The sequence below is a fragment of the Agelaius tricolor genome, unplaced genomic scaffold, assembly GCF_023055355.1.
Source record: "Agelaius tricolor isolate 1412-34295 unplaced genomic scaffold, bAgeTri1.0.p SCAF_9, whole genome shotgun sequence".
Classification (NCBI taxonomy): Eukaryota; Metazoa; Chordata; class Aves; order Passeriformes; family Icteridae; genus Agelaius; species Agelaius tricolor.
In genome coordinates, this window is record NW_027269269.1 from 29,599,183 (window position 1) to 29,743,361 (window position 144,179).

A 144,179-nucleotide genomic window follows, 5' to 3' on the forward strand; every position below is an offset into this window, starting at 1 on the left:
TTGGGTTCCATCCTCATCTAAGCAGCTGAGGGAAGGGCCATTTATTTCTTGCCCCTCTACAGGAGGACTTGCTTTAAAACGTTTCCATTGTTTGGCTCAGCCATGCCCCTGGCATTTAATACTTTGCAGTAATAATAAGAAATAGCACCTAGGCTTTAGACTGTTTTCTATGTTCAAAGATCCTAAAACAATCTGTACATTTGGTGAAACACACTCAAGACATCTAATAACTTTTCCAGCACTTAATTCCTCTGAGTTGCATAACAATAGAGGCTCAGCAGACATCAAAAGCTGCCACAAAGCATTAAACTCACATAGCAAAACCAGAATTACTATGACTCTCTCTGGGTTGTAAAGTTATTGATGTTGAAAAAGTCAAAAGTTGCAAATACTTCCTCATTACTTCAATAAATTGGGGACCTACTTCTATTTTATAAGAAGACACAAAACCTCAAGAGAATTAATAAGTAATATGAGAATACGTACTATGGAGTCAAAAAAGCCAATCCCAAATTTTTATTTTCCATACCACTCCATTGTTTGTGGTTGCTAAACTTCAGAATTAATAATCCCTACTCTGTTCTAGTCTGGCTCTGAACATCCCTTACTGAAGATTTTCTGTTTTGAAAATTAACTGTGGCAGGAACAAAAGCTTTGTTTGTGCCCACCAAGTAGCTTAATGGAGGTGGTTAAATTCTCTTTTCTGTATAGCAAACACACCATTAATTGTACAAAATCACAGATCCCCACCAGAAGAACCTTCACATTTCAAAGGTGCTCCTTGTGGCTTGTCTCCTGCCCCTGCCAAAGGCAGCCACAGGAACCTCACAGTGCCTGGAAGCACTGCCTAACCCCTGGATCTTCACTGGATGTACCTCTACTGTGAAAAATGCTGGGGGTGGGAGGGTTATTTGGACCCCCTGTGCGCTGTTAACAGCAGGGCTTTCTAAGCAAGTTAAACAACACTGTTTCAGATCCTGCTGCATGCTCCTGGAGTCTCCTCCAAAGACGCCATTGCTGTTAGAACCACCAGCTTCCCATTCCTGTTGTTGGTGAACAAAGTATCTATATAGAACTGTGATCTATTCCAAATATAAAACCATCCAGGCTTTAAAAACAGCACAAATCACTGAGTAAGGCCCTGGCAGCAGTTGCCCTGTAGGCCACAGAAGAATGTTGGGTGGGGGCAAATAGGCAATTACAGTTCCAGCTATGCCTGATTTAAGGTGCTCTACTGAACCAACAGATTAGCAGGCAGCAACACAAGCAAGGCGCAGAGAGTTAAGGACACTAATTGGTAGGATTTCAAGTGCACTACAGTTCTGCTCTGCAGGATTTCCTGGCCACTCTGATGGAATGAATTTCATCCTAATGCCTCATTGTTCATATTATGTATCCTCCTCCTCCAAATATAGCGTTTCAAATAATTAAAGCCAGGTTAATTACTCTGTCAGCCACTGGGAACACTTGCAATGCCACCATATGTGGCAAAAGAACCCCATGCAGCTTAAGAACCTCAAACTGTTTCCCATGTGTCTGGATGGGGAAAAAAACTCCCACCCTTTTCTGCATTTTAATAAATAACACTAACTAAAGCATGGATGCTATGTGTAAGATTTGATATCTGGTATGAGATTTAAAAACCAAAGTTACAAGTGCTCACAACAAAGCAGGCTCACAACAAAGCCAGCCAAAGGCTCAGGAACTATTTGTCTTTTAGGGGGTTACATGCAATAGTCTGGCGTTGCCAAGAGAGAGCTGAACTTCCTTAACCCAGCCCCATGAAGGGCAAGGGTGAAATAACAGCTGCTGGCTACAGAGGCCATAACACCAGGAAGGAGGAATTCAAACTGAAGAAAATTCATCGTAAGAGGAAATAGTATGGATTTACCAAATGCACCTATAAGCTGGAAATCAGGATGTCCCAGAACCATCACATGTTTAAACAGCCTTCCACGAAACAACAGATTTACACACAAAGCAATGTCAGTCAGTGAAAGTGAATATATGAGCAACATATATAGTTGTGTGTAGAAGTGACAGTAGATAAGCTTACTTTCACAGCCTGAGATATCTCCCTAGACTTAAATTCTTAAGTACTCCATATGTCCCAGCAGATTTACTGGGACATTTCTCACATAACTACCCCAGACACCAATGTCTCAGAGCTCAAGCATTTAACAACAGGGAAGCAGTTCACTCTGTAGGCTTTTGACGTACCCACCATCTAAACCAGAGAGATGAAAGCATTTCTGCTCTCTGGGAAGCACAACTACTACTTAGGATTTCCACAGATAAAATATCTGGAACTACACAAAAAAATTTCAAAGTCACAGTAAGCACTTTGTAAGGCTGGAGAGGTACATAGTGCAACATCTGTTACACCCAAAGCAACAAGTACTCTATGTTCTCTCTGATTTCTTTTATAGCTTGGGCAATTCAGCAGCCATGCTTTCATTTGCTGCTGTCAGTTCAGACAGCTTTTGTCCCCAGGTTCATAAATGTTACCTAAGTGAATTTCCAATATAGGTCTGCTTGGACATTTAACTAGCAATTTAAAACTAATCCTTGTCCCTCTTTCCCTGTTCATCACATTATTCAGAAGCTTGTTTGCACTGTCACTTTCAGGCAGTCTTAGTAAAGTCTGGGAACAGCCATCTTCCACAGCTAGCATTACAATTGAGATGAAAACATCTCCTTAGACTGAGCCACTCACCCAAAGTAACAAACTGCACCTTTTACTCTTTCCTTGCTGGCCAAAACTCATGTTTTCAGAAACTGCAGAATGGATCAACAGTTAAGAAAAGAATAAAGAGCATAGTTTAAAATTCTACTCTTTTGTAGTGGACCATTCCTCCCCCATGACATAATTATTAATGAAGCCCAATAATAGACATTTTGCTCCCCAACTGCATCATGCTGCTTTCAGGAGTTGTTTCCTGGGACTTGGGGTGTATATATACCACATTGCTATTTGGTTTTTGTTATTTTTTTAATCAGATTTTCCAAGAGGTACATCATTCTTTATTCTTTATTCTGAGAAAGAGTGAGCCACATCCTTTTCCACTCATAACCATTGGACTTCCTTTTCCATTAATCCTGAATCTGAGTGTTGAAGTGACTCTGAGAGCAAAATCCACCAATGACTTAACCTAAATCAGATAATATGCGGGTTCTGCCAATAGAGAAGGAAACACACAGGACAGCAGAATTCAATTGATTAGGCTGCTGTGCCTTTCAGGTACCTCCACCTTCTAGATCTGACCACAATAATCAGGCAGATTCAGGGATAGTAAAGATGTGAAAGATGATTTTATTGTGCAAGGAGTTTTATAAGCCTGCAAGTCAGAGACAGCTTCCTGAACACTGGGAAAAGTTGGGTACAATGTCTAAGTTAAAAATTAATTACTCAAGATGTGTGAGAAAGGTAAAAGACCATATACTCTTCAATACATATATTTACTAGAAGCTATCCCAGTTATGAAGCTGCATGTTGCAATAAGCCAGGCTACGTGATCTTTTGCTAAAGTGATTCTGTCCTTACAACAGAATGATGAAGAAATAGGGGCAGCAAATGGCACCATTGCTCCTTTTTCTATCTACAAATAATGATTTATTTTTATTGTTTTGAAATACAATATTTTTATTGCATTGAAATACAATCTCCAGAGCAAGTCTCTGGAGATATTTAAGTGATATTAAAGGCACTCTAAGAGACTGAGCTTGTAGTGGACCTACACAACTGCTGTGTTGCTGATAACTTTGATTCATTACCATGGCAGCAAAGAATGAACCATTCCCTTTGCAGTGTGACAAGTAAACCACAAACACACAGTGTGACCAAACACACAAAGAAAATTTTCCCTTTTTAAGAGAGTCAACATTTTTATCAATGTTGAAGTTCAGTGACCACTACCCGTCAAAACTATTATGCGCAGCACACGTGTATCAAACCAGGTGTATGCCAGGATTCAGTTCCTCAGTTATAGAAGCTCAGGTTGATCCATACAATAAGAAATGCAGGAACTGGGAAAGAACAGAGCAAGTGTTGGCCTCTGCAGGAAGACATCTGGGTGCACTGGTGAACTCCACCTTGCAGCAGTGTGCCCTGGTCAGCAGGCGAAGGGAAAAGGCCAGTTCCCCTCTCTGTTTGTGAAGTCCCCTGTGGAGCACTCTATCTCGGTCCTTCCAATACAAGACAGAAATTGGCAAGTCTCTTATAGTGACTATGGCTGACAAAAAAATCCCAGACTTCCAAAATGAAGGAAATGTGCAGTTAAAGCTAAAGTAGGACACTTCCTTTTCAGAAAACCTCCTCATTTGTAAATTTAGACCATCAGTTCAGTATCAGGAGGCTATTCTGGCATCATACATGATTCTATCTGAAAGAAGCATCCCACCAGTTTCTCCTGTGTTCATTAAGATGATCATCATTATGTTTTAAGCAATTCCTTAGGTACTCAGGGCATCTTTAGTCATTTGGAACTGCAAGCAAGTGCAAAAGCGGTAGTGCCTTAATTGCACTCACACTCCATATGGTTTCACTTCAAATGCACAGGAGCAGCCTGCCAGGGCTGACAGCTCATCCTGGCATTCAGCAGGGATGTGTGGGGTGCACAGGGCACATTCAGTGTGGCTCACACTGGTGACACACTAACCGAAATCACCTGCTAAGCCATCAGCTTCAGACAGACCCCCTGTACTGTCTCACAGCTTCTACCTGCTGTCTCACTCTCTTCTACCTGTGACAGACCACACCAAACCAAGGAACACATTTCTGGGCACAGAGAGTCCCTTGCAGTACCTTTTAGAGATGCTGAATTGGTCTCATCCTGATGGAATAGGATTTTCTTTGCTCAGTTCACTCTTGCATCCTAAGGTGCATTCATGCAAATGGGGAGAAGTGGCATTATCAACAAATATGTAAGTAAAGGGAGATCTATTCTTTGGCTACACTGTAACTTTCATTTACCAGAAAAAAACCAAGGAACATTTCAGAAAAAAATCCTTAATTATTAGGAAGCATTATAGCTGAATAAATTTCTGAGAGACAGCTATTAAGGGCAAAGACATGTGTGATGGAGGATACTGATGAAGAACACAAACTTGATACAGCACAGAAATAAACCTAAAACTTATTTGTGTTGCAGGACATTTTTTTCCTTTTAATCTGATACACAGAATTTGCAGAAGACTGCAGAATACAACTAGGTTTCACTTCACAATAAAACCACATATCTTCAGGTTTCATAAAGGCTGAATGGAAGTGTAGGCTCTCTTGAAAAATTTCAGTATCAGCTCAAATTAGAACTTCACCTATGTTTTTTCCAAGGTTTGCAATTCGGGAAATAAAGAAGTGTTTCAGTTTCCACTAAGCAACATCACTGTACATACAGTGCTTTCTCAAATAAGAAAAAACAGGAAAAATCTATGTTTCAAAAGAGAAAATTCACTTGAAGGGGCACAGCAGCATTGTATCATGAGGGTCACACCATTTAATATTTCTCTGTGTTTTCCAGCTGATTGCACAAATGTTAAGCTGCAGAATAATTACACCAGGCAATCACAGACCTAATGTAGGCAGCAGCACTGACCACCTACCTGGCAGTAACCACCAGCTTTCTTTGGTAACCAACTGTACAGGCCTAAGGGGAAGCAAAATCACTTTGTCCTGACATTTATTGCTTTAATTGAAGATACATAAAACCGATTACAGGCAGTCCCATGTGTTCACTGAATATATTTTTTGAACAGCAAGCATTTCAATAACAGCGGAGCAATTCAGAGGGAAACATACCAAAAAGTACCTTTGATACTTTTTTATCTAAGAAAGGACTTCAGTTTGGGCACTTGCCTAAGCCAGGGGGAGATCCAAACAGCAGGACAAGCAGCTTACCAGTATTAATGTACCAATGGCTCAGGGTTAAATACATTTTACACCTAGGCTGAACTCCATCTTTATCCCTTCACCAGCTGACTTGAAATGGTGACTTTCTGAAATCTCAGCCTTATGGAAGAGCTGTCCCTACTAGCCTGAGTCTGTGTAACTATCCAAAATGCTTTAGTCTTCTGTATTTACAAAACCAATGTATGCTTATCCTGGTATTAGAGCCAAACATGCATGAAAAAAAAATCAGAGTCACAACATTTTTCTTTTACTTTATTTATAGGAACATTCAGTTTTGAAAACAGTTATTTGACAGTTTTCAAAGTATTCAAGAACATTTCTAATGAAGAGAGCCTGATTATATTTTAATTATTTCCTGTTGCTAATCAGGGTGAGATACAAGCTCTTAATATAACGGAAGCCATCTTGAGATAGGGTGAGTGCTATCCAGATGCACAGTAGTCCTCAACAATCACTATTCCCTTCAGCTTTATTTGTTTAGTGCTCCAGTAAACAAGTGGGACTTCAGTGGCAGCTCTTAAAATGGTCTTTTGGCACTTAGGTGGTAGAATATACCAGCAGCCAGTTTGGTAATTTTTTTACGTGTTTTTTTTTCCCCTTCTTTTCAGTTTCATCTTCAAAAATGTCAGGCATGTAAGTCTAAATTAACTGTAATTCAAAGCAAATACATGTGCTAAATGCACAGACTTACAGAAAATACAAAGCTCAGTAAAAAGATTTCAGATTCCAAGTCACAAAGGGAAGGGGGCAGGTTAATCAAAAGCCCCACATACAGGGGTCTCTTCTAGAACTTGTTAGTTATGTCTGTCAAGCATGGGCAACAGTGACCTTATATTTCAAATTAAATTTCTGTCTCCAAGTAAATAAAGCAATACTTAGTTAAATGCAGAGGAGCAGCAAACCTATCTTTGTAAGAGAAAGTAGTAAATAGGCTTCAGAAGAAATATGAAAAATACTTAGATTTCCTAAAGAATTCCAAAATTCCATTTATAAAAGCCAGCAAACATTTGCTGTTGCAGTGTGCTATTATTGATACAATTAAACTTGTAAGAAATGGCAAGATGGAGTTTGTGACAGGGAACAGACAGTTTCCTGAACTGCATCAATCAACATGTATCTCATCATATACATATTGTGTGTAGGAACCCTACAAGAATTTTCTTCTGCTTATTTTCCTGAATCTTAAAAAAGAAAAAAAGTATTACTGTGTGACATCAATGAAATATTTTTATTTACAGAAGCAGCAACTTGGCCAGCTGGAGTTAGGGGAAATTCAATGTAATTTAAAAAACTTTCTTCCCATTTTTTTTGCAAGGTTTGGCTTCTCTAGGGCTTGGCATTTAATGGTAAGTGCCTAGCTTGTCTGACTTTTCTCTAAACTATCAGTGAGCTCCCATAGAAACTGCTTAAGCATAGCCCTTAACATGCTCATTTCAGATTAAAGTTTACTTGCATATCACCTCAGTGGGTTTTTTTCCCCTTTACCAAATGTCTACTCAGGACAGAAGACATGAATTGTATGTGATCAAATTAAATGCCATCTGCCTATGAACATTATGCTGTGAGCTGTAATCAAACAAGAAGAAAATTAACAGCAGAAAGCACTACCACCTCTATGACTCTGTGGGATTTCCTAAGGAAGCTCTTCCTTTTAACGCATGTTAGAACTGTTTCACAGTACTTGTCAAATGGTGCCGGAGTAGGTCCAAAGCAGCTCCAAACATCTTAGGGCATCGTTTAGCCTACTACTAGATAATCATATACCATGGTCAGGAATAGTTTGTCTAAGTCACCAGCTCAGAAGCTTACCAACATCAGCTCCTTTAACTCTAGAACATTAGGAAATAAAAAAAAAAAATCCCAAAATATTGCTAAAAGTGTCAGCAGAGGGGACAGGACAAGGCGAGGCAGAAAGCAGAAAGAGTTAAATCCAACTGCTGATGTCAAGAGAAGCTGAATTGCAGCAGAAGCCCTTCTGCCAAGGTTCCCAGCCACCCTCACAGACAGGGCAAGTGGAAGAGGAAGTCAAAGGTGCAGTGTGCACATGCAGCATCCAGGCGTATCCATTGTGCATCCCTAGCTTTGTCTTTAGACACCAAAGGCTGATGTCTTTTCCAAGCAAAGGCTTGCAAAGCTCTGATTCATCTTCTATTTTCCAAGAGGAACACTTACCTGAAAGCTGAAGCTTCCATTACAAGAGAAGCCAATGCCACTACTTGCATGGCTATTCAGTTGCAGTTGAAGTTATTTTTGACTTTCAGCTGAGACTTTGTATTCTGGGGGGTTGACAGCAGCTTCTTCCACCCCCCTCCCTCAGCAGTCTTTAAAAGAATAGATTTTCTTAGTTAATTAGATTTTCTTCAGTTGAAAAGACTGAATTATTTCCCAATACAGTAACTCAAACTACTTACTGTATAATCAATGCTTTTAGATACAAGTATCCACTGGGCATTTTATTTCACATAGATACACATGGGGTCAATTACACTTGCTGTGCAAATCATGCACTTGAGTGTGATCAGTGACACTAGAAATCCAATTATCTTTGGCTTTCTAGATGAATCTTTGGACAGACTAGGACACAGCTATGTGGCTAATTAAGCTGTATACAAATCCCACATTAAGCAGATGGTGAAACTTGAATGTGATTTCATAGTAACACATTTGTAAGTGACAGTTCTAAATTTCTCACTTTGTCTACAAACTGGCTTTGGGATAACCTGTTATAACCTGCAACAATCAGCGAAGTAGCATCAACATCCAGATTAACCAGATTCTTCCTGCTATTAGGACACATCCGAAACTGAGGAGCTTTGTAGACAATGGTTACCTTTGGTTCATTTAAAATTGTTTCAGAAAACAGAGTCACTGCTTTGATAGAGAACAATATTTTTCTGTTTGTTTGCTGATTCCTAGCCATACTATTATGTTATCATTATACTATACTTTATTAGGCTTTATTATCACCAGCTATTCTGTCTCAAGAAGGGAATAGGCAAGTAGTCTAAATGCCACCTTCCTGTATAAGCAGGAACTGTTTCCTCCAAGCTCCATTCCATGTTTGCCATTTTTCTTGCTTACTATTCATCACATATCACCTGAAAGACCCCATCTGGACAAAGGTCTGCCTCTCCGCTGACAAGCGAGGAGGCAACTGGCAGGGCTGAAGCATCTTCTGTGGGTACACTGCTGCACTGCACACAACCTCCTACTGCATATAGCCCACATCAGCAGGGAAAGAATAATTTTCTGGAATTTGTTATAAGCTGAACTGGGTAAAAAATACTGGCCCAAAATACTTTGCTGTTCAAGCACAGAATATTAGAAGTCATACAAAGGACTGTAAAACTTCTTAATAGGACAGGCAAGATGAAGTGTCAGGGAAACTGAAGCTGCAGGCACACCTTCTTAAGAACAGGAACTAATGTGGCAACACTATTAGAGATCTCACTACTCAGAGATCCAAAACAGTATTAAACAAATAAAATCTAACATTGGGAAAAGGACAAAAAAAACCCCAAAAAACCAACAATAACAAAAAACCAACAACAACCAGAAAAGTCAGTGGAATCTTTTATAGCGTATCTTAAACTTATTCCTCTGACAATCAGTATTAGAGAAGTTATTTCCCATAAATCTCTGTTAGATAATAAGTCTAATTTAACCTAGTACACTTCAGATTGGAATATAATAAATCTGTGGCTAAACTCAGTCAAATTGCAATGATGTTTTAATATATTTAGCATATTCTATGCATTCTGTGTTTAGCCTTGCACAGATATGGAAATTTATCTCAGTTGATGAGGAAGCTCAAGTCTGCTTTATTTTGAGACCAAGCTGGAAATCAATTCTGATTTAAAGTCTTGAATACTAGTCCCACAAAGGGATAGAAGAGTCACAGTTTGACTTGTAGGCTTTTAAATACATTTATTTTCTAGTGACAATTGAAGGATCTAGATTTAGATAGAGCATAAAATTAAGTAGAAACAAATATAGAAAAAAATTCACTGTGGAGTTGTCAGTGAAGATTAAAATATCTAACACATCCTATTTGGGTTTTTCACATTGTTTGAACAATTACTACTAAGATTCACAGTGTATTTTTTGTGCATTTGCAACACAATTCAGCTAAAGGTATCAAGTTATTCACCAAGAACCATGTCATACCTTTTAATAAATGCAGAAATATCACATATTTACCTTCTGTCAGAAAGTCAAACCCAGTCTCCCAATACTCTGGACATGTACTACAGGTGGACAAAAAACCCCAGGCCACCTCCCACAGGGCAGTCAAGCAGGAAACTACACAGACATTTCTTTTTTCACCTGGAGCTTTACCTGTCCTCATCAGCAACCTCTGAAGTGGCCCAAGTTGTCAAAGCAATTTCATCTGCTCTGCAACTACTTGTTGGTAGAGCACTCACTCAGCCTTCACACAAAACAATGTTTCAGATAGAATGCTTTCAGGTTTGTGGCATTAAAAAGTTACTGTAATAAATTTTAATCACCTATGTAACAACACAGCACCTGAACTTGCATCCCTCAGAGGACAAAAGAGCAGTAACGTTGCCAGAAAGAAGGCAAAGTAAACAAGTCAGAAGGTGAAAAGTCTCCCTTCACTCTTCATGAATTATCACACATCTTTATTGTGCTTTACTTGAGCTCAACACAAAATACATTAGATCATTTGTGACTGAACAGTGGGAGTCCTTAAATAATATTTTGTTAAGTATTTCCTTACTTTTAGTAGTACAATTTCTTAGACTGTGGATACAATACAATGAAAATTTGTATTGTATCCACAGTCATTCTGGACATACTCCAAACATTAAATCTTAAGACTTTTTATAATTAGACTACCTTGTAGAATTTAGAGATACTTGGGCAGAGGACAATTTACATTTACCAATGCTAGAGATGCAAATTACTAATCTTCCCCTCCTTCCCTACCTCCCTCACCAGAGATTCTGGGTGCTCAGTTCACCTCAGTACTGCATTTTCACACAGTACTATATGCTTCCAGTTATGTAAGATGAAAGTTAGAAGGATTTCAGCATGCAACACCACAATATCCCAAAGTGGTAGAGTTAGTAAAAAGAACACGTTCTGCATATACAACCACAGAAGAAACATAACACCAAAAAAGTGGATGCATTTTACCAGACTTTGCATTTTAAGTAATCTTAAATCTAAACAACAGAAGAAAATGTTATATTTTGAATGTTTTTATTCCAGTCAAATTACAAATACAAGCATTTAAAAATGTACAAAAATATAAAATGACATTTCCTACATCTTACAAAAGCAGATCAAACCTACTTCTATATGTACAATCCTTTTAGTGAGAAAGCCTAATTAGCAGACATTTTTTCTGTTCTCTTCTGAGCATTCTTTGCCAAATCTCTCCCCCCAAATTCAGCCACACTTAAAACTAAAAGTAACATTTCAAAAACTTAATATACTAAATGTCCCTGAATAGATTACAAAGAAACCATTTCTCACAGACAAGAAACCTGTCGGTGGTAATGTATTTCCTTAATAACTTTAGAGCAAACTACATCCTGATGGGTAGTTTGCAAATCAAGCTTTCTGTAGTTTGTTGATATATAACTTGGAAAACACAGTTGGATTACAGTTTTATTTTTTAAGCTATTTTTACACATTAAAAGAAACAATGATAGCTTTGTTGATAGCATTCTTCCTTCCCCTAAAGTTTTATCTCTTTCAAAAAAACCCAAAACAACAAAAACAAACAAACAAAAAAAAAAAAAAGGAAAGTATCTGCAAATAATTATAAAAAGCAGTAGAAGAATTTTTCCTGAATCCAAAATAATTGTTTTTTTGCAAAAGGGATTGAAGTGATCACCTGCTCAATACCACATTGTACTAATGAATGCAGAGGAAGCACTGCCACAGCAACAGTTTTGAGCCATTCTATAATGTCTATTCAAATATTTTTGGTATCAAGTTTTGCTCAGTAATATTGATCAAATTATCTTAAGCAGTATAGTTCCTCTCCATGTTCTGTCATTCATTTGGCCACAACACTGTTTTCTTTCAATGTTTTGACAGCTGATGCTTTTTGGAGCTGCAGTAATGTAAGGATAGGTGAGTCAATGCTCATGTAAAGAGGTAGCTACTTAAACTACCATTATGGAAAAACAGTTTTGAGGGACATAAGCCCTTTTTAGGTCTCAAATACAGCAGGAAACTTTAAAATTGAAAACAGTTGCTCAATTTACATGAATGTGCCCAGTTCCTAAGTGAAAAGCAAGGTGCCGATGCTTCAAAGATAGCTCCCAAAAAGCAGGTTCTGTCCAACCTTTTTTTTTGCCATTCCTTCAGTTGTCAACTTCAACCACATCATTACATCATTTAACAGAAAGCTGCTTAGCAAGAGAACAGGTAATACCTACTTCTACGGGGTCCAGAATACAGGTACCCAAGCCATAAGCTGCTACCTGTAACAAAGTAGAAGAATTTAATTTACCTGGCCCAATTGTGGACAGAGATCTCATTAACTTGTGCTGTGATGGAGATGAATGCAGGTTGAATACAGGTTTAACAACAGCCCCCTGCCTGCAGCACACTCACCTATGCTAGCTTTCAATTCTGCTGCTTCTACAGCTTGACTCTGGCCTCTAAAAAAATTCAAACACCCGCAGAAAAACACACTAATATCCCAGAAGTAATGTTCAGTTCTGTACAACAGGTAGTTCAGCATGACACCAAGCCTTCTTAACATCTTGCCCTTCATGTCATCTGACCAAAAATCATCATTCTGTACTTATGTCCATAATGTACTTAGAGAATACTCAAGTCTCTTAAGTTTCTCTGGCAAATTTTAGACACAACCCATTTTTCTACTGTCTTAAAATATTTTAAGATTGTCCTATGAGCTCATTTCAGCACTAACACATTATATACATATTTTTACTTGCTAAATATTTACTTTTTAGTTCACAGGAAAACTTATTTTTCTAGAAAGATCATGAGCACATTTTTTAAGCATTACCACAGACACAAAAGATTCATGTGGGATACTTTTAGCACTGGTAATGTCAGGACATTCTCCAGTTACTTCACACTACTGGTTAAGATTAAAGGACAGTGCTAACAAGCATTTGAAGTTGACTGAAGCTTTTCTTTTCTTGCTAAGACATAAGAACACATCATAGGCAGTTTTGTTGTAAACTAAGAAAAAACAAGGAATGTATCTATTACCAAGGAAAATAAACTGCAGCATCTAAAATAGGAGTCATATTTGGGAAAACAGATGAAGCTTCACAAAAGACACTTACAGAAAGTTCTGTCTGCCTAGTCATCTATCTCCTTCAACTAAGTTTCATGTAGACCTACCTGTAAAACCAAAGCCAGCAACAAGCAGAATCAATAGACAACAAAAATCTTTTGATGTAAGGCAATTGCTTCACTTTTAACAAGGTGGGAAGACAAACAGTGTAGTTTATGGACCAGCCAGTCAGTATTTGAGAGGTAGTCTAGTTGTTCATTTGACTGAGAGAGGTAGAGCTGGTTGAGAAATCAATAGCTAAGGCCAGTCAAATTCATATCTCAAGCTAAGATGGCTCAGCCTGAGATTGCTAATGTCACAAGGGATTCAGCTGTCTTGCTCATATTTATTCACTTTTATATGGGTAAGGTTCTTGTAAAATATCCGAGAGAATGCTCCCAGAGATAGCCAGCAAAAAAAGCTTAACTACATTTTGGCATGTGCCAACCAATTAATACAGGTTATACAGATTATGACTGTGAAGGTTAAAAAAGCTAAGTGGCTCTCCTCATTTGCCAGATCGATATTACTACAAAAACATAGACATACCAGGTACTAGAGGCAAGTTTTAAATTCCATATGGTTTACCTGTATAAAATTCTCCATCCATTTTTTTCACACATTAAAAAACCCCCAATTATTTTAGAGATGAAAGCCAAAAAGACATGAGGGTCATAGAGCCAACAGGTAATAAACCCCTTGTTAAAGACATCTAGGTACAGAATCATACATAATGTTCCCTTGTATTGATGTAGGCTCTTCCAGGTCCTGAGCTTTGTGGGTATCTGTTGCTCCAATTTTTGTAGTGAGTTTGCTGATACACAGGATACATAGGCTGAAGACCCTCTTGCTCCTGTAGCTCTTCAGCCCCACAAGTAAGTTGCCTTCCATTCACAGCTTTCTAAACACATATAAGAAGTAATAAGTTTCATAGTTCATGTATAGAACCTGCAATTCCTATTCTTGGTAAAGCTTTAAGCAAAATCAAAGATACATTATCTCCAAGACAGCCCTATGAACAAAGAAACAGGAACTTAAAAATTTCCCTAACAGACAGATTTCACTTCAAATGCTTGTTTCAAATAAAGTTGGACTCTAAAGATCAATAAATCTAAAGAGCAAACCAGCAACAACAAAAATGTCTGTCAACACTCCTCTGCTTTATGTTACTCACCAAGAAATGAAAGCTGGAGTGTTTAAGTATTTAAATTAGTCATCAAACTACTATAGGATATTAAAATGGTACTGCTACTTTTCACTTAACTCACACAATCCAACAGTTATTGACCAGGATGGACAAATATTTTTTTGTTCATGAAAACCAACATTATAAGTTTATTTTATGGAATAAGAAGAAATCAAAGCTTCAATCAGGAATTCAAGCCATCTTATAATTTACCATGTGCTGCAAGTTTCCAGCATCTCTCTCTCTGTACTGGCTCTGCAAAGTAAAATGTTCTTTCTGAAAGAAGAGAAGTTACAGGGGAAACAAGTCAAGATTCAAAACTGCAGAACAGCTTTGGTTAATACAAAAAACCACCAGTCATCCCAAAATACACTCTGCCTTAGGTAGTGTCTTAACTGGTTGTCATTTAGAATCCTTCTTACAATCCAATGGCTGGCGGAAAAAAGATGAGGATCAGTCAGGGTCACCTGTCCCAGCTGTGTTCCCTCTCCCAATATCTTGTCTCCCTCCCAATCTTCTGTGTACACCTCAAGTCCATCTGCTGACAGGGCAGTACAAGAAGCTGAATAGGTCCCAATGCTGTCCAGCAATAAAAAACTTTCCTGAGTTATCAACAGTATTTTCAGCACAAATCCCAAACACAGCCCCCTACCAGCTACTCAGCTACTGCAAAGAAAATTAGTTCCATCCCAGCCAAACTGCCAACCATAAGAGATGAGCTTTAAGATCATCTAAGGGATGTGGAGGTGAACAAGTTCAGGGGACAGATACATTTGCAAGTTCTGAAGACACTTTCACAGGAAGTGACTAACCCACTATCCATCTTGTATTAGAAGTAGTGGCAGGACTGTGGTTCCCACTGTCTGAGAAAGGGGAAATAAGACCCCCATGTCTAAAAACAGATGACCTGAGAAAATACAGGTCAGCCACACTTTAGTGCCCAGCAAGATGAAGGAGCAGAAACTATGCTAAGGCATACAGAAAATAAGGAGATGGTTGGTAACCATCATCATGGTTTCACTAAGGGCAAATTGAGCCTGACAAATTTAGTGGCTGTCTATGACAGGATAATAGTGTTGGTGGAAAAAGGAAGAGCAACTGATGTCACCTACCTGGACTTATACAAAGCATTTGATGCTGTCTCACATGACATCTCTAAACTGAGGAGACATGGATTTGATGGGTGGACCACTCAGTGGATAAAAAACTGACTGGATGGTCACACTCAAAGAGATGGCTCATCGCTGGCTCAAAATCCAAGCAAGGACCAGTGACAAGTGACATTCCTCAGGGGTCCGTATCAGGACCAGCACTGTTTAACATCTCTTTGGCAATGTGACAGTGGGATCAAGGTACCCTCAGCAAGTTTGCCAATAAAACCAAGCTGTGTGGTGTGGTGACATGCTGGAGGCAAAGGGATGCCCTTCAGAGGGACCTTGGCAGGCTTGAGAGGTGGCTCTGTGTGAACCTTGTGAAGTTCAACAAGGCCAAGAGAAAAGTCCTGCACCTTTCAGTTGCAATCATAAACACAGGTAAGAGCAATTATAAACATAAACACAAACACAAGCTGGGCAGAGAAGTGATTGAGAGCAGTCCTGAGGAGCAGGACTTGGGAATGTTGGTGGATGAGAAGTTCCTTCATGCAGAAGCATTGAAATCTCCCTTCTTTCACGTTTATTTTTTTCTTCACCATTATGATAGAAAAACTTCATTTGTGAAATGGGCTGTTTTCAAACATCCAGTTAATCACCAACTGCCTGAGTTAATGGCTGATTAAATCACACTGAGTAGTGCCATTTAAGAATTATGATTTAGGGTACAGTTTGTACTCTGGTATCATCACTCCTAGTAAAGTTCTTCCTTTATGCCACACTTAGTACAGGATCACAATAGGCTAAAGCAACACCTTCACACAATTGTATTTAATTTTTGTTTTGCAATTCCATCTTTTCCTAACAGTATCACAGTGGCAGCAACAACACAAAGTAGGCTAGGTTGCTGATCTTTGTGCAGAAGTCCCTCCACAAGTATTCATACAGGTAGGTAACATTTCCAGTGGTCATACATCTGTATTCTTTCAAGAATTATTTTGAAGAGAACCCAATCTCAGTGATATTTTGTTATTACTTTCTCCTCCTTCCCCTTAACTTTTTACCTTTCTACATTTGTTTAGTAAAGTTTTGAAGCAATTTTGAGTTAAGTTTTAATATGCAAAATTTCTTCAAAAATCATCTAATATTTCCTAACCTTTTACACTCCTCCAACAGTTATTTTTCACTGGTCTATTTTTCAACTTTAGTTTGTCAAGCTTTTTGTCTTGTAATTCTATTTCAAAGTGTCCCCTCCTGTCCTTAAAGTCACTGTGCTTTTGCTTCTCAAGTCCTAAAATGCAGTCTGCATTTCTGAGAATATGTGATTTACTACTTAGCAGGCAGCGTTGCTCCTTCAAACCTGAGCTGAGAGCATGAGTTCACCACACAAGGAGACAAAACACACATGGGGAACAAAAAAAATCCCATCTCCACCAAAAGCTAATGTTCTTTAAACAAAAAACAAAACAAAACAACAACAAAAAATCTGCTTGCTTGAGGAATTCTACCAACAGTGGATGTGGACGTGAGTTAGAGACTCACTGGAAACCAGAATAGCAAATTCCAGTTGGTTACTCAATTAAAACTGTAAGCCAAAGAAAATAATTTCACATGGCATGAAAAGACAACACCTTTGCAAGATAATGCAATTATACATTTTACAGGCATGGACCAAGTGACAACCAAAATCATTGGATTCTGTCAAACAAAACTGGTGCTGAGAAACATAGTCTGTGTCTTCTTGCATAGAAACAATCTGGGATTCTGTGCTTGGATGCCTAACAGAAGTTTGCATTGTCTTACCATTACATTTTGCAGAGTTTCATAAAACCTCTTTTAGTGGTTTTACTCTAAGAATTTCTTGAACAGTTCTTCAAAAGCCTAAAACCAATTATCTCGCTAAAAACTTCATCTTACCTTTTCTGATCCTTTCCAATTTAGAAATTCCATTACAAAGGCATCCACTAACAAAAAAAAGCTTGTGCCTCATTCTAACCCCAATCTGGTAATTTTTTTTTTTCCTACTGCAAGATCCTTTATCAATGCAGATTATTTTATTGATGCACATTTTGTGCTCCCTTCCATTCAATCTTGTTTGTCTAAACAGTTCTTTGGTTTAAGGCAAATAATAACAATACTGCTTCCTTTTTCATCAAGGAAGAGATATTCCCACCTGTATAAAAAGCATTACGAAAAGAAATAGAAGAGTGCAAGAGAGCCATAATCTATAAATGAATCAGCATTATACTAGGTTTAAGGGTTCAGTGGCTGATGTCTTCAAATTTGATTCAGAAACATCATCATTTGATAAATGTATTTGATACTTTTAATGGTGCTAAGACAACTTCATCTTTTTCTTTCCTGTTTTGATCAGTAATACAAATATTACAGTTAAAGAACTTTGCTTGGCAAAATAGTGAGGCATTCATCCAATGCCTCTTCTCATTCCCTTATCCACTCTTATTTCTGTTGTTACAGAAGAGCCTTGTTAAATTCTGAATCCTTCAACAACTTTGAATGCTGCACTGCATTGTGCAAATCATGTTTTTGCCTTCCTTCAGAAGTACCTGTCAAATTAATAATAACTTCAGTTCTTTAACATTGTCAAAGACTGCCCATCTCAAGCATGTTTAGAGGAAAGTAAATAAGTTTTTGCTTCTTAGTAATATATTGTTTGAAACAGTGAAGCTTACTCTAATGATGCCAAGGACTGCCAGAATTAGTGCACCCTCTTACACTCCTTTTTAAAATATTATGCAATAGAAAAACTCCTCTTTAAGCCACTGGAATTCTTCCATTGCTCAACTTCTTCCTTAATAACCTCAAAAACCACATTGTTAAGCAGAGATTCCTCTCTCAACAAGGACATAACCTTCAGGCTGCTCACCACTCTTTCACATTACAAGTAATAGATAGTTCTGAGCAATAGAATAGCATTTCCATGGCAATGATTATTAAAAGAATACCTGGCCAAAAGTAACAGTGCTGTTGACAAAAGAGTTGACAAGTCTTCATAGTAAATAAAGCTATAATATCATTTTTCCATTGTATTTTTATGCTTTGGACTTTTGCCTTCCTCTTTTAGGGCCATAAGTGAACCAGTTTTTCTCAGTTCTGAAGTGACTCACAAGAACACATGAATTGGTACCTTCAAGTACCAGTACAAAGAAATTATGAGTACTCAGTTACATAGTACTTGTACATACTGGTAGCTCATTATTAACACTATCAGGTAAATGAGAATGTATATTTAAAGTAAACTAAAAGTTTCCAAGTCTCAAGAAGTATCCATGAAAGATACTGGCTGTCCAGTACTATTCACAGGTCCAGTTAATTTATCTTCATTTTAATGCCATCACCTGCTAACTCAGATATGCATAAAATCAGTTAAATACTGATTGCTGGGATACAAAAAGGAGAATTTCAGCATCATGTACTGAATCTTAAATACTTTACAAGATAAAAAAAAAGCTACTGTCCATGATTTGAACAATAACAGCAGAGATGATTGAAAAACTAGCACATTATTTATAACAACTTACCAGAATCAGCCTAAATTGAATAAATCCACTTTCAATTCTAAGTTATTGTGAGTATGCAGAAGGCACCATTTAAATTCACTCCTTTACTTTGCACCTTTGTGCAGCCTATCATTTCTACTCAGGCTGAACTGATCATCTGTTGTGGTTGACAAAGCAGTGACACTTCCCCTACAGTTCTTTTTAGCAGATCCAGAAGTTTACATCTTAACTACCCAGTGAGAGGCTCACCTGGCATCTCATTCTGGGTAGGCACGACAACAATTGGAACACCAGGTAGTACAGCAGTGAGTACAGACATTTAGTCACACAGGATGAGACATCCTGACAGGCTGCTAACTTTTTTCTCTTGCCTCTTTACAGCTATCCAAATGTTGGCTTGGTACACCAAAACAATACAACCAATCACTTCTTGGCTAAAGCTAGTATTTTGACATTTATTTCTGTTAGAAAAAATGAAGCTCTTGCCTCAAGCATAACAGAGTACATACTGAATAGAGGCAGTATCAGCTAAGAAGACAGCCTCCAGCTCCAGGTCTTTTCAGTTCTGGAGTTCCACAGACAGAAAAAGACAGGTACACTAACAGTGTTGTGGCAACATCCATTTCTTAAATAAAGTCAGGTTAACACCTAACCTGAAGGGGAATCTTTCTTCTCCCAAAACAACTTAAAACTCTGTTTATCTAATTTGTGGAAAACAAATATTCAATTCAGTCTCTTTACAATTTTTTCTCTATTTACAAAATACATTTTCATAAAACATTTAATTAAACATTCCAAGACTACAGCCAGGTTCAGCATAAGTTCTTTAGTACCCATTAACAGAAATCACAGTAAGCACAATGAGAAAAAATTCAAAGACAGCAAAGTTCTGAAGAGGAAAGCAATAAGGTACACATTCTCTTATGTCTACCTCCTTATAAGTTGCTCTGTAAAGGACAAATAATTGCATTTCCTAGTGTTGTAATTTTGCCATGTAGCAGCACTAAAGATGCACAAATACCACAATAGACCATATATTTTGATTCTATAAGCAAGAGAATATTTTTCAAATACTTTAAGCAGAAATATTAGCAGAAGAGTGATTCATCAAAAATTGCAATTGTTAAGTACTGTAGTAATAGAAGAAATAGCTTTGATGCCCATCCTGAGCACAGAAAAGCACTGGTTCTTTTGTATCATCTTTGGTACTTTGGTACTTACTTTGGTACCACCTTTAAGGTAAGAAGATGAAGACCTATTATTCTTTATGCCAACAAAATGTTTTCTACCTTCACAATGTTGTAATCATCAGGCTGCTACTACTAGATCCACTACTACTGCAGCAGTGCATCTCAGAATATTTTCCTGCTTCACTCAGCAACAATATACACAAGTATTACCCATTGTAATGTTTATGACATAAGGAAAGCTTTTATCAGCAACTGCTATTTGGTGAGCTTTAGTAACCATCAATCACAAAGAAAATCTACAAGAATATTTTCAATGTTATTAAGAATTCCATGAAAATCCTTCTTAAAGGTAGGTGAAGATTTTTTTCCCCCTCTATGAGAAAGGACTTTTATAGGTCCTTAAAATTGCAAAGATACATCGTAGTATTGGAAAAATGATATTTCTTAAAAAAAAATTATTATTTTAATTAGCTCAGTGTTATGATTCAGCACATCAGTGGTTAGAATCACATTATTTATGGTATGTACTGAGGATGGAACAAAAATTTTATTAAAAACAATTACAATCTAATTCTTACAAATACTGATAGATGACAGAAATTTTCTTCAATGTAAGCAGAAATCTAAAAAAATCTGACTGATTAATGTAATATAAACACACATACACAAGAGACTTTAAGGGCCATGGCCAGGACCTATAACTGACATTAGCTTAAGTGACCTCTCAAGAACAGGTCTCCTCTATAATGCCTAGTGCAAGAGAAGCCTGAATTCACCTGGGGTTTCCCAAGCACTCCAAGTCAACCTCAAAACCATGCTGTAATGAAGAACCCACCCTTCCTTGCTCCCCACTTACTCAAAGTGTTTCATTTGCTAGAATCAGCTTTCCAGTGTGACCTCTACAAATTGGTTTGATCAGACTACACCCACACAAACATTAAATGCTGGTAAAGAAGTTTCTTGCCTATTTTTGTCTTGCTTGGACAGCATTACTTTAGATGACAAGAAGCTACCCCTGAAAGCACACGAAAAATTAAACTGTTTGTCATGAAATTGGTATGGGGTCATTTGCTGCTGGTAAATGCAAGCAGAAAAGATAAAATTAGAAGTTACATAATTGCAAATATTTAAAAGTGATTTAGTAATCTTCAACAAGACTCAAACTCATACTTTGGTAGATTAGCCATGTCAAAGCCCAAATTCCAATCTATCCCCACCCCTCAACCGTTAATAACTCAAAAGATTGGCAGTTGTTACCAGCAAGGGAGCTTTTGATCAGGTCAGGTTTTTAAGTTTACAAGCATAATTTTTCTCTCTTATGAAGACTGCTTGTATATGCTTGAGAATATACGTATATTCTCTTACCACAGAATTTCAACTTTAGATTTTTCTAATTCAAAAGGAGCTGTGTCTGTCAAAGGCTGTTACAAGTTTCCACCTCTAAGGATGACTTTAACATTATAGATAACAGATCTGGATATCACATACATAGAGAAACAGCTTGGTTGTGAAACCATTGAAAGGTTTCCATTTATTACTGGGAAGGCAAAATCAGAACCAAGTTAACATAATAAAGCAAAGTTAACACTTTCCTGAAGTCAATTTAAGATACATATTAACACTTACTCACCTGAAGCATAGCTTCTTTCTGTGGCACTGACAACGTTCTCTCCTCAAATGAGGCTGGTTTATGAGTGGGCGGAAGATCAATCCTGTAGTAAAAGGGGGAATGAACTATAACACATCATGTTTGTCAAGTCCAATTGAATGGTCAGATAATAACTGCCAAATCACCCAGCATTCAGTACTCAGGGACAAACACCTTTCAGTCAGCAATGACTCAGATGTGATATATTGTAATGGAATATGTCTACCACTGGCTATTATTCAGGCAGACACTTTTTGTAGAAAAGCACTACCCAGAATTTGTTATTTATTGCATCCTGTGTTAAGCAGACTGAACTTCCCCCCAAACACTCCAACTAAGGAGGATTAGAAACTACTGGTATCTAACATAATTTTTAAAGTTACGAGATACAGCTTGAACAACTTTTTAAATTATAGACTTCCCTTAGAAAGCCTTTGAGAAAGCCTTACTAGCAATTCTTACATGCAAGACTTTTTCAATGTTAACTTTCACAGTGAAAGCAAGTGGTTATAAAATAATTTAAATATTTAAGATCATTCATAGAAATAAGCTTCAGATACAGAATTTAAGAGAAACCATGTTAAAAGTTGCTCAAAAGAAGACTCTTGATTCATCTTGCTAGCTCAATCCAAATGAGGAAACTTATTTTATGCTAAAGGCTCTTAGTTATTTTTCTTTAGTTCTCTTTAACTATATGAGCAACATTTCGAATTCAGTTTTAGTGTTAACTGTATATGGGATGTAAGAAACTGTATATGGGATGTAAAAAGACACATATTTACAAATATTATAAGCTCCTGTCACATTTTTATGCATGTTCCAAACAGAATCTAGACATCATCCCCTTCAACTGACAACGTCTTTTCAGATGTTTTTGTTTCCTTCTTTTTTGTTTGATCATATTGAACTGCAAGTCTGTGCCAGAGGCTTAAAGAAACAACCAACATTCCAGAAAGCACAAGAAATCAGTAAGCATGTATCTGTGGAAGCTTGCTTAATTTTACAAACATTTCAGGATTAATTTTAGGGGGCCTTCACATTTGCAAAGCACGGCAAATTTACCTTGCAAGTTAGATCTGCAGTTACAACAAACTAGCAGTCACTGGCACCAGTCAAGAGGGAACCCTTTTTTGCCCTCCAGTTAAATCCATTAATAGTTTTCTTTCAAAAAACCCCAAACTTCTCATGAGATAAAGCTCTTTATTACTTCCAAAGTAATTCTTACCTTCCTTATTTCTTTTTCAGAAATGTGTGATTTCACATTTGTGTACTCTGAAAATAGAGCCCTGAAATTAAAAAAAGCTGAATAGCTGCTAAATTAAGTCAGACACTTAAATTACTGTACAGAACAAACTCTTTCTGCATATCGCTTTCAACTGAATAAGAAAAAAAGTCCAACACATACTCACACTTTGTCAAGATAGGCTGGCCTTTTCTTCCTTGGGGTCAGCAGCACTGTCACAAAGATGGTAATGATAAAAAGAGCAAGGACTGCTCCAATCACAGCCCCTGCTACAGCAACAGAAGATGTCTGCTTAAAGGGCACATCTGCAATGTGATAGCATAGGTTACAACTTTAGGAAGTTCATATACTTTTAATACTCAGATGAGCTACTTCAGCGTTGTTCTGAGAAATGCTTCTTCCTTCCACTGCCAAACAGAAAGCCTTGCCCTGCACTAGCACTTTTGTAGTATTGCTTCAACTTACCCAATTAAACAACTGGAGAAATTAAGAGAGTTTGTGAAATCAAAATTTTTGATTTAAAAAATTTTATGGACTACTTTAATTAAATATGAGCAGCATGCTTTCATTCTCAATTTCAAGGTAAGATGATATTACAAAACATATGATTTGCACTTAAATAAGCTAACAAGGTGTTAATTAAAACCCTAGGCAACTATAGTTTATTGACAATCTTTCTTTAAAGGCACTTAAGTTTGCAGAAAGCAAAAAAGAAAAACTTAAAATCAGGGTAAAAAACCCCATATAATAACTACTAGGAGCAATGAATATGCAAACAAACACTAAATACTTGGCTTACACTTATTAAAGCAAACCCTAAGACCACCTATCATCTTTAGGACTTCACACTTCAAGCTACAAGAAAGTAATATTTATAAATAAATTTTAATAAAGGGAGAGAAAAAGCTGTGGGGTTTTTTTTCCTTTTACAGCATTTTTCTTTAGACCTTAGCATTGTGAAATCCAGTGCTGAACAACTTCCATAATGAATTAGCATACTTGTCAGTCTTTAAAGACCACTCCTTTCACTATGCTTAGAAATCAAATTTTAAGTCTCAAAACTGAAAAAGCTGCTAACATACTTTAACTGAAAATCATCAGTGCTTTAAACTAGTGCCAACAGGCTCAACAAAAAGTTTCACAATTGGAATAATTCATGTCAGCTGCACTAAACACTTACCTATAAAATTTAGGCAGCATACATTAAATAATGCTCTCATTTACATTGAGTACTGAATCACAAAATTCAACAGTGAAGAAATTTAAAATTAACACAGTTACCTTCAATGTATTTCTAAAGCAGTCTATTATTATTCAAATGCAACACAACCATTCTCTATTTAATCTCTTACTGAAGGAAATTTTGAGAACCTCTTCAGCTGTATGTTCTATTCACAGATAAAAACCCTGAGACTATACAATATGATTTATCAATTCCTCAGATTTCTTATGTTGTTCTGCCTGTATGCTGGAAAGCTGAGCAAAACCCCTCAATTAAAAAAAAAAAGCAACCTAAAATACAACACTTGATTTGCACTCTAATAAACAATTCCTGTCCCCTCACTGCTTATCAAAGATCTGACATGAACATTCCCCTGGGATTGCACTCACAAAGTATATTTAAGTAACTTGAAAAAAACTGAAATAAGCTTTTTTTTTTGACTTCCTTAATGTTAAAGAATAAAGTCCTAGAGTAAAAACTTGCAGAAGTTACTTTGCTCCTCAAAGATGAATGCAACATACCACACTTGGTTTATATATCGGTTTTCCTGGCATAAGCTCCATGTGTCCATCAGATACCAGCCTGGACACTATAAACTGTCCTGGCTTTGGCTGGGATAGAGTTAACTTCTTCACAGGAGCTTGTACAGTGGTTTGGATTCAGCATGAGAATAGTGCTGATAACTCACCCATGTTTTGATTTTTGCTAAGTCGTGTTTATCCTAAGTCAAGGACTTTTATTTTGTGTGTGTGTGCCTCTCTCATGCTCTGCCAGTGAGGAGCTGCACAAAAGAAAACTAGGAGGGAGCACGGTTGGGACAGATCACCTGAAGAGGCCAAAGGGATATTCCACACCACAGAACACCATGCCAAGTATATAAACTGGGGAAATTACCCAGAAAGAAGTATTGTGCATCACTTGTTTGTTTTCCCCATTTCATTATCCATTACTATTATTATTATATTTTACTTTGTTTTCAATTATTAAACTGTTCCTATCTCAACCTACAAGTTTTGCTTTTGATTCTCCTCCCCATTCCACCAGGGTGCAAAGAAATGGGGGTGGGGAAAGCAAGTAGTTGTGTTGTGCTTAGCTGCAAGCTGGGCTTAAGCTACGACGCAAGAATAATTCATAATTTTTCCTGAAGAATGGGCACATGAATCAGTGGAAGGATCACCTAACCACTGCATTTTAACTGGCTCAAGTTTAGTTTACATTGGGTGCCCTCTTCTTGAAATGAGAAAGTCTCAACTAACTAATATACATTCTTGGGTGTAGAATTCTTGAAGATGCTTTGGCCTTGTGATTATATCAGAAGAGTTCCTTGACTGCTTCATCTGAGCTTCATGGTGCCTTTTCTTCTAGTAAATTCTGCTATCATGTTAAGACATCATAAAGTATTATAATTTCAATCAAAGCCCACCCATTGAGTCTGATTTTGGGTAAGATGACAAACACCCATTTACTTCTGAACATCAGGAAAAATAGTAACATCCCAGCACAGTGTCAGACAAAAACTTAAATGCAATTACCACAGGGCACACTTCATTTGGTTTTTTGAATTGCTTTGGCAAAACATCGGTCTAACCAGGAGAATGGTCATAAACCCAGACCACCATGCCAAGCTGAACAAGCCAGAGAGCACCTAACATGTATGGTGCTACCTACTAAGCATTTTAACCACCAGATGGTCAGAAATAGATGGGAATTGATTAATTCCAAGAAATATGGTTAAAGCAAACAAAGACAATAGAATGAAAAAACAAGACTATTTTGAAGTATGCAATGCCTAGTTTATCAGCTGTGCTTGAAAACAAATGTTTTGGATGGCAAACACCTCCATTTATCATTCTCTTAATCTTCTTAAAAGAGTTTCTGAAGACACTTGTTTTGTAAGTTTATGCTCTCTTAGGGGAATACTAAACAGCCCATCTCACACAGCTTAAACACTTTAGTTCATTCTATCCAGCCTCTGGGTTTATTGTGCTTTTCCATCTCCAATTTTTAAGAACAGACCTGTGCAACATTTTTGAACACTACCTATGTTCCAGAATGTAAGAAAAAGTTTATTCACACAACAGCCATTTGTACGTACAATCAATTCTTTTTACAGTAGACATAATGTACAAAACATTGCAACGCACATGAGCCCTATCCCTATTAATAACTTCAACTCCAGAACATTTCAACTTCTCAACCCATAGGAATTAAATATACATATTTTTTAAAAAATCAAAGCAAAAAATCCACAGAGACAAAAGCAAGATATCCCATGTGGAAAACTGGTTTATGGTTATGTTTATTTCCAAGTAAAACCATCTTTTAAAGATGATATATCAAGTTTTTTTTGAAGAGAGGTATAATCTCTTTATTCCAGAGATAATTTGGATCAGAACCCTCTGCTAGAAATTTCACTCCTTTTCTTGTGTTTGCACTCAAACTACAGATAACCACAATATCACTTGCTATTGTTTTTGAGACTGGTCAATCATGTATCAGTACTCCATTAATCCAAACCCAAACTTAAGTTGTTTAGGGATGCTTTTCCATTTGAATTTCAAATAAAGCTGTTGTCTTAATCTTGTTTAAAGACATGCAGTCATATGCAATCACAGTGTATTGTCTACAACACTCAATATAACTATTTTTGGGAAGCTCTAAATGCTGTAAGCTACCAAACATCATGAGGACAGAAAAGAACTTCCAGCATCAATGCTCATGGAGCAGCTGTAATTATGCAACCTATTTCACATCAACGGTAGCAGACTTCTCTCCTTTCAGTTTTCAAATACTAATAGAGCCATATCAGGTTCAATTTCCTCAAGCTAAACACTTAAAAATGGCACTTCAAAAGATTTAATATTCTACTTATGAATTCATTGTTGTTCTGCAATTCATCTAAAGTTGTTTCATTCCTCCTCACATAATGGGCAGATTTAGTTTGGTGAATCTGCTCAAGATAAAGTAGAACTATTTCACATGTCAGACAAGATTTCCTATGTATAATGGATACAATGTCATTTTAAAGAACATGTAAAATCAGTATGGATTATTTGCAGGGAAAACAAATCCACTGCGGTACAGAGACTGCACAGAGACTGAATTCCTGTTTCACAGACTCTAGTTGCACCACTAAAGAGTGTGTTTTCAATACCTAAAGTAGCAGTGCAAGTGTCTACTTCCCTACTAATAATCTTAAACTCTGGCTACCCTCTTCAAAGCAGGTATTGTTACTTAGTCCGAAGCAGCGTAAAACCGCTGTTTTAACTTCTGGTCATAGAAACTCTAATGCTTTTTGGCACCTGGGAAAATAAGCATATTCACATTAGCCTCCAGCTTTGGAATCTATAAGGGTGTTTTCTCCTTAGCTGTGTCCAATTAACCAGCTTTTAAATTCAATGGTAAGATTCCAACAAAGCCTCCAAAACAGGTCTCAAAAATTGCACGCTGTAAAGTTGCAAAGAGCATCTTGTATGCATTAATGAGTTTTGACACCCTGCCAATTACAGGCCTAACAAAACACCTCACTGTATGTATATATACAGACACTAGAGTAAGCTTTAGAAATCAATGACTAAAAAAATAACTTTTCATCTTATTCAAATACAAGCCTTTGACCTGTTTAGAGTTACTCCTCAAAATGTTGCTCATAAGTTAATTTCAGTGCAATGACTTAACTTTTAAGTATATAGTTACAAGAAGGCTCATTAAAATGCTAAGAGGTATTCATTTTTATGCAGAAAAAACCCTAGAAAATAAAGCTTTAATTCTGTTGTAACTCATTTTAATTGGTAAAATATTTGCTATACAGAAGCATTAAGCTTACTGTGGATGGTACCTAGACTGGAGTAATTCAAAGCCCCCAAAGATTATATTTGATCATTGCCTTGGGTAAACTTATTTTTAAATCAGAGAGCCAAGACAGCCATTTTTTATTCTTAAACAATATTGAACGGCAACTTCAATTTAGTCTTTTTTTTTTAACTCTGACATAGACCAATATAAGCACTCTGCATTAAAACTCAAACAGTAGTACAGCATTGGGAAAAAAAAGCAGCTCAAATACATTTTCCCCAGTTTCAGTATTTCCATTTTGTCAAGTCACAATATAAAAACCTTCAAAAAAAAGTTTCAAAAAGTTTATTCCTCCTCTTGTGTAAGTATAAACAACCTGAAAGTGACCAGCCAATGAAGTGAACTGCAGGTACATGTTAGTTTTCAGTGGTTACTACACATACCACTCCCTCCGAGATATTACCGCACCATCTAAGTGAGAAACAAAGTCATCATCCTCATAAAATTCACCATGCATAAAACCCATTCCAAATGTTCCACCTTCATGGTAATCCATTGGTCTTTCATAACGGTCCTGGTACCTGTTAGTATTGTCTACATTGTTCAACTCAGGTTTTCCAGGGTCTTCTAAATAATCTTTAGATATTAAGTTCATTGGGTGCTTTGTTTCTTTTTTTATACTGCCAGGGTAAGAACCCATATCATCTGACTGAAGAACATCTATTTGGGACTCTTTTTGCATATCTGATGGTGGAATGTAGTTCTTAGCAAAGTAGTCACCACGGAACGTCTTTCTTCTCTTATAGTAGACGGCTCCAACCAGAGTACCAAGAAGTAACAGCAAAAGAACCCCACCCACCACACAACCGACAACGATACCCCAAGTGTCGTCCTGCTTTGTTGGCAAGGTTGATGTTGGGAAATTTATTATTCTAGGTTCTGTTGCTAAACCTGTGGTGCCATCAGTCGAAGGATGCCAGGGAACCGTGGGCAGTCGAGTGGTAGTAGTAGGAGGATCTAATGGAAAGAGCAAAGAAGTAGACAAGACACAGAAAAGGCACAGAATGTCAATGCGAGCTAAATCAGTTAAGGGTTTATAAGAAAGCAAAGTTGATGGGTATGTTCTACAAGAATAGTTTTTCATTCTCAAGTTCATGGCACTATAGAAGTCTTAAATTACTCACAAGCTTTGAACTAGCTTCCTTACATATGGTTTGGAGTTAAGCTGCAGCAGTACAGAAAGTATGAAGAGCGAACAAAGTAAAAATAACCTTCAGGTACAAAATTTGCCCTCCTCAAAATAAGGAGATGGAGTTTTTCTACTCAGATGTTGACTGAACATCATTATTTACCTCCTCCAAGGAGGAAAAACTCAAGCAGTCCTCTAACCTTCCATCCAGCCATAGGGAATTCTGCATCAAATTAATTCATTATGCCACAGTGTCAACTATTCCACATTAAATTCCCCCTTTAGAAATAATTCAGGGCACTGAATATAAGAATGAAAAACCATGAGTTGCGTGCTCAGTCGCATGAACTACTGATTTTTAAGCTATTCTCTCCAAAAACATTTGTTTCATTAATAAAACTTACTCAGCCTCACCTTGGGATTAGTGAAAGAAGCATAGTTAAAAATGGTATGTATTAATCTCAAAGTAACATTTATGTTGAGCAAGGAGCCTTCAGGTTTTTAAAACATTAAAAAATTGAAACATTTGAACCAAAAATTCTATCTATGCATTCCTTCTATAAGCCATTTAATCCTTCATGCACAAAGAAATTTCCATATTAATTCCTCATTATAAAATATAAACTGATTTCATGTCAGGTTATGCATGTAAACAAGAGACTGCCAGATACCAAGCTTCTCCAGCATGCAGCTTTTGCCTTTGTTCTTTAGGTCTATTGGAGACGTATGCATCTCTATTGCAGGCAAGGTTCCAAGTGATGGGCTGATGACACTGAGATGATACCAATCAACCACAATATTATATACAACTCCACTTCTTATTTCTATGCCACACTGAAAAGAAGTTACTTTTTGCCTTGCCCATTACAAGCTAACTATTTTAAAATCAAAAAAGGAATTCTAAACATGTTATTATAGCTTGAACCTTTCAGAGAGACTATTGCATGGACAGCCTATTATATCACGTAATTTAATTAAATGCCCATAAGCAAGATCCATGAAAGCAGTACTACCACCACATTAGAAGTACCCTAAATTTACCACCATAAAGTAAACCAGATAGAACTATATCTTTGTCAAGCTTTCAGTTATTTGACAAATCACAATTAAATAGCCATAAATATGATTTTTAATCTCACCACTCAGAAACAGACATAGAATTTTCTCATACTAGACAGAATTCTCATATTTGTCATGATTACTACACACCTTGCTGCTGAATGCAACATTTTAAGCATAAGTAAAGTTTTACGCAGTTTTTCAAAGGGCATAATTTTATTCCTTAACAATGTGAAAAGTGATGGTTCGTTAGGGTACTATGCATAAATGGAATTAATTTGACAGAAGACAGGAAACTGAACAAGAAAGATGCACTACCAAAATGAATAAGAGGAATTCAGATTATGATTTTAGTAGAAATTGACTTAAAGTGAGTTTGGTAATTTAACAAAGAAGTAGAGATTAAAGAATCCAAGTTTACCAGGGTTCTATGTCCCACACATCCCTAGGTCATGAAGTTCAAATCTCTCTTCCTTGAAAAGGTATTTGTTTAAGACACAAGATTTATGACCTTAAAACACTATTTCAAACAGTACCAGCAAAATCCTTCCAGGCTATATATACTTGTTTGGCTATAGTTATTTGGCTTTGTAATTGTTTTGCCTCTGATACTGAGGTCTTAAGTCTTATCTCTCCACAACCACAAGGATGTAGTATTTGCATCCTGGCAAATTTTACCATTACAAATGTGAAATAAGCACAGTGGCAATTACAATCTTATTAATATATTAGAAATTCAGTGTTTTACAAAGAGTTTTTCCTTCAAACCTTCCCATTCATCCACCAGTTGTCAGGCTGTCCAGCTGCATTACCAACAAGCACTAATTAACATATTATTTCAATTGCAAACACAGGATCAGTTAAGCATTTGTTCATATGTATTCCTACAATACATAACCATGAAAACTCTAAGATTTATTTATTTTGGTACTTTTTATTGTTGAAGAATGACAAAATTAAAACTGTACCTTCTTGTTTATAAGGTCAATTGCTACTAAGAATATGAGTTCACTTCTGACATCACCCAGAACTTTCTAAATGTAAAGCTAATTTTTTTCTTCCTGTACCAAGCAAGTTCCCCAAATGGAGAACAACGTTAAGATGAGGAATGCCAAAGTTTTATGTCCACCTCATAATATTTTGCTTGCAAATAACATCTCAGATGTCATCTCCAAATCAAGAAAATGCCACTCATATCTGTAGCTATGAAAGATGACATTATTTCATTTCAGCAAGTTCTTTAACTATAATATTTCAAATAATCACTGATAAATGTTTGACTTCTTAATGCTTTCCACTAAAACATTAAGGGCATAATTTAAATTTTGTTTCATATGGCACTTTATTCAAAAGCAACAATTACCTACTGATGACTTCCTTTAACACTTTATTTCATACCCGATGTTTAACAGCTCTTGTCTCTTTCACTGATGTAGGCTTCTATTGTTGCACAAAGCACAAAATATTAAAATATCCATGTGGGTCAGGGAGCTAAAAGTAGCAGAAATTCTGGAAAACACCTGGCTTTAGTTTAAATACATCTTGGTTTCAGTTTTTGTTTCTTACTATGTTCTGGGGCCTGTTCAAATCCTTATTACATGTACCCTGCAATAATGATGAGGACAAGCAAAGACCCCAACAAAATTTCTTCTACTCTTAGCTACCACCCCCATTAATATAAGAGACATAATTGAACAAAGCAAAACCCAATTTTCTGGTATGAATATAGCAAGTAAATTGTCTCCTTCCATTTCCTAGTTGGTTTCAAAGCCTTTGACACCGTTTTCTGCCAATAAAAGCAAGACTTTTTCTTGACTTCAAATGAAGCTCTGATACCACCTCAAATTAAAGGACCATGGTCCCAGTGCACTGCTTAGTTTTCACACTCTTAATTGTTTTCCAGATGTTTCCCATCAAAGTCAGTACCAACTTTCAACAGTGTCAGCTTGATATTTTTATTTTTCCCTTAAATGACTATTCTTGATATAGTTTTCTCAGCTCTTACAATACCAACAAGTTATCTTGGGCAGGGGAGTTTCTACCATTAAGTTTAGTAGAGGCATCCAACTAACATAACATGTTTCGCATCCCAAATACTACATCTCCCTGCTTCAGTCCTCCTGCTATACCACATCCTTCAAATTTCTGGGACTCACTTCTGCTTCTGTTGCCAATTCAAAGCCAACAATAAGCCAAATTTCAGAGAGAAGAAAGTAGAAAGAGATGGATGAATCATCCCTAAAAACCAGATCACTATCTTCAAAGTCTTATCATTGTTAAAAAAAAAAAAAAGTCAACAAGAGAACACAATACTCTTAAACCATAAACCATTTTGGATTTAGCCTACTATGAAGTATTTGAGAGGTAAAGTGACCAGTTCTACAACAGGTAAGATAATTCAATACTGTCACAATTTACTTGGGTTAGAATTTGTCATATTACAGAAACAAAGTTTTGGAAATAAAGGTTCCTTGGAGAGTTGCTGTGTGTTAACATAGACAGTCAAAGTCTTTCTGGTTCCAAAAGCCACAACAGAGTGGCCAAAAATAGTTCTCTCTATTTGCAAAAAACAATCCCACACCATTCAAGATGCAAACGCCCCCTTTTTTTTGCCTCCTACAAGACAAGGATGTGCTATCAATTACATCTAATACACAAGTGAGTTGGCTTTTACAAATTACAAGATCTCTCTTTGCATACGCCATTTTACTGAGTGGCAAGGACCTGCCTGTGTATGTATTACTTGTATGTTTGCACAGATACATACATACTACTGTGTCTTGACTTGCTGTTCTTGCTAAATTATCCTTAGATGTTAAGTACTTAACAATTGAATAATAATTCTGTGCAGTTAGGTCTTAAAAATCAGCTCTTTCAACTGCTGAAAAGCTTATGTAGCAACTGCTTTATGACAGCAGGGAAAGTCAGCTTTCCATGGAAGAAGACTCAAAGTCTGAGAGCAAATGATTTGGAAATTTATGATTCTTTCTTTCTCCAACCACTGCTGCTCTAATGTCAAGTAGTCAGTAAAGGATACTGCATAACACTCTCCCCACAGTGTCTTGCCTACAAAGGTTTCACACTGGAGCTAAAAATTTTCCTTAGAATTATTTTCAGTGTGTGCTCCCCCACCTCTATTTTGGCAGCATAATACTAATATTGCTATCAACAGTTTCTCTCATCAATCATCCACTTTCAAAGTTCAGTGTGCTTTTGTGGTTTCTAGCTGGGATTTTCATGCACCAAATAAAAGACTTTGGTATTTTTTTGGGACACAAGAAAAACTTACTATTATTGTAACCTCCAGCATGGAAGAATATTCAGGAAGACCACTGAAAATTCAAAGCCTACTAGACCAGGGAGCAAAAGCCCTTTGCTAAAGAGCAGTTTGTCAACATCCCTCCAATATGTAATTTAGAAAATAAAAGAGTGCCCGTATTCACAAGGCGCTCTCAGAACAGAGGTTTATGTATGAAGCAGCAAAACCTAAAACCAACTATCAGTCTCAGCTATGTTAATCCTCACAGTGTCCACTCTACAAGAAGGTGACCCCTGTGCTTACAAAAAACCCCTTTCTAGGATTGCTGCCTAACAAAGGCTGGCTTTACTTTTAACAAAAGTAATCTCTTCCAAAGGCTGTCATGACAGAAGAAGTATGTTCCAACCTTAATGCAAGCCTCACAGGTCACCTCTCCTTTGCAAGGGGATAAAGGGAAAGCCTCAGTAAACAGTATGAAGGTGAAAGAACACAGAGTCAAGAAAACAAAATTCAATTCCTTGTGTAAGAAAACTGAGTAAATCAATACTGTACAAGGAAGTGCTTTATATATCAAACTGACAGCATGTTTTAGAAAACTTACTTCAATGCTTGAACTCCACAAGGAGCATGACTTGCTTTTGCTGGACAACTATGGAAAAAGTTTAGCTTTGCATCATTGAATTAATAAAAATTGCAAAAATGACTAGGCCTTAAATGCCAAATAAAAACAAGTATCACACTTCAAAAACTATTTGAGTATTTCTCTATTCCTATAATGATGTAGAATCTCCTGAATCTGGAAGCTGAAGATACTATTTAGTTCCTGTCAACTACTTCTCTTTCATTTCTGTATTTCAATTCAAGAATATTAACAAGATTTAGGAGCACAACAGAACTTATTAAAAATAGAGCTTTGACTTTAACAATGAATATCAGGACCAAAACCAATCTTTTGCTCAGCTACATTCCAAACCTACAACACATTTCAACTTAATGGGTATTTTTTTCTAGCAGTTAAAAAGCTTAACAACTATGAGCATGGTGACTGTTCAGAAACATTAACTTCATAAATCCTTTTTGACAGCTTCATAATTAAAATTTGAAAGATGGTGTGGTCATACAGTTTTGTCTGTTAACTTCCAAGTTTCAGTTCACATTTTATGCCAAGTTTTATACAATGGCTAAGAGCAAAGACAGAAAAATAAGCTAATTGATTATTTCAGCTTATTGCTCTACAGTACATCACTGCCATGTTTACTATTATTACCTGGTGAGTTAAGTCAAATATTACAGGTGGTAAGTGAATTGATTATTGGTCACTTGCCCGTCCTGCATCACTTTAGGGCATTTCAATTAAAGAACCAATCACTTTGTAAAGTTATTCTTAAGGGTTACAATAGAATGTACTTAGTATTTGTTTCTGAAAACAATACAGGTGTTATACTAATAATTGCTTCACCTCTCCTTTTTTTATCAAGTCTCCTATATACAAAAAGTTTATACACAGTGCTTTTAATCATTTTATCAGCATGATCAACATAACACTTTTTAAAGACTGAAATTTACTGGCAGCTAAAACCTTTATTGTTACTGGTGGACCTACCTGGCAGAACCATGACACTGTATGATTCTGCACACCAAGTGAGGCTCAGTTTTGTTGCTCCCTGAAAACAGCTAAGGTTTGCTAATTGCAGTTAAATTGCTACAGTAAAATCAAGTTGCTGAGCACAGCTGAAAAGCAGCACACACAAACAGCGTCCATCAATTCACAGCAAATGCCAACTGCTGCAGCTTAACTATCTCTGCACTGAGCTGTTTTAGACTCTGTAAGATTTGCATTAGGCTAGAACATAAACCATCACCACTGCCCAACTAGCCTGTATGCCTACCCTGCTTTTTAAAAACTTGATTCATTTTAGGAAATATTATCTAGGATTTTCTGGTTAGCCTGTTTTAGTCTGTTAGTTGAAAACATAATTTGAATGACAACCTTAAATTTTCATGTATGACAGTCATGGTAAAAAGCATGATGTCTGTTTAGATCACATAACATTTACAGAACTGACAACTTGAATAATAGTGGACTTGAAAAAACTTTTCCCCATTCCTTAGAATAGGGTTGAGAACAGAGCTATAAACTGCATTGTTATTTTTTGAGCAAGTGTATTTGAAAGTTATATTCGAGTCAAACATTTCACCCCAATTAATGATGATTTTCTAATTTTTTGAATTGATATTTCTTACAATGTGCCAATTTTTGTAATTGTTTTGAGACTGCTATGCAGCCATGAAGTCTTCTCCATAGAAGCAGCCTTAGAAACAAAACATCCAAAAGTAACTCTCACAGAAATAACTTTCATAACAATTGGCAGCACTTGAAATATTTTAAATTATATAAAATTCTAGGTATTAAGTAGTTTACAAGTAATTCAACTGTCTCAAACTATTTAGAAGTTTCCAGTTAACTAGCTCATTGACTAGACAGTTAATTAGAACTTACTAGCTTTCCACAGAGGCCTACAGTGACTGACTTCAACATTATCATTCATTCTAAAGATGCAGAGAACTGTCAAAGTGAATTCTGACTGATGTGGTTTCAAACATTTTGTACTTACAGTTTTAGTCTTATATTCTCATTCTCATTTTAACTCTTAAGTGTTCATATGGAATTTTAACAAAGAAGTCATCTATGTTTGTATCCACCATCTCTGCATTCTCTAATGGGCCAACATGTGCGTTGACACTTAATTTACTTAATGAAATAACTAATGTCAAGAACTTACTGGAAAGCAGCAACACAATACAACATAATGAAGTTTTAATTTTCATGTCTATTATCTTCCTTCAAAAGCCCTATAATATTAGCATTTATTCATCAAGCTAATTTACTTAATCCCTTATGAAAATCTGAACAGCTTTTCCACACGTGTATAGAAGTATTCATGCTTACTGTAAGTCATAGTGCTCTTTCACAAAAAAGATGTCACAGTAAAAAATTAATTACATTGTGTTAATGATGCAAGGATGTGTGTTCCAGCAGCAGTAATGCTACACAGACACACAAATTGTGTACATGGTACTAAGTAGATCAGCAAAGGTTCTGCATGAGGTATTTAACTTGATGATTACTGGGTATCTGCACCCTGAGAAAATGACACAAGTAACTGGTGTAAAATGGACACAATTCAGAACATAACTAACTTCCTTAAAAGAGCATCTAACTTTTCTAAACATAATTGTTCTCCTTCCACCAACATCTGTTTTCTCAATTTATTAAAGACAAGGTACTACTTATTGCAGTCAATATGTCTTGTCAAACACAGGTTAACACTGCACAAAAAGTTAAATTACCAAAAGAAAATAATCATCTCAGAAGCACCTTAACCGTAAGAATTTCCACTATATGTTCCTATTCAAGAGTCAGTTTAATCCCAAATTGTGCTGTAGCTTTTAAATCCACACTTTCAATGGCTTTTCACACAAAAAGCATATATTTTTCATTTATTTCATGCAACAACTGGCTCTTCAGTTTGCTAATTTGATCACTGACAAAAAAATGTTCCAAGTTAACAAACTGTCTTTGCTAAGAAGTAAAACTTACCTAATATGTAGATAGTCTTCTGATCACTTTTCTGACCAAGAGCATTAGTCACCTTACAGATGTAAGTCCCAGTGTAGTTATAAGTCAAAGGGCTGCTGAATTGCAGAGTATTGTTAACAGCCAACAATCCTTCAGGCCACTGTCCATCCAACCTAAAAGAACAGTTATATTTCAAATGTGTATATTTACAACTAGTTTAAACAGAAGGAGTTTAAAATAATATTGCCAATAATCTCTGGAATGACTTTTTCACTGTGCTCTGACACTTCCAGTGGGCTTCCCTTCAATACTCTCAGGGTACACCTGAAGGTTTACTCAGTATTTAATTTCTGGGCCAAATCCTTTAAATGTCAGATCTGCTGGAACTAGCAAGCTGTCTAAAATCAACACTACTACAGCTAAGCAAACAACATCTCAAAAGAACTTGGAGGAACAAGACAACCCAAGCTCTGAAAACTAACAGTTTAGAAGCACTTCTGCTGTCAGGATTAGCTGCCTGTTCATTTGCATCCAGTAGATATTTCTGTTCATACATACTTAATTTAGAGGACATTTTGACTAGAACTTCTGAGCAATTCAAGCAGTTTCTCCTCTCCTGAACTGTCTTTTCTTACCTCCCATCACTCTTCTGTCTAAATTACAGCACTGAAATGGAATGTGGTACTTGGTGATACACCTGGGGAAACAACTGGCTGAAAAAATTATTTTTTATCAATTGACTTTTCTAAATCTATCATTTCCCTGTACAATTCTGTCTGACATTGCAGTAACAACTGTGTAAATGCAAGAGAAAAAGGGGAAAGGCAAAGGCCCTGGAACTATTCTAACAGCGCTGCCAACTGTCCATTAAACACCTGTGTAATTCCATGCCATTGAAATCCATTTTGATTTATCTAAGTACCTATTAACAGCCAAGCAGGCCTAAATCAATATTCAAACTAGATCACTAGATGATAATATCTTGAAAGCATTTAGAAAGTGTGATTTTTTTAAAGTAGTATTGAACAAAAAGGCAACCATCTATTTAAAACAGGTACTCAAGGGAAAAGAAACAAACACTTCACAGTTAACACTAAATACAATCTTCAGAAAATGTGGTTCAAGACAAGATCCCTAGTCCTTCGCTGTGATTATTGTATTGCCCAGAATTGCTGATAAAAGTCATCAGTCACATACATCATAATTCATAGTACCAGAAGTACTTATTTCAAGAAACGTTATAAAAAAACAGTCAAGTGGTTTGAAAGCTCTATCCTACTAAAATTCTCATACATGCAACATTTAAAAATATTACTAACCATGAAAATCTCACTATCCCAGTAAATACAATGCCATCTTGGATTCCAAGGGACAAATCTGGTTGGTAAGGGAGTTCTACAACCTATTGTAATCTGACACCAGTCAAACAGTACATAGTTCAACACAGCACTTCTCCAAGCTCAAGCTACCCTTCTTTTCCATGGATTTCCCCCTTACACATGAACTTTCTTATTCACCAGTACTAGATTTTTGGATGGGTTTTGTTGTTGCTCCAAAAAGCATACCAGGTTTATTCCAGAAAACTTAGATTTCCTGTAAAAGTTTCTTCCATTTTAAGTTTAGGAAGTCTAACAGTGATCTCTGAAGCTCAAATGGCTTTGAATGTATTTAAATAGGTTCATTTCTTCTAGAATTGTGAACATTTGTAGTATTGATTAGTTCTTATGTATGTTTCAAATTCAAATGAGAGAACTAAGAACCTAGTGCATCTGAAGAAGCAAATGGTACAGCTGTTGGGGGCTTTTTTTAAACACAGGAATTTTTATGTGCTGAAATTTCTCATCACAGTGATTTTGAGCTAAGCCTGGGATGGTAGTCCACAGATTCATGAAATGTGGATGATATGTAAGCTTTTAAATTTTTTCATTAGAGGCATATGTAAATAATAGTTGGATTCTTATTAGAGTTATTGGTCTTTGCTCTACATGCTGCAACACAGAGAGCTCAGTATACCTTGAGTAAATAAAGACACTTTACCCTGAGAGTAATGACAAACTGTTTAGGCACATAAATTTACAAGATATCACCTGTATTCATACAAACACACATCTTGTACTCCCCTTTTAAAAAGCTGGATGAAACCAATATGACCAATACAAGTCACATACTCTTTGTTTTCAAAACATGCATTGACTGTAAGCAAAGTGATTATACCACTTGAATCATGTGCCAAATCCCTTTTCATAAATATTTACCTGGTCCACATAAATTCCATAGGTAATGGATTTGCATCAGCATTACATTTGAGCTGAACATTTCCTCTTCCAATGAACCAGTTCCCATCATAGCCAGTTACTGAAACTTCTGGGGTATCTGACAAAAAAAAAAATAATCTATGAACAATCACAATTTTTACATTAAAAGCGAATCATGTGTAACATTGTTAGAACAAATAGGTATTTTTCTCCTTTTTTTTTTTACTGTGTGCTTTAGTTGTTGGTTGCCTTTTTGTTTTTAATTTAAAGACCACCACCAAAATATACAGAGAGCATGATACAGTTCCAAGCTACAACATTAATATGCAGCAGTGAACAAATAGTTTCAATCAGTGCAATTTTCCCAGTGTGTTTTCAGCAGCCACACAGCACCCTTAGAAGTGAGAGGACTTCAGAAAAAAAGAATCAGTTTCATGTTTTTGGGAAGGAGGAATGGTAACTTAGAACTACTTCTCACTAAAAAGATACAGCAAAGAATCAGAAACAACCTTGGGAAAAACCAGATAATTAAGAAATCACCAAAAAGTTCACAGATGCCAACTATAAAGATTAAATTATCCATTGGCATCAAAATGTAGAATTATGTTATGGCTCTAAAAAGCCAGGAGGTGATTTCAGAGAGGCGTTGGAAAAATATTTAAAAGCCAAGGAACAGACAAACTAGTATGATTTGGGATAAGCTCTGGAGCCAAAATGGAGATGCAGTTGCAAAAGCTAATAAGTGTTAGGGAAAACTGAAGAGCACACACTGCTTCTCACTTGCTACTGTGTACCTTACTATACAACCTTGTTAGAAATTCTGAAACATGCAATTAACGCTAATCTCAGATGAAAATATTGAAGACCAACTTGCACCCTCACTTCATTTTCAACAGGAAACAATTATTTTATTCACTGTTTGAGACAATACAAATCCTCTTCAGTTTTATTTCTGTATCAATGACCCTCCAATCTAGAACTTTATTTCAAGACCAATAAAATAAAGCAGTGTTAATCACTATTTTATACCAAAATAAGTGATTCTTTACCAAACAGAACAAAACCAAGCCAAAATCAAATTCTAGTCAAATCAAAACAGCCAAGTCTACTTTTCCCAGCCGCTACATTTGTTTTACTTGAACTGACAGACTTCTGTGATTTAGGAACTTTAAAGCAGCACACAGCCAGGTTTAGGAACTTTAAAGCAGCACACAAGACAGGCCACCAAATGACCAACACGAAAATAGTTGGTTTTGTTCATATATGCACTGTTTAACAAAAAGGGACCACATGCCTAAAGCTTACTTGTTTTAACTAGTTTTAACTAAGCAACATTGTAAGCCACCTTGTTTTGTATTCATGTCTTTTAAAAGCCATAAGTTTTTTAAAGAAGCCCAGTGCAGGTTTGAATTATATTATTATGTTCTTGTTTCCTTGTGCTAGTTAGAGTGGACAAAGCTTGGTGAATAATCTGAAAGTAACTTACTGACCACCACAAGACCTATTTTCAACTTAGCATCTCACACATGAATTTTCATTAGCATTCTTTTTTAATAATGCTGAAATTGCAAGACACTATAAACAGCTTTTGGATCAACCCTCATGTTTATCCATGATTCAATATCCAAAACAGTAGAAATGTAACAGTATTCTAGCTTCATTACTTTATTTTCAATTCAGAGACCCTAGGCTTTTACTCTTGCCTGACCTGCCTCTTATCACAGCTTTTCTATACAGTTTCCATTTTCCTGAAGCAGAAAGTGCTCATCTCCTTCCCGTGGAAGGTGTACGCTGATTAAGGGGGAAGTTGCAAGGTACAAACCAGGAGTAATTACCTCACAGAATACTTACACTGTATATCCAACACGTAAGGGTATCGCATCTCCTTTTCAAAGGCGGGGTGCCTCACTACACAAGTTATGTGTCTTCCTCTTGCAAATCGTGTAGGGACAATCACATAGTGGCTTACAACTGTCACTGTTTCATTTGGAAACAAAGTAGAGGTGGATTCCATTTCACCAAGGCCTCCTTCCCAGTCAATCTGTGCAGCAGGTTTTCCAGTGGCTGCTGTACAAGTGGCTGCTACTGTCCTATTTGCACCATCTATTAGAGGGTTTGGTCCTTTCTTTAAGCTCACAACAGGTTCAACTAAGGAGAGGGGAAAAAAAGGAGATTTAAACAAGAACTCCACATCTTTGAAAGTGTCACTACTTAAGTTAAACAAGATCTAATCCACTTGCAAATGCTCATGTTAATCAGACATCCTAGAAGGCTACGCATATCTCAAGAGATGACAGTTCTACAAGGCTTTGGTCTGCTGACATTACCCCGCTTTGTCCACTCACTCAAGTTCAGTGTTGTTCATTCAATACATTTAATGCACTGAAAGGGAATTCCAGAGTGGTCAGATCCAAAATGCCAATTGCAGTGCTTCAGTTGCAGTGTCTGACAACAGCAAACTTAAGGTATTAGGTTGAAACGACACTGCAGGGTTTTTTTCAAAAAGTTTAGATTCTGCTGCATTTTCAAGCATTTAAGAATTAACCTATACTGTCAGTTTGTGTCACTTGAAATCCACTTCAGTGTTCTAACATTAGGAGTTTAAGCTTTTCTTGATCACTATTATAGAAATGACTTCCAAGCTGCATCTTTATTATATATACAAACCACACACTGAATAAAGGATCTAATAAGTAAACAGAAATATGCAATTGTAGATAAAATTTATCTAAGTTTTTAATATACAAAGTAATCTATATGTAAATAAAATTTCAGTAACAAAATACAATAAAAATAAAATTCATTGTTTTATATAAAAATAAAATTTTTGCCTATATATATATATATTTTGCCTACATGGAACTCAATACTAAGACTAAAGAAATCTGCATGTGGAAGGATGTGACCTCCTCGTAAAGCCACTGCTCAACCCAAAATTTTAAAGACTTGGGGAACACAATTCTTTCTAAAGGGAAATTGAGCTCTTCATGGACAAGTCTACTGCTGAGGACTATAGACTAAAAAGGTTCGAAAAAATTTCCTTTTGGTTTAGCAAATCTGTTTTGGCCCTGTACAAGCCACCCACCAGCTGCAGCCCAAGTCAGAAAAACTACCTGGTGCTCCAGATACAAACCATGGCTGGGCTGTTTTAGAATGGCCCGTTTGTGTCACCAGTTCTGTAAGGGACAGGTTTGCAGTGGTGTACCAGCCTGTTCCACAATCCTGGTCTCGCTCTAATCTGGCTACTGAAGTCCTCTGAAGGAAGGTCATTGCTACTCACCATAATAGTTCAGAATCCACCTCAGTGGATCAGCCCTCACTAATCACAAAGCAGAGATAAGTCTTGCAAGTTCTGTGCCTTTCAGTATCAGAAGGAAAAAAGTTAGTTCATGGAATTTCTTTCCAATAAATTGAAGCTGACCCACAGACACATCTTGTAACACAACAGAGCAAAGTACCATACCTGGCAAGTTCTCCAACTACCTACACCTTCCAAAGATAACAAATATTTTCAGTTATTTTCAGTGCCAGGATCAGTTTTTGACTGTTTTCTGCTCAGTCTAACACTCCTCATGTCTGAACAAGTTGGTTTATCATTTGCTCAATTATACTAAAAGAAAAGGCAACTATTAAATGGATAACCTTACAAAAATGTGTTTTCTGTTCTATGCATAGAAATGCTTGAAGAACACAAGTTGTTATGAAATTGAAGATTGTTTGGGTGGATACTAAGAGCAAATTATTTTCTACTTTGCTTCTCTGAATGCCCACCCTCTGAGATTTGTTAGTAACCCTACTGAAAATAAGCCAATAGCAGGTTTTTTTCTACCAAGTTGAACACTCACTCTTCTAGATCTGAAGTATTTTTAATACAGCTTCTTTCAAAATCTGATTCCCTGCTCTGCAACACCAGCAACAGCTAGAGCTTTGTGCAGTAAACTTGCATATCTGAACTGATGTACACATGAAGCATTGTCTCATCCACAAAAAAAGCCTTTAAAACCTAGTATGGAGAACTTGACGTAACATAGTTTTGTTATTTGACCCACAATTTGGTTTTCCTGATTTAACATGAACACTACTGCCTTATCCTCCCAAAATCACTGGTAGAGATTTCTTCAATAGCTTCTGTAGCATTACTAAAATGCAGACGTATACACCCAAATTTATATTTAGAATTTTACATACATGAAAGTTCTAATTTTTGCTGTATCCCTCCCTTCCCAAGATTTCCATAATAGTAAAATAAATTAAATTAGCAGCTATCATTAGCATTTCATGCCAAAACTCTAGACTCAAATAATTTCAGCTGGAAATAAAAGCTTGATATGTTCTATTCCTTTGATTTTTCTTCAAAACAAAGTATGTAACTGTGTAATTTTTTCTCCACCTCTGAAGGGATACGTAAGTAAACAAGAACTCTTAACTAAGTTGCATAGATGTCCAGACCCAAAGAGGACTACTCAGTACTGTACTTTTAGAAAAAGAAGCCTTCAAGTAGCATGATAGATCTAATTTTAAACACCTACTTTCTCAAATGATACCAGAGATTTGTCAGTTTGAGTTCATTGTGCAATACTTGGTTTTACACTTGTCAACTAGACACCAAAGGTAAACTATTCAAAACTACTCAGTGTCATAAAATATACTTATTCCCAGTCCTACCTGTTTCCATGTATAGTTTTTTTTTTATACATCAGAAATGTTTAGGCTTCTATTGTCATATCTTCTCATAAATTGTGATTCTTGTACGACACATCAACTGCAAGGTAACTAAATAACCACATACTGAAAAATGGAAAGCAATCGCTGTTAGGATACTTATTTCTATAGTTTATCATTCAGGACTACTCTGTCCCAGCAACTGAAACAAAACAAGCAGAAGCCCAGATACTTATTCTATAGCTTTTCTAGATGTTTCAGTCATGGATTAAGAAGTATCTGGTTAATAAATCCATAACTACAAGGGGGCATTGACATCTCATCTCTCACAGTGCAAAACAGTTTTACCATTTTCAGTTTGGAAAATAGATTATCCAAAGTAGGGTTTTGGAATTCTTTTTGGTTTAATTTTTTGTTTTGTGGAAGTGTAATTTCTATATGCAGTCATCTTATCCCAGGACCATTCATTGCGCCACATGAGTGTGATTTTTAATTACTTTCTCTGCCCACAGTGGTGGTGGAGGCCATAAGAGGCAGCTGGGAGAACATTAGAGAAGCTGCTAGACACACTCAGTAGAAACCTTATGCTCTATTTAGGCCAAATTAAAAAGATAGTGAGGACAATGCTTTGTGTGGAAAAGGAAGCCATCAATCCCCTAACGTGCAAAAGCAAGACCTACTTCCACAGTGTGAGAGTTCCATCTAAAGCAACATTATGGTGTGAATTATACTTGAGTATTAAAGACAGGATGGCTGAAGTGTGGAAGATAGATGGGCAGTTGTTCAAAAGGTTTCAACTAATTTGCCCATCTGTGCTTGCCCTTTTACAGACTCATGACCACCACTCATTTAACCCAGCTTATTCAACCTTCACCTTACATTCAACATAGGCATACCAGAAATCTCTTGCTGCTCTGGTCCTTATAATTTTTTTACAGAAAATGAACATAATATAGCATCCAGACATGAGCATTAAATCCTACTGCATCAAGTTTCGAGGCCAAAAAGCTGCTTCTTGGTCTTCCTGTACTTCATAAACCTTTTTCAATTGCTTCTGTTGGTTTTAAAACTAATTTTCTGCGCACACTGGGCACAGGTCTGGATGATGTTGGCATGATTGCAACACACACAGGATTATTTCCTCCCGACATTAAATTCACTGATTCCTTGGCAATAGCACGACACTGGAAACTGTCATTTCCTTCATTGCATCTGACATGTACTTGATTAACTTCTTTCCAAAACAGTATTTCAAGTTTTTATTTTCTCTCACCTTGAAACCAGGAGCTTTATCTTTCTGTGTACTTTATCCTGTATGCTAATTAATACTTAACTATTAAGTTATTAAGGTTTTCTTGTTTTAATAGTTTGGGGGGGAGGCAGTTTGCTTCTTTGTTTTAAGGCCGTTAAGTTCACTAATTTGCCATCTACTTGATACTTTTTCTTGGCCCTGAGTATTCTGTAGTACCCAATTATCTATACTGCCTGACATACATAATCTTTTAATTTCTAATTGGAAGACTTTCTGCATTAGAGTGTCTAGGATCTAATTCATGACCTATGCCTTTGACACTCCTTTCTACAATTTATTCCTCACTTGTAGCATTGGGAAGAGCTAGGCTGCAAAGGAACAAGACCTACTTTATCAATACCCATGATAAGAAATCCAATTTAGCAAGACAGAGTTAAACCAAACCAGGTATTTTAAATAGTCATGGGCAGCACTCAAGTTAGTCACATAAAAATTATATCAGCTCTGCAAGCTACCCAGCAACAAGCCCTTTCTTCTGCCCTGAGACACCAGTTTGCCTCATTTGGTCAACATCATGGGATCTTGGGGAAACCAACAGCTTGACACAAAAATTATTTGCCATTTTTTGCAAAGTTTAACAACTTAAGTTTGGCAAACCAAAGTTTCAGAAAAGTTCAATATATCTGTTTGACCCTAAAAGCATTTCCACTGTCTTAACCTCTTCTTTTACAGTGCATTTCCTTAAGACGACATGAAGCACTAAAAGCAAACTGGGAGTGGGCAAAGTCACCAAACATGGCTCATCTGTTAAACTTGGGGCACACAAGAAGTTTTAAATATGGTCTTAAGTGATCAGTGTGCTGTGGCAAAACACAGGGCATTTTATGTTGCAGTTATTTCTTTCTTCCATTTGTCTTCAGTGTGTCCACTTTATAGTGTAAAAGCATCTAGTACATGATTAAGTATATCCGCTACACAGGGGAAGGAAACAAAATTCTTTGCTGAATAAGAACAGACAGGGACTAGGAAAAAAGGCAGTCCTGCTTCAACTGGAAACAGCCTCAGCCTTAGGACAGGAACTTTTTCCCTTACTTAAGGAAGAGTTTTTTAGACCAGTGGGAGAATGCAGCCAATGTATCATTGAAGATTATTTTAAGTTACATCAAGATTTAAATTACAGCAATTTGCATGCCTTAAGATTCTGATGAGCTTGGAATTGCTGAGTTCAGGCCAGCAAAGTTCACTATTTATTAATTTACAAACATATTCTGAACATCATTACTTCCCCAGTATTTTGACAGTTTAAGCCTACAAGTCAGTGTAGCAAAGAGTTTCTAAAAGGACAGAAAATACACAGCTGAGGCCATAGAACTTAAGTCCAACAGAGGGTTGGCTACCTAGTGGTACATGCAAGTGAAGCTGCTGGTAACTAGGATGGAAAAGCATCTTTGCAAATAACAGCTGGGTTTTGCCATTTAGAGAGTCCTGACAGACTTACAGCAATTGGCAATCATCTACATCAAAGATGAAAAAAGCTATGATCAGAACCACTGTATGCCTGACTAATACTTCTTTGCCTATTTCAAATGCAATTTTTCATAACGTATATTCAATGAAACAAGTTGTGGTCCTTCTACTCTTCCAAATGTAGAATAATAAGCACATGAAACATAGATGTGCTTTCCAAGTTCTTCCAGAAACCTGATATTATGAGTGCAAAATGGACACAATAACTAATGTTACCTGAAAAAAAAAACAATCTTAGAAAGAGGAACTGACTAGAAAAGGCGAGGGGAGGTAGTAAGAAATTCCCACAGCTTACTGGTAAAGCGCAATAGCTGAAACCTGAAGTGAAGAGACTGCTACAATAGCCACACACATAGCCACTTGCAGTACTGATGGAAGTCAGGTGAAAAAGAGAACCATAAGACCACATGCTTTGTGCATCACACAGAATTTTGGTTAAGTTACTGGTTTCAAATTGGATTAAGCCAGTTACTTTAATGCATTTATTTTGCCCCACCTTGTGGTGAAAACCAGTTTACATACGGTGCTACAGCCCTCTGATTAATCCCATTGAATATTCTACTACTATGAAAAGCTGGTATCAAAGACCAAGAGATGATCCTAAAAAGCACATCTGCTTGCAGAAATAGTCATTCATAACCATCTCAGCTACAGAAAATATCATTTTACTCCTGGCAAGAGATACAGAAGTACCTTACACTAGTACAAGAAGAATACTCTTGTAAGGAGAGGGCAACTTAATAAGAGGCTTTCAAGTTTCAGGGTAATCATTTTACCTTACACTGCAGTAACACGTGAGTTACTTGCACTTCAGCACTAATTCCTTATGACAGCAATACACAGCCCTCAACAAGAGGGAGAAAGTTAGTGTAAACAAACTCTCAAGTCTATCAAAGTTTCACATTATGACTATCCACAGTCAAGAGCTTAAATTGACTCTTTCTTCCCACAACTCCCAGCAGTCATCTAGACAGTTTTGCTTTACATTTATATTGTGCAAAGAACAAGTTTGCATCACCAGACCTAAGCAGCTATATTAAAATATCATGTTAGCAGCATATTTATAAAATCATAGAATTGCATTGGAAGGGACTTTTTAAAGGTCATCCAGTCCAATCCCCTTGCAATAAGCAGGGGCACCTTGAACTACACCAGGCTGCTGCAAAGTCCCATCCAAATGTTTCCAGGCATGGGGCATTGACCCTTACTAGGAGCTCTCTAACCTCATTACAGATGATGGACTATTTCACTGAGACAAACAAGGTTTAGAAATACCTGCTTTTTCTGAAGACCGGTGATTACCCACTACAAACTGAGGGCATTTAGCCAAGGCAGTAGCTAAACCCAAGTCCAGCAGCTTCCCAGCACATATACACAAGTCCCTGGTATCAGCATTGTCTGTCAAAGCTCTAAAACACTGCTAATACAAACTGAATGTTTGTTTTCAGCATAATTCCTAAATAGGAACTCATTTATTTTTAATAACTAGACAGTCAAATAACAAGTTCTAAAGGAGCAAGAACAAAAAGAAGTCTCCTCTATGACATTAGTAAAAATTGCACACCTGTAATCAAAGTCCAGCAAACACATATTTTACATTTTCTTTAGGTTAAATGGTAAAATTCAACTTATTTGTAAGTTATTTGCAGAATTTTGCTTTCAAAAAGAAGCTGACTTACCTAATACTGTTACAGTTGTTGATGACTGTGTATTTCCAAGCGGGAATGTAACTGCCTTGCAAACATATTCTCCTGCATCAGAAAAGCTTACATTTTTTAAGATGATTGTTGCATCAGTAAGTGAGTAGTTTTTAAATGCCACTCTTCCTTGGTACTCTCCTTGAACAGATATTCCATATTCAGGGTGATGAACAGCAATAGTCTGTGAACTTTTACCATATATCTTCTCCCAAGAAACTTGTGTTATTGTTTCGTTGACATCAATTATGCATTTCAGTGCAACCTTCTTCCCCCAAACTGCTGTCACATGTGGATCAACAACTGGTCCAGCTAAGGCACCTAAAAACAAAGCAAGTGTTAGTTGCTACACAAGTAAGTTATGTTGCTTGGTTTTCACAGTAAGCCTTCTTCCATAATTAGCTTACCTTTTTAGAAGAGAATTCCTGCTTTTTTTCTGATTAACTGATTCACAATAGTGTGGAAATACTACAGAAACACATTTCAAGCAAAAACACCAAACCTAGGCACAGATCAATCATTTTTCAGAGGATACTACCACTAATACACAACTTCATATAAAAACAACCTGACAATTGTATAACTGGGCTAACAGTCTTTTGGGAATTTAACTGGATATGAACATTCTGTGAATTCAGATTTACCAAAAAAACAAGACATGGTACTTTGGTACTTTTTAGCAGTCTGATTACTGATCTAGAGCATCAAGCAAAAACTTAAGTTAAACTACTGCACTTACATGTTTCTCCTTAAACAATCTTTATCAAGTCATATCTTTTATAAGTAGAAATAAGTGAAACTTCTAGCACTTACCATACCAGTAAATACTTAAACCGCAAAGCAACAATTAAAAAAAGAAACAAAAAAGCCCCTATCAAAATCCCACAAACCACTCCATGTTTACAGTGACAGTCACTCAAAGACCTCAACTTGAGCTTTCCTACCCTACCTCCTAATGAAGACATTTACCATCATACATATGTAATTCTTCTGCTTCAGTGCAGTGGTATGTCTTCACACAAGACCTTGTCTCAGACAGTAAATATGCAAGAGTAGGCATAGGCAAGTGCTTGCTTAGGATTCAACATATTTCTGCTTAATACCTAAAATGTCTTCCACAGTAGCAACTACATTCTAAGCTCAGCATTTTACACCATCCTCCTTTCAAAAAAGGAAACCCACTAGGATAAAGCAGTTCAGTATACCACAGGTTCACAATTTCTTTTGCCAACAGATGCTCCAGCAACTTGACTCATTAGTTCTCTTGGAGCAAACTGACCTGATGAAAAAGAACCAAAGTCTTAGTCCACAGTGTATTTCTTTTTTCTGAGCTCAGATTTTAACAGAGCTATTTCAAATGCTCTGATTCTCTCTTCAGATACCAAGTCAGTACTCAAGCTGTAACTAAAGAAGTTCACTGATGAAGCAAAAAGTCAAGTATAAATTTTATTAGCCCCATTCTCATACGCATGAAGAAGTCATCCATCTTGAGACATGAGCTAGCTGCCTTTTCACTCACCAAGCTCAAACAAAAGGCAAGCCATGTGTTCAGGAAATCAGTCCTTAAAAGCCTTTGTCTACAAATCCATTGTTACAAGCTTTCTCCCTCCCACTGATTGATTTTTCATTGTTCAAACTATTTCTCAGTCAATGAAGTCACCCAAAAAAGTGATTTAGCTATGGATTTCTTCAGTATAAAACTACTGACTAACATCAACAGTATGAACACCTTAAGCTACACAAATAAGTCAAACTAAGCCAAAAATTCAGACCAATATTGTTGATACATCAGTAGGTAAGTGGGGCTGGTGAAGGGACAAAAAATAACAAGAAAAGTAAAAAAAACCCCATAACACATTTCAAATAGAGACTATCTGCCATGACAAGTAGTGCAAGAACATTCTGTCTATTCTCCTCATGCCTTTTATCTAACACATTAATGTAACAGACACTGGAAAGAGGGCAGCTATTTGCAAACTGGGATGCACAGAGTTCTGTCCAAAATTCATCTCCACTTGCCATTGCTACATTTAAACATAAGGTGGAATGTTCCTTAAAAAGTATTTGATTATTGCTTTTTACCTTATAAATAAATTCACAAGTTACATTTGTGAAATGTATTTCAGAATGTATTGGATATAAATACTCTGTAATTTAAGCAAAGAAAAACACTTTCATTCAGGAATCTGCTTTCTGCAACAGTTAAATCTACTGTATCTTAACCTATACTTTATCATAGTGATTAGCTGTATATAACCCCAAACAGCTTAGTACAGAAAAACCCCACAAGTGAACTTACAAAAACTGTTCACACTTCTGCAGAAGGTAACAAACTAAACTGAAAAAATATCCCAGTTAACAGAACACATGAGCTCTTTTGCTTCCTTTTACTTTTTTTTTTGACAACTCTGCTCCCAGTTATTGGAGGCTTTAGCTACATAAAGATGACCATTGTACATTTAGAAAGTCAATACTCAACAATTTTCCCACCAAGGAATATTTCTAACAGCTCATTTGTGCTATGAGAACATTGTGTTCTCATATGAATGACATGAATATTTTCAGAAGTCAAACTTTTTCATTGCTGCTATTTTCAAGATTTACAGACTGAACTGAGCAGGACCTATATATATTTATAGACATAAACATACTTGCAGGCATAGAATGTTGATCAGTTAGATCTTTTTTTCTTCCCCTTCTCCAGCAAGGGAGGTAGAAAGCTAACATATCACTACTCCAAATTTTACATTTTTACATTTATCTCATCTTCTGACACATAGTCAGACCCAAAAGACCAAAAAAAACCAAACCAACAAACAAACAAACTTATCTTCACAAATTATTTAACTTGAACTTACATACAGCTCATAAAACAGTATATAGACTCCAAAATGTTTAAAGTGCTAGAAATAGCTTAAATCTGATGTGCCAATGCCACATATTTGATTTGGAACAGTATCTCCATCCAGTTATTATTTAACTAGCTGCAGTTGCAGAGCAATCAAGCTAATAGTTCAAACTAGCAAGCTAATTACCATGCAGATATTCAGGGCTCTCCAAGGCTCAGGATGCTCAAGATAAGTATTTCCTTTGACATAAAGACTTCCACTCGAGAGTCAGTATTCTGCTCACAGATTGTAATTGAATAACGAGCTACATGTCTCCCCCAAAATAACACACTTAGAGGCTCATAATGCACAAGGTTCTGAAGAACAAGCCACTTCAAGACCACACTATTCAGGTCCTTAACTGATCCAAATTTAGGACACACAGGCACATAGAATATGCATTTACTGTTTTAATGAGGCCTGGCCCTCCTCCTCTTGAAATCTGACCTTGTCTGCCTCACGTTCACAATATTGAAGTCTGTCATTCTCAACAAAACTTCTGGATACACTTTGTACTTACTTAGTAATCAAGATATTTTGTAAATTTTCAAGGTAAACACAGCATCATGAGGTTTTCTTACTTTTTTCTTTATATTTGCCCAAGCTTTTAGAGATCTGCCTTCCCTTTCCTTTTTGCTTCCTTGGAATACATAAAATTGTACTGTTTCACACGGAGCCTGATGAGATTGCCAACTCAAGCACTTTATCATGATTCAATTTCAGCTAAATCCCTATGCACTAACTGATTTTTGATCACAGTGATCCAATGCCATGCTTGGCAATAAAGTCAAAAATACTACCTGAAACAGCAAGGCAATGACTCTACTCATGCAACTTGACAGAATGTTTAAAGAGTAAACAAAACAAAAAGATCCCTTAGGCTCACTTGCAGCATTAAAAGCCACAGAACTAGGTGCTATCAAATACTGACCATGATAATATTTTCAACATCAATTCTGAATTAAGTTTCTACTACTAACTGAAAAAAAGATACTGAGGAATTATGACAACCTTCATAACACAACAAAGTATTCATGATTTGGAATGACAGAATACTTATCACATTTGCAGGCTTGTTATTTGTTGCAATAAACAGCAGATTTAGATTTTCTATATGAAGCAGCCATGCACAAGTCTAATTATAAAAGCAATGTATTTTTCTACCCACTTAACAGCACCCTTCTGGCAAGACAGGGTGACCATACTGACCATTTCTGGCCACGGATTTTCCATAACCTGCCGACTACTTCCACAAGACAAAGCCAAACTACAGAAGAGCATAAAACTTAATTTTTCCCCTCTATCAGCAAGTTATTCAGCTCATGGGTATACATGGCCTTAGCACAAACTAGTGGCAGGGAACTCAGAAGAGGTCCAATCACAAATGGAGCAAAACAACAACATTATTCCATTTTGCAGACAGCAAGTTGCTATGTCAGCAGAACACTCTGACAGTCAGGCTAAGCATTATTGTTTGGCCAGTTGAATTTCAGCTGATATCAAAAAGCTTATTCTTGCAGTCCTCCTCCTCCTGTGTCAGCACTCATCAGGTACCTAAGAGACCCCTACCTTCAAAAACTCAATTGTTCTCTTCCCGATTTAACCTTCTGAATTAGCTCAGCCAATCACAAGAGGCAATGCAACCCAGGCAATGAGCAGAGCTCCACAAATCCAGTGGCATTTTCAGATTTGTTTAACTGGAAAAACAAATCACTTAAAGACACTGCAGAAAACAAGCTGAAACCTCAACTTAAGGCTTTATAAAAATATATGCCTAAATGACTGGGAAGAAGTCAGTGTGTCTTTTGAGCACCAGGGCATGACCAAATTACTGTGTCAAAAAAAAGATCAGAACCAAGGAATGGAAGAGATTCAAGATTAAGTAGTACAAAATGCCTCAACATCAGCTTCCAATTAGAAGTGCTAACCAAGTATGTAGGAAAAAACTGCACTTAAATCAAAGAGAAAGTATTATAACCTAGTGTTACTTTCACCTAAGGATCTGCTTTATTGCAATCCCTGCTTGGAGCGTCAATCAGTTTTTTGAGGACAAGTGAGCTGAGATCAGGAACAGCACGAGATTAGCTTCTATAAGCATTGCATTTACAGGACTCAGCTCAAGTTCCTTTTTTTTTTGTACAGAACTTGCCTTATTTTTTTAAAGAAGAAAACCGGGAATGTATTACTTCCATCTCAGGGAGCAAAACTTAAAACCTTGTTCCATGTTAAGCATACAGTATAATAGGCATACAGAAGCCTACCAGAATGCAAAAAGTTTCAGTGAAATGACACATAGCAATTTGATAGTCTGAAGCCAAGACTACTGAAGGCTCTCAGGCTCTCTCAGGTTGCTTTTTCATTTTACTGAAGGTCAAGGGATTCTTGAATCTTGAACTTTACCTAATACCAACAGGAAACTAAAAACATGATGCAGTACATGCAAATCCACCACTTGCAAATGGTTAACTTCTGAATGTTAACTTCCTATGCCTGCAAACGGCCCAAAACAGGTTCAAGTCTTGAGCTTGAGCAGCTCTCCTCTAGGTGACTATAGCCTGACTTCTTACAAAAACCATAGAAAGGGGAATATAACTTCTAGTTGAAAATTATAAAATAAAGTTGCACAAAGCTGTATCTTTTCCAAGCAACCGAAAATTCAAAGAGACTGGCAATGAGAAGTGTGTGAAGAGGTCAGTCTCGATTTCAGTGCAGTCTCAAAAGTTAGCTGTTGCTGAAGGGTTTTACTAACATCAAGCTCCAGATTGATGGATTCTCAGTTAAGTGCTATCACAGGATGTTCTGCAGAATTCTGAAACACTTTGAACCACCATCTGGCTGCTCCTAAAAGTACAGCTGACAAGTACAGCCAGGAGGCTTGTCTTACTCTGCTCCTTCATTCCCTGCAGCTGATGGAAGAGACTCTCAGTTATCTCCCTCTAGTTGCTGCATCAACATGTGTATCTACATAGAGGGATAAAGGAATAGAAATAATTGTTGGGAAAGCCACAGCTACCATTCATAAGATAGCATCCAGAGCCCAGAGAGAGGACTCCCACTGCCTGTTAAAAGGCCAGGTAATGCAATACTGGACAAAGAACTGTCATCCTAGCACAAAGGAGTTAAAGATGACAACATATGCAAACCTCTTCAGCTCCACAATAAACAATTATCTACAAGACTGACATTTGCAACACAGAAAGCAAAGAAAGAGATTTCAAAGAGACACTTTACTCCAATGCAACACAAAGTCAAAGAAAAAGTAGTTACAACTTAAGAGTTTAACATTAGCTTGAGCCCAACTCATAGAGTCAGGAGTTGGAGCTTCAGAAAAACTCTGCCCCTGGAGTCAGGGTTGGCTGTTACCCACCATTCTTATTTCAGAATGCCATTTTCACATGTGAACCAGCGCTTCTGTTCTAGTTTATCTCCATGTAAGACAGCACTTGTGCCCCTGCATACTCTGCTTACCACCATGCTGCACAGACCTTTAGTATCAAGCAGCAGGACAATCTAAGACACTAGAGGAAGTTAAAAAGTAATGTTAGGCTCACGATTCAAATGGAGTTGGGAAGGACACTCTTAGAAAGCCAATTTTATAAGGTCAAAACTTTGTAAACATTCTTAGTGAGTAGTTTGATTTAAAGGCCCATGAACTTTAAAACTTTGTGTGGAATTTTGACTTAGACGATATTAACATCAATGTCCATTTTACATGTTCTTACATTATAATCATTTATACATATTAACACACAGCAAATTAAGACATACATGTTTATCCTGACACTAAACTTTCAGATGTTTTAAAATATGTTGAACTAATAAGTAGGGCAGGCTATGAAGCAGCTGGAAGTTTTTCTGTAATTATTATTTCCAACTCTGTTTCACCAAGTCTTCCAATCCTATCTCCTTTAAAAGGAATAAGCAGGACAATGAGGTACTAGTTTTCCAATAAATAGGCCAGGCTCAAAAGCAGGACTGGAGGAAGACATCTCATTTCAAGTCCCACTCCCTCAAAAAACTAGTAGTAAGAGTAAACAAGTAGTTCTAAAGTTATCCATATACACACCACTACTGCTTAACCACCACAAAATGCTTCACACCCCCATTTAAATACATTCAAATCCCTAAGTATCAGAGCAATAAGTATAAATACACAGAAGAGATTGAAACAAGCAGTCCTTAATGTAACTCAAACATCTTACTGGAAAGTTTGTTAAAGAGTTCCAGACGATCTTAGAAATCTTCTGAAACACAAAAGATGAGTCAATAGTTCTGACAAACTGATTTGGTGAGAAAGGCTGAAGTCCTCCTGTGTGGCATCTAGTTTAAACACATAACCAAAATATTTAACAGAAGATTCGAGGTCAAAAGGAGAATTGTACATCTGAATCTTGGTGGAGCTGATGACTAATGCATTATACACAAAGAAACAAGTGAAGCTACACTTAACAAACCTTTCCCAGTCAGGCAGAAAAATACCTTCAAGCTGCAGCGGGTCCAAATTAGACTAGCAGCCATCAGGAACAGTAACACATCAAGAATGTTAAATAACTGGTTAGAGAGCAAAGTGTGTTCTGAAAGCTACAGCAAGTGCATGGTGATTATATACCAAGAATTGAAAGTGACACTATAGAATATGCTAATATAGAAGTATACGCTCTAGCCAACATCAGTGAGGCTCCATCTGGAGTTGTTCAGCTTGAACAGCACACATCATATATTAGCGATCTAGAGAGTCTGAAAGCAAAGTGCACTCAAAGGCCCAGAAAACATGACCTACAGGAAAGGACTGGAAGAGCCCATTATTATTCTTATAAAAGGTAACCCGATAAAGGTCCAAAAGAACTTACACTGCAAAAAAGAGAATGCCTGTGGAGATTAGGAAGAAGATGAACTAGTAAAGCAGTAAAAAAAGAACAAAAACAGAAGGAAAAAAAACCCCAAGCAACCAAGCCCATTGAAATAAAGAAATCCTTTGATGTTACAGAATATGAATTCCTCAAATAAACACCCTGGCCAAAATGACAAACCTCCACACCCTTTACTTTAGAAAGGTTTGATATTTAGTAATTAAAAAAAAAAAAAATCATCAAACTAACCTAAGATGATCCTGCACATGATCAAGGATTTTATTTGCTTTGTTATTATAAGATTAACAGTTATTTTTACTGAAGTAATAAACTAGTCCTCCTTAAAATTCTTGTTAGCCAATATGACACACATGCTGAAGGACTTAATCACAATTTCTCACTTCAGGAACTTGGAACATTCCATCCCATATACTTCTACCACTTGTTCTAGCATGATCGTTGGGGTCATCCAGATCTTGCTACTGCGAGAAGACTTCAAAATGCACTCCTTTTACAAGTCTCATTCCCAGTACTCTTCCCAGAAACCTGCTGTCTCTTCAACTGTGTTTAAGACTATCCTCCACCTGCTTTGCAAATCAAGAAACCAACCAAGATATACATGAACAAAATAGGGAAAACACAAAATAGAAATTAACACTGACAGTATCTAGAATGGCAAAATCATTTCATTTTTAATGTTCAGTAAGTAGAACTTCAAATACATTACGAAACAGAATGCCAGTACTTTCTGCTAACACATAATTACTTAGAGCGCTTTCAGATACTTTTCTCATGCTCAGGTCAGCTTGCATTTGGTTTAACTCGAACATTGCAAGTTGATAAAATAGCTACTTTCCTATCGAACGTATTTCTCATTTCCTTCTATTTGTATCCTTTAGTTACTTTTTTCAATAAAGGTTCTCCTCTTCATCAGAGGGACAGCCAGCTCACAGCAGGTGACCAGTCTCCTCCATGAGTAATGTTTTTTTATTCTGATCCACAAGCAGATATTAATCTTTTGTCATGTCTTTTGTTAAAAGCTTTTAACTCTTCAAAATTTTAGGTTTGTTGTATATTTAACTCCCCATGAAATCTGTTAGCCTCATTTTGTCCTCAGCTGAGTCACTGTGGCATCCACAAATCACTCCTTACAAAGAAGTCTTATTCCCAGCAACAAGTAAGATTTAGGAGAAATGACAGCCTTCAGCTTTGAGAAAACTTAACTCATTCTCAGCATGTTTAATAATAAGTCAAGTTATAACCTTATGCTTAAATATAACTCTAATGTTGCTTGCTTAAAATTTATTTTAAAGCTCAATCTCTTAATTTATTTTCAGGGCTGTGAGTTCAAGATTATGAAAGAAATTCCATTCTGGAGATCTACAGGAACACCTAATCACAGTTTTAGTCAGCTAGTGCTTCAACTTTTCTGATTTCTATATATAAACTGCCTCTCATGATACATACAATGACATTACACAAAAATTGTCACTTTCTGAACATCAGTTTATTTTTAAAAGGTTTCAATTCTAGTATACTCTTCAGAGCTAAGAAATTTCAAAGCTGGCATTATTACACTTCAAGTTCAAAGAGGATGCCAATACAACATCATGACAGAGGACATGCTTCCCAACAGTGCACTGCCTAGTTCAGACCTTGTACAGGCAGCCCCTTCAAACCAGACCTCTGGCAAACCTCACAGAACTGACCACCACATACTCAAGGCCTTCTTTGCAATTATACAAATATTTAATATTTATAATAATTCATACACAAAGTTTAATACTCTCCTCCACAAAGGATGCCTCATGGGCATCACTGAACAACCATCTATACTCCAGCTTGCTTAACTATTCAATCCCTCAGTTTCTTAAGGTACTTCAAAATTCTGTAACTCATCTTTATTCCAATTTGCTATGAGTAACTAGCACTTATATATAATTAGGGCACCTCATACTCCAAGAAATGCAACAGACACAATCCTACTGTCCTCCAGCATCACCTAAAACTATAGCTTCCAGCACACAAATCCTTCCAGAAAAAACTTCCCAGACCACAGTGACTGCTAAATCTGGTCTGGTCAGATAAACACCCTGCCACTTCCTTCCAGACTCCATGCCTCTCCACTCCTTAGTTAGAAAGGCAATTTAATGCTATTACAATATCCACTTTTTTCTCTTCTTTTGGTTTTTGGGGGGATTTTGGTTTTTTTTCTTTGAGGGGAAGAGAAATTGGGGGTAAGGGATTGACCGATTGACCACTAAAATATTACAGAAGTCTGAGGAGTTACTGTCTTCTGCCTAATTTCAAAATGTGGAAGTTACTAATGCCATAACAGCATATTCTCTTCCACCTAGCCACAAACTTGCAAACACACGGGTTGGTGCTCCAAATGCCAACCCAGTCCAAAAACCAGCTTTCTTCCAAGTTAAATGGCTGTTGTTTCAACACTACCATATAATAAACTTGCCATTTCACAGACTAACAGAAAAAAAAAAGGCAACTCAATCAGAACCCAAAAATACAAAGTGTTCAGTATAGGATTCTTGTCACTGCTGTTTGTTCTCTTTCATTATAAAGCAGCAAGTCACTTTCCTGCTACACAGTGGTATTTACATAAGCTGCCATCCTAACCATGAGGGTAATTATAATGTGCATCTTGCTAGATTACCCAAAAAACTCATGTCTATCCCAGAGTCTAAATTATAAGTATTATTAAGATATTCTTGACTTAATCACTCTGACTTCATTTGTCGGACTGAAGCATTCAGACTCAAGTCACCGGAATCACTACTCATCAGTACAAGCCTGTAGAGGGGAGGGAAAAACCCAGCCAACCAAACTTCTACAGAAATGCTCTGATAAGGTGTTCAGCAGGTCATGTTGTCAGATGTAAGCTATAGTGATCATTTCCAACCAGGTCACCTAGCAATTACCACAGACACAAGTGAACTCCTAGGCACAGCTTTCTTCATAATACATTTATCATTGGCAAAGTAAAACAAGCTCTAATACTGATGTAGAGAATAATGATTTCATGTAGGTAAAGAGGCAAGGGACCTCAAGAGGCCATTCAGTTCTGCTCAATGTAGGTCTAGTTATATCAGACTGCTTAAAGATTGGTCCAGTCGGGTTTGGGATATCACCACCTGACATTGATTCCTCAAATATTTTGGACACCTTCTCTCTCACAGACAAGTTTTACTTCCTTACATTGGCTCAGGATTTTCCACACTCCAGCTTGTTCCTATTCCCTTGTGTGGGGTGTCTGAAGAAAGTGTTGATCTACGTTCTTAATACGTTCTCATCAGGCAGCAAATAAGGGCTCCTTTTCTGCAGCTTTCCCTTTTCCAGGCTGATCAGGCCCAGCTCTTTTAGCCTCTGCTCACACACCTTGTGCTCCAGTCGACACAGTGACCCACTTCTGGGCTTGCTCTGGTAGCTCAGTGTCTCCCTGGTACCATGAGCCATAAACTGGATACAGTACTCTAGGGCAAAATATATCCCTTCCCTCAATCTGCTGTAATGCTTAGCAGAGCCCAAGATAAGGTCTCTCTTCCTTGCTGTGAGGACAAACTGCTGGTACTGCTCAATTTGTTGTTCACCAGGGCTCTATACCTGTGCCTGCCAAGCTGCCTTCTAGCCCCTTGGACCACAGCCTGTGCAGTTGAATGGAGTTATCTCAGTCCAGATGTGACACTTAAAAATCACAGAACTGTTTAGGCTGGAAAGGACCTTTAAGATCACTGAGTCCAACCATAAAGCTACAACTGCCAAGTCCACCACTAAACTAAGTCCTTAAGTGCCACATCTACACATGCCGAGTGATGGCACTCAGTATGATCTGCTCCATAACCAACTCTGGCACTGAGGTCAGGCTGACAGGCTTGTAGTCTCCTTGATCCTCCTTCCAGTCCTTCTTGTAGCTGGACATCACATTTGCTAACTTCCAGTGAACTAGAACTAGGACTGCTGGTAAATCATTCAAAGTAGCTGGGTGAGCATTTCTGACAGCTTTGTCAGTAGTCTTGGGTAGATGCAATCAGGCCCCAACGATTTGTGTGTGTCTAAGTGGCACAGCAGGTTACTGACCATTTATCCTCGGATTATGGGGGCTTCAACCTGCTCCCCATCCCTGTCTTCCAAGCTCAGAGGTCTGGGTACCCAGAGAACAACTAGTCTTAACTTTAAATACTGAGGCAAAAAACTCATTATGTACCTCACCCTTTGTCACTGTTTCACCCCACACTCAAAAAAGGATGGAGATTTTCCTTAGCCCTCCTTTTGTTGCTTGTGTATTTGTAAAAATATTTTTTTTACTTTCTTTTACAGCAGTAGCCAGATTAAATCACAGTTGGGCTTTGGTGCTTCTAATTTTCCATCTGCAAACATCACATCTTCCTGATTTGCCTGCTCCTTCTTCCAAAGCTCATGAACTCTCCTTTTCCTGAATTCCAGCTCTCTGTTTAGCCATGCCAGTCTAGCTCCAAGCATTCTAGACACTCTTCTTCACCTTGCCACCTGCCTTTCCTGAAGGTACAAATGGAGCTAATTGCATGACTCCAGTCATGCAAGCTATTCCACAACATTGCTGCAATCCCAATGAGATCCTAAGTCTGCAATTGTGCTCATTTGTGCTGCCTTCACAAGGGAAGGGATAAAAACCAAATTCCATCATATCCCCATCGGACACTTGTTGATTGCTCCTTGTATCTTTGCTTTTTTTTCAGATTAGTGAAAAATCAAAGGTCATCTCAACATGCATAGTTTAAAACCCTCCTCACAAGCTAGCAATGCTTTTGGATAAGAACCTTCCACCTTACTTCATCAGACAGACCCTGCCTCTGGTTCAGTAGTCCTTGTTCCTCAGGGAAAGTTCAGCAACTAGAGAAGTCCAAATAATTAATACCTGATCTTTCATGCATTTCACAGTACTTACACCAGGTAGCACAGGAGAGCTGCAATGGTCAACCAGAATTTACATATTAATTGTAAGACTGCACAGCACACATGCTGAAATGATGGTCAATCCAGCTGGCTAGGAGAAGCAATGAAGATATAAATCAAGAATTACCATATTTCTGTGCCTGTATTTACTGACTTGTGCAGTGCTATATCAGTACTTAATTATTTTGTTACTTAGTAACTTTATTTTCCATACTTTCTGTTCTTCCGATACTACACTGCACTTCTCGGACTCCACCTCTACAGTCATTATCAAGGCAAACTTAAGTCAACTCAGAGAACCAATTAACTGCCAATTTCTGAAATATACAATTATTGTTCAACTTAATGTTCAGACATAAGGTCTAACAAAAACGTGATCAAATTCAAGCTACACGTCCTAGAACTATGCCGTATTTTACCTACTCAAAGGTAAGGGTGGAAAGGAGGATTTCTGAACTGCTCAGTTCAGATGAATGAAGCCAATGAAGTCAGAGTACACAGGTTGTTTTTCATTGTCTTAGTTCATCCAGTATAAACACAATGCAGTTTAACAAAATCAACAAAAAATCCCAATTAACTCTGACAGATACCACCAGAAATGCTGGCTGGTTTTGACAAGGCAAAACTATCGACATTTAGAGGTGTGCCATACTAAAAAGCAAGGTCTATGAAACTCCTAACCTAACCAAGAAGTCTTAGGCACAAACCTCCTGACTTGGAATAATTTAAACAAATCACCACAAAACCAACTATCAAGAGCATTTCAGCCATTTTGGGGAGAACAAGGCAAATGAAAAAATACTGTTGTATTAACATCTTTGTCTTTAGTAGAATATTACTTTTATGTAGGAACAATAAAGTAAAAGTTCAAGTCACACAGAACTGAATATTTCTTCAACTTCAACTGGAGAAAGGGACATGGCATAATCAAAGACTGCCCACTGCATTTAGTGGTATGAGAGTACATGGTCCACATAACTACCAAACATTTCTGTACAAGCAATGTTTCTGAATTGCTTTAAATAAACACTCTGTTAGCAGGATTTTGGGTACTGGGGAGTTTCTGTTTTGGCTTTTCTGTGACATTAGTAAGTAGTACATGAAATTCTAAGCATTCAGTAACATTCAATAACAGTTGTAAACATGCAGCATTTCCTGTCCCCTGCACTGTACTTCCTACACTGAAACCAGAAAGCCATTAGAAACTGGTCAGGAACACTGATGCACTGTGTGTCACACATACACTGATGTGTGTGACATCCTAGCAGAAGGAACAAGAGCTTCAATCCCTAGGACAGCCCTGACTGCCTCAAGTAGACCACTCCTTGACTTTTTGTATGTTGTCTTTCCACACATCACCTACTCTGGGGAGAACTGAGGTCTGCAAGGAAGAGAAGGGAGGTTGTACTTTGCACTTTGTAATGTTGCAAAGCCTCGAACAACTTCAGAAGGACAGCTAAATATTAACTTCACATTTTCAATTACCTGTAAGCTTTAGTCTTATCTGCCAGTATTGAACAACTGTGGTTATACAATGAGATATAGAACAAACTTATTTTGTCAGGAGCAGCAAATCTCAGCTGTCCGTAAAAAATCTGATGAGTTACCAGTTACATTACAAAGTTATGGGATGACTGCGGCCCCCTGCATTGCTGACACTGCTGGCTTTTTTTTAGCTTTTAAGGCCAGCTCAATGCAGGCAGTTCCAGAAAGTTAACCCCTTTTTATCCAGGAACTGCATCACAACAGTAAGCCTAGGGAATGCTGTTTAATAGCTGCTCAATTTACTGCTAAGCTACATTTTCAGTATGTCTCACACTGTCACCCAGCTCTGTGCTGTACAGGATAGTTCTTACTGGCTACTTATTGAAGTAACAGAAAAGATGTAGCCAGATCTTTATTTAACAAATTCTCTAACATATATAACTTACATTAGGAAGTAACAATGGGATCCAATTTTGAAGTTTTTAGCAGTCAAATTGATTTATAGGAAAAACTTGCTTCAGACTTTACTTTGACGTTTTAATCTAAACAGAAGACTTCCAACTTCTTCTACTTTCCTTCCAGGGCTAGCAACTAAGTATACTAGCTCATGCCTGCCCACACACACTATGTGCTTCATTTAGACTGAAAGTGACTTCTGGAAATTATCCAATCCCATCCCCAACTGAAAGGGCCAACTTTGAAGTCAGATCAAATTGCTCAGGGGTCATACCATAGTCAGGTTCTGAATATTTTCAGGAACAGAGATTCCACAACCTATTTCAGCGCTTCATTGTCTGTGTGGGAAAACATACTGCTAACACATTATAGTGATTTCCCTTGTTGTAGCTTGTGTCTGCTGCCTCTTATCCTTTCCCTTTGCATAGCTAAGGAGAGTCTGTCATTATTTTCCCTCTCACTGCCTATTAAACAATGCCAGCAGCAATTAGGGTGCCCCACTTCAGACATTTCTCAAAGCTGAACAAACCCACTTCTCCAGCCCTCTTCATACATCATGTGGTGACTCCCTACCATAGTGGCCTTTCACCTTTGCACCTGCCGCACATTTGGGAGCACAAAGCTGTGCACTGTACTTTTGATGTAGTCTCACAAGCTCCAAATAGTAGAAGTCCAAATTGCTTCATTGAACTGGCTGAGCATGCCCAGTGTGCTCTTTACCTTTTGCACAACAAAGGCACATACTGTCCCACAAGGACCTTTATGATCTTTCTTGTAAAGGCACCTGACACCAGTCTGCACCACATCTCTGCTGCTGCATGGGGTCATCCCCCCCAAGACAGATCTGCTTTTGAATTTCACAAGGTACCCAACAGTTATTTCTGACCTGTGGACATCCCACTCAATTAACCCCGGTTTTCAGCATATAATTGACCCTCATAGTCATCCATAGTATCCATAAACTTGCTTGAAGTGCCTTACAACCTGGAATAGAGGTCAGAATGCAGCTGAACTGCCCCTGCACTGGTGCCACCAGTGACCAGCCTCCAGATAGACTCAGAACCTTCTCAGTTCAGCAGGACACTAAAATTTTCCCCCATCTAATAATCCACTTCCCAAAACATATCTCACCAGTTTAGCCACAAGGAAATATTAGGAAATCCTATTAAAAGCCCCTTAAGGTTAATAACACTCACTATTCTTTTGCCCAGTATCTTCTCCCATGTACTTACAGCAATCAATTCAGGACCTCTTTTCACAGCAGTCTCAGATTGTGGAGACACCATCAAAACTGCTCTTCCTCACTTCATTTCAGTTTTCACCTATTTGTAGCCACATCAACTTATTATACCTAAGCCATGTCTCTTGAGACTGAGAATACGCAGCTGTAGAGTAGCTCTGGAGATTCATCACAAAAAGAACTTTCACTAACAATTCTGTAGAGTCACACAGTCCTCACCTCTTTCTGTAAAGTAGAACACTGCTGAATCATTTTAAGATTTTCCATAAAGCCTACACAAATCTGTTTCTCTACAAAAGATTACATTCTGATTTATCAGGAGGTAGTTTAAGTTATTAAATATTCAGGTGGAAACACTGATATATCAATTGTGATAATCTGGTTATAGTAAAAAACCTTATTACTTACAGCTGTTGAACTTAACAGTTGTGTTATACACTATATATATACACTATATATATATATATACACACTATAGATATACTATATATAGGTATATATATTCTATATATAGAATCACAGAATGGTTTGGATTGGAAGGAACTTTAAAGATTCGATGTAGAACATATAAGACACATGCAGAAGCCTAAACCACCTGGGATACCTCAGACAGCTACACAGAACTTAGTATGCTTCTTCCTATAGATCCTATCCTGGATAAATGGCTATATTACACTTGCTAGTTACCAGAGGCAGATTATTTTATGCTACCTCAGCTACCAGTAACACACTGAAACTTTCAACAGGATGCATTTAAATTTCCCAAAAAGTGATTCACAGTATGGTCACAACCATCAATTTCTCATAGTTGATTACTTTAGCACTACAGCGTCTTTTTAAATGGTACAGTGCCTTAATGAAGTCATAATAACATTATTTCTGTTTCAAGAAAGTTTATCTGTTGAAATCAAAAGTGCATTGAAGCGTTTAAAACACAGGAACAGCAGCATTGGTGAAGGGTTGACAAGTGGATTTTTATAATGCAATCTTTACAAATATATTAAAAAATCATATTAAGCTTAACAGCTCTTGACTTCTCTTCTCCAACTGTTAGCAATCCACCTTAGCAGAGTCAGTTATTAATTGTGGCAATGGTCAATAGTAAATGTTGGAGAAATTAAAGGAATTTGGGGAAAGAAATTACCCCCAAGTTATATGTGAGTCAGAAATCTTACTCCCTAAGTTAATCTGTTGCTATGAAGAAGTTACATGGTATTTGATGTAATTTAACTTTTACATGACTAAAGTTACTATTTTTCTACCAAATTATATACACTGAAAAGAAATTTAGTTACCCATCTTGAACATGTCAACTTCATATCCTTTCTCCAGCATCTCTTCATCCAATAGGCTGGTTTTGGTTATGCTTGTCCCAGCAATAATTAGTTTTCAGCTTATACAAATACATCACATGCAGCAAGACTGGGTGGTATTTCAAGTAAAAAAGGCAACAGAAGTGGACAAAGAATATCCACACAATACAGGAGTATGAATATGTTAAATCCAACACCAATCTGTAGTCTTCCAACTGAGGGGCTAATAAAAATTACAAATCCAAAAGTAACCAATAAATTCATCAAGCTTGCTCAGCTGTTTTTTTCCACTCATTGCTACACATATCAGCAATGGAGACCTGCTTGACTAGTCTTTATTCACCTTTAGCAGGAGATTGCCATTTGAATGACTCAATTTCAATTTTGCACATGCCACTGCATTACACTGAAGTATTCAAAACAACAGTCACTTTCAAAAGAACATTCAGCTCTGTACAAACTAATCCCAGAACTAGTTTAAGAGCTATCATGTTATACAAACTTTGACTAACAGAAAAGGAGAAAACAATGAATCCCTGAAGACATATAACATTATCTTAAATGCCACATAATGAAAATCTGATGTGGGAAGGGGGTTGGGGAAGAGAAATGGGCAAGAGCTGTCTACTGCTTGCAGATAATCTCAGTATTCCTGTCAATTCGAGAGTTACACTCAACCAGCCTTCACACTGAAAATAAGATGGATGATATTTTACACTATTAAAAAATTAAAATTGCTCTTACTCCTGCACACTACTTGAAAAACAACTGAAAAGAAGCAGAAACACGAATAAAAGTATGCAGCTATGATAAAAGAGGATTGTCTGGAAGCTTGTTACTGCTTTTCAATACCTGAACTAAAAGTCACCTTGGTAACACGCTAAATTTTACCTACCTTTACCTTCCCATACACTTGGAAAAACCAAGGTAAACTGATAGAGGACATCAACAGATGCTTTAAGACATTAAAGGGCTTTTTTCATTTCTGCTGCTAATTTTCTTCTATTGCTAACTTATGGACAGAAAGACGAATTTTTGGGTTCACAGTTGAAACAGTCCAAAGTCTGAAAGTTAACTACCTGAAAAGTAACTCCTGAAGCATTCATGTATTGGATAACACCAAAAAAATGGGTTTGGTGTTTTCACCATGACTTGGAAGTTGTGCTACACCTCGAAGCTCTTCATCACGAGCTTACGTACTAAGCAACCATGGGCCACCATTTTTAGAATCAAATGAATGCAAATATTGTCCATGAGGCCCCTCAGGAGCCTCACTCATACACACCTCCACCTCCTTTTAACACAGTGTTTTACACCTTCACCATCCAGGACATCCAGCGAGTAAGACAAGCTTTGACCCAACAGCTTTATCATCTGTCCCCATGACAGAGACAGAAACACAGTAATTACTTCCCCTGACACATCCTTTACTGCACAAGTCATTCTTTATTTGCTTCTCATCTATTTCCTTGCATTTTTTCCTCATTCAGCTATTCCCACCTTTTCTTTCTTAGCTTTTCTTGTGATTTCTCCCCATACTCAGATGATACTATTTTCTAGGCAATCCTTCTGCTTTCTAACCAGAAATAAAGAATAATACTAATGATCCCTTTAACAAGAAAGCTTGATCAACCTATTTCATGCCTAATCAAAAATTCTTCATCTCCAACCTCTCAATAAAAATACATTACTGCATTTCAGACACCTATGAACTCTGAGGCATGGAATACAACTACCCTCCAAATAAGTACTGCTCAAAAATCTTGTTTTAGACAGGCTAACCCTACCAAAAACAAACCATAGAAACACAAAACTCTTTTGGTTAAAGGCACCTTTAAAGACCATATATACCTCCACGTCTAACAACCACAAAATCCAAGAACATGTGACATAACAAAGTAATAATAATTAAATAATTGCACCTATACCTATTTTTCACTTAACAAATCTGGTCACTCACTTCCCACTATCATCTGCCTTAGAAAATTCCTGACAGAAACTTCTGCATAACAAGCCACATACCATGCAAAACAGAAGTCATCAGGGTAAAAAAACCAACCAAAGTTCCAATAATTCTCATCCAATACAGAACATTCATTCCAAGCTGGAAACAAACTTGAGGTACAAACACAAACAGCAAAGTAATCCGTCATCACAGAGCCACCTTTAAGTGGCAGTGTACAGGGGCTCCAGAGCAAGCAGACAACACACACAATCTCAGCATTCTCACTTCCTGGCACTCATATCCAAGCAGTCTGCAACCGTACCTTCTGATAAAGAGCTGTTTGGACAAAGCTGAATTCAGCCACACAGCAGCGGGGCACGCCACCTCCCCAGCGACAGGTTGGTGTAACAGCAGATGCAAAGTTTATTGCTCTTTAACAGATAACCAACACTAAAAAACAACATTTACCCACAGCACTGCAGGTAGCTGGCACTTAGCAAGATTATCTTCTGTGTACCAGGTTTTATTCTTCTCTTACCTTAATTTCATTCACTCTGGATTTGGTTTCTACAAATTAAAATTCAGACTTTTGATTCTAGAGTTTCCAACTTATTTTTCCTTTGAGCTCCACAAATGCTCCACTCACTAGCCCCAGACACTGCTTTCTGAAGCAACACACTCCCAACTCCTTTTCCCTTCTCACATCAGATGCAATCTACATCAGCTTGTGCCTACCTTAAAAGCTCTACTACCAGCACCTGAAGGGTAATCAGCTGGTACAAGTAGTCTGTAAAGTTTACATATTTTTGCTTCTCCTGCTACAGAACAGTCCTTTGTTTCTCAATATCACCCTGTCAGCAATACTACATAAAAGGGATCAGAAAGAAAACAAGCTAGATTTGACCACATTTCTAAACAGGATACTTGACTCTCTATCTCACAAAAAGTAAATCCTGCTAGAGCTACTTTTTCTTCCACTATCAAACAGAATGCATATCCCATGACATCAAATTAAGTTGTTTAAGAAGGCAAGAGAGAAACACTGTTTAAATCGAGTAACTGTTCAACTGTTATGTAGCAGAAGTGGCTAAACAACCATCACAATTCCTTTATGATACTCCAGGTGTTCAGATCCTAACTCAAATAACATTGTACTTCATTTCTATATGTAAATGGGAGTTCTTGCACACCAAAAGCATCACAGTGTAACAGTAACATGGAAAAATAACAGACATACCACAATGAAACAGCTAAGAATTCTTTCAAAAGATCACACCTCATATTCTGAGTTATCCTCAAGTACAGTCTGGACAAACTTCTGCCAACGTTAAAAAATTTTTTTGTTAATTATCAAACAATCCAGATTTAAACTCTCCTATCTGTTGTTCTTACCAGTGCAGCTGCTCTGTTTCTTCACACAGCAGCCTCATACACCACTATTTCATTCCAACTTTTCAAACACCTTCTACAGTGTTCCTATTCCTTCTTTCACTGCTGTTGTACTGCTTCACCAAACACCTGTTCAAACAGGCATTCATTTCCATACCATTTTCAAAACATAAATACATATTTATACGCAGATTTCTTAACTATTAACATAAAATGAGGAAAAAGCACATTCTGTTGTCTTGCTGATAACTCTACTACACCTTCCCATTTCCAAGTTGGTAACCTGCTTTGCTTGACATTCGAATTTGCCATGACTTCACCTGAAAAATTAGTAAAAATGTTTCTAGCCAGATTGTTCTCATCAATAATTACTTGGGGATTTTCTTTTTTTAAAATTATTTTTGTATATGGTACACTGCACTCTACACCATTATCTACACCTTTATAACCCAATCCTTCCAGCTCTACTGCCAGTCTGAAGTTCTGCATTCCAGGCTCCTGTAAGAAAAAAAAATTCATTGGGATCTTAGATGACATATGTATACTTCTTTGTCTAACCTTACTGAGAAGCTTAACATAACCAGCAATTTAAATTGAAAAAAATTATTTCTTCAACAAAATACCTGAAAAATGCATCTTGAACATCCTTCTATTCACCTCACTTTACAGTTCTGCTTATTTTTAATTCAAGCTTACATTTAAAAAATTTTTTGCACAAAATTTTTCACTGTGTGCAAACAAATGAGACACAGGAATTATGAGGAATTTGTTATTTAGTAGCACACAAGTCCTCATTTACAGCATAGCTGAAAAGCATTTGCTGCAATGCAAAATAAGTTACTTTATAGATTAAAGGCTATGATGATGCTTCTATGGATGCCATACATGTCCCCTAGTTCAAGGTTACACTACTTTGATCATGTAAGTTTAGTACGCACTTCATGGCATCGTGCAGTGTTTGACAGGGAAGTGGAAGAAGTACTTGTATGTATAACCTGAAGCCAGTAGTCTTACTTTTGTAAAAGAAGCAGCATTTATTAAAGCAGGTCTATATTTACTCAAAAAGAGAAAAGCTGCTATTTCAGATTCCTGATATATTTTCTCTTTCTCCCTTCAGTTTTTTGGTGTGAGTGTTGAGATGTTTTTGGCAATATTTCTCTGAGGAATTATAGCTCAAATAAATAATTTCTAACTGCCAATCAAAATGACTGGATAAAAATTTTTTTGGTTTTGTAGTGACTTTATTCTACTAGGATTGGGATCATTTATGGCAGCATTTTCAAATCTTTCTTTTGCTACCATTATCAAAATTAGCTGAATAGCAGGACAAAAGGCAACCAAAAGTAATAAGTAGTTTGGGGTGCCATCAACATGTAAACATGCTCAAAATATATTTAAGAGCACTTTTAAGAGCACAGTATTAATATTTTTCCTTCATAGTCACATGTTACAGTTACAAACACAATGAAAACAAGTGTGGGAAATTTAAAGGTAAAAAGAAAACTAAAACCTAAGATATTGACAAAAAAACCTCTTCCCCTGCTGCTTACCTCCAAGTCCAAAAGTCTGTTACAGTTTTTCAAGTTTTCCCTTTTACCTAGAGATTATACTTCAAAACTTTGTGCTCGAAGAACAGAATTATTTTAACACAACACTGCCATTTCTGGCTGAAGTTCTGAAGAGTTATCACACAAAAAAAAAAGAATCTGAGAAGACTGACAATCCGAATTACACTTATCAAGACTAAAATGGTTGAGTCGCTGTATGACACTAGGCACGGATGCTATTAACTTCATCGTTACTATTAACTTCACATTTAGATGTAAAAATAGCTTGTCAAGGTCATGTCAAGTCTGCAACTTCACTTTTTTAATTGCAAAAAAGCAGAAATAACACTGAACAAAGGGAGGGGAGCAAAGTGCTAGTGCAAAAAGTTTGCCAACCATATGAAAACTAAGTCTTTAAGCCTTTAAGTTTGAAACGTGATGCCTTCTAGATATTTACAAACTTAGTAACAATCACCTTTTTTGAAAGCTACATCATTGCCAGAGGGGGGAGACTACTACATGCACCAGCACAATCCTACAGCGCCTCAACTCCCTCCCTGAGAAAGCACTTCTCAGATACTACACAAGTGTTTTACGGCGGCATGGCTTGCTCGCTCCTGGGTATTTTTATCTCATGAACCTCCAGAGACTACCTCCTCTAACTTCTTCCTCCTTCATTAAAGAGGGAAGGGACACAGCGTCTCCTATATTAAAATATCCTTGCCAACTATTCCCTTGCATTGGGAATACAACGGCAGGATGAGGGTTTTCGATTTGCTCTTGTCTAAGTCTACTTTTATCCCCTCTCATCTTCCACTGCTGTAAAAAAAAATAACACTTCACCGCATGCAGTATAAATAAATAAATAAATTCATGCTCAGTTTCCAACTGCTACGTTGCTTGTTTGTTCCCCACAGGAAGATGAACGGGGGGGGGGGGGGGGGGGGGGGTAGGTGATGGCATTTTCCTGCGGGCGGTCACGCCAAGCCCGGCGGGGCCCGCACCGCAGTGTCCCCGGCAGCAGCTGCTCAGGATGCGGGTGATGTAGAGCAAGCACACGATCCCACCTCAGCAGCAGCGGCGAGCGACCCCACACCGAAACCAGCACGGGTTTCACGCTCATTGAGAGGGAACAACAACACGAGCCCACTCCCCCTGAGGCAAAGGGCGTACTATTCCTCCCCCCAGGCACACCCGGATAAAACACCAAGACCCTTCTGTCCTTCCTACGGGATGGGAAATAAGGGGGGGGGGGGGGGGAAGCGCCCGTGAATTCTCGTAAATAAGCGAAATCCCGCTGCTCAGGACGGGAATTACAGCGGATAACCTGCCGTCCGCCGGGGGAAGCCCCAGCAGGAGAATAAACTTCCCCTACTGCCCCACCCGGGACGCTGCCACCTCAGCCCATCTGCCAGGGATACTTGGCCTCCCGGGACACCCGCTCTCTCGACTGCGGTCGCAGCGGATGCTCCCGGAGGAAACAGTCCATAGGTCTCGGCGGCGCGGGCTCCGGTTCGGACCCGCCTTGCATACCTCCCTCCTTCACCATCCCAGCCACGTCCTGCCCGGTTCCCCCGCGCAGGGCGGCCGGCGGCCCCCGCCGCCGGGCGCCAGACAAAGTTTCCCTCAACTCGGCCGCGTCCCCCGGCGCTGCCGGGGCTCGGGTTTCTCTCCTCCTCTTCCTCCACCCGCCCCCTCGCCCGTCCGCCAAGGGGAAAAGTTCCACTTACTGCAGCAGAAACGAGAGAAAACCAGCCCCAGGAGTCCCAGCCCCGGCCCGGGAGGCACCGCCAAACGCAGCAGCCGCCGCCGCTGCCACCACCGGGGGGAGGCACGGCCACCAGCCGTTAGGAAAAGTTCCCGGCGGGCGCGAGGAGGCGGCGAAGGAGAGAAACCAGCAGCAGCCTCCGCAGCGGCTCCAACCCCTGCCATTCTCCGGGCTCGGCTCGCAGTCGCCGCCGCTACGACGCCCGGTCAGTCCCACCCGGTCCCGCAGACCGCGCCGCCGGCACCTCCCCACACGGAGCCTGTGTCACTGAGCGGGGCGGGGCGCGGCGCTCCCGCCCTCTCAGAACGGGCCGCACCACCCACCGCAGGGAGGGGGGAGCAGGGGAAGGCGGGACGCGTGTGCCAGGCGCCTCTACAGCGACCCTCACCACCCCTCACCCGCCCCGGGGCGAGTCTCCTCGCCCCCGTCTTTCCCGCCCCACACTGTGGGACTCGCAGATGTGCCCCGCGCATCGGGGGGGGGGGGCGGTTCCCGTTGGTATCAAGAGTGCCGCGGGAGGCTGGTGGGAGGGGGCGTAACGGCGTCCTCCCCCGGGGGCCTGTTGGTACATCCCGCCACCGCCCGAGCGCGATCGGGGGCGCCCGCCCGGCCGGACTTTGCACTCGCGATCAGCTCTCGCGCCGCCCCTTAGGTTCCTGCCGTCCCCGCCGCCGGGCCGGGGTGGCCTCGGCGGCCACTGCCCCACGGGCTGGGGATCGGCTAGTAGCGCTCGCCCTGGGCGGGGAGCGGCGGGGGACCGGCCGCAGCACTGGCCCTCTGCCAGATGCCGGGCGAGGGCATTCCCGAGAGCCTGGATATCCGGCCGGGGCCGCTCCCGGATGGTCGTGGAGGGGCGGTTCCTCCTCGGCGGCAGGCGGCTGGCAGCTGGGCTGGAACCCCGCACTGGGGCCGCTGGCGTGCAGCATGTGCCCACCGGTTTTGCCAACAATAAACTTTCCTGGCGTTGTCCTCGCATCGCTTACGCTGCCCCTGGCAGAGCCCCTTGGCAGAGCGGGGCAGCGAGGGGCCGGGCAGGGGCTCCGTTGCCGCTGCTCTTCCCGACGGGGCTTGGCCCGACGTCTGGGCGGCACTCGGGGAGCGTGGAGCGAACGGCTCCGAGGCCGTACCAAGTCCGTCAGAGATGGCAGGATCCGAAGGTCTGAAACCATCTGGGACCAGACCGAGCTCTGTGCAGAGTTCACCGAGGAATACCAAATACGGCCCTATGCAGCCCGCGCAGAGGGGCCGGCAGGGGTCCGGGGGCAGCAGGCAGCGTTTCTGTCACGCTAATGCCTTTAGGGATTCTTGGCTGTGGCACAGCACATAGCATTGCTCTGGGAAACGCTGCCACCGACGAGAGCAGAGCTGTCCCGCAGGGAGCGATGGTGTCCCAGCCACGGGCGGAGACCAATGATTCGAGTATTGTTAGGGCAAAGTGACTGCTCGAAGTGAAGAGGGAATTTGTGCCTCTGCCCAAGGTCCCTGGAGTCCAGCTAAGGGCTGTCTGAGAATTAGAGCAGTCTGTAACCAGGTCACAAAATTAAAGGTGACTTTTATGAGAAATGCAGTTTCTTTACTGCATCTTGGCGCTGTTCGTTTTGTGGGTATGGTGTCAATGGATGTATCCCTAGCTGAGATTTTTCAACAGCAAAATGCAGAACCTTAAAAGAAGTGGCTTGAGAATCTTGCCTCTTTACAGTCTAGGTGTTCTTTTTCATTTCAGATGCACTGTCCTTGCAAAACGTAAGGGAAAAAACTGAATTGCTATAAATACCATACTTGCTGCTGAAACATCTGTGGCAAGTGGGTTTCACATAAGTACCACATATTCCCCAAAATATTTGCTGGTTTCTTTCAATAGTGGACATAAAGAGCGGTTTCTCTCAAAGATATGTTTGGCTAAGTTTATCAGATGCTCACAATAGTATGTTCATTCCGTCTTCAGCCACACTGCTTGCCAATTAACTGGCCTCATTTATTTGTAACTGTGAAACAAAACAGAATTCAGGCGAAGAGTTACTACAAGCAAATTGCTGGCTATGATGGATGTTGGACATTCCTCAACATTTTGCTGTGAAAACCAACATAACTGAAAGGACTTAAAGTTTTGTGAAATCAGTGTAATTTTGCCAGTCTAATCCTCAGCTAGTGCAAAACTGTACTTGTCCCAATTTGCAGTAGGGACATGGAGTTGCTCAGGTGGTACACAGGATGCTGTCCAAAGGTTCACAGACATGTTCATACGGCAAACCTTTTTGTTTAAAAGATGGTTTCTCACTCTGCTGATACTTTTGATGCCTGGTCCTTTATTCTGCTGTTAGACTCTGCCTTTTGATTCCATGGTAACCAATGTATTCCCCCATGCCAATAAACCTGGATAAATATAATACTGAATTAATCATTAGAGACCCATTTTTATTTATGATAAGAGCCTTTTTACTGGGAAAACTAATGAGCATAATTGTAGCAGAATAATTTATACTGCTATGGCTTTGCTGATGTAACATCCCAGGTAGATGTTTTAATTGGGTGTAATTATTCCATTTCCCTGTATAGATGAGTCCTATACAGATAAATCCCATTTTATAGTTAGCAGTCAAAACAAATTACATTTCATAATTACATTTACACCAAGTTTAAGGCATTCCTAGGATGGGTAGGGAATATAATGAGGCCACAGTGTAATTGAGAGTGCAACCTTAAAATCCTGTTTTTGACAAGTATATTCAAATTGCCATCTGCTATATTTTTATTCCTTCTCATTCCAAAACAACAAAAAGCATTAAGTCTGTTTAAAATAAAATGTTTTGAAGCTCTAGCACCAAATTATGTACATCAATTCATGCAGGCTAAGGAAGCAAATGCAATTTGTCATATTTAAGCAGAACTGTGCCCAGTCTGTAGGTAACATCTTCCAGTGCCAGATTCAGCACTGTTGTAATCAGGCATCCTGGGGAGTTATGATACAAAAGGAAATTTGACTTCATGATACCAATTCTAAATTTGGCTCCCTGATGCTTAGAACACTCCTGAAAGCATGATGCTCCAAACAATTAATCTTGCATAATATGGAATAAATGCATATAGGACACACTGGCTCAGTTCTTGTAAATCCATTGTCACAGGCATATTTTTTTCCATAAAAGATGCTTTTCCACAGTTGGCAGCAGTCCTGTTCAAAGCATCTTTGAGCTGTAGAAATACAAAAGACTGTACTTTATTACTTTATTTCCAGTCCCCATTTCCCTCTCTTTCTGGCCATTGTTCACCCACCCGCCCTTCCCCCTAAGCAAAAAAAAAAAAAAAAAAAAAACCAAACAAAAAAAACCCCAACAAACAAACAAACAAACAAACAAACAAAAAAACCAACAAAACCTCTTATGCTTAGTTTAGACCCGGGAGTTTGGCAAGTGTTTCCTTCTCAGTTCTTAACCCTTTTGGTAGTTTGAAAACAAAGTCCTGAAGCAGTGTGAAATTAATTTATATGCATAACATTTGAAGTGACGGCACAAATTCCCACTGGAATGAAGGGCTATTCATTTCAGTGAGAATGGGCAAATAGATTTGTTGCAGAACAATGTGCTTTTCTCAACACTTTCACCTCCATTCCAATGGATGGGACCAGGGCCTCCCTGGCAATGCTTGCACACCACCACCCGTTATGACCCTTTAAAATAAAACTGCACCAAACCAACCCCAAACAAAACCTGCCTCTTTTTTTCATGTGCTTCCAGCTGGGTGAGGTATTTAGCCTGTTATTGCACGGAGTTTCTGTGATTTGCTAACAGGTGGTTGTGCTTCTGCATTGTCCCTCCAGCTGAAGTCAGACTAGTTGTCTCTGGGTATGCCTCAGCAAAACTGCTGCCTGAGGGGCTGTTTTCTGTGCTGTATGGAGAAAGGTGCCTGTCCAATTCTGTGTCTAGAAAGCAATGGAAAAGCATCTCTGTAGGCTGTGTAGCAGGCGTGACTGACAGCAGTGCCAGCAAGACCAAAGGACATGGTCTGCATATTTATGTGTGTGCATTTCCTGACCCAGTGGTGGACTCCTTGCTCTGATCATCCATGGATGTGTTTGGGAAGGGCTCAGACAACACCCCACAGCACACAGTTTGCCTTACCACTAGTAGAATGTGTTTTTAATACTGTTGGATACACTGAGAAATTTTTGAGGGAAGGATGCTCTATAATCATGTCTGTTATGCATAAATGATTAAAATTAGGAATATATTATAAAGATGGATTATTCTTATGTTTCCCACTCTTTGCGTACAGTATAATGAAAACCAGTCTTTGTTGTCACCTCATAAAATATCTATCATAATATTTTGATTTAAATCATGAACAAGCTTAGCCAAGAATAATATACATGTAGTTGCATGGTATATGATATTTTTAAAATCTATTTGCCAATCCTATTAAAGATGACATACTTAAATCTTGTTTCAATCAAGGACTAGCCCTTTATGGATAAATATGAGTGTCTGACTCCTTCTGCATTGCAAAATACAACTAGAAAATTGTTTCTCTTGCTCACAGAGTGGTCAAGTTCTTAATGTATCTCAGAAAAGTTCCAGACCTCGGGCTTTTTGTCACAAAAGAGTAATGCAGTTACTGACAATAATCACTCTCCAGCATTGTGTTTCACACTGTGATCAGGAGTATGTATCATCCAATCTGCAGTGCAACTGTGATTCCTGTTGTCTCAGCCAAGAGATTTAAAACTCACAGCTGTCTAAGTAAATTCCTCATATATTTCTGGCAGACAAAAAATAATAGGTGAGGAAATGGTAGACTTTCCAGTTAGATCTGTCTCCACTTACCTCATTGACAAAGAGAACAGAAAACTTGATGGCTCCTCTCAGAAGCATATTTGCAAGGCAATGCTTCCCTGTTTTCTTTCTGCTCTGCTTCTCTTTACTGTAGTCTCTTGCTCTCCTTCTGCATGCTTGTTTTCTTGCCTTTCTTTCTTCTTCTTTATTTATTTGCATTTTTATTGAAGTGTGATATTTTATACTAATAAATACAAAACTTACTTGATTCATACATATCTGTTTGGACAGATTCACAATTTGCATACTTTTTTCTAAAACTACAACCTTTCTAGGCACAAGCATTATATACCTAAGATGAGTAGAAGGAGCACAGGAAGGCAAGAAGGAGAAAAGTGAAGGGAATGGGTAGAGAAGACAGGTAAAAGAGAATAAGTGAGTGAGGCTTGTTATGGTACTATGACGTTTTAAAAGCAGGTGTGTGGTTATAAGGTAGAAAGAGGGGAAGAAAATCAAAGGACCATGCCCTGGTCTGTAGCTGTGGAGTAGCTGGTGCAGCAGAGGGAGAATGCTAAGTGATTCACTCACCCTGGGGCTGCTCCCTGGCTAAAACTATTAGCCAGAAGCTGAGGATGTTGCCAGTCTGCTTGGTGCCAGTTGGACATCCCTATAGGGCAGTTCCCTGCCCTTGGCACTGGTCTCTCCAGTGGTCAAACACGCCTCCAGGCACACCTCGACAGTCTGGCTGACTTCCTTGAAGCAGGGAGAGACCCTGACCTTCTGTTTCATCCGAACCCTGTGGTACAGTGGTGGAGGAGGGATGATTATGGAGGGATGGTCCAGCTCTGTAGGAGGATTATTGATATCTTCACAGGTATCTCTCTCACAACTAGAGATAACCAAAATCAGCCCTCTTTTCTACAGTGCCAAAAAGAAGAAAGATGACTTCCAAAAAAGAAATATATATCTCAATGAGGTCACAATTTTATCGTGCATACCTACATTTTGCAGTGATATTTTCATTATGCCAATTCACTGACATGATCTCAGCCCCAGCAGGAAGCTGGTTCCTGATTCAAGGAAAAGGAAAATAGAGTTTTAACATTCATTTTAATGCGAACATTTATTAATTTTTAGTATCTGCACTGTTACACTAGCTTCACTTAATTATGAGAGTAGAGGCAGGTTTAGAATTCCCTGGAGGAGCTTGCTCTTTTTTCTTTTTAGACTTACTCTCTTCATCTTCTCAACTGCTCCTCCCTTAGTCTTTTCATTTTCCTTGAGAATGCTTATTCTTACCCTTAGAAATGAGCACAACTTGGCAAGGATTTAAGTACTAAAAATGGTGTAAACTTTTTCCTCATCTTTTCCTCTGTGGATTGATAGTTAAATGCAGCAGGTTTTCCACTGTGTGATGAGTGAAGTGCATGAACCAAAAGGTTATGCCTGCCTATGCCTTAGGGATATAGCTTGAAGATGTAGTGTATGAAATATGCATCAAGGTAAAGTCACAAGATGACTGCAGTAACATGCTGTATTCCTGCTGCTTACATCCATGTTTGATTCTTGAAACCAACTTAACTTCTGTGAATTCAAAAACCAGCACAGGATTGAAACATAGCATGGTTCAGTAATAAAAGGTCACATTGTTATACCTGTAGGTTTCTACTTTATGAAGCCTGTGTACATTGCATTTTCTGTTCTGCCTTTTTTGAGTATCAACAAAAATTGATTTGGCCTGAAACTAAGTGAAGGTTTCAGTCTCTGAATGATTTTGGAGCACATTTTATCTCACAGATCAAGTATTTTAAAACTTTGAGTCGCAAAGAGGCGTGCATAATAATTTTAGACAGCTTTTACACTTTACTTTTATGATTTTACATATGTAATTGAATTCTGAATTTCCCCTTCTAGTTTCAGCCTGAAAAGGGTAGCCCATAATGCACCTACACGCTTTTTGATCCTTTCAGAAAAAAACCCCAAAAACCTGAAGGAACCTTATGAAGCTTTAAAAACAGATCTCTGTGCACAAGAGTGCTTCATTTCGACACATCTTTTTTAATAGACGCTGTTACAGGCAGGCCAAAAGCCTCAAAAACGCTGTTTTCACACCAAGAAAAGCAACACTGGTACACACAAAGGCATCGCTGAGGTTGGAGTCTTCATCTATGTAAATATCTTGCACCCCTTTAATTATTCCTATATACAAGAGAAAGCTGCATTTATGAGGAAGCAAAAAGCCTTATACCTGCAAGGAAAAAAAAGTTCCTTTATTAATAATAACTACACCTAAATTGCAATTACATAACTATTTTATGAAGAAATCACCTCCTGATCAAAATCGTTATGTAACAAGCTCAAAATCTGAGTAGACTAAGAGCACATAATAGTGGATTTTTTTATTTGGTCATCCAGGGAAAAATGTAATTTCAGTTGTGCCAAAAAAAAAAAAAGCTTAATTTTTTGGCTTTTATACACATTTCTGACCCCTTCAAATTAGGTCAGTTTTTTAACAAAAGCATAATTTAGATGTGAAATATCAATGTTTCATTTCAGAAATATTTACTGTTTCCTTGTTGGAGTCCCACAGAATGAGACATTCTGCAAGTTCCTGGAAGCTGTCCCAAATTCACAAATGTTTTCAGATTCTGCAAAAATGAGGTTTGGATTTGTAATATTTAACTAGTGGGGCTGGAGGGTGCAATAAGGGTACACCTACACCACCTTATTTAAGTGTTCATGAGGCCTGAGGTTTTTGTCCCTAATTTATAGCAATCTACTCAGAAAGGATTAAGTAATCCTTTCTGTTACCCTGTAACAGAAATACAAAAGTCCACTTTTCAACTGACATGAAATATATCAGTTTAAAGGAATATGCTACATGAGGTGTACAGTAACTGAAACACCTGACATTCCTCTAATGTCATCCTTTATCAGACATGGTCCAGGAGGAATAGAGGCTTGGCTGGTAGAACACGCTCCTGTGTGACTTTAGGAATGAGAGGAACCCACTTAAAAGAAAACTCACTCTAAGTGACATGTAGATGTAAATACCTTGAGAAACACAGGCTGTAAAACATATTTCTCCTGCCCACAAACTCATACCTGCTAATGCCTCATAAAATTAGTTGCATCCTCAATACTATCCTTCAACAGCAAGTTTTAAGGCCTAATTATATATTTAATTATTTATGTTTTGTCAGTTCCTTTACATCCAAGCACATTCAACAGCATGTCATATGGGAATAATTCTTCAACAGTGATTTTATTATAGTTTCTATATAATGTCACTTTGGTATATCCACCCTGTTCCCACCCCTGAGCATATGGTGTCTCTTTTTTTAATACATCTGAATTAGAGAAAAGTACCAACATTAAATATGAATCTCTTGGTTTTTGATGCTTGCCAGTCATAGGGTTGTTTGGAAATGTTTTTAATATCAATTTCACTTCTGTGCCACAAGTGCTTTGTTAACATCTGTCCTGCAGCAGATGATCAGTTTTATTTAGTGATTTATTTATGTATCTATATTTTGGCGTGAAAACATAGTAGTCACTCTTGGGCTTTAATCTGCAGAAGGGATGGAGCAGAATGAAATGCAGTCACACTTTGCACTTGAAAGGAACAACGCCATTTTTTGTTTGCTTTCTGCTGTAATCCTAAGTATAATGGGCAGAACGGCAAAAATAAATTTGGGTCTTTGTTGCAATTCTCCCTCTCTCAGCCAGAGCAATGCTTTCTCTCACGTACATCATCTATCAAATATTTAAGGATCTTTTTGCACCAGCTGCTATGCTGTTTCACTTTTTACTTCAGCTAAGCTCTCTAAACCGTTTCATGAGCATGAAAAACCATGCCAACCTGACAAATCCTGTTCTTCAGATTTTTCTCCTGAAGTTAGTAGATTGTGAAACACCACAATGGTGGCCATATTCACTTTTGGGGAAATGGGAGCTGTTAGCCCTCTTATCACTGAATCATGGAGTCACAGAATCATAGAATCATAGAAAGGTTGGTGTTGTAAAAAATCTTACAGATCATCTAGTTCCAATCCCCCTGCCATGGGCAGAGACACCTAGAATGACAAATCTTAGAAAAGCCATTACCTCATGACTTTGCGGGGCATGGAACTTCATGGAGTTTTTTTCTCGTAGTTTCTTTATTTCTTACCTGTTTATGATAATATGATCACAAAAAACTTGTTAATATTTGCAGTTCTGTTGTGTAAATGATTTCATGTGGTTCAGGAAGAGCATCATCCAGTTAATGAACTGCATTTTGAGAGAAGATTGCGTGTTCCACTACAGACTACTGCCTTGAGTAGGCTGGATATTTAACTTACACATTTTAAACTGCAAATATTATTTTATGTTATTTCTATTCTTTATTTTTAATCAGTTATGTTCTTCTCAGTTGGCAATCAATTAAATGAAACTCACAGTAAATAAAATGGGAAATACAGAGAAGTAGCAGATAGTCCTGGTCATCCTGAATCCCTGTCACCCCAAATCTGACTTTTTTAAATATATCAGAAATGAATGGTTTGTCATGAGATGTATGATGGTGCAATGCCTTTTCAGCATGAGGTTTAAATAAACTGCATAAATACTCGTGGTTATATCAGTAACAGAGTGATTCTAACAGATCTTGTTGGGGAGAGGTGGTGTTCAGGCATAAATGCCAACAGCCCCCAAAACCATGTAGATATTCAATGAGAAACCAAGCACATTTTCCCCAGGACAGAAGAGTTTCACATTTTGATAGCACAAAATGTATAGCCAATTGTTATCAAATTTCCAAGGATTCTTGGCTGACTGATCTAAAATACTCATTCTAAGCCCTGACAGCCATTTTTTGTTTGTTGCATTGTTTGTTGGTTGTATCACTTCCATTTTCCATGAGGCACCTTCATCAAGGTCTTAAGTTCTCAGAAAGGCAAATTAATAAAAAACTTCTCCAAAGTCAGACTGACTTGATTGATAATATTCTTATTAATAATCTCAGAAAAGACATTCATAGAATCATAGAACTCTGACTTGGAAGGGACATCAGGGATCATATGGTCCAATCTTTTCTGGCAAAAGCATGGTGTGGAAAAGATGGCCCAGCTGAATCTTAAAACTGTCCAGTGTTGGGGAGTCCCTGGCAGGATTCCAGTGGCTGATTATTCTCTTTCTGAAAAAATTTTGATCTTGTGTCTAATTAGAATGTCCACAGGAGTAATTTGTAACCATAAGGAACCCATGAGGGAAGCAAATAACTCAAGTGAGGCACTAATAAATAACTTCATTTGTAAGGATGTGAACCCTGCATGAGAACTGGGGTGTTAGGACTTTGGCCAAAAAGGTGATTTTGGTACTCTGTTCAGTCAATAAACAGAAGACATTGTACCCTCCACTGTATGTGTGGAGAATAGGATAAATTATGTACTGCACAACTCCTTTCCAGAAGGAAAAATACTATAGTCCTTAATTTTGGTGTATTATGAGCAGAGCTCTATGCCATTAAATATTTATATGTCCCTGACCAGTAATACATAAGTACATATTTTGAAATTTAAGGTCTCAGAGGTAGAAGACAGAGAGAAATTTATGGCTTTCTAGTTATATGGTACCAGAGGAACAATTCTTGTGTTCTACACAAAACAGAATTCTAGTGGCAACCCAGTCATCATTCTCATATCTTCTCTATCTTTAATCTTTCTACCTGTGTATGAATGTATTTATATAAATAGGTGTGTTAGATGCAACTTTTCTTACAAGTAACCTGATCCTGCAAAGACTTATGCACATGATTTATTTTATATGCTTGGTATGACCAAAACACTGTCTCTGGCACATGTAGAATTCAGCCTATGTGTTAATCTTAGCAGTACAGAAGCGCTGATCTGATTTGATTACAGTGAGTTGGGAAATTACACCAAAATCTCCTGTTATAATAAGAAAATGTAGGTGAATTCAAATCAGATTTTCTCACAAGGGAGTATACACTGTTTTCAAAAAAGCTGGAATTTCTGGTGAGTGAGAATCTCCAAGACTAAAAGTTATCTGAAATATGTAAACCCCTATTTACCAAATCACGTTTATTACATTAAACATATTCAGTAGACAGTGTGGGCCCTGATAAAGAAAGAAGTCACAAAATTACTGATTCGGGGGTATGTATCTGAGACTCAAATTCAGACTCTAACTCAGGCAAGAGAGGAACCTCAGCCTGGGAGATGAAAAAATGTTTTACATGAGGTGCTAGAAAGCTTTTAGATACAGCTGTAGACCACTCACAACTGTTAAATGCAGACAGGATGGAAAATGCCTACTGGATTACTTTCATGAAACAGAAATATTCTTTCTTATTCAGCTGTTATGACTGTTCCTGCTCCATTTTGCAGAGAATATTTTTACATCCTTTATTGTTATAACAGCACAGAGAGGTATTTTTTTTTCAGTTACTGTGAAAGTCACTGAAAGTACAGTTTTAAAGTGACCAAAATTGTTCACATCAATGAATGTAATTTGGCAAATAATTACAGCTGAAAAAAAACGGAAGCAGTGTAAAAAGATCTGAAATGTTTCATTTTAAAATCACCAACTGCTTATTTTGACATATTTTAATGAATCATTTTGGGTTTCTTCTTTCAAACAACATTTTTTTATTGGCAAGTGGTCTATATTTTTTAAAGACAAAATAATTAGAGGCACATAATCTGGGAACAAAATGCAGCATTACAATGAAAAAACACAGAATAAGTCTATTTCTAATTCAATGTAGAAGATTTTTCTATATTTTTATTGTAATTATTGAACTAAATTGAATCATAATTTGCTCTGCTGTATTAATAATAATTGTAGGCATCAATAACCCAGTATATGGCTATTAGTTTAGACCCAATTACATTTTGAATGAAAAAAAAAAAACACCTCATAAGAGTGTGACAATGAAATAAATTTGTTTTTTCAATATTCACAGGTAACACAATGGGCTAAAGGTATCTAGACCATGTGTGAATGGATGAGCAGCAAAACTCCTCAGAGCTGAAGTATGTTAGAGCAAGGAATGAGGTCAGGATTGCAAATAGGCCTGGCTTAATTCAAACTGTCCTTTGAAAGATGTACAGGGTATGACCAGGCAGCTTTGCAGAAAAAACCTGCCATGATAAGAAGCTCATCTAGAGCCCACAGAGTTCATTGAAAAACTGTCTTAAGGCCATTCTGCATAGACAGATATTGGGGGAGGTGTAAGCTTGCTGTATTTCCTGAATTCATGGAGATCTGCTGAAGAAGCAGAATGAAATAGCTACACAAGCAGAAAGCTCATGGCACTCAGAAGTGAGTATCTAGAAGATGTGTTTGGAGCACACCAGACCCCAGCTTCAGAGAATTGGCATGGAAGTGGAACATGCAGGGCTCATAAAATGGGCAGAGAAGAGTTAGGATATGTGGCACAATTCCAGGGTGCACAAGTGTTAACTATTAAAAAAGCTGTGCTGATGCAAAAGACAAAAAGCATTTGGACTATGTTCTTTCACTTATTTTTTTTTCTGAACTAATGTAAAGCTGATCCAGTAAAACCCCACCAAGCATTTGTCAGCTCCTGGTTGCAGCACAGAAATCCTCAGCATAAAATTCTCCTCATGAAATGATGGGGTTCAGGCCTTTGTACAAAAAACCTCTGATCCACCAGTCAGTTAAGAGCCACCACAGTACAAAGTTTAAACCTTTTCTCCTCCATTGCAGTAACAGTATAATGATTTTGTAACTGCTTATGCAAGTACCTCTGTAAGTTAAAATAGCTCTATATCCCCTTAGCTTACCACTAGTGAATTAAAGCTTGCATGTGCCAACTTTTTCACATTTGTGTGAAAGAACAACAGAGAGGACAACAGAAGGGATTAGTCTTAATACCTTAGGGCTAAATAAATATTTACTGGGTTTGATTCTGCTGTCATTTCATGGCTAATGTTAAGTACAAGGTGACTGCAGGATTGCTGAAAATGTACAAACAACATTAATCTGCTGGGTTACCCCTCATTTTGAAATGTATCATAGATTCCAATTTCATGGCATGTTTTGATTTTATATATATCCCTTCCCAGGTGAAATATCCATTTTTTGTCACATGTGACACTTTCATTTCTCATATATGCTTCTAAAATGCAAGGCTCTGTTTCCCCATTCAGATATGCCTTCATGCTAAACTATGGCAGAGATTTCCTGCAGCAGCAGCTACTTTTTGACTCAATCAGGCAGCCAGCTATTTTCTACAAAATACTCCCTGTGTTAGGGTTCCAGACTACCCATAGATCCCTCCAAACAGGAATGTGAACATTCAAAACCAGCTCTCCTGCTAACAAAAAGAACTTTGTTGCTCTCTTTGTTGCTCTAATTCTGCCTAAAGTTAATTCGATTAATTCAGAATAGACAACTAATGACATTAATATACCCATGTAGGTGCAAATGTGTATATTTCTGATATTTTATATGAGTAAAAATTAATGGGACTAATTAACAAGATAGAACATTTCCTACATTATTTCCCTCCATGCAAAGTAACTATAAGTCACAGAATTTGCAGGTGTAGGCAAAGATGACAATTTTATGTGTTGCAAAGTGTAGCACCTTCTGCTGACTAGCTTCAGACATTTGCAAAAGAGAGGTTCATGTCACTCTCCTTCTTTTGGTTCCAGACTATTCCCAAAGACAGTCGAAGGCCTTAAACTTAATCCTCAGGGTAATTAATGGATGGAACCCTAGGAATACAACAGATCCAGTTTCAGCGTCTGAATGGCTGAGACAGATTTTTCTTCCTGGAGAGAAACACAGCACAGAGCTAGGGAAACTGCACTTACCCACCCATGGTCTGCATCTCTTTAGCATATCCATTTGCCACTAGGAAACTTTGTAAAGGTGTTTGGCAGTGCAGCCACAGTTTATGGCTAATTGCCTGTTCAGATGGTTATGGCAACCTCCCTTGAAGGTATATTACATGGCTTTGTGGGAGCTTTGTAACAGTAGATAGCTTCTTAAAAGGTTTAGTAATTTAACAAGGAGTGCCCCCCTTCTCCTGTCATAACCCACCAGAATAAAAATATCACAGCAGGATAGGAAAAACTCAGCTAAGGTTATTAAACTGTCACATGGATTGTACATAAAGACTGAGGCTCAGGATGAACCTATGGACAGCTAGAGCAAGTGTCTTTTAAAAGGTGTTCTTTGATTTGAAAAATATAGAGGGATTAATCTGATGAAAAATGTACTGATTATTTCCACTCTGGATTTTCTTCAAAGACAGTGTAGAGGATAAAGCATCTTTTTGGTGCAGTGCATCTCATCCTAAATGGACAATCAAAATAAAGTAGATGAACATACCTTTGAAAGTGCTTGCTTCTAACTTTGGGCAATTAGAAAAGCTGAACTAACTGGCTCAGGTGCAGGTGTTGGCATTATAGACATGTAAACTAGGGAAAGGGAAGTTTTAGGAATATATTGTGGGCCGAGATTCATCACAATTTTTGCGAGTCTTTTATATATGAAGTTTGCACCTGAACAGACTTTATGTGACTGGAGACAACCTGAGTGTCCTCTGTACAGGCATGAAAACGAAATTGAGAAGTGTGTGAAAGTGAAAACGGGCTATAGTTTACAAAGCAAAGGGAAGAGATGCTGCACCCTTTCTGACTACAGCCCTCTGTGGTCACTGCTGGCCATGTGCATTGTCTGCTGTTCTGTAATGCCAGTTGTTGGCACCACGCTGTAACTAACCCAAACTCAGAGCTGCTGCAGAAGGGAAGGTGCAGCATTTCTTGCCATCTGTGTCCCAGCACTGAATCTTTAAAAAGCTCTCTGTAGTGGAGTACCAGCTCCACTAATTGCCAGAAGTGACTCTCGTTTTCTCACATGCACAAGAAATACAGTAGCTCTACCTTTTGGAAGTTCTGAATTTCCTTACTTATTTCTGCTTATCTGAAGTTTTATATTCCTGTCAGGTTTTTTTAAAAAAATTTTTACTGTCCCATAAGAACATAAACACTATCAGCATACAGGGAAGCTATTGAGAGCAACAATTTCATGGAATGCACAAGAAGTAAGGAACAGGCTCTGTTGAAACCTTGGAGGCACTAATACCGTCAGTCTTCTTTCCAAACTGAGGTTTTGTCTGACTTGAATCACAAGCATAACTGTGCATATGCAGCTCTTGTATATGCATCTTTTAATGTGACACACGTACAGGGGTGTCGGGCTCTGAAGGACACAGAGGCTCGTTTGGATGTTGGTAAAAGGTTTTGTGTTGTTACTCTTCTCTCCATGTGTATGAGGACATAAGTGTACACGTATGTGTGAGTTCATGTCTAAAAACACTCTTTTCTGAGATTTACCCTTGACTAATTATAAAAAATGGTGCTACAAACCCATTTTCCACTCTAAGTCTTCTCCCTTCAGAGGCATCCATCTCAAATGTGAATTCTGGATGGTGTTTTCTCTGTTTTCTGGCATCCCATTAAGAGAAGTAATTTGCAGAACATACCCTTACATTTTTAATTCACATGACAAAGCCTTTAGTTCCACTGAAGGATATAGTTTGGTAGAGCTTAACACTTTGGAGACCTATGCACCCTACATGCAATCAAAGTAATTTTTTATGGACCTCCTACTGATTTCTTTTCCAGCTCAGTGCCATACACTAAAACTTCAGTCATGACACTGAGTAGCTTCTGAACCTGAGGCATGTAACATTTGTCAGGTTATTATGAAAATTTCTTACCCATATCAAGCAATAGATTCAGTATCAACTAACTCCTATGGCTGTTGTGACATCTCTTCTGTACTTTTCAGAGGGAACATTTTCATCATTTTATCACAAATAAGATTAATATTGAGACAGCCAGTGATATGTCTTGATATTTTGATAGAGTGCAGACACTTTCTGTTGAAGAAAAAACTACCTACCAAAAATAGTAACAGGAAGCAAAATTAAAAAATCTTAACAAACTACGATCAGACATGGTGATGTTTCACAGGTGCTCACAAGACTTCAAACTTATGACATCAATGCAACCAAGTGAAGGCATGGGTGTTTGGAAGGGATACCATTACTGAGATATTTTAAAGAAGTAAAAATTAAAACCCCAATGGAAAATTTGAGAGGACTTAATGGAAACATATACTTCTAAAATATGGTTTGACCAGAATATTGAAATTTGTGAGTGTAACTAATTCATTAGGCACTTTTACAATCATTAATGACCAGAAACTTGAATCCTTCGGATAAGCTTGTCTGGAAAACAGGGCAAGTTAAGCAGAGATGATCTCCTGTTGTCATGATAGAATTAATTAAATACTGTCTCAGAATGATGTCTTGGTTGACCATCTTATCCTTACTTAAATATGCTCTAACATATTCTATCCTGTTACTATTTATGGTCACTGCTTACTCAGAAACATAAAAGATAGGCCAATAAAATATATAGAGAATACTGATACATAAAAAGATGCTGGAGTCACTCCAGAGTTCAAGCCAAATCAGTATCTTGACAAGGTGCATTAAAATGTTATGTTCATCACCTAAGATGTTTATTTTCATTATTTTCACTTGGGTCATTACTTCTCATGTATAGCAGGTAATCTTTAGTGTCTAAGTGATATTCACTTTAAATAAAAATATTTTAAAAAATATTTCTTACTGTTCAGGGTAATGATGGTACAGAACTGCAATCTCCCACACAGGGATACTAAGTGAAAATAGGAAAGTGCTCAAGTCATAAATATTATGGTGAATATCTCTGTAAAAACTATGAGTCTAATTTGTGTTTCTCAGGATGAAGAAATGTATGGCAAAGTTAAAAAAATGACCGGTTTGAAAAATGAAATGCAGTATCTAGTCCTGCTTAATGCTCATATGTATTAGAGAAAGAAGTGCACTTCAAAAATGCAATTTATGTTCCTTTCTGCAATTCTTGTGCAAAAAAGCAGCCATTAGAATTTCAGTGTTAAAGTTACTCTTGATATTTATCAGACCTCTGAAACCATATTGATACAATTCTGAAGCCACATAGTCATAGAAAAGCCAGTGTCCCCCACCCCTTCTGATTATCATTTGAATGATATTTGTTGCAGGACTGGTACCCAAAGAGAGTAAACCTCTTAGGTAAATTATCTGCTAGATGAAAGTTCCTTACATTCACCATTCAGCCTACAGTGACTGGATTTTCTTGATGGAACCTCCTTTATCACCTTTCTGTGGGAAACAGGACTGAAGGGAGGACAAAGTTGTCCAACATAAGAAAAAGTATAAGTAAAAGAGTATAAGAAAATCTTCTCTTTATGTTTTTCTGTAGAAGTCAGGGGGAGGGAGTCTGCATATGGTGTACACACTCACATTTATTTATGCAAATAATGATGTAACTTGAGATTTCTCTTTCACCTCGTAATATTTGTATGTAATTCTTACATTTTCAGTATCCATGCCATTGTAATACCATGCTGATCTCTGAGTCTCTTCATTACATCTTACTGAAAAAACACGACTGGCCTATGTTTGCATTCCCATGACTGAAATAGCTTTAGAATCTGCATCCAGGCTTCTTATTGTCTTTGCTTGCTTTCATCTTCTCAGACTCTTCGTAGAGATTTTTGTAAAGTGCTTGTGGTTTCTTCTGTGCAACATTGTGCCAATATCACCTGAAAATTACAGACAACTTCAGTAAATGCATACGTACAGACTGCTAGGAATTTCTGTTCTTTGTATTCTGCTGCAATGTGAGCCTGCACAAGTTTGTCTGACATGTGAACTGTGCAAAATCTTTTCTGAGCTTTTTTTAAGCTCTGGTTTTATCCATGGGAATGCACGGCATTTTATTACTTCAAATCTGAAGGTCTTTGTTGTAACAAGGACAGAAAAGCAGAAACAAAAGCTTAGTGAAAGAATATTAGTTAAAATAACTAGCTAGCTAGCTAGAACTCTGATCACCTGGACTTATAGCAATTTTGAATATAAAACATATAATAAGAAAACACATTTGTTCATAGAATGCACACTAAAATACTAACCCAGAGTAAAATCTCACTAATCTTCCAGGGAAGCCATTGGACATTCTAATGAATATTTACATACATGTAAAAAGACACAGCTGTCTGAATACCTATGGTTAAAACTTGTTTGTTTTGATACAAATCAATCATACAGTTTTAAATAGGGAGTGTTTTTGGCTGCATGTGATTTACATGTGCTGCTTTAACATTAAAACAAGATATCTGATTCTGTGAGCGGCAGATTATTTCCACTGAGGGACTATTGTACATTCATGTGTCGATCAGTTAATATTGAGAATATTCAAGTGTTTGCAGAATGTGGATCTAAGGAGAGAGTTTCATATTATTTTCTCTTTGACTACATCTTTCCTCTCATGTTAGAAGATGACTGTCCCAAAGAATATTTACTGGAATATCTACTTATGAATTATATCATTGCTGATACCTTTCAGTCAGCATTGCTGTTGCAAGCAAAAATCCTGTAAAGCAAAGATAAAAGCTTTGAAGATAAGAAAGATTACCATGGGAATGTCATTATTTGGAGAGACAGAAGTAAATGCACTCCCATAAAAACCTTTAGTAATTGTTTTACATAAATGCGTATCAAAAAGGAAAGTGCCAGGTTCAGTAGATGCTCAGGTTGTTTTTTTTTTTTTAATTTGTTTTTACTTGAGTCAGGCTTATATACCAATTTAGTTACTTAAATTTAGGTTCTCATTTAGTATAAAGCATGGCAGTTTTGCTAGAACAAGTGATACTACATTGAAATATATAGAAAATGCCTTCTTCCCTCCCTTCCTCTCATCTGCCATCCCTTCTCCCTCCATCCCTTGGTTCCTCTTTCCTCCCTTAAGCTTCTGTTCCTTTTCCCTTCCCTTCCTTTCTGTATGAATTTAGAAATGTATTAGTTATGAAAAATAAGTATCAAGAGTAATAGACTTTATAGGATATTGTAACTCTCAAATATGAAGAAGCTAACTTCATACTAATAAATTGTATCTCCGGTAGAAGAATGAAGACTGAACCTGAGTTTTCTTTCAGCCTGGCTGAGAGTTGAAAAATTCAGTATATTTTAATTAAAGCAGCCTAATCAAAATCCAGATCATGCTCTCAATTCTTTCTTTTCTCAGAGCAGAGGAAATAACAGGTATGCTAGAACTGCTATCTTCCCTTCAAACTACACAAGTCAGACATTCCAACTTACAGCTGAAAGTTCAGTTCCCCACAGCTTCCCTGAAGGAGGGCAGGCAAATATCTGAGTGGTCATCCTCTGCTTTGGCTGATTAAATTCTTTGCAAGTGAGACATTCTAATGCAGACAATTGTTTATCATAAAGAGCATGAAAACTATTCCACATCTTTTCCCTCCCATCCAGGACAACTAGGTGTGACAAGAACTGTGGGACTTAATTTGTGAGTTATAAATAGCGAAAGCAAGCTTGTTCTTTAGTTATAATTGTGGTGCAGCTTGGTAACAGGGTGCCTATGTGCAAATCATTAATTTCTTGAGGAGTTCAGGAATATCCCAGCTGTCTCCTCATGGATGAGATAATGGACCAGCTTGAGACAATGACCAAACTGAAACTAAGTGATTAACTGGACCTTCATAATGCAGTAGTTGACTGATTGTTATCAGAGCCCACCCAGTGGGAACTGTAGACTGATCTAGAAATTGCCCCTGATAAAAGTAATTTCTATGCCTAAATGTGTTTATTGACATCCTGGCTGGAGTGTGCCACCATGTCCCTGTTGCTGAAGTGATTGGATTGTACATAGATAAAACATTTGTAAATAGACAATAGAAACCATTCCTCCAGAAATAGCCATTGTGGAACATCTTATGTCTGTAGCTATGATATTTAAGAAATGTTTTCTATGTGGGGTGTCAGATTTACAACAACTTATGCACATGTTGTGCTGGTCATGTAGGGCCCTGGCCTTCTGGATTATAAAAACTGAGCAAAACTGTGGCTTTAGGGGTCTGTCCTTATCCAGGGGAAGATGGCACTGCAAGGACTCTTACAACAGGTATCCCCATTGCTGCTGGCCAGTGGCTGATTGTAACGCTCGGTAGATTTGATTGCCCATGCAAACCCAACCTTATGTCAAAATCCCGGTAAATAATTTTTCTTTTTAGCAAGCAAAGCTCTGCTTGTGCATTAGCCAGGAATTGACTAAAGAAGAAAAAAGCTGATTTCCTGAAGTCCTCTGGCTGGTGAAGAATAATGAACCTGAAATAAGAATGGCTTCCAGCCACATGGAACAAAGTGAGTGGTCTTAGGTCAGAGTTCCGCTGCTGCTTCCCTGCTGACTCGTCTGGCTCCCTTCTCCCTCCCCTCTCATTGCTGCTTGCTGTTTCCAGAGGCTTCTGGGTTTCAATAAACCCATCCTCCAGCTTCTCCAACTTGCCCACTGATGTGACTTTGGAACCAACTCTGAGACCTGATTTGATTATGCAGGATCCACTGGCTTGTAAACTCAAAGTTTGACCACTAAGAAACTTCCCCAACTTAATATTTTCACAGCCACTTTGATCTCCATACACTTGGAAAACCTTTACCTGAAGAGATAGGCTGTCCAATGTATGTCCATTTGTAATGAGATCAATTTTCAATCCTCAAACTGAAAACACAAACATGGTATTTAATGCATCCCAAGGCAGATTTGGGGGTTTCTTTTAATTTAAATTTTTAAAAAAAGGAAAAGGAAGGGAAGCCAAAGTGGTGAATGCAGGAGTGGTCAGAGGGCATAGGTCCTTTAAACAACTTTCATCTTTCAGCAGTCAACACACGCAAGCTGAAAGTCCAGAGCTTCTCCCAGGAAATTTACCACTGCCAGGCATTCCTAACAGAGCAATGTGTGATTTTTCACTGCTGAGAGCAGTGTAGACACCCCTGTAGATGATGATTACAGGTAATGTATAACTGCATTTGTCAAGTACTTGAGGCTGTGGTGAAGTGCTACAAACTTCTACTTCAGGGTCATACTTTCTTTTCAGAGCAATCTCTAAAATCCCAAAAATACCAAATAGTCAAAATCAATAACAGGAATTATTCTTTCCAGAAACTGCTCCTTCACAGAAATTAACTGTTTGGTGTCTCTTTTTTTATTTGTTTTTTAGATCATAAAACTGGTATACTACAGTGCTGTAAAGACAATTGAAATTGAGAAGATAAATATGATAACCAAGCTGAATCCTGAGAAATGCCAGTTGTGTAAATGTCTCAAGTACTACCTCTACAACAGCAAACACCTGTAACCTGTTGAGTGTTCCAGACTTCAGCCAGTGACCTAGACACTGGGTCACTACTGAGGAGATGAGCAGAGGGAAAGCTAGGAGGTTTGCTTTCTGCTCTGCTGAAAACTATGGGCATGCTAATGTTGAAGACTGGGAGTTCTGGTGCTTGTTTTAGGAAGAAGTAGAGCAGTCATGAAGAACTCTGTACCTAAGTCACAGGAGGGATTCAAAGGGGAGCCAGAAAGATGGGAAGTCAAAGCAATAGTGTTTCCTCTCCACCAGCTTTAGAGGCAGACACCATCTGTATGGGGGCATTATAAGGCAGTTGCCATGATCTTCCAGAAATTAATGAAAAGACAATTCTATGAATAAAATAGAAACAGAGTTAAAAAAATCATCTGGAGGAAAAGTCCCAGAGGGCCTGATTTCCACCTGTGCATATTGCATGTCTTTACAGTGTAAAAGGTCCTCAGTGGGCACTGGTTTAGTGTGCACTGTGCAGACATCATGGCTAAGGTGTGTTTTTTGAGAGCTGATCTTCCAGTCTTCTCTGGCCAATTTAATAAACAGTGAAGTGCAGAGTGCTTGGCATCATAAGTAGCACCATCTGTTCTCAAAGCATGGATCCTTGTCTCAGGGAAAGGAGCTACTGTTGTTTTTCATGAGAAGGTAGGTAGTTGCCTCGCTGGAGGTGAGGATGACCTGGAGTTCTCAGACTATTATTTGCAGTAACAGTTTTATAATTCTCCACACTGTTCCTTTTCTGATAAGCCCCAGAAGTTATTTACAGTTCGAATCATTCCAAAGTTGCTGGCTATTATAGTAAGAGAAGAGATTGTGAGGCGGTGCAGTTTGCATGGTGCAGCAGCAAAACATTTCCCCAGGTTAACTGCCCTGTGGGGCTACATTCATTAAAGCAAAGGCTGGACCAAAACTCTACAGGGCAGAGGGTAATGGGCTGATTTCTATTGTGGTGTAAATAAAGTAGTTGGCATTCTTAGTGGGCATTTGCTCTTGTTCCACCTTTCCTGCCACTGGGAGAAGGCTGGCCAACTCCAATAATCTTGAATAGAGATATCGGCTGAAAAGGTAGTTCAATTTCAACAAATATAATGAAAATAAGGGGTCACAGGGGTGAACAAGACCCTATTTGCATTTATTTTATAGTAAATGCATTTTAGATCCAATCTTAATAAAGACATGAAAATGCACACATAAAGGGTGTAATAAATGTCTGACCATGGCAGAAATTTCATTTTGGTCTCAGAATGAAAATGCCAAAGACAGTGAACCATGAGATAACACTTCACAGGAAACGAAGCCTCATCAGTCTGGTGCTTGTGGAACCTCCTGTGCAATGGACTTTTATGCTGGGGACCTTCTTCTACCACTGGGAGTTTCATCTCATTTACAAATCCCATAGGTAAATAAACATGAATAAATGGAAAGATTGTGAGACAGCCAAATGTTATAGCAACAGAGTAATAACTAATGCCAGAATTTATGAGTTCCCGGGTGTTGTTTTTTTAAAAACTAGTAGCCAAGTTAACAAGCCTGGGTGCCGCAGTCAGTATCTGCATAGCATAAGTGAGTGGGACTTGTTTTGTCACCTAGGGTATCAGAGGGGCTGCACATACTATTTTTTAAAGTGTTCATAAACATAGGAATTTCTATGGTATCAATTGCACTAGAAGATTACCAAGAGCCTTCTATCCTGAAATGTTTAGCAAATTAATTAAAATATCTGAATCTTCATGAGTCCAAAAATTCTTTATTGTTTAAAACCATAATCTTCTTGTTGTAAATAAGGGGTCCAGTCACACAAAATAATCCAAAGCCTTTTACAATGCATAATCCAGTGAAAGGCTGGTTTTGGTTCAAAGTTGGCTAAGCTATTTGTAGCAGGTAGGGACAATAGCACGATTTGAAAGTGGTCAGCTGTTTGAAAGATCCTCTGATAGAAATCTGTGAGGGAGAGCAGCATTTCACTGTCTATGGAGGACTTTGTGAAAAGAAAGTTGTTCACATTTCTGCATTTAAAAATAAGCATCTCTGGAATGACGTTTTTCTAGACCTCTGTCAGAAACTGCAACTCCAATTTGCACCGCTATTTACATACATTTAAATACAAATACAATTGCAAATTGTTTTAGCAACAGCTGAGGATGAAGCACAGATAAGCCAAGGAAGGGAAGACAATGGTCATTAATATTCATTTATCTATGTTGCCAAATCACCACTTTTAAAATAAGGGTGGGAAGTCAGAGATGTTTAATTGGGTAAATAACTTCACTGCTTCCTCATGCTGCTGAAAGGAAATTCAAAGGATTTCCAGACATTAATCTTTTCATTAATCCAAAGGAAAATCTTGGATGATGAGAAACAGTTACAAAGTGGACCTCGTAGACTGCATTATCTAAACTGTGGGGCTAATCCAGGGATTTGAACGTGGGAATCATGTCCTGACTGTCTATTCAACTGCTGCTTAAATTAATCTTGCAGCTAGTTACACTGAAGGATATTCAGTATGACTTTTAATGCACTTGTGCAGATAGTGTCTCTATCAAAAACCTCTATCAGCTATTTACAGGGCAGTTATATATGCACTTCAGACTGCTTTGCTCTCTTCTGCTGCCCTTCATTTTCCCCAGCCACTTTCACAAAGAGATGTTCAAATGCTGATATGTAGAAGAAAATGTTAACCTGGACCTTTAAAGGATGGCAGAAGAAATGTCAAGATGCAGAACCACCAGTATAATCTGCAGTGTGAGTGCTGCCAGCTTTTCATTGATGAAAACTATCATGCTCAGCAAGGCACTCCTGCAGCTACATAACTTCCCTGAGCTCCTTTACAGCATTGCTAGGAGCCTGCAAGTTGTGTATCTTCTCCTAATTTGACAAAACAATAACTATGTGTTCAGTGCTCCTTGTCTAGCATGGACCAATATTTTTTTATGTCCCTCAGTTTGCCTATTGTTGACTTTAGGTGGCTGAGTGTTCCTCAGTGATTTTCAGATAGATCAATATTAAAAAGTGTTGAGCTGGACACTACTTTCAGAATAAACCTTAGAGATTCCTTTAAAAAAAAGCTCCATTTTTTTTTTTTAACTGGGGCTTGTTCTAATGATGGGGAAAACTCATGAGTCAGCAAGGAGTCATCTAATGTTTCTAATCTAATGTTTCTCACAAATAGCTGTATCCTAGGTTTTTAACGACCCAAAATTTAATGAGGTAGAATAAATCAATTATGGTTGTTTCAGGTAAACTAAATGATACTACTTCCATCTTTTTAATACTTTCATGTAATTTGTTAATCATTCCATATTGTAAAAGACTTTTGCCTTTTGATTAGAGGAGAAGCATACAGGAACTTTCATTCTCCACAGAACAGTGTAAATGAAATTCAGGTTAAAAAAATAACCAATGAATGTCTTTATGAGCTGTTTGTTCCTTGCCTGTGTACAGAGAAACATAAGAATATTTAAGGGAATACATTAGGAAAAATGTGAGACAAACAATTCTAGGATTTGTCATGTACTGTGTTCCCAGGAACACAGAGTCCAAACAGGTTACATCTTCACCTATGGCTTTGTTTTGCCCCTTTCCCTTCTCCTATCCATTCCCCATCCCCACCTCTGGTCTGTTTGTGCTGAGCACACAGAGCAGGGGCACTGAGGGAGTCACTGTGACCCTCTCAGGGGAGAAGACACTGTGCATTCTATGGGCAAGTCTCTCTCTGGGCTGCTGACACAACTCAACAGGCTTCACATGAGGAGAAGGAAATGAGAGAATCTGTGTGAGAGGCAGATTGGGCTGGGGATGGAGCCCTGCACTAGGAAACAATGGTCCAAGGCTTGCCATCTCCACCTGGCATTGCTCAGGAACCCGCAATAGTCCCCCTGCCCAAGTCCAGCTGATGGGGTCTGACCAGGCCATGGTAGTGACTCATTTCTCTTGCTATAGATGCACTCTGGCATTTTAACAAGCCAAAGTTTCAAGGTGACTCAGTGGGGGTGAGAGAAAATCCACCTGTTTGAAGGGACAACATCCACATACTGATGAAGTAGTCTAACACATAAAATAATCACCTAAATCAGCCCAGATAGTTGAACAAGAAACAAAATTTGTTGTGTATATGGTGTTTTTCTCCAAAGCTTTGCTCTGAGCTGTTAAGGCTCTCACAGAGAGCCCGGCAGTATATTTTGTGACTAGACTTTTTGTCTTGTCTGACTATGGCCAGGCTCCTAAATCTATATTTTGACAGCTAGCTAGGAACTGACAGAGCAGCAATAAGCCCACCTGAAGTTGTGGCTTTTGAAAACCAGGCTTCCTTCCTTTCTGTGCTGAAAATCAACTTAAATGCCTTCATTTAACCACCTAAAATTGAAAATATTGTCTAAATAGTTTACATTAACCATAAATTAACTAGAACTGTCAGCTTCAATAAAATAGTCATTCCCTGCCCTGACCGAAGTTGCTTTTGCTCTTAAGATCTCATTTAAAAAGATCTGATTCCTTGTTTGGCTTGTGCCCCCTGAGCAGTTCATATGTTTTCAGAGCCCAGGCTCATTTCCTCCTGCCCCTTTCACAGCCACATTGAAGCTGTACCATCAAGGAATCAGCCGGAGCTTATGCACTCAGTGGCAAAGACAGGCAAATAGAATACAGCAATATTCTTTTTAATCCTCCTGTCTTGTCACTAGTGTTGCAGCTTTTTCGGATCTTCAATTGTCTCATTTCTGTGGAAGGCATACCACAATCAGAAACCACTTTCTTGCTTTCTTTAACCCATCAAAAATCTTCATCCTAGCTGTTAATTTTCTCTCTCTTCAAACCATATTAACTTTAACATGCATTGATGCCTCCTCAAACCCCTGTTTCACTTATCATCTCCTTTGTGTTATACCCCAGAAATGTGAACTTCTACATCTTGCTGTAATTCTATTACATTTTCTTCTTAACACATGTGATCCTAATCCAGTGCCTTGTTTTTGGAACTTTCTCACTTTCCCATGCAACTCATTTAGAAGTCATTAATCATTTTCTGACTCAATTTTATTTCCTTCTTTATATCTTCCTTTCCCTAATTAGAGAAAAGCATGAGCAATGAAGAAAAAAACCTCAATGAAGAAAAAAACCCTCAAACATTTTCATCAAAAAAGTAATTTATTTTGTAGTAGGTCTTAATGTGACGTGGTTAGCAGAAAAATATCTGGTTTAAGTACAACATTTGTGAAAGTGAAGTGTCATGTTTGTTTTGCAATTGTATTATTTCAACCTTTTCTTCAGTCTGGAAGAAAAAAATCAAAATATACATGTCAAAATGAGTCAAAAAGCACCTTTTCCTTTAAAGCCTTGTGCTGAAATGAATGATAAATACTAGTTCCTGCCTCCTGAAAGCAAGCCTTTAGCAGGCAAACAGCAATTTCAGAGAGCTGCACACTTTGTAACAGCAGCAGCAAAACAGGGAAAGTTCTGTGCAGATCTAAACAAAATACCAAAATCTCTACCTGTACAGGTTTATGTTAGTGATGTTGAGAACAGTCTGCACCACCTTTAGCTTGCAGGGTAATGTGCCTTTTCCACTCACTGCAAAAAACAATACAAAGAATGAGGCAGCAGTACCTGAGTGCAAACAGAGACACCCAGCAAACACTGGGAAGTGACTGACTGAAATGTTCAGCAGTGCCCAAGGACTCTTTCAGCACAGAAATATTGAACATGGTGACACATGAAGGCACTAAAAGATGAAGCCAGTGCGTAACTTCTCTATTTTCTCTTGGGACCTGAGGAGAGCAAACACCACTAGAACAAGTAGAAATACTTTAATAATAAAGTAGAAGTTCTTATCCTAAGAGCTGCAATAAATTAGGCCTCCAGTGCAGTGAGAGCTACAGAACATCTGCAAGGCAAAGAACTGCTACAAAGTGTCCTGTCTGTGGGCATTTCCCTTTCTGCTAGCGTGTAATTATCCCTGTCCCCCTTGACTGTCCCTGCCTGCTGTAACAGCCCCTGTGATGCCCTGACAGGGGACTGGTGCAGTGGGAGCTACAGAGCCAGTTTGGCACAGGAGCTCCAACATCAGGGAGACAGGGAAAGAGCCTGGGAATGATCTTCCAAGTGAGCAGTGGGATGAAACTGAACCAAACTTTCCCTCTCACTTTCTTTTTTCCAGTCTTGTGGATTCATCAGCTTCCTGTTGGAAAGCCTCTTGGTGCTCACTGGAGATGGTACTGTGCTGATGTGCCTGCATGCCAAATATGCTGAGATTTCCTGCTGTGGAAAAAATGAATGAAGGAGAGGACAAAAGAGCACACATGTGTATTCCTAATAAAAATATAAACACCACAAGTGTGTGGCCTGATACATTTTGGATCACATTGGTTTGACAAGTTCCTGCCAGCAGTAAGAATGAAGGAGAAGTCAACAAAGTGTCATGTGCATATGCTTACAAATAATTTCTTAACTGCATCAGACGGCCTTAGGCTACTCTTTTAAGGATGATTCTTTTTTTTAACTCAAAATGTGCCCAAAATGTTTGGCAGAGGGGATCAGCTTAATTTCACAACTTGCAACATAACAACTGACAACATCTTCAGCAATTTCTGGCATAGACAGGAAATCCTCAGACTTTTTGCTTGCTGGGTCACTTTGATGCCTTAAGTTTTAGCTTTCATATTATGCAGATTCTGTTCTGCATCAGTGTATAACTCTGAACTTCATATAAAGTGTTAGCAAGTTCTCCTCAGAGTTTAGGTAGACAAAACAATCCTTTTCCACCCTGAGAACCAAGGACACCATTGCAGCTTCAGGCCCAAAAAGTATGAACAGCAAATTGAGGAGAGCAATCTGGGAGGATGGGACTTCATAACTTGAAGCTGTAAGTAGACAATTAACCCTAATATGCAAATCGACCAAAACTTACAAAAGTGTGAAAATGTGTGACCAGTTGTCCATTTTGCATGTAGCCTTAGCCGGGCTCTTGTACTGCCCAAGGTGTATTCTTTGAAGGCCTTTTAATAAATACCTACTTAATTCTTTTAACACTGTTTATCCTCTGTTTTAGGTAGCCTCTCAAGGCATCAGCTTGGCCTGTGAAGACTTACAGGTCCTGCCCCATCACAAGGCTGTTTAAGGGTCTAATTAATGTGTTTTCACTCATACCCATTTTGCTTCGCTGAGCTGAAACTTGTTAACTTCTTAACAAAAACTTATTGTATAGGCATAAAGCTCAGCTTTTAAGTCATTACAAAATCATTTACCTGATTCATGCCATATGATTACTTCACTTTACAGCTTCTGAAGACTAAATTTGGGAAATTTCTGTAATGTCATGTTCGATTTAAATGAGCCCTCTGGCTGATAGAAGCAATGCCATTTATTCCCATCCTTGGTGGTTTTTCTGCGCACAGAGTCAGCATTTATACATCTAATGTTCTGGGGTAAGGAGATCAACTCTGAAGCCTGTAGAGGAAATAGTCTTGGATTCAACAATGCTTTTGTCAATTTTCAGAATTTCAGATACAAAAGCAGTTGTGGGGAAGGGCAAGATGAAACTTTTGGATTTGGATTCAGTTCAGAATCTGCTTCAGGTTGCAACTGATACAGGACTTTATTTATAACTCTAGACTTGGATTTCTATTCATCTAAGGTGCATGGAAATATTTCTTTGTATAATGATCTCCATTCACTATTTTGAAAGATTTGTTTGCATTTGCCACCAATGCAATTAATGTTCAAAATTCCTTGTGATGACACACATCATCACTGACACACCCATACTTGGGTTCAAAGCTCATGTATAAACCCCCTCTTCACCTTCAGAAATGAGACATGTCTTGCATGTGGGAGTATGGGTTTTCTACACAATGTGTAGAAAATCCTCTTGTGGTTGGTTTTGTTAATTTTTATCTAAGCATCTCAAGGAAGCCATCAGCTGTAAGTGTATACATACTTTGCAATCCTAAGGAAGGAAAAGTGAGGAGTGCCATCTTTCTGATATATTTGCAGAAGTCTCACCAATAGATCCATAGGAAACTGCATCAGTTCCACTGGTTTAAGAGACACTGATCATTTTGCATATGTTTGACCTTTGTGAGGCTGGATTTTAGGTCTCTCTTGAGCCTGATAAAAGAATTAGCAAGCTCAACAACTTACACAGCAAGTGTTAAGCAGCTAAGCATTATTTGCTTGGATAAGCAAGCTTTCTATATGGAAGTCTTTAGTACTCCATACACCTGCTAGAACTCATGGAACAGGATGTGCTTTTGGATACCAACAGCAAGTCTCTGGTAGTGATAAGTAGGCATTAATTAGTCTTAGCATATTGAGCATATCTACTACATTTTACAACATAAACATCAGAAAAATGAGAAATTAACTAATATTAGATGAAACCTGACAATACATTGCATTTTTACAACTTTTTTTTTCTGAAATACCTATTGCATTAGAGATTTGTAAGTGAAATACATAAAAAGCTGCTTTACAACCTTCTACTTCTAAACTCTGCTATGTGATGAGTTTGTCCCCTTAGAACCTCTCCCTCCTCTGCTGAATTCCCAGGTTACCCAGAGCTACCACCCTCCTTCTAGGTTGTTTTTCTGTTGCCAGCCCAGGGGACACATCATAAAATAGCAGGATATCTCCATTTAGTGTAGATTTACTCTGCTCAGCTATGAGCAGCCCATGTTGGCATGGCCCTCTGAGGCTATTCTGAGGCAGGAGGGTTGAGATAAACCTCTGATGGGTCAGGTCACACGGTAGGCTCAAACTCACTTCAAGCAAGATGAGACTATTCTCCCCTCCCTGCTGTTCTGTCTGTAGCACTTTGTAACTGCTTTGAAGGAGTTCTTAGCTCAGTATTTCAACCTTTTGAGCCCATTCTAGTAAGCACAGCTCATTTTTACTGTTGGCAATATTACTGTACATTACATTAGAGGATGCTGATTATTAAGACATGTAGTAGCCAAAATAAAATGTGATTTAAAAAATAAAACATGCATGTGTAGGTAATGTGTGAATATTGGAAGGCACCATAAATGGTTCTGGACTAGCACTATGGATAATCCTACTGCAGAGAGCTGGAAACAGCTACCCTGAAAACAGGACCTTATCTGATGGTGGTTGTGAACTGGTGAGTCAGTTAGTGGCTGGTCTTACATCAAAGTGGATTAAGGAGGAACAAATCCAAGGTTGCTGATAGAATTGAGATGAGAAACAGTAATAAAAATGGACTAGATCAGAAAAGAATGAATATCAACCTCTGAACTGCTGAGCAACAGGCCGGGTGTGCACACTGTGTAAGAATTAGCCGGGAGGTGTAGAAACCCTGTTTTTCACACGGGGATTAAGATAAGATAAAGCAGTTAAGATAAGATGTCATAATAGTTGGTGTTTCTCTAAAAGAAAACAAGTATGTGGTGTTTCTTAGCAGCTAATAAGGGTTCTAAGCCCTAGTAGTGTCCCTGTTATTACAGCACCATAGAAAATGAACCCCGCCTGTCCAGTTGGGTTTCTGTCATTTTTTTATTATTGAGTGAAGACCACCTCCAAAAGCACACTGCAAAATGAGTTCTTAATTCAGTATGGCCTCAAGAAAAAATGACATCTGTCAAAGGACATAGTAAATGTTAAAAAGTATCATTTGGATTCTTGAAGATCTCCCATCTAAACTCACATCATGCCCTAGGCTGCCAGACTTTGACATCACAGCCTATCTCATCATGGGGCATATACAAAGCTGTTGCAAAGCTTTAGTGTCGCTGCACAGAGTGAATGAATCACAGATTCTGGTCATTTGAGTGGGCAGAGTAAGGTTTGCTAGATCAAGACATGGACTTCTGAACAAAGAAAAGCATTTAATGAAAAAGTGATGTTTTCTTAATATATATGAGTAAGCACAGCAATTTGCACTTATATAACTCTTTTCATGTACTCCAGAGCTCAGAGCTTCTTAACAGTGAAAGGTGAGTTTTTCTTTACTTACATTTTAAAGGAAAAAATTAGGCACTTGTAAATGACTTGCACAGAGTTGAGTCATAACTCTGGTCAGTCTCTTGCTCTCATTGTCATATGCTGCTGCATTCTCTTCACTACCAATTTAATAGTTTATTGTTTGGGTTTCTTTGCTGTTTGCATACACGGGATTAGTTTACAGCAGTTGTAGACTGATTTGCTATTTCCTTATATAGATTTGTTCTGCAAGCTTGGAAATGTAAAAATAATTTCTGTACTATTTATTGTAATTTACAAATACTTAGTAAAGGATGACCAAAGAACTTGGTAGCACATATTTTTGTTTTGACATCAGAACTGGCTTACATAGTGCTCACTTTGTTCTCTTGTATAACTTTTTCATGGTTCTCCATTTTAAAATCTGATTCACTGCACAAACAGTTGTTGATTCACGACAGAGAGAGTGGTATGTTGGGAGGGAATGGGAATGGACAGAGAGAACTGCGCTATCCAGCTTTGCTAGTCATAAAAATACATTATTATTTCAGTGAATTAGCTGTGTCCTGGACATGCTGAATATAAATCAAGTATGCATTTTAAACGTGTAACCCAGATATTGCAAAGGTTCAATGAAAAAGATGCAAAGTCTTTATCTTCAGGTCACTAGTTCAAATCACAAGTAAAAGATCTGAGGCCCATTTCTTCGCGGAGGAGTGCTAATAGCACTGATTTTTGCTCTTAGTTCTCTTATTAAAGAGGCAAGAGCAGAGGGAATGCATTACCTGCTCTGCCCTAGAGGCAGGTCAAGGCTGAGCACATTGGCAGGTCTACTGCTTGCTTTGTCCCTATTGAGTAATGAGAAAATTAATCCCTTGGGTAGTGAATGTGACACCGTCTGACACCACAAATTCAGGCAGATGGAGGGAAAGGATGCAAAGTGTCTATGGATTCGTGCTGCGTCAATCAAAAGACACTCAGAAGTAATTTGTATTGGACAAAGATAAAACTGATGCAACACAGAGTCACACCAGCTCCTAGCTAATCAATAAGAATATTCAGTAAAGCCATTGCAAATGTCCAGCTTTTAATTGACACATAAAATTTTATGAAACAGAATCATCACATAAACAGTGACAGCATGTAAAAACTGCACCAAATACACCAACATGAGCTTAATTGTAATTCTCACTAAATGTATTTCATAAGAACCTGTTTTCCAATTATATCCTTCATGAACTTATATTGAAATAAAGGCCATTAAATTGAAGTCAATCCATGAAATTATTACTACGAACATTCATTATTTTATGAAGCAGCTTATTGATGTTCCTTAGCCTGCATAAAGAATTATGAACTCTTGTTACACTAACACACCATGGCTGGGCTTTAGATTACAAATTCATCCCTGTGTTCATAAGCTCTCAACAGTGTTTCTTTGCTTATGTGTAAAATGTGTACACATTTACCAGTCTTTCTAGAATCACAGCGAAATAGAAATGATTATGTTAAAATGCCAGTACCTGGCACTCTTTCATGTGCAAAAATGAAGCTGTAGTTCTACTGAAGATGAATTACAGCACTGCATATAATCAAGGCATGCTTTTTTTTCACTGTGTTAACAAATGAAGTTAAGATCCGTGCATGTATAACTGTACTATTACAATTGACTCGCAAGTCAATCTATAGTCTTATATAGGAGTTTTAATCATGGGTTAGAAGTTTCAACCTGTGCCTACCTGAAGGATTCTCAGGCTGGTCATGCTAAGTTTTCCAAAGTTTTCATAGTTACTAGTAAAAAAATGACTCTAAATAGTCAAAAGCGGGAAGATAGGAAAAGTCTGAAAGATCACAAGGTTTCACTCTGGCTCTGGGAAGACCTAAGGAAGGAAGCAAAGAATAATGGAGGTTCTGCCAGCCATTAACATTTTCTTTCCATGTTCTCCCAGAACAAAACTGTCTTCCTAGACCTTGTGAGTAATCCCACAAGCAGTTCTTATTTTATCCCTTTTAGTGAAAAATATCATGCTCTGTCATACACTTCATCACTGAGTGGCAGATGATGGTGCTGACCACTGTATTAAGCATTTTTCTGGTCTCTTCCAGTTGTTTGGTTATGGTTTACACTAACCAACATTTCAAATGAAGTCTTCTTTGAACAGCTGGGGGCTTTGAGTAGCAGTGTCTCTGCTGCAGCCATGCTGAAAACAGATGGATTGCTGGTGATGTACAGTAGCAAAATATTTTTCTCATCTTGTGTTTTGTGAGATACCATATGTGCTCACACAGATAATATGAGACAACACTTTATTCCAGGATCCTGGAGACTTCTCTGATGTGAACTGATAAATCAGTCCTGATAAGAGCTAACAGTTCAAGTCCAAATGGAGATAGTCAATTATGTGAGATTTTCACTTGTCAGTGTATACTGATAGACCCATTTATTATGTCAAAATCTTTTTAAAATTGACTTGGACATTGCTGGCAGCATAAATGACATTAAAACTTCTTTTCTGATTTGAGTTACTTGGTCTTTGTAAGTCTTGCACATTTGGGGAGCTCTGCTCCTGCTACTTTGGGAAGGTCATTTCTATAACATTTGTTTATCACATTGTTAATCCAGGACATTAAAACAATATGACTGGGTTGAGTAGTGAAATATGGACCTTCCACATCACACTGCATGAGAAAACAAACTTATATGTGCTTTCATAAGGTCTGGGCAAGGTCCTTTCTACAAGCAAAATACAACATTTCTGTGCTCCCATTATTACAAAGGGAGCTAGAAAACTTGCTTAAAAAGAATGCATTCAACCTTTCATTCTTCAAGAGTCTTCTAATTTTGTTTGAACGAGGTATTCTCTTCCCATTCTGAATTATTTTGTGATGAAAGAGTCTTCTTTTAATTTCTTCATATTTTTCTTCAGTCCTGTCAATTAATGTAGTGTGCATTGGCTGATAGTATTTCTCTCCTAGGAAAGAGCGTGCTGCCTATTATACTTGTGCTTAGGTGACATTCTCCTCCAGTTACACATGTTTAACTCTAGGAAAATTAGAGGGACAGAACATTCAACAGGTGAGGTATTTTACTTATGGATAGATATTTGGTATACTGGCTTTTGAGAGGTAGCTGTGTATGACGTTTTCTTCCACACTTGAAAATCACTGGTATAGTGCTACTGGCTTACTCTGTGAAAAACAGAATCCAATGTTGGTTTGTTATACAATTCTCCCACTTAAATATATACACACACACACACACACGCACACACACACACATATATATATATATATATATATATATATATATATACACACACACACATACATATACGGATGCTGTGGATATAACTGTGGATAAAGAAGCTCTGTTTTCTCCTGGGAATCACTTTGAGGGATTTGTATAAAAAAATGAACCAAAGCAAACCAAATTACATTGCGAAAATATTGGCTTATAAAAATGTTAGCTAAATTTCTATTTTCTTTATTAAAAATGCCTTTAAAGTTTATTTCAGTTAATTAAAGTCAGCATTTCTAAGCAAATAAAAAAATTAGGCTAACAGAATAATGAGGTACTTCTTGTACCATTGACATCCCTGGAACTTGGGGCTGTGGTAGATAGCTGACATTCACAGATGAGTGACACATCTGAGGTAGCTGATGGAGACAGCATGAAATCACTGTTTTCTCTAGAAAATCAGATCAGCTAAAATGTAACTGACTGTGAGAAAATTCAGTGGTGCTATATTTGCAAAATAATTTCTAATTGCTGCATTAATCAGGAATGCAATGCAGTTTTCTGACTTAGTAATGATACAGTCATGTAATATAAACTGGAGGTGAATCAGTTGGCTCCATAGTCTGGGTTCTCAGATGTAAACATTTTGAAATTTTGTGATGAGAATCTGTGCTCTCTTTATGAGTTTGTTTGGAAGGTATGCTCTAATTTGGGGGAAATACATCCTTCAAATAGACAGAAATGTTACCGGAATCAGAAACGTGTGCTGATTTTAGTCTCAACTTAAGCATGTGTTTGGGCATGTGTGTGTGTATATTTCAAAGACTGTCACAAGGACATTATAATTAATTTCCTTCTAATATGCTTAAAATATTTTCCTGTGCACTGTAAATTTTACTATAAAAACAACAAAGATTTTAGTGAGATAGCTACTTGCTCAAACAAAAAAGGTTATAAAAAAAAAAAGAAAAAAGAATTTTCTTCCTCTGGAGTTAGAAAGGAAAAACATGTGTGCATACTTCATTCTGAAAATATTGCCTAATTCTCATTAGAAGTCAGCTGACATTAGAATGAAAATGTTTATACCAGCATGCCTTCTGCAAAACTGTGCCTGTATCATTGAAAATCAGACACAAAAAGAACAACTCCTTTTCAGACAGAACAGGTCCAAAAATTATGTTTGGATGTAGGAAGGAGAAAAACATTGATGACTTCTTGTTCTTTTCCTTAAAAATAGTAAATTTCTTCATTTCCCATTGCTAGAATTTTCAAAGCCTCAGTGTTAAAATTAAAGCTCCAGTGCACAGATTTGTGATGAGATTACTTTATTTCTGGGAGGGTTTGCATGATGACTGGCCTTTCTTGGCAGTTTCTTTTCCTCTCCTGCCAAAGGTTTTTCTTTCATTTTCTCTTTTTCTGGGGTGATGTGCAAGCCAAAGATTCGCATACCAACATTGTAATGCAAAGAACGAAGTGAAATATTTCTATTAGAAAAAGAAGAAATAGTTATCTATTAATTTTTGCTGCTTCATGTAAGCAAATGCTAATAAAATATAAACCCATGCAGTAGTTCTTTTGGGGTGAGGGATTTGGTGTATGGGGTTTTTCTGTCTTTGACAGAGAATTATTTATTGCCATTTAATTGGCAGTCATTTTAAAAAAGTGCTTACATAATACCTCAAACTTCAAGACTTTTCATGAAATGACTGGAAATAAATATTGCAACAGTGTTCTTGATAAAATGCAACTCTTTGAAAATTTACTATCATGCATGGTGTAACGGCTGACTGTGAACTGAAGATTTTAATTACAGATTTTTGCTTGAAAGTTTCTCAAGTTTCAAGTGCCTCCTATAAGTAAAATATACTAGAAATTTATGATAATATATAAATATCCAATAGGAGATGTAGTTACTTGATTATTGATGAGAAGTGTGGGCAATGAGCAGACTTCTTCAAATGACCAGGTCAAAAAATCCTAGAGAAAAAAGTTCTTAGTCATAGATCCTCTTCTGTGTTTTTCTCTAACACCAATTCTTTTAAATTCTCTAGTCTGCTCCACAATGCTCCACAGTGTCACACACATTACAGGCATGACTTTTACCGACTCAGGTATTTTTCAGTCATTGGTTTTCTTGGTAGCTTTAAATAACATAGTGCTCTTCTTAAAGAGTGCTTTTATCTGAAGACTGAGAATTGAACACTTTGGAGTTCTTCCTAACATGTGATACAAGACCGGATAATAAGTAAGCCCCAAAAGAGTCAAAATCAAGAGGTACAGCTGTCAGGTAAGATATACCAATTTGCACTACTCACCTGGAAGACTGTTGAAGCCATGTCTGTGTTAGGGGGTGCATCCTGCTGGTTCCTCCATGGACAGCAGACAGCAGCATTGCAGGTAAACTGAAAACAACTGATAAGAAAACACCTGCAGAGGGGATTTAGCTACAGCCTGCCAAGCCCCTTCAACAAGGGTACCAGATGTTTCCAGCCTGCTTTAGTCTTAAGCAAGATGTCCCAAGGACAATACAAAAATTTATGTCTATTTAAAAAGATTAAACTTGTTTGAGTGGATGGAGAGAGGCTGATTGTTGGTGGCTGGAAGAAAGAGTTTGCTGAATAATTAGTTTACCAACCACTGCATTTCTACTGAGTTGTACTCTGGCACAAATGGAATAATTGATACGCTTTATAACAATCTTGTAGCCCACTAATAAACACCCCTTTCACTCTTAATAAACACCCCTTCCTGTTAGGCTCCTTAAAGTCTCCATTTCTTCTTTTGAAGTAGGGTGAGAGACTTGTTTGTCAGTGGTGAGAGCTGGACTATCAATACTTACATTTTTTCACAAGATTGCAGACATGCAGTAAGCATAACTATCATTGATATTTGATGCAAAAATAATTACATTGACATGGATGTTTGTAATGGGCATTTCAGTTCACACTGTTCATCTAGGGCATGCATAATGTTGATAGCTAGGTCTGAATAAAGTATAATTAGCAGAAACAGCTGAATGGTTAAGAGTAATGAAGATTAAGTCAAAATGAATGAAAATACAATACTGAGCCAATAGAATTGCTAATAGTGGCACTTTTTAATGAAAATAACAAGCCTTAATAACAAGCCTTTGTCTGCTGTTTTAAGGAAACTTGAAATTCAATGTATAAGTTTACCTCTGTAAAGACAAAGTTATATCATCAAGAGAAGCCTTATCATTGCATTTATTGGAGGTAGGGGAAGGGAAGGATGTGTTATAGAGTAAACCATTTAGGATTAGACTCTGATTACATCCATTTAGCACTGGAAATGTGAAGAGGACTCCTGTGATCTCACCGAAGTTTGCTGAATGATTAGTGGATATGCACCTTTACCACTTTCAGTTTTTCCTTACACTCTTTATGGGCAGAAGTTTTTGATCCCATAAAGTAAAACTTGATGTTAATTTTCCTAGCAGCCAATAAAGATAAAATGTATACTTAACCTGTTTAGCCTCTTGCTGTTGAGTTGTCAAGACGATTGCTGAGAGACCTGATTTGGTCAGAGCCAAATGGGGGTCAGCCTCAGAATGTCTGTGCATATGAAAGTATAAGCTCATACTGATGTAAGTATAGGGCATATTGCATTTATCTCTGTGCATCCTAGGGGTGTGATCAGCAAGCAATACAAATGAACTTCCATTAGTATGCCATAATAATCTTCCTAAATTTAATTGTCTTGTATATCAATAGTCAGGGATCCGTCCCACCAATATGGATGTTTGCATTTAAAAAAGAAAAAAAATTTGCTCAGGCCCACCTGTGCAATGTACTGTGGAAAAAGACAAAACTTATTTCCCTTTTCTAATTTGTCATATGAGATATATGCACATAGTTTTGAATGTAATTGACCAATGATGTGACTGTCTGAAATTCAAGACAAATTTCAAAATATAGCTTAACTCAAAGTTGGTTTATGAATATCTACACTAACGTAACAAAATTATTTTGAGATACTTTACCAGTCACCTAAAGCAGATTTCATTTTTCTCTACCAAAAAGCTAAATAATCTTCAAATTATGAAGTTTAGAATAATTTATGCAAATACACATATATTCTAAGATTATAATCACTGAGCAAAACCCCAGTTAAGTTAATGCCTGTATTTATACCTCCTTGAAAAACCCCAAATGATCCCCCTAAAGAGTAGAAAGAGGGACTGTGGTTATTGATAATTGCCTTTACCTGCCCTATGTAATTTCACTGTGAAATGCAGGTACCAGAGCCTGATCCCAGAGCAAGTCCCCAGAATTATCAGTGAGTTTTAATCCTGACATGAGATATCTACTGATGCTGCATAAGATGTGCCTTATTTTCCTGCAATCACATTTGATTTTGCTGTGTAGACCTAAATTCCATTTGGGTAGGAAAGACTGTGCAGGGAACAAAGTGACCCTTTCTTCCTCCCCAAATGGAGACTTTTTTCTTGGTTTGAGGACTGTGGCTTATTTGTTTGAAAGACATTGAAAGCATTTGGCTTCTTATCATGCTTCTCAAATATGTGAGAAAGTTGTGACAAGGTAGAATGTAGAATCTATACACCTTGAAATAGAAGTTTTCTGACCTTTTTTTAATTATTAATACAATACACCTAGAAAATAGAGATCTGCTTGCCAGTGGCAAAAGAGATATAGAAGACAGTATTCATGTTTGTCTGTGTAGAAAATTTACCCTGAAGATGCTGATGGAACTGAGCCATGAGTCAAGTGATAGTCAGATAGGGGAGGAGGGATTGTTGGCTCAGGTTGAGCTGTGTCTTTGGAGTGTGATGTACCTGTCACAGGCTGCTCATGGCTAACAGCTTAATAACCTGAAACTGCCTGCTCTGGGACAAACAGGGCAATACAGCCTTCACTTGCTTTTTACATTTTTCTCTTCCTAGGAAATCACCTGTAAGATATATTAGTTGTATTAATAGAGGAATGTAAATCTTTGCTAACTATAGGAAAAAAAAAAACAAAACAAATCTAAACTAGCTTCAATGGATGACAAAAGCATGGTAATATGATGATACATTGCAAATACATATACAATAAAATATTCTCTACAGACAAGGTTTTAAAACAGGCAGTGAAAAAATAAACTTCACAGCTTCGTCTTAGTACTCCCTGCAAACATTAAAATATCATGCTAGATAGAAGTTGATTTTCTCTAATCTAAGGATTTCTAGGGCCAGAGAAGGTATCTGTGATTAAAGGAGAAATAGAATGGTGGGTAAATTACATTAAAATTATGTAAAATTGTTGTTACTTACAACCCTGCTCATTCACTAATAGTTCAATGCCTACAGTTGTGGCTTCAATGTAGAGAAACAACCTTAAACTTCCACTGTGAATAGAGAAGACAAAAAAAAATTCCCAGTCCTTCCCAGTATTTGAGCTACCTTAGCGTTCCCACCAGTGAACTCAGTGATGGGAAAAGGAGAGTGTTCATCATATGTGAAGACATAGTTTGAAGCATTTGAGCTATAGTAAAAATAAGACAATCTTTTAAGGACAGCACAGCTATTAAACAGTAATGAAGAACTGAAAAGGAACTCTGCATAATCACCATTCAGTTAAATGATGATTTCACAGATGGAAGAACAGATGAAATTCAGCCAAATGATTTTAAGGGCAAATGAATAGGCAATAATGTACTTAGGAAGCATTAGCCTCTCTTCGTTCTCAGGGACAGTGACTTATTGTTCACGATTAATAAAGCCCTGAGGCACAAAGGGAACAGGGATAGTAGCTGCCTACGACCTGTTCAAATCCAACAATAAAACAAGAGTAGAAAATCATATGTGGCACTGCATTTTAACATAAAACAGAGATTCAAATTATTTTCATACATGCAGATTAAAATGCAAGCCCTGCTAAATTTGGCAAGTTACAACTCTCTTCTTGCATGTGATGAAAATCACTTTTGCTGTAAGTTAAAGGATCATTGGTTAGGGAGCAGCTTGGCTTTCCTTTGCTCACAGGCCTTTTTAGGGCTGGCACAAAGCAGCATAAAAAGGAGTCACCAGCCCTCATACAGCAGCTTTTCCTTGAGAGCTAAAAACTCAGAAATAGTGTACTATCATTTACTGGTAGTAAAGCCAGTTAAAAACAAGGAATGCATTGTGTGGGCAAGTACCTAAGCCAGTGAAGATCAGAATGGGTGGCTTCAAGAGATAAGTATATCTTTTCATTTTGATAACTGCCATACCAGCAACTTTGGCAAAGGAAAATATCCAACTGCAAACAAATATTACCTCTGTGAGGAAAAGCCAATGTTAATAAGTCCATTAGTTCATCTTCATAAATCAGCTTAGCAACATTTGTTACAACTTTTATTCTTTGAGAAGCCAAACATAAAATTTGGTCATTTGGTTTTTGTTTTTTTTTTTTTGTTTGTTTGCTTTTTCCAGTGTAACTATTGCTTTTTATTGAGAAAATAGATCATTATATGGTCTTCCTTTTGAGAATATTTTCCCCTCCAATACGTGTCAAAGCCTAGTTTGCACACTAAGACTATCAGGATAGTTGTTTAAAAGCTGCCTTTTATTGTGCTCTTCCCCTTGATGCTTTCTACTTGTCTGCATCATGTGTGGTATTCTTCCTGGGCTTTTAATCCCATATTTGGATGGGCTTGTCTCCAGTTTTGGGGCATGGCATCTAGCTGGTGACTTTGTGAAGTCATTGCATTCACACAGTATGTGATGTGTGTTTCCTGTGAGGGTTTGGTTCTACCCTTAGAGCCAAGGAGGATGCCAAGCTCTGCATTCACTTTGCACTGTAAGCCTGAAAAACATGCATTAGAAAAGTTTGGACCCAACATCCAAGATGTCTAGGAAGCAACCTTGGGGCATGAACGAAGAGCCAGAAATAAGTGGTCTGCATATACTACCTTCAAGTATTGTGTGACACTCAGTCTCCTTCCACATGTGAAAAATCTCTACAGAGAAGCAAAGCAGCTTATGGGATGGGGATTGTGTCCTGGTGAGCCTTTCTCCCAGATTTGTCCTAAACCAGGACAAATGGTGACAGGGCACAGAAGATAACTTCTGAATTCCCAGCATAGCAGCAAAAAAGGCAACAAAATGACAGTGTCATTACAGCCATTGAACCTGACTTGCCTCTAGCAAAGCTAAAATGTGGAAACACTCTCTGAGTAACTCTGACCTAAAATGTCACAGAAAGGTCATGCACATATTCTTATTGTGTAAACATGGCAAGTGGCAAGCCTGTAACTAAGAATGCTCTGGTGTGCCTATTGTAGTGACTTAGATGGATCATGGTAGAGCTATTTCCTGAACTCCAGAAGGTTTCCAGAAGTCCTGAAACACTGAAATAATTTTGCTAGAACAGAGAGGAAGATCTTGGGGAAAACTTGCGCAATAATGAGTTTAAACCCCCCAAATACTACAGCTAATTAGCTCTAATTCACATGCAAAAAGTAGATTTCTGAAAGAAACACCCTGAGCTTGCATTGTTGTAGTGATGAATACAGTGTGTCATTATGAGGCTACCAAAGATGGAGCAATACTGAATGCCAAGATTCTTAATGTATGGTTTGCTGGTTTTGAGTGATTTTGATCTTTAAAGAAATGGAGAAACAATGGTAGGGGGTGGAGGAGGAGGTATTGATACTTTTGGCTATTAGACAAAGAGATGTCATTATTGTAGGACTTAGAAATCCTGTGAAAGTGTCAGCAGAATGGGCATGCACATGACCAAAAAAATTCTTTTCAGAGATAGAGCCTATGAAATGATCAAGACATGTTAGACATATTTTGTTCTAGTTTCCACAGCACTGTATTAAAGATTAACTAAAAGTATCAGCAAATATTTAAATTTTGTTGAAAATTCTGGGGCTGTGCATGAATGAGCAGTAATACTGCTAATGAATGAGCAGTATTCAAATTCTGTTTTGGTCACACCTGAACTAACTGAAACTTGGATTTACCATGTTCATTATGGGATTTTTGGTTTGAAGACTTTTGCAACTTAATATTCCCAGTATACTTTGAGAGACTATTCCAATATGCCACAGTTTCACCACAAAATAAATATCAGAAAAAAATTAGTATTTCCCTTCCCTGAAGGGCATGAAAAACCAAATTCTTTTTCCTGTATTGTTGCATCTCTAAAAGTAATAGAAGAACCATATGGTTTGGTTTTTCTGTCACTAAATGAGAGCTAAAATATGACTGCTACTGCTGCAGTGAGAGGAGAAAATTTTATGCTTTAATGCCCAACAAAATGTCACGAAAAATATGACGTAATGCTGTAAAAAAGGTTAAACTGGAAGTTTAACATTCATTGCCCTCCCATACCATGGAGCTATGAAATTTAAATGTGACTGTTTGTGTAGGCAAATTCTGGGAAAGGATAAGAATTGAGCTTTGTGCATGTAAGTAACATAAAATGGAAACAAATTGACCATGTACTAAAGAGCAGGATTGAGGAGTGGGCAAAAACACTTTAAACTTCAGGATACAAAAGAGGAATTTTTGTCCAAGTTAAATTGCCCAATTTTAACTCTTGAAAATTGTGTACCTGGAGCACTTGAAAGCTGCTAACAGCACTAAAAGCTGTACTGGGGGAAAAAAGTCGTCCTAGGTTTTCTGCCATTAGCAAAACTAAAACAAAATCCTTCAGTATAAACATTGTTGCATATGAATAACTTCTTTCACATGGCTCAGAGGGTGGTAAGAAATCAATAAGGAAAAATAATGAAGACTGACTGCTAATGGGAGCAGATAGCTGATAATCTTTGGGAACATCAATATCTAGAAGCACTGAAATGGAGGAGATGACAGTATTTAAATTGTGGATCCTCCCATTTAAGTACTAGCCCAGGCTTCTGGAAAAACACGACTGCCAGGATCCAGAGGCAAAGGAGCTCAGAGAGCTCTCCACATTGCTTATCTTCATGCTTTGAGCATAGTGGGAACACCTTTGTGCAGCTCCAGTATCCTAACTGTAGTTGCAGTCTTCCATTTCACTTGTTAGCTGTTAGGGCAGAATCCCTGTGCTGTGGCATGGATCCAGGTTCCTCCCAGCCTCTCCCCTCTGGCTTGGACAGCAGCACAGCCTGGCAAGAAACCTGTTTAGAAAAAAACCAAAAGAAAAGGAGTCAGGATGCCTATAGAATGATCTAGTATCTTTCAGGTTTCCAGAATTTTCCAATTATTTTCATTCAATGCTCAGCATGAAAGCTGTGGGCTACAGCAAAAGAGAAAATTAGACATATTCAAAGGTGATATGCTAAGATCGCCACTCAAAACTAAAGATCTATGCTCTGCAAAGAGATACAGCCATTTATTTCAAGTTGAATACTAAATTCGTTGTTCTGGGAAAACTTACATCATTCTATGAAGCTTGATGTAAAAAAGCAGTAATGGTCAGGTGTCAGACCACCAAACAATGTATCCACCATTGTTCTCTGGTTCATTCGAGTTTGATAGATCCTATTGCAAAGTTTAGCACAAGAAGACAAAATAGTACTGCCAGAAAGCAGGCTTAGTAACAGAAAAGTTAATCAATCAAAGAAACTGAAAAACTAGCTGAACAGGTTTTCTAGGGCACATTGTAAACTGAAAAAAGCAACAATAAATAGTAGAACTGTCCTGGGAGTAGGAAGGACAAAAGAACTGAAAATGAAAACCTCCAGTGTTTATCACACAGAGAGACTGCATGATTTGCAGTAAGATATTCCACCCAGAAACTATAGGATTTGTGCATGAAGTGCATAGATGTACATGGCATGCCAGGCAGAGAGAAGGAACATGGCAGAGAGGATCAGTAATGTTTTCATAGAGTGGTGCCCAGGGTTACTAGGGAGGAAGAAAAATGAGCCAGAATTAGAAGGAATTTCCACCTGCAACCTGTGCCAAAAAGTGTGAGAAAATGCACCCTTTGCTGCTGTGTGGTCATCCATTGATTTGTGTGCCACACTTCAATACTTAACTTGTTCAGTTAACTGTTTTGCTTAACAAGTGTCTACATCATGTGGGTGAGGTCTATTTGCCTGAGACATATCTAGAACTGATCTTACAATGAGGATCAGTTGTACAAAAAACTTGACCACAGTTGGTGGAAATAGGCAAGGTAACTCATGCTGCATGTTGAGATTTAACAGGAAACTTAAAGGAAAAATGCTTGACAATAACCAAATATTTGACACCAGAAAAACAACTTGTATTAGACTTTTAATAAAATGAAGAATTCAAAACTGTACACTAACATATGCACTTACATAATTTGATTGACTGAGCATCACTTGCTTTGACAAGGTGTGAAATTTAATGTATTGGCAGAATAAATAGTTCTTTAAAAGTAGCTTTATGACTTATATTGGTTTGTAAGGTGGTGTCTAACTAAAAACACAAAGAAGGCGAATGGAAGATAGCCTGGCAGTAACCTTCATATAGCCTTAGACTATGGAAAGCATTAATGTTTCAGCCAATAGGCCATGGAGTGACCCCAACATGAATAGAAATAGGTTTGTCCTCTGGATACTTTTCTTAAAAGACTAAAACAATGATCAATATCAGAAGTTTTAAGTTGATTTATTGAGTTCTTATTAAGCCTCTAAACAGGGCACAAAACAGTTTATTGGTCTGTTTGAAAATGAATTATTGGATGATCTTTATTCCTCTTGGGAAATATGTAATCCTTACTTGGAAGGTTATTTTTTTAATAGCATGTTGTTGTTGTTGAGTTGCATGGAGGGGAGGGTTTTCTTCACAAGTATCAAAGACCCTTTATGAAGAACTTATTTTGTGAAGTCTTGTATGAAAGGAATATAATACACAAATATTGTTTTAGATAGAATTTCTACCATAAATTTGAGTGTTGTTATCAAAAGAAAAGTCTTAATTTCTTTCTAAAGAAACAGTAAAGATAAAAACACCCCAAATCTTACCAAATAACCAGTATCTTTTCAAGCTGGGTTAGAAGTTAAGTGGTGGAGCTGAATATTTGACAGGAAGTTTTTCCAGGCCTGGAAAAACTTCCTGTTTTGCAATAAACAGGCCTGGAAAAACTCCCTGTGCTTGCAATAAACCATATTCACTCCTTTACAGTAGCAAAGGAGTGAATATGGTTTATTGCAAGCACAGGGCAGTTGTCAGCATGCAAGAAGACAAATCAAAGAAATCAAAATGATGCAGAGCAGACAAAGTTGGAAATTGGTCAAAGAAATATTAAATAACCAATCTTAATTAATGAGAAAAAATAAAGAATGTTCGAATTTTCAGAGATTAATTAGTTAATTTTTAATAATTCATTAGCTAGTTTTCAATTAATTAATTGCATCTAGCAAAGATATGTCAAAGGACCTTCAGTAAATATATATATTGAATATGATAGGCAAAAATATACTAAGAGCAGTAATAATAAAATGCACTAAGACAAAGCTTGGGGGTATCTTTAATAGAAACCAGAAGTGGAGTATTTTGCAAAACAAATGATATAGTAAAAATGGCGAAAAATTCACAGCACAAAAGGCAAAGTCTTGTACTTGTGTGATAGGGGATAATATAAGCTGGTAGTCTCAGTCTATTATGGCATAAAGAGAGAAAACCTCAGCTATAACAAAGGTTATTATAGACAATTCTAGAATTTGCCAAAGGTGTTCTTGGTAGAGAACGAAGCAATAATGACACTATATATTGCAGTTAGGAGAGTTCTTCAATCTCATTTAGAGAAACTTATGCACTGTTGCTTCAAAAGGTTGTTCATTTACACAGGGATAGGGATGACCAGCATAATGCCTGGGAATTTTATTTTGTATACTGATGAAATCTTGCAGAAATAATAGGATTAGATGTCTCTAATGTACAAGTACATTAAAAAATATACCACAGGAGAGAATATAAATGAAAAGGGAGAATTGGGTACTTTTTGCACTGTGTCTATGATAGCATATGCTGAATTTGATGCCTGGAGGTTTTTTTTTATGATGAACATGGTGTAGAACAGATTTTTTCCCATCATTTGCAGAAAGCAGGTTGAAAATAATGGGAGCACAGACGACATACCAGTAATGGTAGATTGTGTGATAACCTGGGTGTCATTCTGATCAGTAAAGGTGCATTGGTACTGCTTATTCCTTATTTAATTGTAAAAGAAAGGGAAAAAACCACCAAACATGGTTGGTATGAAAACATTATTTGTAACAGGGGAAATTTGGAGGACTTTCGCCCTTTGGCAATGTCATGCTTGTGCTCTGTTTTGAAGGCAGGGGGACGCATCTAGCAAACTGAAACCTTCAGCCCTTCGCAACAGTCAACTTTGGCTTGTTTAGTTACATGTACAAGAGATGTACTCTGAAAACCAATGGGTGGGGACAGAGCACTCAAACAGCAGTGAAACGAAATTCTGCTTAGATTTTGCTTCAATTTGGTTTCAATTAGGCTGTGATTAGGGATGAACTCTACAGAATACATTGAAGCAGAGATACATTTTTCAGTCAGCTGTCTATTCTTTAGCATCTACACTGCATGCTTCAAATAATAAGAGGTTTAAGTTTACTGACTGAAGTATTCATTTGATAAAGTAAAATAGAAAATTAAATCACAGGCATCAGAAGTCATTTACTTTTACCCATTAAGTGAGAATTAACACCAGCCTATAAGATAAAAATAGTAGAACCCTGAACAGAACAAGAGTGTTATTTGTTGAGAGGAAATAATAACTAAAATTGAGTAGCCGGAGCAGATATATGTTGAGATGTGTCATAACAGCTAGGATGAAAGTATGAAATAACAAACAAACAATTGCTTTTGAGGAGGATTGCTCTTTTGTAGATACTTGTAGCTGACTATTTAAATGTCAAGTGTCCTGCTGTATTGCCACCCCTCTGCTGAGCATTGCCATACTGAAAATGAAGTCAGGGCAAATTTAGGAAAAAGGAAGAAAAGGTCCTGGACGGAAAGTGATGATTAGAAATACTCCTCCAGAAAATCTGTTATACTGATATAGCTCTATGGTATAAGGTTCAATTGTTCTGATTTCCTTGTTCTTGCAGACCCCTGTGGTGGAAGGAGCTCTGGAAATGCAGCAGGTTAATGAGCAGAAAGATGAAGGAGATAAATATCAGAGCAAGCACTGCTGGTGTGCTGAGAAACTAATTACATCTGGTATCTGTAACCCAGAATGGTAAAACTCTCAACTAGAGAATGCCAAATAGTCATAAAATGTGTTCTTGATACCAGATTATCCAGGAGAGGAGCCCAAACCATCAAGGCACAGAAAAGGGATATGGCTATGCCACCTGAGACATGGAAATTGAAGAGCAACAGTGCCAGAAAGGCAAGTATGCAATGTTTGAGACACTTGAAGAGACAATAGAGGAAGTTACTTGAAATACATTTCATGACAAATTAAAGACTTTGTAGTTATTTAAATTATTCTAGATTACTGAAAGATTAAGGACCATGATTAAGATGAGTACTTTTTTTGCACAAATACATTAACTAGCAAATCAAATTTGCCTAATCAAGCTTAACAATTAGATTCTGTAGGGATCTTCAAGGTTGCACCCATCTGACTCACTGGCCTATGTTGATACTACTGCCTAGCACTTGCCACAGAAAGAAAAAATATTTGCTCTTGGAATTTTTTTCTGCTACTGAAATGCATAACAAAAATGAACGTATAGAGTAATACCACAACACTTCTGCTCATGTTCAGTAGACCAGGCCTCCAACTCCAGCCTTCTTAAGGCAGGTATTACTCAAGCCTCAGAACAAAACCCAGCTTGAAACATGAGGGCAGGACCAATACTGTGAAAATTAGTGGGAAATTCAGATAAAGACTAACCATACTTAGGATTTATATGATGAGATGATCATGACTTAATACCAATATTACAGTTCTTCTTAAAGGCATGAGAATTATTATGATCTTGATTTCAAAGTTTGCTACTGCAAACACTTATGGCTGCAGGATCCTTGCTAAATGGCCTCAGACAAGGCTCTACTTCCCAAGAACATTTTCAGTGGAAGAGAGATCTCTGCTTATTAATGAAATACAATTTGCCAGAAAGACAGATAGTTTCTCAGATATTCTTTAGGACTTTCACCATAAATATATAATATGAACCGGAGAAGTTGGCAAAAGTAGTGTTACTTACTACCTGCATGTTAGGAGTATGTCTCTGTTTCTCCCCTACCCTACTGTATGAAATCGCTCTGAGGATCAACTTTGTAGCTCTGATGAAGCAGGCTGGTGAGGGGCAGTGACAGATCTGTTATGAGCAGCCCACCACTCTTTATTTGTGTTCTGCCTATTCAGAGCAGGGAGGAGGAGGGATATCTTTGGATTTTGTCACAACAGAGGCTGCCTGAAGGTTTCTTGGCATAAGTGTTCAATTTTGTGACCAGATTTTTCAGTTTGGTGATAAAAACAAGGATGTGTTTCAGGGATCTGATGAGCTGCTCCCCATTCCTTTCCAGGGATCCCTCTATGCTGCAGAGTCACAGGGAATGTTGGAGAGACAGACAAGTTGAAGACCCAAAGGAGACCTTGCAAACAAGTATATCAGTAGCACCTACCTAGTGAAGTAAGGCTAATGAGGCAAACTGGATTTTAGGAAGAAGACAGCTGGTCTCATAATTTGATGTAAGAAGGATATGTATATGAATATAGGGCAAACTTACAGGTAGTGACAGTAGCATAAATTAACTCCTTAACTCCCTAAAACGATAAAACTAGTAATTCCTGACTAGTATTTTTCTTTCCTTGAGCATCAGGTATTTTTCATTTAAAGAAAAAACCAAACAACAAAATCCTGGCTCTAAATTATGTCCTTCTTCATCTTCATTCACTCCAACACAGTGTAAGGTGATGAAGATATATTTTAGGTTGGACTCTGCAGAAGAAATAAATGTGTGGCCCATTAGATAATAGCTGGAAAATCCTTCCTCACTGTCTCACTAGTTTCAAGCTTCTGTTGAGTTGGTGGAAGTTACTTAAGCTTATACACTAAACTTACCAAAACCATGCTTGGACTAGGAGGGTTTATTAGCAAAGAGCTGAAGGGAGGTGTGCCAGCAGAAATAGCTTGTGGCACTATAAGGTGGAGCTACTAAAGCCAGTCATCCTTGAGTACAGTGAAGTTCATAAACACATTTCTCCTCAACACATCTGCTCCTCTGCTCCCCGGTTTTAGAAGAAAATTCTGCCTGAAACTATGCTAGCAGACACCAGTAACCCTTTCTGTCTTCCTCATTCAGTAGAAATCCCAAGACTTTAATGAAAGATATGGGAGATAAAAGATATGGGATCACACAACTGTCTAGAAGGATCTGAGAGGTGGAATCTGAATCCTAAAATATGGCCTTTCTGAATGAGTTTAAAGCATTTAGCTACATCAGATGAGATGCACAAATATGGTCTTGATACCTAAGCAGAGAACTTTAAGTGCTTTTAGCCATGCTTCTAACTACACAGCAAGCATGTTCACAGTTAGTACTAATGGACAGTACTTAAGGTAGTATATATATGAGGTGCAAAACTTAAAAGTTTATATTTTAACCACCAAAAGTTAATAAATGAGCAGGTTATGTGTCTTATGAAGAAACAGTGTGCTTACTTTTTGAGATTTTGCCCAAGTGACAAGAGAGTAGTTGAAGTGAAGATCAGAGTTATTAATGAGCTTTTATTTCAAAGTTATTCTTGCACCTTTCTGGAGAGATGGACCAAATTTTGAGAGCCTCTAATTTGTTTGGAGTGGCCAGTCCTTTTGGGTTTGCATTTTGTAGTGTTGGAAAAACAGAGAATGCTTACTGCCTGTCAATTTTATTTTAGTCTGTTTCATACATTTACACAAGCTTACAGTGAAAAAACCTCATATTTTTTACTAGCAAAGAGAAAGGATTACATTCTTGATGACATAGATTAGAAAATACTGTCCTTCTGTTACTGTTAGTAAAATCATCACCTGAGGCTCACCCTTGGGTCTGGCAAGCAAATGAATAATTTTCTGACCTTTTCCCTGATCACTGGCCTGATGGACACTGGTGTTTTTCCATGGCTATTTTCTCTTATATAAAATTCACACAAAATTTTGCCTGCACTGAATTTCAATGATGTCGCCAGGTTCTCTAGTGACCTCCTGTGATAAGTCTTTAAAGGACCTGCTGCCTGTGGACAAAAGTCCCTTCCTCAACTCAATCAGGTCTTCAGATCTCAGCAACACTCTAACCCTTTTGGATAACTATCCTGATTCAGCTCTTCAGAAGTCTTGCTTGCAAATGCCCTAGGTTATTTCGCTGGAGCCACTGCATCAAGGACAATCCTGTTGACAGCAGTTGTGAATCAGTGCTAATCTCAAATAAAACTTGGAAGTAAAGCAAAGTCTGCTAATGTGGCAATAAGTCAAATGAGCCAAGAGGTTTTTATTGGCAATTAAAAGCTTAAAGGCTTAAACTAGGCCTGTAATCTGTACTTTTCATAGAAAGTTCTGTAAGTCATACAAAATGTAGCACTTGTTTAACAAAGTGTTAATGGAATAGTTAATAGAAGTTAGATTTGGGAAGCTATCACTGCACTGCAGTTGTGGATGCTTGGCCTCTTGTACCTTTGGTCTATGCTCCCTTTCATGGTAGCTCAGAGCCTCTCTGGGCTTTCACAAAACTCCCTTTGACAATCTGGATATTGGACATGACTGAAATAAACCCCATCTGCTTTCACTTTATGTCCATATTGTTGCATAAAGATAAACAGGTAACTTTTTCTTAAATGAAGGAGCTTGAATTCTATGTTGTTTTACAAACAAAGCCAACTAGATTGGATTTACAAAAGCCTGAATAGCCTTTATATAAGAAAGCCAAGGGCAAGATCAATTTCTCTTATGCTAGTAGTACAGACAGCACCAGCTGCCAGAAACCTTCTGTAGTAAAATGTGTTCATATAGAAGAAGAGCAGAAGAAATCAACACAGAATTTCCTATTAATCTTGATTATTTAGGATTAATATGCTGCAGCCTGTGGAAATATGAACTGCATGTACAGCAGACTTATTGGATAAAATAAGAATGCTTATAATAGACATTTTATTATCTTTCATTTTAAAATCTGTAATATTAAATGCACTAATAAAAGTGTTACAGTACTGGAAACAAGAAAATAATGTTCATGTGAAAAATCTGAAAAAGAATCTTCAGTTTGTGAAATGTAACATAAAATACTCCAGTTCAAGCAAGCAGGCACAGAATTGAAACTAAGGAAGGGTTGACTAGCTCTGCATATCTTTTTATAGGATAAAAGCAGGCTTGACTCAAATTTTTAATGAAAATATCCTTAAAATAATTTTCTGTTTATGCTTGTCAATATCTATCCCAGTTAAATTTTTTGTTAACTTCAGTCTCTCCAGTCTCTCTCTGGTCTTCTCAATCTGCAACATTTGCAGTTGGCTAAAGAACAAAGGAGAGAAAGTAACTTGAAGAAGAAAAACCAGGGTATTGTCCCAACGTTCTTCATTCAAATATTTTAATTGTCTTAATAGTGAAGTATCCCACCCATAAAATACTACCAGGTCTTTAAAGGAAAGAGGTTAAATCTATGTCCAAAATCATATATGCAGGAAAGGCCATTCACTGGATATACCTTCTAATGATGAATTGTTTTAAATATGAGAGACATTACTGTCATTTATTTTGCTATAGTGGTGATGAAACTAAAAGCCACATGCTGTTTAAAGTATTTTTCTCTTTAACAATGCTGTGATAACCTGGCCCAGTCAGAATAAAAACAAAATATGTGTGTTCTCATCCATATTATAATAGGCAATGAGGAGAACAAAGGAGCTAGTAATCACTGTAGGATACAAGTGAATCAAAGGATATCTTGGATCAAAATAGTTTCTATGCCCTTCACTACTAATTTATAATTTCTTTGTTAAAAAGCTGCAGTAATGAACAAAACCAATTAAAAACACGGACAAGCACAATATAGAGCTGTGTGGAAACACACTTGAACTTTTGACTTCTTTGATGCCTTTTGTTTGCTAATCCATATGTCAAAAGAGCATCCAGGATTTCTGAGCAGAGTCCTGGGATTTAGACACACCTGACTGACTTTTGGTCTCTGTGGCCACATGCTTTGTGTGCATGACAAGTCAGTATCTCAATGTTTTATTTAGTACTCAATTCCACTGTGTGCAGTGGTCTTCAGAGGAGCAGTCAGCTAATTTGATCTTGGCTATCCTCTTCCACATTCCTGGCCCTGCTTGTGTGATGGTCCCCAGTGCACTGCAGTATACCTGCACTGATAATTTAGATGCAGCTATACCTGCTCTGTATTGGATCATTTTGCTCACATGCCTGGGTTCAGTGGTAGGAAATGCTAATAATATCCATTGGGTGCAGGTGACTCATGGACTGGTAACCTCTGGAACTGAGAGCATGACACCCAGCTATCCATCAGGGCTCTCTAGGATGTGCACATTTCTATGGAGAAAATGAAGTGTAGTCCCTTACTTGAATCATGTACTGTATCAGTGGGTGACTCTTATGTTAGTCTCACTTTTAGACTTTTTCTCTTCTTTTATTCCTGACATTCCAAAGATTGCAGCAGGGCTTTTAGTAACACTCTGAATACCAGCCAGTACCATAAAGTGCTAGAGATCTGTAAATATTAGTGTAAGTTGGAAAAAAACAAACAGCAGCACAAGGGGATTCTTGCTCTTTTCTACAGAGGTTGTTCTGCATATGCAGTTGCTGCACCAATGAGTTCCCGCAGTGCTTCAGTCCCCAAAGCCAGGAGAGAAGCCAGCTCTGTGATGCAGTGCAGTGCAGCTATAGCAGCCTTGCCATGGCTGGATACTGTCAGGAGCCTGCTTACAGCCAGGATCCCTTCCCATCTGCTGCCTTCTTATGATGTACCACCTTTAAGCCATAATAGCTTTTATTTGTAGTACTGCTCATTTCTAGCTCATCCTGAGCCACATGAGAGCTCTTTTTTTCTTCTGACACAACACAAGACTCTCATTAAAAATGACAGCAACAGTGAGAACCATGAAAGACTTTAAAAGCAAATGACTTGACACTTACCTACTACCCAGTATGTTTTTTCCCATACATGCAGCAGCTCAGGAGACTATCCTGCCAGAGAGGTGCAGTCCCTCCTTGACTGTCCCATTACTATACTCAGTGGAGCCTGTGATGTCCAGAACTCTTTCATATTATGTTTCTTCTTCTTTTTTTTTTTTCTTTTTTTCCTTTAATTGTCCCTGCATTTATGAATTCAGGGAAGGATTTCAAAGAAAAGGGATGCAATAAGTTGAAACTGCTTCTTTTCAACAATTTGAGCAGTCTGATATCCTTAGGAGCTTTTGTACAGGTCTGCAAATCTAGAACATATTTGAGACACATTTGCTACGTAAACTCTGCAACAAGCTGGTCCGCCCTTGCTTATTGATATTTCACTGCATTATTATTCTGAAACAAAACACTAGGAGGTATTTCTGGGCATCACCTGACAGCATATTGCATTCCTCATGCTCCACATACCTTACTCTGTCTTTAATACACAGCGCCTGCATGAGCAGTGGCACATCAAATAACCTGCCCGAGGCTGACCAAGACTTTGAATAATATTTTCACACTCAATTTTCATTCTGTAATTGACAGACAATTAGGAATAGACAGACAAGTAAATATTCAGGCTCTTTGCTTTTAGTTGAAGTGGGAGAAACAATTCAGAATTTTCTGATGAGATCCATTCTTGACTTTGATATTTAGTAGTTTTTGTTTAAGGAGTTAGCTAATTTGTTAGTTCCCTAGTCCTGTGGAGAGATTTAACAAGAATAATTTTATGAGCCTGTGTTAGTGACAGGTATAATCTCTTAGTTTAATTTTCCAGCCAAGATATTTCCACTGCTGGGGCCCCATTAATCTGATCTTCAATATCAGCATTCATTTGAAACAACATCACATAGGCTTCTTTTCCCCGAGTTGTAAATAACGAAGAGGGAATTTGGCTAAGCAGTTATGTGAGCCATGACTCAGCTCTGTTGCCCAAATTAGAAGAGTGTCAGTTCCATTAAATAAACAACTAATTTGGCCAGTTTTCCTGAGCCCTCTCCACAGATGAAAGCATGTCTAAGAGTAAAGGAGTGAGGAGATACAGCGTACTTTTCTTTCTAAGGCAATATACATAACTTCAATCTGATAATCAGAACCTTGCTAGGGAAAGGCTGAACATTCCTCCCATGTCCAGTTACAAGGAGTGTTTTTCCATTGGAAAGGAAGGTTTAAATTGGAATATCACATTAGAGAAATTTTATCCCAGAATTCGTAGTGGGTTTTGATTTTTCTTAAATCTAAACTAGTACATCACCTGCAGTAGTCCATCTATATCACCATTGAGGAAAGACTTGCATGATCTTTCATGATAAATTTGACAGAGCTAATAGACTTCATTTCCAGGGTTTTCTTTTCACATGCAAAAAAAACTAGACAAAAAGAAAATTACTCAATTTAAAAAATATTCTCTGTTCCTGCCAAAATCACTGAATCAACTTCATTTATACATTAGATTTTCCCTATATTTTGCTCTCAACTTTTATAACATATTTTTTCTTAAAGGTAAAATTAATCCACATTTTCCATTTAAGAACAATTTCAAATTGCATAGTTCTAAGCAATGGCCTCTTCAATGCTTGTGATGGCAGAATCAAACAGATTTGACCAAGATTTCCAAGATGCAAGAACAAAAAGTCCCTTATATTTCTAATTTTAATAGTTTGCAAATCAGAAACCTGATATTCAATTTTAGCTGCTACTTTAGCTTATCTTTTTCTTTAATACATAAACACAGTCACTTGAATTAGATTAAGACTTCTTTCCATCGTGCTTTTCAGACTCTTTTATCATATTCTGTTGCTTAGACACTGGAAACAAGAATACCTTGTCCCAGTTAGGAAAATTTAATAGATTCGACTAAGCATTTCTCTCCCTTCCCTGCATCTGCTAAGAAATCAAATTCTTTGCTACTTGTTCTGAACACGCTGCATGCCTGCCTTTTTCACAGACTCAGAGTTACATCACTCATCAATACACAGAAGGGACTGGTGGCCACTACTTTTCCATTGCAATTCTGAGTAATTTGGGGACATCATGCAAACCTATTCATTGTCTTTGAAAAGATGGTGTTGAATCTTCACTCCTGCATGTTCTGATTTGGAAGACAGATGCCAAACAGAGGCACTGGAAGCAATTTAAGAACACAGCAAAAAGGACATTTGAAAAAAGCTGAAGGGAAAAATCACATTTTTGAGTCTCTGTCTCTCCTTTAATTGCAATCACCAGTCAAGTTCCTAATCAATGCACATAAATTGTCACAAGACTACCAGGGCTGAATTTCTGAAGCTGCAGCTTGGGGTTTACAAGGGGTTCATAAAGAATTAACGCTTATCGTTAATAATTTTTTTCCCTGAACTTTTCCATTAGCATTCCACCTCGAGGTTGCCCAAGGCATTCATCTTTTTTAAAAATTAAAACATTAGGCCGATAAAACCAGACAGCCTGTGTTCCTATTCATAATCTTGTGTTGCTTTTCTGATTCCTTTCTGAAAAACCCATAGGTGAACTCACTGACCAGGTCTGTTGGTTTCACGGCTGTGTCAGTTCTCCTTTACTCTTCAATAAGCAAATGTTTGCCAGCTGCTAACCTGGCCTTGAAAACTAACTTATTCTATCTTGAAAGCTATCTTATTCTACTTTTTTACCACTTCCCTATAAGTTTTGGCTCAATTTCAGAGTAAAAGCTGTTTACTCAGCTTTACTTAAGTGCATATCCCTTCAGGTTGTTTCCACTTGCCAAATCTTTACTCTATTAATTTGTCTTTTCCAACTTGAATTCTCAGTTGTAATAAATACTTACTTTATTGCCACCATCTAACAGTAGATATGTGATTCCTTTGCAATCTGAAGAAAAAAACATTTTGAGTTTGCTGCCATATTACTCCCACTTTGAAGAAACAACTTGCATCTCCAGAGACCTAGAATTTCCCTGGATTATTTTTCTTTTATCTTTCCTTCTGAATGCATTACTAGATTCTTATTGCATTAATTTTTATTTTTTCCCCATAGTCATGCCTTCTTACAGGAAAGTATAAATTATAGGTATGTTGATTTCAATGCAAATAGGTAGCTCTTTCTAAATGTATCTTATCTTTTTCATATTAAGGTAAATGCATTGCCTCATTTAGGAGGTAAAGAACATAATTTAGGAAGGTTTAATAGGTGGGTACTGTAAAGTCCATTTGAATTTCATATTTGTGCTTCCCCCGAACTAGCTTAATTATGCTAACATCTGAAGGCAGTGCCCGCTTACAAAAGCTAGCTAATGAAATACTAGTATTCAAAATCCTACAGAATAAGCAACAGAAAATTTCTCTCAGAGCAGGTATATATAGGAAAATTTTAGTTAAGAATCTTCATATCAGCCCATTTCTGAATAAAAGCCTCCTTTAGTTCAGTGATTCTAGTCTAACCATACTACTTAAAAAGACCATTCTGTACTTTCCCCTCTTCAGTATTACCTTCAGATTATAGCCTTTATGTTCCATACTTCTCATGCTTGAGAGAGTCGTGGAATGACTTTAAAAAGATGACCCTTTAGAAAGCCAGTAAGCTTTCAGAAAAGCCTTGTAGTGTTATGTTAACTTCAGCCTATAATGAAAGATTATAATGGTGCTTTAGCAGCAAGGAGGTGCTACAAGCTAAGATGGAAAAAAACATACCCAAACATTACTGTTTTCCTACTGTGGCAAATTGCATGACCAGAAAAGAGGAGAAATTCTTTTTGGGGACCATGTCAAATTTTAGACAGTAAAAACCGCATGCAAGTTAATGCATTTTATAAACCAGGTCCAGCTTCTATTTCAGTTCAAAATCTTCAATAATATTAAGTAATACTGAAAATTTTTGTTGTAATTAAAATGTCTTAAAAACTGTTTCACTCTTTATGTACAGTGTCCTAAAAGCTGACATTTTTTAGTCAAACAAAATAAATAAATCTTTGCTTTCTATCTTAAAAATGTAACTGATATAACCATTCCTAAATATTACAGAAGTACCGAGAATTCATTGCCATTTATGAATATATCAAAATCACCTAAAGTAGAGTACCCAGAAACCAGGGAGCTACCATAGATATAATCAACTGAAAGAACAGTGAAGCAATCCCAAGCATGCCATTAATAAAACATGATTTCAATTTTATTGTAAAAAATTGACTCATCTTTGCTAGTTAGAAGATTTTAACAGAATTCAGGGAAGCTTAACATAATACTGTTGCCCATCAAAATGAGCTTTTCAATCAAAACCTCCTCTTAGATATGATTTCACTGATTTATAACCAGATTGGAGGTGACCAAGGGTTCAAGATAGGTCAGCTTAAGCTGTGGATGTGTAGGAAGCTGTTGCAAAGAAAGTTAAGCACACTACCTTTGGCCCCTGTTATCTCAGGCACAGGCTAATTGAGCAGCAACTCCCTAAGCTCTGAGTCTTTCTCTCAAGCGGATGAGAAATATATAAAGTGGGCAAGGTTTCAGAGAGATAATAAACCATTAGGTGTCAGACAACTGTAACTTAGAAGGAAAAGAGAAAGACTACCTCAACCATGAGAACACACAGTTATGAAGTGAAATTTTAAGAGAAATAGAGAGGAGCCAGGACTAAAAAAGAAAATGCAAAAATATGATGGGATCTATGGTACAAAAATCTTTAAAATGAAGTGTTAATTATTCATCATTATACTGGTATGTATGGCTCCTGTGAAAATTAGTAGACAAAGCAACTGAATCTCCTGTAAAATAAGAAATATACCATGCAACTTGCAAATTGTTAATTATAACAGCAATGTTGTGTCACAATGCAGTAGTGTCAGCTGTCTTCCTAAAAGAAGGTAAATGTGGGAAGTTGTAGCAGAATGCCAAGCATCCGTCTCTCTATGAAAGGGGAGTCAGTCTCTGACAGTCTTTTAAGAGTATTTCCTTGGCATGCTAATACACGCCAAGCAGCGTTTGAAAATCTGTTTGCTTCCATAGCAATGAAAACCTATGATCCCAGACAAATGGGAGTTTTAAAACTGGAGCTATGGGGTCCCATGCTAAAAGTAGCTATGGGGTCTCATGCTAAAACTGGGGTGCCATGCTAAAAGTAGCCGTCTGAAGTCAGATTGCAGTTGAGATTGTTATTTATTTCCATGACTAAGGGATGTCTCAAATGGAAATAATATCTGGAGATTAATGTTGGCTACATATTTAATTTATCCCTAAGCGAAAAAATACTTTGAGGCACTTTTGTAATGTTTCCAAGATGTGATCAAGAACTCAATCCCTTGTGTCCAAGAATAAACACAGTCCGAAGCTCGCCTGGCATCCTATTACCTGGGGTAACGTAGCCAGCAGAGTCCATCTCACTGGCAATCACTGTTTCTGGAGAAACAAGGGTTCGAAGAAAATTATTTTGACTGCTTGCAATCTCAGACAATAAGAGAATGACAGGGCAGAAGAGTTTTTTCACCCAACTATGTAAGTAGGTGCATTGAATGCCAGGATCTGGAGCAATATTTTTCCAGGTGAACACTTCCCTGTGCCACCTGATAAAGGCAAGTAGTCAAAAGATCTCCAGGAGCCAAGGAACATCAGCTTATCCTGTGAGGACCTGAGAAACTCATGCCTGTAGGACTTCAAGTATCAGTAGTCCATGAGTAAAAACCAATGCTTTAATTAACTCTTGATTATTTCTTGATGTAAAGTGGAAAAACCCACTATCTGCAATTCACATTAAAGTATAATACTCTCTAGACAATGAAAAGGAAGAAGCTATGTAAGTTCTGGGGCTGTCTTTATTCCTGAAATAAACTATCCATGTGATGCATTTTAAACAATTCCCTATGCCAGTTAATGAGCTGGGTTACACAGTTGTCTGTACATCTCATAACTAGGTTAGTAATTATTCTGCTATTTTGTTGCAGCTGAACATTACATGTTATGTGATAGATCTTTGTCTTGATTTAGTCTAACAATTTCAATAGCAACATAGAGTTTAATAGATCATACTCCTTGATGAGAATATAATACTCTTTTACAGGAAAGTAGGTCCCAAAAAAGTTGCTAATGACAGAAGAAAAATACCAATTAAAGTCTTTGTGTTTTTGTCCTATTATACTACTGTGCTTTTTGTGTATGTGTTAATGAGATGCTGGCTGACAGAAAATTCTGATTTTAAAAAGATACTTGGTTAAACAAATGTACTCTTTGCTAACTGACAACTACAAAGTTCTTTTTATTGGCCAAAGATACCACTCTAAAAACTGCAGGAAAGGACAACTTTTAGATTAAAGCAATAGGAAATCATTCAGACTAGCAGAAAAGAGGGATAGGTGGATTGTCTGGGGAATAATTCATGCATGTTCACCACTATTTTTGACATTTTGGCCTGGTTGCTTTCAAGTCAACTTTAGCAACCTGTAATCACACACTCTTTTATAATACAGGAGCTACTCTTTTTCCTCTCCATAGCCCTGGGTGAGCGTAGTTTCAAAACTCAGCCTAACATTTAGATATTTTAAAGTTATGACTATAAATGTAATGCACAACTTTGCTAAAGAAGTCTTGAAATTATTACAATTACTGTCTTCAAGTTCCAAAGGTATTAAAACTGGACAAAACGCATTAAATTTTATATATACATCTATATACACACACACATATATATAAAAGATTACGCTTAGAACAAACTAAAAACAATAAAACCACAATGTCATGAACAAGTATAATATAAAAGAAACAAAATAAATAAAAATTTAAAATAAGTAAAAATAGATAAAAATTTAAGAACAAACATGTGTACAATGCCTAATTTTTGAATGCATTGTGCTTCAATTGGTTGTCCCTATTTTTCATTTAATTTCTTTTGCAAGGGTACAGAGGAAAATTAAATGAGGGGAACATGTCAGACCTTTGCTTCAAAGGGTAATTTTCCAATGGCAATAGTAAATCTTTGTCATTTGCAACATAATATTTTAATATTTGAACGGGAGTATTTGAAAGTAATTTTTCAAAATCTGCTTTTATCACAAATACTTGGAAAACAAATCATGTCAATGAAAGGAAAATCCAACCTGAAAAATATTTCAGGGAAATTTATAAAGTTTAAGAATTGCTAAGCTTGGTATGCCCTAGTTGAATAAGAAAAAGTTGCCTTATTCAGATAAAATTAAAACTTGCATTTAGGCTAAAGAGTGAAAATCAAACAAAGTGACTTATACAAGGGGTGCTCACTTCTACAATTCATGCGCTGTAGTAGATTCTACTGCCATGAGCATGAAAAGAATAAATGATATCTCACTAATTGTATGGTTCTCAACAAGTAACATAAGTGAGAAAAGCAGTTCAGTTTAATGGTGGAAGTCAAATATTCACCTCTTGCAGCACAATCACATGTCTCAGACCTTATGTCCTGTAATCTTGCAGGGAAACAAGTGCAGTGTATAAAAACACATAGAACACACAATTAGTAACTTTAGAAGCTTTGGATTATGTAGAAGTTACAGGAACAATCACAGCAAGGAACTGCTGAAGTGGCTTCTTTCCACCACCTTCTTTCACTGATAAGCAAAGCAAATCAAATATGTAATAATTATGAACCTTGGTTTTGTGCTTTTCTTGTCCTTTTGTGTTTTTATTAATTTGGTATCCACATATGATCATGACTAGAGACTGGATGCTGAGCAGGCCCTTTATCTGTGGTCCTACATCTCTTGACTTATCTCTGCTGACTCAAGTCTAGTAGAGTTTGTACAACATTGGGTGCAGACTTTAAATCCATGGTTAGGCTCATGGAAACTATGTTTTTTCAGATTCACATAAGTCACTGAAAGAATTAAAAGTGATGCATTCAATGTTTTCTAGTGAAGTAGGTGTGTAAAGTCTGTGTAGGCATTCCCAAATCTACTTTTATCCTAAATTGTGCCCTGGAGTAGCATTGTTTAGATTTGTATTCAGTAATTTGTTGGTTCCTGTCAGGAGAAATAACTGTGTTGAAGACACTTTGTTTGTTTGGGACACATGGGAGCCAAAATAAGTTTCCTGTGGTACATGAGTTTCCTCAGGTAATTTTCAACTAGGATAACCTCTTCAGTGATTCAGATGAATGTGAAACTTGTGAGGTAAGCTCCTTGTAATTATGGCTCCAGATTTTGGGTTTTTTTCTATGAGATGTCAGTATGCAAACTAATGGGAACCATGGGGTTTTTTTATCTTGGAGAAGCTTGCAGGAGGCACCTAGATCCTGAATGAATTAACTCTTCAGCAGAAAGAAATTACTGAGGGAAGAAATTGATGCAAAACCTAGGGCTTTTCAAAAGTAGATTTCAAGCCTGAGATGTAGTAGACTATAGGGAAGCTGGAAGGGCAGTGAAGTTTTTATTCTCTGTCAGGTAACTAGAAAGTCACTGGAAGCCCTATCTAAAATTAATTGAAATTTCTCATAATGGAGGTTCTTGGTAATGCTGGAGATGAGCAAGGGATGAAGCTCTCTCGGGGCCTCAGAAGTGAAGATGGAATTCTTGGCCCCAGCCCTGCTCAGCTATGCACTGCAGACATCACTTCTCATCTTGTTTGGCAGGAAAGAAAAAGGAAAGTCTTTTTTTGGAGCAGCAGGGGCACAGATGCTGCAGCTCTACCAGCCCATGAGCACACACTGCAGTCTCTGCCATGAGGAAAGCCTGTCTCCATTGCCCACAAGTGCAATGGATTTGTTCAGGAATGGGATCTCAGAAACATTTATCAAAAAGGCATTGTTTCATCAGGTCTGTTGGAGCTCCGAAGGCTGACTTGGGCATAGTTGATCCTGTTGCCTAGTCCTCAGGTTGCTCAGAGCATAATTTTAGCCTGAGGGATGGCAGGAAAACATATTCCTTGGGCTGCTGCCAGGGTATGTTCTTGGGGAGATGGGTTTTTGGAGGGTTACAGATACCCTGGCCAGCACCCAGCTGTGAGCACAAGGCTGTAACACACCTCTTGGCTGGTCCTGGTGGAGAGGTGTCCCAGGACAGCTTGCTAATGCACCAGACCTATGGGAAGGTGACAGCAAGTTTACTGAAAGGCTGTTTTGCACTTCTGATGCTGGTATCTTGCAATCAGTCCCCCTGCAAGCTGCTGCCACGGGCAGCATGCTGCCACATGTTCTTACCTTGTGTTGGCAAATTAAAGAGATATTTAATTACACAGCTCATTTTCCTAACTTTCTCCTCTTTTCTGTGTATATGTACAGGCCTTAGGTTTAAGTAATTTATCTCCAAAAATATTTGCCATATGAAATCTCTCCACTGGCAGGGTCTATTAGGAAATATCTAGACAGAGATAGATTTTTCTCCTGCAAGCTCTTAACTTATAAGTTCCTGAAACAAAATCAAGAAACAGATATGGAAACCACTAGCTGGAAATGTAAGACACTAATTATTCTCATGCCATGGATCATTTGTTGAAGCTTGAAGAGGTGGATCTTTTACATCAAGCAATATATTTTCTTCTGAGCAATAGAATGAACAGCAAAAAAATAATCGGTTCTGCTTCCAAATGAGATGAGTCTTTTGATGCGAGGTGTTCTTAGCTGACTGTTCAGACATGTTCCCAGATGATAAGAACGCAGATCAAAAATCTTACACAGAAATGAACTAGAAAGCCCTTAGGACCAGAGTAAATACTATCTGACTAGAAAATGAATTCTGATAGGTTCCTATCAACTGTAATTACTTTAAGACTATTATCCACGTAACAAGCTTCTCTGGCATTTCTAAGGAACAGGTATATTTGATAAATGAAGAACTTAGTAAAAAATATTCCCTAATTAAATTCATTAGAAAATTTAAGCTACAAGAAAACCAATAAAGCTTCTGCTGTTTCTCACACAGGCAGCAATTAATAAACAGTTATCTTAAGTATGAATTAGCAAGCAACCTTCGCTTTCTTGAATGTGACACCTGAGGCATCGTTTCAGTGAAGGAGGACATCTTTTACATATTAGGAGTAACTGTCCTCAGTCTGCGATTTGAAAACTGTGTTGCCATTAATTAATGATGTACTGGCGTTGGAACTATAACAGATATGGAAATGAACATATTGAAATAGTATATGAACCAAAAAAAAGGCAAAAGACAAGCTACAGAAATGTGCATTTGGATTAATTATTTTCTTTGAAGAACTCCACAAATTAAATAGTGCATGAAATCACTTGCTGTCCCACAACTTACCACATTGAAAGGTCTGCAGTAAAAATAAAGTTTTTTGTCTGCCTTTGCACACCTCACTTATCATTGTCTTTCTGGACTGATTTCTGTCAAGGCAACTCTATTCTCTAGAATAGATGACACATGGAAGAAATATTTCTATTGTTTATCAAAGGAACCAAAAAGAATTAACATCTCTGTATTTTATTTTTTACCAAGCTGTACTTAAATTCTCTGCCTCTTCTGTCTTAGAAATGGGCAGGCTCCTGTATTGCATCTTATCCCCAACCAAAGCTCAAGGCATGCAGGACTTTAGTGCTAATTAAATATGTTATGAAAACTATTCCCTATACGAAACACTGTCCCTAGATAGCAAAAATTATTTGACTTGTAAAGAAATGTTAGCCGCATACAGCAAGAAACTCTTCAGTTAATTAGACACCTTATGTTGTAAATGCAAAGATGAATAACTTATGTTGAAAATGCACAGATAAATTCTTGAGTTAATACTTTGATCAGTTAAATGCTGATAAAAAGTGTCTTAAGTAAACTGTTGAGACAATGTGATGCTTAATATCATTTGGATCAGTTACATATGTTTTTCTTCAAGCCTAAAAGTAGATAACCTCTCACCTTTTGGTTTGATAACCTTTCTCCTCAACAAAAGGTCATTTAAGATTGTTGCTTTTCCTCCAGTTCTGTCCCTCTTGGAAGCAATACAGATTTCAACTCTCCTTTTTGTAGGTTATCTAAGACTCATATAGGAAAGGTCTGTTTAGGGCAAAGCAGAGGGATGAAAAGGTTACGATGACCTTTTCATCCCTCTGCTTTGGCGTGAAAGCAGTGGTGTTTTGTCACTGGGCTATATAATTAGGACCTCCTTCACTTCGTTAGAGCTTGGGCACCCTGTGGGGCCAGTAACAAACTGAACCAAGTTTCCAAGGAAAGCTCTCTCTCCTGTGTGCAATGTCTTAATTAAAAAATTAAGTCATTCTGAATTCTGACTTGGACAGGTTTAACTTTGATCACAAAGAGACATGCAGAAAGAATTGCTTTCTTCTGTAGGAAAACTCCAAAATGTATTGGAAAGCTGCATTAATCTGCCCCACTGGGAAAAGGCTCTCAAGTGTTGAGAGAGAAAACTCTAGTATGACTGATAACTAGATTATCACTTGTGTAGGTTTCATGACAATTAGGAAAAATTGTGAAAAGAGAAAAATTAGTACCCTACTTCCACAAGTGCATTTTTGTAAACTGCTAATTACAAAATGCTAGAGTGAAGATGGAAGGCAGTCAGCTTTAACCAAGTTTTTTTTTTGGTCCGATATAGTCCTTTCTAGTTAGTGACTGATTTTGCAAGAGAAATTGAAATGACAGTTTACTCTTTAACAAAGAACAAGTGAGAATAATGAAACTGGTTATGAATACTATTGCTAATCAGTGCTGGATGGAAGTAATTTTTGTGCTTATGTAGTTGACAAAATGCAGGTCAGGTCCAACAAAACCTGTAAACCTCCCTTGCAAGTCCTGTTAGCCAGTATGCTAGCACTGCAGTTTCCATTGCTCTCTTCACTCTCTACCGCCCATACTGACAGGACAAATTTATGCTGAGTTAATAATAAAGAAAGAAGATACAATAATTGCCACCCACTAGAGATCTACAGATTCGTACCCTTACATTTTAGGCCTTTTTTTTCCCATGAAATATGAGTGGTATCAATGGAAAAATATTTACTATTCAGAAGAACAATATAACATAAATAGAAAAAAAAGTTCTTTAAAGAGGATACTTTGAAAATAAAAAAAACTGTACTCAAATGTCTACAAGGCCTGGAGGAGTATACACAAAGAATGAAGTAAACATTAATAGAAAATGTTGATTTCTCAACTTCTGTCTGCTATGTGAAAGAACACAGTAATTTACACCTAATAACAGGGAAATAATGCCCTGAAAAAACACAGATAACACAGCCATTCTAAAGAACGCACAGAAATTTTCTCCAGTCTAGATGCTGAGGTCACCTTAAAGAGTTGGCTATGAAAAGACCTGCTGTCAGTAATATATCCAGCAGTAGATTATGGAAATTTACAATTCATGTACACATTTTTTGTGCTCTTCACGTGCAGCAAGTGTGATGTGGGAAGCATTGGGCCCACTCCTTTTGGTCATATCTGCACTGGCAAATCTGTAAGGTTGAGCTCAAGGATGGTAATGAATCGTGGGAAAGTGGAGGGAGGAGTAAATATCAAAGTTATAATAAATTAATTGCGGCAAGCATAGAACAGAAATAATAGAGAAAGGTAGTCTAGGTCAAGAACCTACAGTCTGGGGAATTGCTACAGATTGGAGAAAAGGTCATGGAAATACTGAAACAGAAACTGTGTATTTCACTACAAAATTTAAATATGATGTTTCAGTTGTGGAATTCTAGTGCTTGCAGGACTAAACTTTTTACCTAGTGTAACCCAAATGTTATTAACATTTGGTTGGACTAATAATTTCTTTTCCCCTAACCAAAAGGTCATCTGCCTTCAGGAGTCACATTTTAGAAGTTATACTCGCAGGATTTATTTTAACAGTATTGTATTATTTTTAAAACAAAACACAATTTCTGAAGGGATAGTATAAGATAAAGGAGACAAATGTATGTCAGCTGAAACCATTTGAATAAGCTTGGCCCAGATGGGGTGGATTAAGTTCCCCTGATGCTATATAACTTGCTTTCTGCGTACACACAGATGGGCTAAGGTTTGGTGTCATCAACATGACAGGCTTTCTAAATCTAGAAATGTTTTTCTAAGTTTGAGGTCAAAACAATGGGCTTGGTAAGATTCACTGTGTGTTTTTGTGATCAGGAGACTTTAAACACTAGTTCTGATGAACTTTCTAATTATGACAAGGGTTTTCATTTTTCCCATTTTCCCAAAGACAGTGAACAAGATTTAGTAAGATATGTGTCATATGTCTAAAAACAATTGCAGCCCAGCTAAATATATATAAGAATTTTGCTGCCGCACAACTGAGGCAGATGAGAAGGATGAGGCACTGTATCTGTACAGACTGAGGAAAGCCAGAACTCAGCTGGATCCCAAGAGGCCTCATATTTGCTATTGGTCAGCTAAAGGCTTGGGTTTCGGACTATATGCCTATTTTGTTAGTCTTTGTGTTTCATCTACCTCCCAGCTGAAGAGAGGAAGACAAAAGGAAAAATACATGAGAAAAACTAAGTAATGGTTGAAAACAGGGCAATTAAGGAAGGCAGTTTATAAAACTAACTTCTCTGTGTCTATCTTGCTGTGCAAATGCAAATTATTCTGAATCTCTTGAAAAAGCTCAAGCAAGAACATAAGATCACACATAAGGGATCACATATGAGGAAATTGTTTAAATGAACTTAAATGAAGTTAGCTTTGCTCTGTTTAAAGCTTGAGAGCTCCTCTTTTGGCCTCCACAAAAGCTTTAAAATGTGTGTCAGGTTGCTATGGCATTAGGTAGCAGCCACATCAACAGCTGAGCCACTCATTCTGGTTTTACTCTTGGTTTTACTTACTATGAGCAGCCATTTTTCTGCTTGACAGGCATAGATATACTAGAGCCAGCAATCACACAAAGACCCAGTAAAACAGAGGGCTGGAAGATGGGTACTCACAACCACTGATGAGTTCTTGAGGTATTTAACTGGGGGACCAAAAGGTCTTTAGGGGCCAGGTCAAAGGCACCTAAAAAAAGAAAAACAAATTAAGACACCTCTGCTCTATGTGGCTTACCTTAAAATGTACCATGCTGAAATGAAGTGTAAGTGAATTAAGTAAGGATCCAGCTGACAGGGGGTGGCTGTTTTTCTCCTTTCTCTACCAGGTTTTAAATGACTCAAGCATTTGGCCTCACCCTGAGGTTCAAAGGCTATGAACCTGAGTGAGTATACATTTTATGTGAAAATACTGAAGAGAAAAGCCCTGAGTCAGGACAGTGAGACAGAGTGACAGGTGCTTGTTTCCCCAAATCGTTGCTGAGCCTTGTGTTTCTCACTGATGGGATTTTCAGAGGGACTGCTGGGAGTGCCCAGCAGAGACCTGGTGCTAGAATAGCAGAAGATAGTCCTCAGTCGTGATCTTTTACAAATGCTTAACACAAAAGTAAACTTCCTTTGTTTCTTTGGTATAAAATCCATTGGTATGACTCATACTAGCCCCAAGACTTTCAAAAGCCTTTGGAACACAGTAATAGAAGAACTCCATCCAGAAGTTGACTCTTTGCTTAAGATTTCCTAATGCCTGCAACAGCTGCAGCTTCAGTACTTGAGGGGGTCTCTTGTTAACCCACTGCACAACATATTGCACAGGCAACAAACGCTACTTTTGTATATTTGTGTGCCTTTTATATTCACACTGTAGGAGAGGGGCTGCACGTGCTTGACCAGTATGTGATAAATAGCTGCAGAAGCTAGTTCAGTGTGAAGGGAGCTGTGAAAATATATTCTGGTTGGGAATATTGTGACAGCTACGATAAAGATGTGTTACTTAACTACCTTTGAGCATCTGGCTCTTCCCACAGGATACTTTGTTTGGGAATATGATCTCTACTATTTCATGCCGAAAGAGTAGTAACTGAACGCGCTCAGACAAATTTACCATGAAAGTATTGCATTCCTTTTATCTTTGGACAGAGGAAATTCTTCAGGCAATGTTTCCTTTGATCGGTAAATGCCAACCCAGCAGTCTGCTCTTGCAGCAGAGATGAAGCTGTAGGTATCTGTCTCTTCTGTCTTGACAGTATGGCCTAAACCAGAGATGTATGAAATTCTACTTGATGTATGAATACTACTTTGGCAACGCCAGCCAGGCATGATGACAGTGAAACTAATTGTTGCAGTGCTGTTGTCTAAATCTAGGGAGAGGCAAGGAGGCATGCTCATAGCACACAGTCTGTGGGACAGTCTAAGGACTGTAGTGGAAACCCAACTAAAAAGGAAAAATTCTCATTGTCAGGGGGCTCAGTTGCTCAGTTTGCTTGCTTTTATCAATTCCCTGAAAGTTGGCCTGTAGAACAGCAGCACTTCTGCCACACAATTAAGATTGGTGCTGTAAGAATAAAAGCAGCATGGATCACATTCAAAAGTCTAAATAACAAGAACTTGGGATTAATCATCCCTGCTGTTTATGGAAGTATGGATCCCTTTCTCAGAGTTCTGCTGAAGGTGTCCATCTTGTCATGACAAGCAGACACACTGTGTTTTAAGCATGATTATCCAAATTTAATAATTTATTTTTGCTATAAAATATTTTTTTTCCAAACTTACTCTAACAGATATTTGCCAGGTGAGATACTCTGTAGATGGGTTAAGCACGATACTATCCTACCTAAGTAATGAATATACTCAGACTGGTTACTGCTCTTTCTTGCACCAATACATTGCTCATACTGGTTAGGAAATCTTTATGGAGCTTACCCTCCCCAAAGGCTTCAAACTAAAACTAAGTCACAGTTCTGGGTTTAGAGGACTTGTAAACCCAAAATCTTTAAAAATCAGAAGGAAAGGGAGAAGTGCAAAATAAACATGTGCCATCAACCCTTAAATTATTTAACCTATTTAATAAGGGTTAGGGAGTATATCTGTTGGTAGTTAAATATCTGACAAGTCATTTCTAATGAAGAGCAAAAATAATTATTTTCTGAACTCCTGTTCTGGGGCAATGAAACATAGCAATGCAGGAGAACATTCTAGATTATATTTTTCTATCAGGTTTGATAGGAGTGACAATACTCCTAACACACAGAAGCTTCAGAGAGCTCCTGGCTGAGCTGGGTGGAAGTAACTTGTATTTTCTTAAATGTAGAATTGCAGCCAGTCAGTAACTGTTGATCTGCTTCTTCAGTCCTAAATCTGCATCTCATAAATGTGTTCAGAGCTAACTCTGAAGTGAATTATTAGAAGCTTTGAGATAACAGATGACAAGAATAAGATGCACAACATAAACTGATTTTGCAGAGAAAATACCAGTTCTGAACAGATGGTGCTATGTCCTGTTATCTATACTTATGTTGGTTGTCAGAAATGTATCAAAATCTGGTACCCAAAAACATGGGAAAGGTGATGGGCATGCTGCTACAACTCCATGAGAAGGTAGAATGTGCACTAATTGTACTGCAGTAAAAGCAGACCACTAATTAATAAAAAGATGCTAGTCGACTTCCGGATGACATGTCCCCAAGAAACTCATACCCATGGGTGAAACACTTCTGTCACAGAGCTGGTGAAAACTGTTCTGTGTTATGTTGTGGAAAAGAGCCAGGACCCCTGGCTAGTGCTCTCAAAACTTACAGCAGAATTGGGCACTGGAAAATGAAACCCTTGACCATCCTTCAGTATCTCACATTAGCTGGGCATCTTAAATGTACAATGTGCTGCTGGTTTTGAGAGATAACTTTCCATGCCATTGTTGTAACATGTTTTAGGACTCAAAGTCCTTCATATCCTTAGGTGAAAAAGAAGAGCACCTGTGAATACAATCAAAAACATTAAAATTACATTCAAACTGAATTTCTAGACTAAAGGCTCAGCTCTCTATCACTTTTGTTTCTTTATAATGTCAGACTGATAACTCATATTTGAATGGATGGACCAGTACATTAAAGGTATTTTAGGATACAAATAGCTATCAAAGTTAGGAACTCTTGCTCAGATATGGGAATCATCACAGTTCAGAGACCTTTGCAGAAATGGAAGTTGCTTCTCGTGGTTAAAGTCCTATGTGCTATAAATATAAAAGCTGAAAACTGTGAATTTATACTGACTGTGAACAGAGTGATAAAAAGGTTTATATTAATCTGGATTTCCCTTTCAGATTGTTAGAGCCAATGTGGCCTATTTTCAAGGACCCTGGCAAGACCTACTTAGCTGTGGCTGAGGTATCTGCGGCTATAGATAAATATTGCTTGACACTTTCAATTGTGATTATATTTCCATTTCAAAACAACGTGAATAGTACTCAGTCACTCTTTTTGTGGTTCTGTCCTGTACTTGACATAGTCTGAAATCAAACTGAAAGCTTAAATTTAAATGCTGGATATTACACTTGTCATATGTGAATGGCCTATATACATGTGACAGACCCTCCCTTACTCCAGCCGGCTGAATGTAGTCTCATCTTCATTAGCAGGAGAACTGAGAGTGAGACATCCTGTGTTCACTAGGTGGCTCTTCAATATTGGTGATGAAAACATAGGTAGGAACAAAAGTTTCATGAAGCCAATGCAGACATAAGACGTAGGATGTTTCATAGGAAGTGTAGCTCAGCCTTGGAAGGCTCCAGAAGTTGGGAGTGCCAAGTTGGAGAGGTGCTTACTGTGAACGTAAGTTCACAGGTTTCTGAAGGGGAGCTGCAGCTCAAAACATAGGCAGCACTGATGGACCCCTTGTCAATCAAAACATGACTCTGTAGCAGAACTATAGACTTTGAAGTTTGTGATACTGAATGTTACAGTTAAAGATTATATGGAAGGAACACTGAATTAACCGAATTATACCCTCACCCTGGGAGTTTCCAATAATATTGTCCAGTTTTGTCCAGGGTTTAGTCTGCAGCACAGACCAGGCTCTAAGGATGGCAAATCTGACACATTTCTTGCATACTACTTAAAGAAAATTATGTTTAAAAAGGCTCATGATAGATAGAATAAAACAGTGCACTCAGTTTTGCTTGCCATACAACCACTTTGTTGTTGGAAGTTAGTGCTACCCCTTTTGGTGATTAACCACCATTAGTTCAAATTATTATTAGTTTAATATTTGAACTACTGATTTATAATTTTGGTAACAATAATAAAAATAATGAAACAAAGCTCACCTTCTTTTAAATGTTTGAGAGATAAAACTTAAATAGACACCTGGAATTTCACAATCAACTTTTATTTTACCTTAGTGCAAATATCTTTACACATAACTGTGCCAAAGCATAGGAAAAAAATTGCATTTTAACAAAATGCAAAATTTTTCAAAAACATTTGAAAAATCATTATATGGAATCGAGACCCAAGGAACAATTGCACCTCAAAATAGAGAGGAGAACTGGCTAATCTAACTGAAATGGAGGGAAAAGGTGGACACAGATTTAAATTTATTTGAGAGGAAGCTGAAAATTTTTTAAAATAGTAATATCAGAAAAACAGGTTTTTGAATCCAATGTCCATCAAACTTGAGGGAGCAAAAGTTAAGTTTCAACCCAGAGAGAAAAGGAGGTGATTCCCGTGTCTCCACCTGCAGCTTTTGTGTTTACACTCCAGGTCCTGTC

The 144,179-nt window shown here is 37.8% G+C and overlaps 1 protein-coding gene across 3 annotated transcripts; it reads right to left on the reverse strand.

The window, feature by feature from the left end:
• Window positions 1-11,117: 11,117 nt before the first annotated feature.
• On the reverse strand, window positions 11,118-72,712 carry NECTIN3 (nectin cell adhesion molecule 3). Of its 3 annotated transcripts, XM_071433459.1 has the most exons (10): window positions 72,366-72,706; window positions 48,558-48,896; window positions 41,289-41,585; window positions 39,438-39,555; window positions 37,204-37,355; window positions 28,975-29,112; window positions 23,245-23,383; window positions 21,818-21,899; window positions 14,599-14,661; window positions 11,118-14,100 (listed from the first exon to the last, which is right to left on the reverse strand). In XM_071433459.1, exons 1-10 carry the CDS (start codon window positions 72,565-72,567, stop codon window positions 13,924-13,926), a joined length of 1,707 nt encoding a protein of 568 aa, XP_071289560.1. In that variant the 5' UTR covers window positions 72,568-72,706; the 3' UTR covers window positions 11,118-13,923. The 3 variants fall into 3 exon arrangements, with proteins under 3 accessions (XP_071289560.1, XP_071289558.1, XP_071289559.1); XM_071433457.1 differs by lacking the exon at window positions 28,975-29,112 and having other exon boundaries at window positions 72,366-72,712; XM_071433458.1 differs by lacking the exons at window positions 14,599-14,661; window positions 28,975-29,112 and having other exon boundaries at window positions 72,366-72,710.
• Between the last annotated feature and the right edge of the window lie 71,467 nt (window positions 72,713-144,179).

Coding starts and splice junctions, on each gene's coding strand:
- NECTIN3 (XM_071433459.1), bottom strand. CDS start 72,567: ATGGCAGGGGTTGGAGCCGCTGCGGAGGCTGCTGCTGGTTTCTCTCCT. Junction 41,586..48,557: donor AACAACTGTAACAGTATTAG/GTAAGTCAGCTT, acceptor CCCTCTCCTTAG/TTGAACCTGTTGTGAGCTTA. Junction 39,556..41,288: donor TTACGTGTTGGATATACAGT/GTAAGTATTCTG, acceptor TTTTTTTGTCAG/ATACCCCAGAAGTTTCAGTA.